The sequence below is a fragment of the Anguilla anguilla genome, chromosome 15 (genome assembly GCF_013347855.1).
Source record: "Anguilla anguilla isolate fAngAng1 chromosome 15, fAngAng1.pri, whole genome shotgun sequence".
Taxonomy (NCBI): Eukaryota; Metazoa; Chordata; class Actinopteri; order Anguilliformes; family Anguillidae; genus Anguilla; species Anguilla anguilla.
This window is the reverse complement of record NC_049215.1, coordinates 4,637,678-4,781,856: the sequence shown is the minus strand read 5'-3', so window position 1 is coordinate 4,781,856 and position 144,179 is coordinate 4,637,678. Positions and strand designations below refer to the sequence as shown.

The window sequence follows — 144,179 nt, the reverse complement described above, 5'->3', positions numbered from 1 at the left end:
TCGGGAGGAAGGATGTACACTGTGGGGAAGTGAAGACTAAGGGCCAGGAATGCTAAAATCTGGACTAGCGCTCGTTTAGCGCGTGCGAGTACAAAGCCGAACCTGCACGTCACCGGTAGCCGAGATCCCCCTCGAAGGAATTCAGGAAGCAAGCAATTGTGAGCATCTGTTTCCTCCGTGATTACGCGGAGGATGCAAATCTGGCTGTAAATCACGGCACATAAAAATAGAATCCGCGCGGACACTCCGGCGAGTAGCACTGGGTGCTCAGGTTCTATCCTCTGCTTCTGTTACAGCACGTCTTCAACTGTGTACCATCAAGCACTATATATCTATATATATATATACACGCATTCAACATATTACTGTACATAAAGCACAATATAGATATTAGCATTCAATGTATTACTGTACATCAAGCACAATATAGATATTAGCATTCAACGTATTACTGTACATCAAGCAGTGCATCATATGCTTGACAAGCACAATATAGATGCTGGCATTCAACATATTACTGTACATGGTAATACAACACAAAATGCACTATAAGCACACACAGATCTCTAATTTAATGTAAGCTGTGAGATTTCTAAAAATACAGGTAAAATATTACAGTAACACAAAGGCGACAATCCTATTGGTCAATGGGCGTGTTGCAGTACAGCCTTAATTAGGAATTTAGATTTATTTGTGTAAGTGCTGTGTTTATGGAAATAACCTGCAAGGCTTCTTTGCAGTCATTTTCTGAAATGTTTAACATTAGATATTGATATAGATAGAACACTAACATTTTTATTATTAGCATTCTAATATTTACTCTATGACTGGTCTGCCTTTACACTGGCTTCAGCACACTCAATGGGCCCTGGTTGTACAGAAATGGTGGAGGGGGTGGGGGTGGTGTATGGGAATGGGGGTGGTGTAATTGGCAGGTTGAGGTGCCCTGTGGCTGGGGGCTGGGGTTTCAGCAGAGGGAGTAGGGTTTTATGAAGAGTGTGGGTGGGGTTATGAGGTGAGGGGGCTGGTGTTATGAGGAGAGGGGGTGGGGTTTGCAGAGAGGCTGTGGTTATGAGGAGAGGGGGCTGGGTTTTCAGGATTTTACCTTGTATTTTAAGATCTCATAATGCATGAATTTACATGCTGGATGTTAAACACATTTATCAGACAATAACCACGCCCACTTTTATGCGCTCGCGTCTCTGTTCTGTAAATTCTGTGCCATGATCAGAAAAGTGTCAATAAGTCCAGTGCTGTGATTGTATTTATTAATGACCCACACTTTCATGAATATCAATGTGATTTTTAATGGCTGAAATGAATGTAGCACTGCAATGGATCGGCGACCTGTCCAGGGTGCCTCTCGCCCAATGCATGCTGGGATAGCTTCCAGCCCCCCCCCCCCCCCCCATGTCCCTGACCAGGAATAAACAGGTTAGAAAACTGATGAATGGATGAAACTGATGTAAGATGCATTAGAGAGTAATTAACGAATTACAAACTTTAGATTTCGTTTTTTTTTTTTAAAGCATGCCTAAAACAGAGTTTTTTTTTGCCCTGAACACAGGGTAAATGTGTTTCAAAAAGTCAAATATAGAGTGCGAAGAATAATTACTATTACTTTTTACAGACTGACTCGAATACAGTTCTGACTGTAGTAGTACTGTCCATCCGTATTCCTTAATCATGCACTTTAGTAAAAACTAAAGTATTCTTGGTATTGGTGCAATCTCATGTCTCTCCTCTCACACCACCTATCTGCATAGTGTTTAGCAGCAGGATGGTAATAAGCCAGTGCCCCCACCCCTCACACACACTCACTCACACTCACTCACACACACACACTCACACACACACACACACACACACACACACTCACTCACACTCACTCACTCACACTCACTCACTCACACTCACTCACACTCACTCACTCACACTCACTCACACTCACACACACACACACACACACACACACACACGCACACACACACACACACACACACACACACACTCACACACTCACTCACTCACACTCACTCACTCACACTCACTCACACTCACTCACTCACACTCACTCACACTCACACACACACACACACACACACACACACACGCACACACACACACACACACACTCACACACTCACACACACACACACACACACACACACGCACACACACACACACACACCACACACACACACACTCACACACACTCACACACACACACTCACACACACTCACACACACACACTCACACACACTCACTCACACACACACACACACACACACACACACACACACACACACACCACCACCGCAGGGGATGATCTAAACAGCCCTGTGTATTTGGCCCTTCCGTATATGGAGACTGCAGTGATGGCCCTCAGATAATATTTATAGGATTGATAATGATTATGATGATGATGATTATTATTATTATTATTATTATTATGTTTGGCCATATGGGGTGTTGTCATAGGCTAAGATTGTGGTTATTGGTTAGTAAGTCCAGGTCATGTTGGTGAAAGATAGGTTGTTAATGTTTCAGTATTTTGATTGGCGGTGCATCAGAGCGTACGAATGGCCCAATCCCAATGTGGGCTTATCTAAAGGTCATAATGTGTGTTCTGCTTTTCCATTTTTTCCCCTTAAAGGTACAGTACATTCACTGTTTCTTTCATATCGTTTTCCTTATTGTACTCCATATGTTACAGTTTTCCGGCTAAACAATGAATAACAGTAAAACACACAATGACATGGGTGGCAGTGACCATGGTCATGTGACATTCAGCAGCCTATGGGGTTATGGGGTGATGGGTGCTCTGTTTGATTGGTGGTCTGCGCATGTCTCCCAGGTTCTAGTGTGCAGCTGCGATAAAGAAATGTCCGTCAGCCTGCTGCCATCATTGGAAACCATGGCACCAGCAGCCAGAATATACTCGCTTCCAAGGCAACAGCTCATTAGCCTGCATATGTCAATATGGTGTATAGTTCAGCTTTAAGCAACAGACATTCTCAGGTTAAAAAATATGAATGAAAACATCGACATGCAAACTGTTCCAGCAAAACAATACGCAAACTCCACTGCATAATCAAAGTGATATACAGTAGTCTTTCTCATAGGGCAATGCCAAAATTAATTCAAAAATAAAAAACCTTTCCGGACCAATACCTGATAAGTAATTTCAAGATTTCTAATTTCTAATTAATTAACAAAGCAGTCAACCTGTCAGTAATGTAGACACTGATTCATCATCAAGAGTAAAAAATGTATGCAGAGACGTTATTATGATGGAGTGAGATTGAATTGTATATCAATGAAATATAAGTGAATAAATTGCACACACAAACAACAATATATCTGTAAATATAACCCATATCTTAATTTTTTTTAAAAAAACCTTAATTACTGATCACATAGTGCCTTTCCTCAGATGAAGATTACAATTGTACATCGAGATGTGACTGTGTACTGTCCTTATTCAGCAAGATGCTGTTTGCAGCTCAATGGCATTTTTCAAAGAACGAGACTGTGTGTATAGTTGAAGACTCCGAGGAGCATAAGAAGGTAATTAGATTGTGTAAATCTAATGAAAGGAGGAGCACCATATAGGGTGGTAAAACACTTCGATGTCTGCGCTTGTCATATTAAACTGGATAATGCTTGAGAGGTTTACTGACATCATTATAAACGTGACAGGCCACCATCAGTCCTCCTCCGGGCAGGTTAGCGTGGCCCAGGTGCAGATCTGTGTCTGAGGACTTACCTGGATCAGCAATCAAGCAATTATTAACCTAATTATCAACACAAGCACATATATGCTGCTTATTGCCTATTATATCTTGAAAGTATCATTTTTCATTTACATCATTAAAGGAAGGAGAAGGTTTTTTTTGTTGTAACGTGAATGGTGACAAATGTTTTATAACATGCTCCGTATGAATACATTTTGATTTAATGTAACGAAGCCGTGCAGCATTTTCAAATATCCACAGATTATATTAACTTGCGGATAAAACATACTTTACGTTAACTGCGCCTGAATTCAAAGAACATTTACGACAAAGAAGGATTCGCCTCGGAGTGTATTCTCAAAATGACAGATTTATTTAATTAAATGAACCATTCTTTACATCCTCTGATGTGCGGAACAGAATGCTACGATGTAAAACAATATCAAAGGGCGGCTTTGGGGACTGCATTTACCAAGAGATATCTGACACACTTGTTTATCAAGCAAAGGAAATGTAATCTGGTTGAGCTGGCACTGGAGCAGACTGAAGGCCCATCCCTCTCTCTGAAGGTGAGGTGATTTAGGGGCCTAGGAGGGAGGGAGGGGTTAATTTTTCTTGATTAGCATGTGCAGCCTGGAGCCCCAGAGGCAGGTGTAATTAATTCTGCTGATGTTAATCACCAGGGCCGGGCCAGGGTAATCAGGCCTATGCAGATAGGTCGTTGTGCAGACACGCAGAACATGGAAACGCAATCTGTGATGGGGAGGCAGATCAGGAAAAGCAAAGGTAGAGTGGAACCCTGCAACGAAGGACTGCCATTACATTACATTACATTACAGGCATTTGGCAGACGCTCTTATCCAGAGCGACGTACAACAAAGTGTATAACCATAACCAGGAACAAGTGTTTTGAAAACCTAGAGGGAAGTACAGTTGCAAGTGCAGGGAGCGACCGCGTAGTTTAACTTGGACCCTGTAGGTTAATCTGGTCAACACATACAAAAGCAGAAACAAAGCAGTCTATGCAAATAAGACAAGCAATAGTTGTACCAGGTAAGTTGTCCGTCAGACAGCGTCTGCGTGTTCACAGAGCCTCTCGGTTCTCACTGTCAGTCTCGCGTTGGGGCGGAGCTGAGGGCCAGCATGTCCTCCCAGAGCTGTCCCATGATCCCACGGTGCTCGCATGGCACTGCGGTCACAGTGAGGTCAATAGGGTTCAACTCAGCAGGCTGGACGTAAGCACACAGCAAGACAAGCAGACTCACAGATGGCGCGTAGCCGAGAACCTAGGCTAAACGCACACCCACACGCACCTTCCAGGGCAGCCATTTTGTGTTTGCCGAAGGGAACATTGTGCAAGCTTTGGAGGCCGAAGGACAGGAGCTCCCAGACGATGTTTCACCAGCTAATGTCAAACAAAATTCAGAACGTAACGGTTTAATTTGAACACGGAGAAGTAATTTTTTTTTTTTGCTTGCGAGCAATCCGTTTCAATAACAATCTTGCACAGCATGCTGTCACCGGTGTGTGGTATTTCTTATTAGTTTTTTTTTTTTCCTTATCAAGAAGGCATCCTATAGTCTTAAGTCTCCACAAGATGGTTCCTGTGGAAAATGTTTATGTTTGATGAACAAGCAACCAGCACTGGACTGAACTGAATTACAAATGCAATCTAACTTTATGTTTGCAGTAGTTTGCAGGTGTTCAGACCGCTGCAATGTTTTTAGTGTCTTGTTAAAATCCTATATTTATATGTACAGGCCGGCATACACGTCACATGTATAAAAGAAATGGCATGAAATGTATATTAACTGAATATCTGAAATGTCTGTTTGCATAAATTGTTTTTATGCGATGCATTTTCTGCTCTACTTTATGAAACCTGCAGTGCGGTTAGTCGTAGCTGGATGTACTTGTTCAGAAACACAAGATGGCGGTCGGCTCCACCTCAAAGTACCCAAGAGCAGAAAGCTTAGATGTGGAAAGCATTACTAACCCAGGGCTGTGCATTTGGTGATCTGGGGTGACGGTTTAAGTCAATGGTAACCAGCTCAATTCCTGGAGATCTACCATCGTGTAGGTTTTCATTTCAACCCTAATTTGGTAACACGTGACTCTACTAATTAGCAGCTCAACAAGATCTTAAGCTAGAGGCGTGCTTTGTTAGGACTGGAGTAGAAACTTACAGGACGGTATATCTCCAGGAACAGAATGGGTTACCACTGGTTTAGTTGAATCGTTCAGTTAGTACGCATTTCCCAGTTAAATGCGCTTACATTTAATTATGCCCAACGCACAGAAAAGGTTATTTTCTATATGAGTGTTAACTAATAGTTGGCCAGTCGGATGTGTTTATCGATGTTGTCTCCTCACTTGAATGTGTCATGTGACCTGCAGCCAGGTGATCACACAGGTTCTACGTGACCCCCCCCCCCCCCTCCCCAATGCCCACCCTCCAACTGGGATTCCAGGGCACCTTCGTTTTCACTCACAATTTAAACTGGTTTTTACCGCTATGAAAGAAAAAAAAACGTGGTATCATTTCACACAAAGGCACAATTCTTATATTCAGTGAGGAAATCTGTGTGTTGGAAAAAATGAATACAGGACCATTCCCTCGTGTACATCAGCCGTGAGAACGGCTCAGTAAAGCAAGTCTCGGTGGTTTATTTCTCCGAAAGAAAATTAATCCCACATTCAATTTCCAGGGCAATTCTTTCTCGGAGGCTGATTAAAAGGCTTGCTAATACCGGTTATCGGGCTCATAAATCCAGATGAGGATGTGCTAATGCTCTTCGCTGGAAATTGCATTGTGGTTATTAGTGTTTGATATGGGAGCTGGGAAATGCTGAAAGCAAACAACTTCATATTTCTGAGTGGGAGAGAGAGGGGTGGGAGAGGGAGAGAGAGGGGGAGAGAGAGAGGGAGAGAGAGGGGGAAAGAGAGAGAGAGAGGGGGAGAGAGAGGGAGAGAGAGGGGGAGAGAGAGAGAGAGAGAGAGAGAGAGAGAGAGAGAGAGCTAATGCATTCCATGTTATTTAAAACAGTTATGCATCCCAGCCTGCACATCATGTTAATTCTCTCTCATAAAGAAAACAAAGATATGAAAAACCATTTATTTATTTTAGAAGTCTCTGTTTCTTCGCACATCCTTTGATTTGATCCCATTTCTCAGGGGAGTGAGAAACCAAACCAACCACTTTCTGCAGGGCAGAAACCGACCTAATGAATTTATCAGCATAAGCATCAGTTTCACATAAACTGCCTTGGCAAGTTGCATCAAGAAAATCCTTTACTTCAATAGCGTATATAAATCTCCACGCTGAGGCAATGTATCAGGAATAAACATACTGATTCAAAATCATATTCTATGTCAATCACACACTTTCCATGGCTCTCAGTGGCCAGCTGCCCTGACTCCGCCCCCTTGCCACTACACTGTGCAGCCAATCTCAACACAGCCTCGCCCACTACTAGAGGCAACTGCTCCAAGCCACATCATTCATCAAATCAGTGACCACACCCTCTCCCAGCAGAGCGAGAGAGAGAGAGGGCAAGCAAGTGTGCGAGAGAGAGAGAGCGAGTGTGCAAGAGAGAGAGAGAGTGAGCAAGTCTGTGTGTGAGGGAGAGAAAGAGAGAGGAAAGAAGCCCTGCATCACACTCCAAATCAGTCGTTCATCCCGTAGAGGGCAGTGCCGAAGTTCATTGTATGTTTCCTCATCTTGGCTGGGTCTGTGGTCTGTGTGTGTAGATACATGTGTGTGTGTGTGTGTGTGTGTGTGTGTGAACTTGTAATACTATATTTGCGGGGACCAAATGTCCCCACAAGGATAGAGAAAAATTATGCTTTGAGGGGACCTTTTGCTGGTCCCCACAAGGTCAAGAGGCTGTTTTAGGATTAGGATTTAGGGAAAGGGTTAGGGTTAGGATTACAATTAGGTTAAGTTTAGGGTTAAGGTTAGGCATGTAGTGGTTGGGGTTAGGGTTAGGGTTAGGGTAAGAAGTTACGGAATGAATGTAGTCAATGGGAAGTCCCCACAAGGATAGCAGTATTGGACTGTGTGTGTGTGTGTACATGTGCATGCACATCTGTGTGTGTGTGTGTGTGTATGTGCATGTACATCTGCGTGTGTGTGTGTGTGTATGTGCATGCACATCTGTGTGTGTGTGTGTGTGTGTACGTGCATGTACATCCGCGTGTGTGTGTGTATGTGCATGCACATCTGTGTGTGTGTGTGTGTGTGTGTGTACGTGCATGTACATCTGTGTGTGTGTGTGTGTGTGTATGTGTGTGTGTGTGTTATTGTGACAGCAGACTCTGAAGGACAGCTCAATGCCACGGCTCCCCAGCTGTCATGCGTTGACTGTGTGTGTGTATATTTAGTGCAGCCATCATGCATATTTCAGCAGATCTGCACACAGAACTGGCAGAAAGAGTAATGTGAGTGACTCTGGGAAATATGGACCTGATTCTCAGATATGACAGAACGGCTCAGTGCAATCACACATCCATTCAGCCTGACATTCAATAAAGAGGACAGAAAAAGCCAGTGGCTGTACTATGACCAAAAACACAACATCAAAAGATAAAAACCAAATGGCGCACATGCATTCTCATGAACTTTCTATTCCTTGCTGAGGCACACACAGGCACAGAATAGTCAGAATGATCACAGCGTGTGTCCTCATGCAGGGTTTAGACCATGGATACTCAAATTTGGACCTCAAGTCCAAATCCAGGCCTGGTTTTCTTTTCCCCCAGGTAATTAACTGAACAATTGCTGCTACTGATTGGCCGAGTTGTGTTCACACCTGACTCCCAGGTAAAGGGAGGGTGGAAAACCAGCAGTTCTTGGACCCTGAGGGCCGTGATTTGAGTAACAGGGGTTTAGACCATGGCACTCACACCTGGACAGGAAATCCACTCGCCCTCAAAAAAGCTTTTATATCTATGGTGGGCTGGGGCCACACCTACTCGTTGATTGGGCACACACACCTAATTTGCATTAGCGAATGGTGCTAAATACCCAGGTGGTAAACGTGTGCTCACTTGCGAATGCCAAGAATCTGTGCGATAGTCAGAGGCTTGGCTGAAACACTTTTGCTGTGTTCAGTTTGTTTCGTCTTTGTTTTGGTTTATTATCTGTGCCCAGAACACGCGAGGGGGAAAGGTGAAGAGTTCTGTTTCTTCGTTCGTTTGTTTTTTTAAAAAGTGCTCTCTCGGTATCGGTGCATAAAATTTCGGTGATAACTGCAGTTGCCTATCTCTCTGTGCTCCAGTGATTCTCTTCCTTCCAGGCGTGTGATAGCGATCTCTCATTCATATCATCTCTCTCTCTCTCTTATGGGTTTAATGTTTGCTCGTATAATTAAATCTGGGCCAGGCCATAACTCCCTGGAGAAAGATTATCTCATTCACTTGGATAGATGCCGACATCGGGCCAACGGTGGGCAGCTAACGAAGCTAGGCTATGTTCTCTGGCTGTGGAAGACTGGCACTAACAAGACAGCCCAGTTAGGACTACAGCCATAGGCATCTGCAGTGAGCTTCATAATGTTGGGGACAAAGGCTCTATTTCTCCTTGATTTTTGCTGTATACTCCACAAATTTAGATTTGTAATCGAATAATGCACGTGATTAAAGTGCAGATTCGCAGCTTTTATTTCAGGGTAGCCTACATTTTATACATTATACATTTTAGTTTCACCTTGTAGAAATTACAGTATATTTTATACATAGCCCCCACTCCCAAATTTCAAGGCACAATAATGCTTGGGACATATTCATGTCAGGTAAATGTTTCATACTGTATCGCATATACTGTCACATGCAATGACTGCTTGAAGTCTGGGACCCACAGACATCACCAGGTGCTGAATATCCACTCGGGCGATGCTCTGCCAGGCCAGTACTGCAGCCATCTGCTTGTTTTGGGGGCTAGATGCATGAACGCTTCTCTACAGCATATACAACTGAGGTATCAGGACTCTTCCTTTCATTCCTGTAGCAGTGAAATACGGGAGCTGAACTGCCATGGTATTCGTGTTCAGGAACGGACTGATAAATGAAAGGGGGAGCGAATGGCTGTGTCGAAAGACTTCTGCCTGCAGGTGAAAGGTTCGGACGCTGTGTGCCTGTGAGGTGGTAGGTGACACCTACCGTGCGGTGCCCATTTCAGAAGATGGACCCGACTTTGGAATTCCAGAGCCTGTGCACTTCTAAGATTGGCCAGCAGAGGGAGACGATAGAGAATACACAGACGTGTGCTGTGTGAATATGTGCTGACGGTCTGTCTACAATATAGCTATGTGGACGTACAGTGCATTTATACAGCATAGATCTGTATATTCTCCATCATCTCCTTTTGCTATGTGGAAGCTCAGTGTATTTATACAGAAAAAATAATTTCATAAATAAAGCAGCATTTTTAAATGAGTATGAACATCATACTCCTGCTCCAATAGCAAGCACTATTTTTTTAGGTAATTGTAATGCTGTGATGATGTGCTCGTAAATGCTTTCACAGTCAGCCTGAGATGTGTTTGGGTTTCCATCACAAGACGTCCTTTGGGGTGTGTCCATAACCCAGTGTGATAGCCTCTCCATGCCGGTGGAAACCTGTTCCGCTCAATAACCTTGTGCAGCAGCTGCTCTGGAAAGTGCTCACATTTCCAGCATTACAGCTGATACCCCACAGCAGCACCATGCTGATTTTACTGCCCCACGGATCTGAGGGGGTAGATTAGCGTGGATCTGAGGGGGTAGATTAGTGCCCTGTAGATCTGAGGGGGTAGATTAGCGTGGATCTGAGGGGTTAGATTAGTGTTCAGTGGATATGAGGGGTTAGATTAGTGTTCAGTGGATATGAGGGGTTAGATTAGTGTTCAGTGGATCTGAGTGGTTAGATTAGTGTTCAGTGGATCTGAGGGGTTAGATTAGTGTTCAGTGGATATGAGGGGTTAGATTAGTGTTCAGTGAATCTGAGGGGTTAGATTAGTGTTCAGTGGATCTGAAGGGTTAGATGAGTGTTCAGTGGATATGAGGGGGTAGATTAGTGTTCAGTGAATCTGAGGGGTTAGATAAGTGTTCAGTGGATATGAGGGGTTAGATTAACCCCCAGTGGATATGAGGGGTTAGATTGGTGTTCAGTGGATATGAGGGGGTAGATTAGTGTTCAGTGGATATGAGGGGTTAGACTAGTGTTCAGTGGATATGAGGAGTTAGATTAGTGTTCAGTGGGTATGAGGGGTTAGATTAGTGTTCAGTGGATCTGAGGGGTTAGATTAGTGTTCAGTGGATATGAGGGGTTAGATTAGAGTTCAGTGGATATGAGGGGTTAGATTAGTGTTCAGTGGATATGAGGGGTTAGATTAGTGTTCAGTGGATATGAGGGGTTAGATTAGTGTTCAGTGGATATGAGGGGTTAGATTAACCCCCAGTGGATATGAGGGGTTAGATTAGTGTTCAGTGGATACGAGGGGGTAGATTAGTGTTCAGTGGATATGAGGGGTTAGATTAGTGTTCAGTGGATATGAGGGGTTAGATTAGTGTTCAGTGGATATGAGGGGTTAGATTAGTGTTCAGTGGATATGAGGGGTTAGATTAGTGTTCAGTGGATATGAGGGGTTAGATTAGTGTTCAGTGGACCTGAGGGTTCAGTAGATCTGAGGGGGTAGATTAGCGCTCAGTAGATCTGAGGGGGTAGTGATATCTGTTGCTTAAAATCTCTCCCCAGAGTGTCTCAGCCCCCTCTGCTGATCAATACTTAATTCTGCCCTGCCACCCCTGCAATCAGTTGCTGTTGCCATGGCAATAATGATGTCATCGTGGTTGAGGACCGGCTGAGACAGGAACTCATTCCCCTTTCAGCCGGTCTGATTGAGTATTTGTACAGTCGGCTATGACTAGGGGCTCAAAGTGAAGGACTCTGGCTATGCCTGTTCTGTGTGTGTGTGTGTGTGTGTGTGTGTGTGTGTGCGAGGGGGGGGGGGAGGGCTGTCGGGGAGGGGGCATTCTGCAGCTTTTTTGACCTTACAACACAGAAGGTGGGCGTTGCCATGGCAACATGGATTCCTGTGTGGAACTGAAGTGCAGCTGACTTCTGGAGAGCTGTCTTTGAGGTGGGGGGCAGGGGTGGGGGTGGTGGGGGGTGGGGCACACGCTAAGGCCATGAACTAGAGCTCCAGCTGTGGCTCAGAAGGCTGTGCGTTCCCTTTCTCCCCCGGAGGCTGAAAATGGCTTCCACCTTAATTCGACTGAAATACCGTCAGGAGGAATTTTATAGCTGAAGGAAGGAGAAATAATTTCACATCAACTTGCTGTATTGTTCACAAAATGCCCGAAACACTCTAATTAAACATATTAGCATATTAGGAAATGTGCAAAGGAAGCTTTTAGTGTCTAATTATACTTTCAAATGTATGCAGTGGCATTCATCAGTTATAATGCCTGAATGGATAATAAAGTCAAACAGAAAATCTAGAACTAATTTAATTGGATTTCAGCATTACTAAAAATTAAAGCTACACAAGAGTGATTTACTGCAAGAGAATGAAATGACTAAACACATAAATACATCAGCTGTCTTAACCTGTAGGAATGCCGAAGCACCAGACTCACACATCCAGACTTGGTGAACAGACCACGACAAAAAGGGGAAACTGAACTCAGCCCTCGGTCCAGCCCGTCCTGTCCCCGAATCACAGCCGACTGTATGAAGCCATCATTCCACAGAGAGAGATCAACCGCAGAAAGAAGAAATATGCAGATTTGGTTGCGAATCAACCGCGAATTTATTCACATTTGCTGAACGAAGTGCTCGGGTTGTTTTTTAACCGTACTGAATGACCAGCTGGGATGGGCCTGACCACATCTGGTTCATCTCCTTTTGAAAAAAAAACAAAGGAAAACGAAATCACAGGTGTAGACAGTAAGCTGTGGTGGTCTCCGAGTTCCTGCATTCTCAATAAACTGCAGTCGAACCCGGGACACCACTGCTGTGAAAGAATATCATGTTTCATGTACGTACTGTATGTAGAGATAAATCTATTCCAGCACTCTTTTTGCTAAAGCACAGGAACACACATCACAGAAGGCACTTTTCATTCCTTTAAGTAGCTGTCATGGAGAATATATGTTTCTGGGAGATAGCTCTCTCATCGCACCAAATGCTCACGCCAATATTTCACCAGTAATAGGGGTGAAAGCGTTGTGTAAATAAAACGTGTACAGTATAAACAGTTCACCGGGCCAATCTCATTCCACACCGAGTAACCATGGCTACAAGGAACATAACACTCTGGAACGCAACGTTTATCAGAAAACATTTACATAAATTTGAATATTTATATTGTTTACACAGAATGCTCCCTTTAACAGATTCAGGAAATTGCTGATAACTGCCCTCGCATTTCAGAACTGGTGATTTTTCTTTATCTTGCAGATGCCGAGCCAGGTCAAAGTCACGTCAGCCACAGCCACTGGCATGTGAATATACAACCTCATTCGGATGCATTTGCAAAGGAAGTAGATTATTTTCCCTTCCTCACCAAAGAACCCAATGATACCCAGTCCTATAAGAGCACTAAAAAAAGCTATTCTGTTTGACCTTCACACAGTGCCACGAAGAAGCATTTGCCCCCTTCCTGGTTTCCTCTGTTGCATATTTGTCACACTGAATGGTTTCAGATCTTTAGACAAAAGGTAATATTAGACAAAGGGAAAATGAGTAAACACAAGACACATTTTTTAAATGATTAGATTTTTTAATGAAAAAACACTCATATCATCCATGTAAAAACATAATTGCCCCTTAGATACTCACTCAACTGATTAAACTAATTTAATGAGTCAAAAGTGGAACTTTTTGGATGACACGGGTCCCAATATGTCTGGCATCAAGCAAATGCAGCATTTTGCTGTAAGCACATCATAACTGACAAACATGATGGTGGTAGTGTGATGGTGTGGGGCTGCATTGCTGTCTTGGGACCTGCATGTCTTGCCGTTATTGAAGGAACCATGAATTCTGCTCTGTACCACAAAGTTCTCAAGGAGAATGTCCAGTTATCCGTCCGTGAGCTGAAGCTGAAACGTACTTGGGTTATGCAGGTAGACAGCGATCCAAAAACACAAATGCAAGTCCACATCTGAATGACTGAAAAGAAAAAAATTTAAGTTTTAGAGTGCCCTAGTTTGAGTCCTGATTTGAACCCAATAGAGATGTTGTGGCAGGACCTGAAACAAGAAATTCATGCTTGAAAACCTGCCAGTTTGTCTGAATGAAAGAAGTTCTGCAGAGAAGAGTGGGTTAACATTACTCCTCAGGCAATGTGAAGGATTAATATGAAATTACAGGAAGCAATTTGTTGCAGTTATTGCTGCTAAAGGTGGTGCAGCCAGTTATTAAGATTAAGGGGGTAATTACTTTTCACATGAGTTTTTGATAATTATTTTCATTTAAAAAATGAAATCGTTATTTAAAAAATGTGTTTTGTGTTTACTCAGGTTCCCTTTGTTTAATATTACATTTTGCCTAAAGACATGAAACCATTACACGTGACAAATAAGCAATAATAGAGGAAATCAGGAGAAATAAACAGCATTTCCAAGATGCTGGGTTGGGAAAGATCTGGATAATAAACAGCATTTCCAGCATTCTGGGTTGGGAAAGATCTGGATAATAAACAGCATTTCCAGCATTCTGGGTTGGGAAAGATCTGGATAACAAACAGCATTTCCAGTATTCTGGGTTGGGAAAGATCTGAATAATAAACAGCATTTCCAGCATTCTGGGTTGGGAAAGATCTGGATAATAAACAGCATTAGCGTGTTCCATGTGTCCTGCTTGGAAACGAACACTTCCTCCTCGTCACCGGCATTCGTTTGTGCTGTAAACGTCCACAAGACAAAGCTAAAGACAGGAAGTCATTCATTCACAGCTCAGTATGAGGCACTGAACGGTAGCTTCATTCCTGACAACTTGAACTTGTCATGGTTCCATATTCCGTTTGCTACTCGGCGTCGTGTTTTGTGCTAATCGACGCCTTTTCGTGCTAATCGGCTACTCAGGATCCCTGTAGAGGAAACTGAGTGCTGATTCAGGGAACTGAGTGTGGTAATGTTCAGAACGGCCTGAGGGGGCTCCGTGATTGATTTTGATTACGACTGATTGTTTGCACCTGATTGAGAGAGCTTATATACGCTCACGTGAGATCGGTTCTTCGCTTTAGTGTCTACTCATGTTACACGAAAGCCGGTAACAGTGAAAAGCTCTCTTAGAGAAAAGTGTGGTAAGGAAAAAGGTATAGGATTTTGAATATAGCTTTTTGTTTTGATTAGTAGTAAGACTAAAAGACAAAATGATATTCATAGTGGTTCATAACCAGTTATTACACTACATTGTTAGATTATGGTCATGTATAAAGCTGTGTGCTTGCTGAATGTTATGAGTTTTTTTTTTTTTTTTTTAACTGGCACTGGAAATATCCAAAAACCGGAAGTGCAGTAACAGAGAGGCTACTGTTTATCATGGGGCTCGATCACAAAAGCCGGGGGTATACTTGATGCAAAGGCGAACTCCGCTGAAATCGATACCCAACCGCATACAAACCAGTGTATACTCCTCGCCGCTTCAAACTGTTTGTTTAGTAACACTCCACACCATTGGGTGGCACAAATGAACATTCTATGGTTGTGATAACCACAGGAAACATTTTTACGTGAAAACGTTTTCTGCACCAATACAGAAAACAACAATGGTAACTTGCGGCTAAGAAGCAGAAGCTTCGGCAGATGGAAGAGGGTAATTTAGAAGTAGTTTAGTTTATTTACTTTTTTCAGTGCTAAATAAAGAGAATATGGTATGTTCGTCCGTGTTATTTTCATGAAATAGATGGCCTCATCTATCTGATATTTTAGACCAAATGATCTCCGCATTGATGTCGGTGTGCAAACATCTCGGCTAGTTTGGCCAGGAGAGATGTGCATAGTGCGGTGGCTGAATTCAAGGTGGGCTTTTGTTTCTCAGCAAACCCGTCATTTTACGTTGTTTGGTTCGTATGAACTGGATGAAGTCCATTTCTGCAGCAAGTACCAAGCTTAACCCCCCCATGCTATGCCCTCCCTTCCACACACACACACACACACACACACATTCAATCTTTAATTAATTGAGAGGTTAACTGTGAAATTACGCATTAAAGGTGTACATGTAAGAGATTACCTCTTCCGTGGTGTATTGAGCAGTGTTTCACACACAGAGAAATGACTGTCTTTGTGAGGACCATCAGCAGTACTCCCCACTCTAATAAACCGGTGAGGGAAAGGAATGGCACAGCCGATAGCCACTGACAGGTCCTTCTGTTCAATTAGCCGTAGGGGGCCATGGCCCTGCCCTTTACGAACACCTTCTCGGGAGAGTAAGGGCTTCTCCTGTGAAGGTTACTCTGGAGATAGGATTTTTTTTTTTACTACAAATACTAATACTAAATACATATACTAATGGCAAACATTAATACTAACAAAGTTCTGCGTGCAGTAATTTTGCTTTTATTTTTTTTTCTGCCAGAAATGTATTTTTTGAAATTGCAGCAGCATTCTAGAAATGGCAGCCATAAAAGAACATTGTGTTTTATAAATGTAATAAAATTTTATAATATGTAACTGCATTTATTTGACTTGTTTATTTGACGGCAGGGAAATTGGAAATTCTTTTGGTTGTGTCTGTAATATTAATGAAATCATCTCTGAGCATACAGTACTTCAGTTAATTGTTGCATCACCCTGAGAGTCAAAGACGAGGATAGAGTTTTATTTCCATTGATTGCAATACGTTTCTGAATATAATCCAAGTGAATTTGTCTTTGCAGTGAAATCATGACTACCCCAGTTTCCTTTGGTATTAATTCTCACTCTAGCCCACTCAGAAGTGTGCATGCTTAAGTGTATTTGCAGTCCAGTGTGCCAGACCTCGATAGATCAAGTTAGGCATGGCCATTTCACTGAAATTATTTTATTAATTGGCCATTGCTGAGGGTGATTATGACATCAATTCATTTCTCTTCATTTACCTCAATATCACTGGTTCACAAGTTCTCTCCCAATGTGACTTAACCCCACCCCCTCAAATGCCACACACCCCCTAATCCTGAGTCTCTGCCAGGTACATTACATAACATTACATTTATTTGGAAGATGCGTTTATCCAAAATGACATACAATAAGTACATACCAAAGGTCATTGGAACAACTACATAACACAGGCTCGATAAGGTACAATACTCATTATGTAACAGTTATTCGTAGCCATGAAAACATCAAGTCGGTTCACACAGTAAGCGTAGGCTAGGTTAGGGAGTAATGTTAAGTCAAACTAGGAGGCATGACAACAAGCTACAACAACAAGCTACAACATCAAGGTAACGATACAAGTACAATATAAGTGCTGGATGGAGGTACATGTGATAAGAAAGTGGTACAGGAGGTACATGTAATATGAAAGTGGTACAAGAGGTACGTGTAATATGAAAGTGGTAGAGGAGGTACATGTGTAACATGAAAAGGTACGGCACATGGACCTGATGCTACGAGTGGTCGGAGAGTGCAGACCCCAAAATCTCATTTTTTCAGCGCTAACCAGAAATGAAAGGATATCTGAGGTCATCTATGGGCAAGAGCTAAGGAGGGTTCTTACAGCCAAGCTATTAACTCCACAGACCAACTGCGTGGCTGGAGACGGAGATGGACTCGTTTGCGAAGTCACAAAGCTGGCAGCTTGCATTTGCTTGTCTCAGTTCCAGGCATCAATATTTCGTTCTTATTTTTATTACTCAGTTTCGTAACTGTCTGGCTTCATTCTGGCTCTGGATACTGCTGTGCGGTTGTGTTTCTGTTATCTGGCTAACCGCTGCCTGTTTGCATGCTAGCCAGTGCTAGCTAGATTCATTATGTTTACAGGCTGCACACTAATACAGCTGTTTAATACAGTATGTGTGTACTAGTAACACGGTTTAATGTGTGTGAACTACTAAAGCTGTCCAATATGTGTGTACTAATGAAGCTGTTCAATATGTGTGTACAAATAATGTTGCTTATAACGTGTGTACTAATATTAACACGTGTATACTTATAATACTGTTTGATACGTGTGTACTAATATCACCATTTAATGTTTGTACCAATAACACTAATATGTGTGCACTAATAATGATGTTTGATACGTGTGTACTAATAATGGGGTTTAGTATGTGTGTTATAATAACATTGTTTAAACAGTTTAAAGTGCGTTATTAGTACTCACATATTAAACAGCACCATTAGCACACAATATACGGAACAATTAATACACACATATCAAACAGCGTTATTAGTACACACAAATTAATGTGTGAACTAATAATATTAATATATACTAAATAACACTATTTTATAAAGTTAAGTTTAAATTTATTACATTTTCCCATTAGCTGACGCGAAAGCAACAAGCTTCCTGGGAACCTTCTTGAGGTCCACAAGAAACCCATTTCATTCCTTATTCCTCACTAGTTTTGATTCGATTTGCATTAGATAGGTCAGACTCGGCTGCCAAAAGACAGCCAGCCAGCGGGAAAGGTTTGGAGATGCGCTTTTCCTCCAATGAACGGTAATACAGGCAGGAACGGGGCAGCCCTGGGAGGACCCCAGACCCTGCTCACAGTCAGAGGCTATTTTTACCCTTCACCTGGTGATGGTTACAGACCAGCTCTGGTCTGAAGATTACTTTCCTTCCGTGTAGGAGCGATGGTCTTAATTCACTGCCATTAAAAATGTGCCTCTCTCCTCCCCGGGCCTGCCAGTGCAGCTCGGCGGCCATTTGCTCTAATTACTCTTGCTGCGGATGTTGGTAGGAAGCCAACGATTTTGATGGCTAGGGGAGTTATCTTTCTTCTTTCTCCCTGCTACCTTAAAAAGTAATTTGTTTAACTCCCTTGTGTAATTAGAGGGCCTTATGATTAATTATCCTATAAAATTAGCCACAACCTCATTTACTGCTATGGATATTAATTTAAATTTTAACTTTCCTTTTTTTCCCTACACACAGGCAGGCTGGAGGATGCAGAAAAAGGCCTAATCTTGTATTAATCTGTAGCACTGCTAGCTCAATATCACCCATGTACACAAATGGCAATAGAAGGATGTTGTACTTTGGTGAAGTGTTTTTAGTACCACAAACAGACAAGTAGAAGTTACACAGGGCAGAAAAGTCACACATCTCAGCTTGTGTTTATTGCATATCATTGCTTATGCACCTCAATGTCAAACAATATTCTGCAGATGTTAGAAAGACCTGGAATAAAGATTCTTGCGTAAGAATAAAAATAGAGTAATGTACATCTGGGTCTTTTCCATACACAGCACAGTGTATCATATAGCCAAAAAATGTTAGTATCAGCAATTACACAAAACTGAATGATAATTATCGCTAACAGGGGTGCCGCTAACGGGGGGAGGTCCCAATGATTCAGCGGGCTCCACGTTGGGTGCGGCCCAAAATGGCTAAAACTTTACGATGAAAACGCTTTCACGTTTTTATGCATAAGCATATTATTCCACGATTAATGAAAAGTTTTTAATGATCAGCTCTGAGCACATGGAGCGTAAAGTTAACGACTCCTCCACCGTGTGAGTGGCCACACACCGGAGGACATTTTGAATACCAACAGCAACATCTCCTTTATTGTGCTCCAATTGAGTTTCCCACCGCAGCAAAAACCAATAACTGCCTCTCTTCTGTTTTTAAAGTGCTAAGATAAAGCCCTACACACGTTCAGCCTTATTAGAAGAATTATATGCGTCCTAACTATATTTCAATATATTGTGTTATTCATTTTAAGTGATAGGCTATTGGTCCTTCGTATGAAAAAATGAACGAGACTTACTTTTTCCCTTGTGCTTCTGTACTTTATTAATGGCAGACTTTGGTCACCCTTTCAGCTGATGAACTGCCGAGGAAGCGGCCGGTACAGCTGCCTGTTTCCTTTGGCTCGCTTAACCGCCTCAAATATTTTCTTTTATAACATGTATAATAAAGGCTAAAGAAAATGGCCGTTGATATCCCATTTCTAGAGGAAGTCCATGCTGTAAATGTGAATTACGATGGGGATGTTATTTGGAAAATATTTCTCCCTCTAAAAATATACCTCACTTGTTAATCCTTGAAAACCCCCAAGAAATATGTCCAAATGTTGAAATATGTTATTTAATACACTGAATAATACTTTTTTTTTTTTTTTAAATACATGGACATACTTGAAATATATTATCTGGTACAAGCCAATATATTAATATTTAATGTTTAAACAATTGTCTGTTTAATGCAAAATGCAGAGCCTTTTGCTGTCAAAAATATGATCAAGCTAATGCTAATATTGGATCATCAGTGTTTTTGTTGCACAAAATACATACATTCTCCTTTTGTCTGTAGGGCCCTTACGCCTACACATTTCTATAAAATTAAATTTTGTTTAACAAAACTGGGACTATGGGGTTTGTGGATTCCTGGAGTGCCCCTCGCGTACGTGCGAACAACAAATTATTCACCCAAAACTGCGCAAGTTTAAATTTCACGTGTAATTTACAGCACCGTCGAGGGCGCGGAGACGTGGAATTTGTACGGATTTCGCAGGTTCTGGCGCGACTGGTCTCTCCTGAATTCGCGGCAGCAGTCACGGCCAAGAATGACCGTTACGAGGCAATAAAAGCCGAGGTCGCATTAGAAAGGCGGCTAAACAGCCCTGATTTATACCGCACTTTCCCGCGAGAATCTAAAACAGGTCCGCGCGGGAGGGCGAGGATGGAATCTCCAGCTTCAGCGGAATATAATATTCATGAATTCAGTCGTGCTCATGCATCGCATATTCACTTTAGGCACAAAAAAACTGAAGTCAATTAAATTCCTGTAAGTGTCGTGCATTCTCAGACACGTATTATTCACTTTGAATTAAACAGATAATCCTCTGTAGTTCATTTCACAAATAACAGAAGCACGATACACCTTGCATTTATGTACCAGCATGTATTTACATGCTGGTTTGTTATTTAAATATTCTGGGCTGATTTTTTAAAGTGATTAATTATGTGACTTCAGAAAAATAACAGAAGAACAACAAGGCCTTCTGAAATGTTTAATTAAAATATAGTACAGCAGTATAAAAGTAGAGTGTAGAGTATTTGACCTACATTGCATTACATTATTATTATTTATCTATGAGTGAAGCATTATTTTTTAATGGGAGAGTACTTCATGTTTAAATGAGACAGTGATACAATCTCATTGATACTGTGGAACACAGTATCATGCTTGATGGATAACACCTATTACAACCATTATTTGTTTATTTCTGTAGTGTAGTACTGTATGTATGCTAAACATGTATGCAAGGTAAGTATGTAATTATGTTAGCTAAGTAGATTTCACCTGATTTTTTCATTTTTCATTTTTTCAGAAGTTAGTCTTCAGGAGTAAAGTGTAAGGCATGTATTTGGCTTAAGTCGGTCTGTAAGTACTACAGCTCTGGCCAATGACTGATGAATAAACAGTGTGTCAGTGGAATGGTCAGCGGGGACAAAGATTGCTAATAAGATGGCAGGAGCCATCACAGGCAAGGCATGCTGGGAAATGTCAGATGTCAGAATGTAGTGTGCGCGTGGATGTGCTCCCTCCCATCCGAAACGAGGTCAGGGGCGCAGATGGAAGCGCAGGCGGGCCCGGGACCGTAACCCTGATTTAGGGGCGCGCGGTAAAGCCTCTCGGCCGCGGTGGCGGGACAGGCCGGCCCCGCTGCGCCCCGAGGAGCACAGAGGAAGGGCGGGTCACGCCAGGTCAGCGCCGGGACCAGCAGTAAAACTCTCCCCGTTTTATTCCCCCTAGTAAACCTGAGCCCCGAAGCGGTGTCATCTCATGAGGTCGGGAGGCTCAGGACCTGAGAGTCCTCTGTAAAGCATTGGGCAGAACCAGCCAAGCCCTGGCTGCACCAATCAGAGCTGACTACCAGCCAAGCCCCACCCACTGCATACTAAATGCACCAATCAGAGCTGACCACCCGCCGAACCCTGCCCCCTCCATACTGACTGCACCAATCAGAGCTGACCACCCGACAAGCCCAGCCCCCTCCATACTGACTGCACCAATCAAAGCTGACCACCCGCCAAGCCCAGCCCCCTCCATACTGACTGCACCAATCAGAGCTGACCACGCGCCAAGCCCAGCCCTCTCCATACTGACTGTTGACTATACAGTCGGTATACGCAAACACAAGTCTTTGGTCTGTGGTCAAGAATACCCAGATATTTGACTGATTCAATCAGCGTTTCAGACAGGGAAATGCAAGGCTTGTGTTTTCCCTTCACAAACTCAGTTTGGCGAGTTAATTGTTGTAGTGCTCATTGAAAATCAGTGCCCTGCAGGTCTCCTACAACCGTTGTGGGCTGCACCTCCATAAACCTGGGTTGATTACCCACACCTGGGCTGATTACCAGTCAGCCTCAGGTGTGTGTGCAGGGCAGGCCGTCACTCGCTGATCCCCTGAAGGCTTCGGAAGGGCAGGTAACTGACAGCAGTCAAACAGGAGAGGCAGCTGTCTCTGTGACACAGGCTATGGTGTACAAACCTCACATATATCCATGTATTGGCAAAAGCATTTTCCCACATTATTCACTATTCAGATATTTATTTTTCTCTGGTGAGGTCACATGGAGATGTACGCTCATACTTGTGAATGATCTGAATCTAATTGCACTTATTAGGAAATAAGCAGAAGGCTTGAAAAGAAACGGAATGCTTGTGCTTTGGGCGTTCAAAGCTGCACCGTGGTTCGTTCGCTTCCAATGAGCAATTGTCTTGCCTTTGAGAAGCTCCAAGGTCAAATCTAGCCGGGGTCATAAATCGTGTTGTTTGATGGCCCGTATTTGGCTCAATAGCGGGAGAAGGCCGACCTAATAAAACCATAAAAACAGATCCCTGGAGCCAGGGCTTTGCGCTCCCCATGTTGATGGTGAATGTAGAGGCCTAACAACCACCAGAGCCAGAGAAATGGCCGGCAAACCTCATTACGGACTGAGCTCTGTCTGACAGTCACAGTCACATCTGGACTGAGCTCTGTCTGACAGTCACAGTCACACCCGGACTGGGCTCTGTATGAGAGTCACAGTCACACCCGGACTGGGCTCTGTCTGACAGTCACAGTCATACCCAAACTGAGCTCTGTATGAGAGTCACAGTCACACCCGGACTAGGCTCTGTCCGACAGTCACACCCGAACTGGATTCTGTATGAGAGTCACAGTCACACCCGAACTGGGCTATGTCCGACAGTCACAGTCACACCTGGACTGGCTCTATCTGGCAGTCACAGTCTCAACCAGACTGAGCTCTGTTTGACAGTCACAGTCACAGTCACACCCGGACTGGGCTCTGTATGAGAGTCACAGTCACAGCTGGACTGGGGTCTATATGACGGTCACAGTCACACCCGGACTGGGCTATATCTGACAGTCACATTTGTGTAGTCCCAGGCATTTAATCTCAATAAATTCAGTCCTAAAGAATCCAATTTGGAGAAAATAAGATTAATTATATTTAATTTAACATTCACTTTAATAAATTGAGAATAATTTATTATTATGGCATTTCATTAATCTCCACATTACTCATAGTTTGTGATCTGAGTTATCAGTCCAATACAAGGATGAAATCATAGTTAGGTCCAAATAGCAGCGCAAGCCAAATTTACTGCGTTAGCCATTTCCTGTCAGTATGCTAGGGAAGGACTGTTGAAATGCACATCACAGCAAGAGGAGAAAAAAAAAGAGACTTCAGCTTTAAGCAAGAAAACGGATCTGCATCTCCCCGGGCGAGTTGATTTACACACGCGGAGCTCCACGCTCATCCATCACACAATGCTGTGTGTGTAAGGGAGGTGTAGGACTGTAATTTCTGTTATGCCAGCGCTACCTTCCAGCTGGCAATAAGTTTCGGTTTTTGGCAGTTTTATTGAGGAACCTGCACGAGGCAGATTGACCTTTTCTGGTTAACCTCTAAGAAATTCAGTCATGTGTCCGTTTTTACCAGCCCGTCGCCCTTGTGGCATACTGATTTTGAGATGTCTCAAGGTGAAGCTACCAGCTCTTCCTTCGTGGCTGCTGGATATGAAATGATGGGTTGAAATCCCCCAGGAACCCTTGTGACCAGGCCAGGTGGGATAGTAGAATGTGGGAGAAATGTGATGTGCATTTCAGAGAGAGTTCTGGAACATTCTGAAGCATTAGTACTTCACATACGTGAAGCAGCTGTGCACAAGGTTAATGGATATGCATTATGAACCTGTGCATGCATGAAACCAGAACCTTTGTTATTATGGAAAGGTTTGAACAGAGTGCTGGAGAAATTGACATTTTTACTTTTTTATATTTTTATTTTTACTTTTAATGCACATACCCACTCACTTAAACCCAGAAACGCATGAACGTGCAGACACACACTAAAACACAAACCACCGCCCACCCACTAGCTGCTAAATGACTCATCCTGTTCTGGTGTGTTGATGGGGCCCAATGGTTGGGTATCAAACCATAACTGCTCCAAGGCTGGCTATGCCTGGTTGTTCCACAAGGTGGCAGCGCTGTGCATGAACCCAATGACCTGGAGGCTCAATATTTTCCTCCCACAGTCAGGTGGGACCCCATCCCCAGACAACCAAGCCCCAGATGTAATGTAATGCACTTGAAATTCACTTCATGCCTTAATAAAACACCCTGTTGTATGGAAATGTATTCTGCTGAAATTCATATAATGAAATATCACAGAAATCATCTCTGTGCCGTCAGCTTCAGCGATGCTGACACTTTACTGAGGAATCAGACTCCGCCCACTCTATTACAACTGTGCCAAACCTTCCCCTATATAAGCTAGAGGACAGCGCTGATCTGTGGCATGCATCTGTTCCTGTTGCTGCTGACCAGAGATATAGACTACTATAGGTTATCCATGAGCCAGGCAGGTCCCCTGCCCCATAGTTCTGGAGAGTCACAGAGGCTCTGCTGGTGTTCAGTGGTAAGCAAGGCTTAAGTGATCAGCTAAAGCAGCTGACTATACAGTTAATTCACCACATATGCATTATTAGGGCTGAAATGGCTGTTATTCGTTACTAGTGTTGAGGTGGGGAAAAATAAACTAGCACAGCCTGTGGGCAATCAAGACCACAGCTGGAGAACCCTGGAACACCGAATGCTGTGGAGAACAAAATCAAAATAATCAGAATCACAGCCTCAGAATCGATAACACACTTCGGTAAATCCCTGTGTTTATTCATGTTTACTGGTGGGTTTAAGGATTTCAGATCTGTAAGAGGTATTACGTTTTTAAGCTGATTCCATAAACAAAATCAGAGTTGTTCTGGTACAGAAGAGTAACACTGATGCATACAAAACTTCTAAATATCTTGCATGTTGTAAAGTAAAAACTGTGCAATGTTAATTAGCACTTCAATAATCATGTTAAGGGGAATTAGATGGGGCAGAATTTGATTCCCATATTAATTATTATCCAATGCCATAAACAGACCACTTGGTTGCCAGAAGCCGATTGGCTCAGGATGTGGAGTGGAGACTGCTGGGCAGGGGATAAAACACCAGATCCATTTCAGCTACTCCTAATTCCTCCCACATAGCGATGATAGACATGGTGTGGTAGGAGACTTCTGCCTAGGAGATAAAACACAAGTGCTTTTTGGCTGCTCCTAACTCCTCCCAAATAACAGGCTGTGGGAGGAGATGATGGGACCAAGAGACTTAAGCCGCGTTTCCACCGCAGGAACTATACCCCGGAACTAGGAACCTTTTGAGGAACTCAGTGCGTTTCCACCGCAGGAACTAGGGTCTAAATTTAGTTCTGGGGGCTTTGTTTTACCCCCCAAAACTTTCCTGCTCGGGGGCTAGTACTTTCCGAAAGTACAGGAACCTTTTGGGTGGAGCTTGTAGCGCTGAACATTTCTGATTGGTCGAGTACTCGTAGCATTTGTGTTGTATTTATTTTCCGCCATTACCTGCCATGTTTGAAAATATGCAGCGGCAAACCAATTTATTTTCATAATAACTTCAAATCAAACTGCGGCGCAGTAGCCTAGTTTTGGTTATAGCCTGTCAACGTCTTGGAATTATAACGTGTGCGTCTAAAGTCTTAGAGAGACTATAGGAGAGGACCAAGGACTGAACCCTGGGGGACCTGCTGATCAAATCAAGGTAATTGATGGCAGAATAATTAAACGAATAAAACTAATTTTAAAAAAAGAATAAATATGACTTGAGTAAAGTTCCAAAGAGAAGTGAAACTTTGAACTTGCTCCCACGTTGCCAGGCTGTTTTATGCTGTATTTGGAAGCTCTTGAAACATTTTCCACACGGACTCCGGCGCGTCCTCTCTCTAACAGTTACCTCCAGTGTTTTCCTATCTCAAGTGGCTCGTTGGAGCGTTTCCAGCGCCGTGAAGGAAAACATTCTCAGCTTGACGTGCTATTCCTGTGTGTTCCCCAATATATCTAATACATCGATGGACTGTTATGGGTCTGCACGAATAGCTCGGTCCACACAGACCCCCAGTGTCCCAGAAGTCATCTGATATTTCTGATTTTTTTCCCCACATGCACGCGGTCAGACCAGCTCTTGCCGCAGCTTTAGCCCCGCAGACACATTTAACGACCCGCTTGTTTTAACGACTCGTACTCATCTTCATCAAACTTTCCGGACTGTCCCAGGACCACAGGCCTCAGAAGCGTATTTATGAGCTGCCCCCCGCCCCTTCCAAAACATCACAGTACATTAGCAACGTTGCTGCTCAGAGCACAACTTGATGGTCTGCGTGCAGACGACATCAATCCTTAATGAGAGCGTATAAGCAGGAAGTCTTTCTATTCACAGTCATCCACACTGCATGTGCTGTTTTCTCAGAAACAGTCAAGCATCTCATGCCACGTTGCTAGGACACACGCAATCAGTTCAGAATAAGAACTGGGAGGTGTGACTGGGAAACGGATAAAGAGCAAGTCGTGACAGAATAACCAAAACAGGTTGTTTGCATTGATTCCAGACTGACTAGTCTCCATCGTTTTTGCACTTTGCACTTATTTCTGAATATTCACATCAAATAATGTAATGAGATAATGTTAAGTTCTACTGCCAGATCTCTTAGACTCTCTCACTGTCGGGTGAACAAACAGATTAAGGAGCTCTGTGGAAGTTTGGCCTTAATGGCTGTGGAATTATAGTGTAATCATCCTTTCAGTTATCTCAATTCACCGGAAATGAAAAATGCATTTAAAAGACTTGCTTGGCCATTAATGTAAACATGAAATTAGATTTAAAAAGATCCAGTAATTTCTTTTGGAATAGTTTGTGCTTGTTCAAACCGTCTTAAAAATAATAGAAATTGTCAAAGACATCTGCTCTGAGAGTCACATTTCCATCGCTTTTAAATGGCATGGCCCTCCGATTCAGTGGCAGTCCTGAAAAATACATAAATTTCAAAACGGCATAAGCGTGATAAGAAAAGAGTCCAGCTCACAGGGATTTGGCTGTTAGAACCGGGACTTCAGTGGAAATTCCTTGTTTATCACCCCGGTATGAGCGGGGGAATGCATCATCAAATGTAATTAAAGCGTAGGTCTCGTTACCAGAGGAAGATGGATGGCTCTTTGATGGTCGCGGTCAGATGTAATATATTGACCTTGGATCTTCTCTGAGTCTTTCCGTCCTCCCTCCTGCTGTTAGAAAATTGAGTCTTCCTAGTGAGCTGAAATTAGCAGGATTTTCCCACTTTTGCATGGAGAAAAGACACAGAATGGGTCACCGAATTTGTCCTCATTTATCAAATGCTCACGAACCTGCCCGTAGATTTATCCGTGAGAAATGGATGGTGTGTGTGTGTGCGTGTGTGTGCGTGTGTGTGTGTGTGTGCGTGCGTGCGTGCGTGCGTGCGTGCGTGCGTGCGTGCGTGCGTGCGTGTGTGTGTGTGTGTGTGTGTGTGTTACATCTGATTTATCAAACTTGAGTAAAGTCCAAAATGTATGAACATGTGATAAATCCTTCTCGATTTTATACTGCAAGTGTGCACAAACTAACACAACTAACATCCCCATCTGGTCAAATGCGGCAGTGTCACCTGTCAGTGTAAGAATGTTACCATTGCATACTCTAGTCTCGTACATGAAATGGAGAATCAGCCTAAAACGAGACAAATCACTGTTTATTAATTAGATGCAGATGACAAAATATTAATATTAATTAGATGCTGGTGAAGAACATGCATATTAATGAGATGCAGAACCATTTTGCCGATGAATAGCACTGCAGACATTATAACTGAGACTTGAACAATAACAAAAGGAGTGTAAATGAGGACCGAGGCAGCAGCCTGATCTCACATGGAGTTCAACAACCCGTATTCTCAAGCTAAAGGTTCAGCAGCACAGCCACTCTTACACACGTGTATTAAACAGCCTTGCGGGGACTCCTGTTTAATACGCATTATGCGTGAGGAATTATGACGTGGTGCTGATGCTTTCGAAGGTATCTGCAATCACTGTTTGAGAGGACAACTCAATCTTCTGTAAGCTGTTAGCTTGGTGTACGACTGACACATCTTACTAAGCTATTTCCATGGAGCTGATTCTCTAATATGTGAAAAAAAAAAATGAAATAACCAAATAAAGAGCCCATTTAACTTCAGGGAATTTTACATTGATTGCCAAATTTTTTCAGAGAAGCAGTCACTTTGCGAAACAATTGTTGCGTTCAGGCATGAAATTATTTAGACAATTTTAATGAGACCACAAGAGGCGCCTGATTTGGCCAGAGTAAAAAAAAAATACAGTTTCAGTCTCCTGAAGCCCTGTTTTATTCTCTGTCTGTCATCTGGGCTATCAACTCCTGGCACGCAGATGACTGGATGCACAGAGTATTTCACATGGAATGTTTCACCTGAGAATAAAGTATTCCTACAAGTCTCGGTTTTCACTGGAACAAGAGCACCCAAGAATGAGATTGTAAATTAGTATCACTGATCATTTTGTCCATTTTGGTGCCTAAAAGGCTGACATATGTATTTAAATTAAATCATCAGTAACTGTGGAACAGGGCACAGGAAATATGAAGTGTTTTCCCGGTGGAGTTAATGTGGAGATTGGCTGGTTTAAGCGTTTAAGGTTATGAATTGCTGGCTAGAAAGCATTTTACACGCAATCAGCCTCAACCTTAATGTGTTTTAAACAAGGTGGGATTGATATTTTTTTTATGTCTGACATATTGGGGTCGTGCTTCCAAACCTCGAGCACCATTGAGCAGAGTCTTTATGGCACTTGAGAAGAGGAAATACCATCTCAGCCCAGATGTGAGAGGAAATGGGAGGGGCCGGGAGGGGCTGGAGCTCTCACGATAGGCTCCTCTCTGTTTCAAAATGACCAATCATCCCAGCTTTCCTGAACCAATTCCGGTTAATCATTATTTCCACAAGTCAGCACTGAGGAAATTGTGGGTGTGGGGGTGGGGGTGGGGGTGAGGGGGGGGGGGATGGAGGGTGTTTCCCACCTCTCAAATTATTTATTCACTACATCTCCACAAGGGGAAAAGCTAATTTGTTCACCTGAGAAATAAGGGTCGTCAGGACACTCTCAGCTGACGAGCTCTAAGCACGACGTTAACGAGAAGGACTCGCAGGAAATGTGTCATCATTCGGTCATTCTGCACTCCCGAGCCCTGCCACGCCTCCGCACTGCAGCAAAAGCCAAGATTTCTCCCAGAATGCTTTGGGGTTGCCTGTCCCACTGACACTCCTTACAGAAATATAATATATCCCAATGTGTTCAAAAATGATTTTCTTTTTGGAGAATGCAATGGTAAATATACTTCACACCCATGCATTTTTAAATATACCGAGATATCTGAAAGCAGAAATAATAAGCAGGAACTGTTAAAATATCTTGAATATATATTTTTATCTCCATATATTTTCTTTATGTCTGTAAAGAATGTCCTCCCTTATGCAAGAATATTTCTATATTTAGCAAAAAAATGGGGAGGGTTCATCACTCATCGCACGAAGAGACAAGCCTTCACACGCACCCACGAGGGGCCCAGTTAACGTTTAAGGCCCCACTTTCGTTCCTTAACAAGCAGAAAGCCGTAATGTTGAGAGCAAAATATCCTGGCGTTGAGTGCGGTCCATGTATGCAGACAGGCATGGCCAAAGTGAGCTAGTCCTGGAGCTTGATTCAATGGGAAAAAACATTTCCAAGGCAACGCAGTGTTCAGTCATTCAGTTACAGTTTAATCTGCTTTTAAAGCAGTCACAGTTCCTTAGGGAGAAATTTCAGCACCAATCTGATTGAATTGTTATGAAAATACTTGGATTTGTTGTATTTTTCATAAGAAGTCAATCAGATGTCTCTTAACAATTTCCAAATGAATTAACTGACATAAGCAATATATTGCCTTATAAATATATCAATTTGACAAAAAATTGGAAATATAATAAACAACATTCCTACCTGTAGTTTCTGAATTTACAAAAAAAAATGTTATCAGGTTTACTTGTGTCTATTTCCCTCGAGCAAAACACGTGAGCAGGTCCAAAAATCCGTAACGATGACCCTGATTACATCATGAGTACTACAATACACTTTGCTTCTGAGAAATACACACGCACACACTCACACACGCATACATATACACTCACATTAATAATGGACAATGGATTTAACAGTGCTAAGGTTCAAAACTTTCATGTACAAAAAAATTTAACTAATTTATATGATTGCACTTTTGCTCCCTTTCTAGTCGTAGAATGAAAAAACATGGTACAAAAGACATGAAAAGACTATTACACTGGCAATGTAAAATCCATCACCTTTCCACAGACAGCACAATTTCTGGCCACCAGGGGGCGCATCGCTACCATTTCAGTTCATTTTCACTGCCATGTCCAATCAGTCACGCTCTCTGCGACATGTGGCGTTATTCTCCAGCCTGTTGAATGAAGGTAATAGAAAGAAATGGCAGAAGAAACGTAATGTTGCGTATTACTATTACGACTGGCTCAAGGCTGAAACGTGAACAGGGGAGACCACAGTGATTTGGCATAAAACAAGACGTTTAGTATAAAACTGAAATGCTGTTAACACATACGAAAGCTATGGGGCATGTAATGTCAGCGTGTAAAGCACAATGTGTCATGGAGTCAGTAATAGAGGTTGCTGTATGTTGCTTAAACAGAAGTAGAAACAAAAGGCAAAATGTGTGGGCGTGTCCCAGTGCTGGGTGTAGGCGGAGCCTTTAGGGTCGCTCCCCCATCCCGTTCCAGCTGCGAGTGTAAACGAGGCAGCGGTGTGACAGTGTCGGTGTGAAGCTGACCGCCGCACAGCACCGCTGCACTTCCCTGTGGCGTTCAGGTTCAGGCTGTTTGTAAGGGTGCGCATGGATGTGAGCTCCTGGCAGCTAGATGGCGCTATGCATACAGGTGTTGGGTGAAGTGGAGGGGCGAGGGGAGGACCTTGAGTTTGGACTTAAGAATCTCTAACCTTTAAACAGTTTCAATGCAGCATCTCCTGCTTTCACCTCCTGCATCACCTCCTGCTTTTACCTCCTGCATCGCTTCCCCCTTTCACCTCCTGGATCACCTCTTGCATCTCCTCCTGCGTTCATCTTTTTTTGTCTTTCTTTCTCTTGCCAGCACTGCAGTGATGCAGTTATCACGCCCACTGTTAGATTGACACTGTTATATCCACACTGTCAGATCCATACTGTCAGACCCACACTGTTAGATCCATACTGTCAGACCCACACTGTTAGATCCATACTGTCAGACCCACACTGTTAGATCCATACTGTCAGACCCACACTGTTAGGAACCAGTGGAGCTCAGTCTGTGTGTAAGAGAGTGGTCACAGTTCCAATCCCTGACCCCTGACAGCCGAACTGCCCCAGGGACAGGCGGTACATAACAGCCCTACTGCCCCAGAGACATGGGGGTATATTACAGCCCTATTGCCCCAGAGACAGGGTATATAACAGCACTAATGTACCAGAGCACTTTCCCCCTTGAGTTCCATGACAGCTATTGGTTGTTTTTGTTCCAGCCATTGAAAACTGGAAGCATCTGCAATTAGCGGTCTTGGGTTTTGTAATAGCCAGCTGAAATATTTCTTTCCTGTGACCTTGTCAGGTGACAAAACACATCTTTAAAATGTTTTCCTCCACAAAAATGCAGATATTTGCAACACGTTTGACGGATTCAACCTGGACAGTAATGTTTCCCACTCTGGTCATAACCCAAGCTGGGCAAGATTTAACACCCCTGCTGGCTGTTCTCCAATAATAGGTTTACTATGCTCTTCAAATAAACATATTGTGGCAGTTTCACAATGACAAATCAATTCATTGATTATCTTAATTATCTAAAAATCTGTTGAAATGTAACAGCAAGCATTAACCAAATGGTTGCAATATCATCATATCAGTTTCATATTTGCAGAGATGGCATTATAAATACAAATTAATAGAATTTTACGGTCTTTGAACTAAACAGGGAGCAACATTCAACGGGCAAACAATTACAATGTTGGCTGCGTGACAGCAATAAATAAGAGCCAATCAGCAGCTCCACTGGCAGTGTGTCAGCAGTTAAAGCAGAGCCAATCAGCAGCCCCGCTGGCTGTGACAGCAGTAAATGAAAGCCAATGAGGAGCTCCGCTGACCGCTGTGCAGGGTGTATACTATAAACAGGGTTAATGACCACCTAGAGCTAATAGAATATTCTCAGAGAAAGAACAGAATAAACTTGATCTTAAAGTCCTAATCGCATATGTGTCTTACATTTGCATGCATTAAGAAGACAAACAGCAGTTACGTGACAGTTCTTGGCCATAATAAAATATATCAAGGCATTTTAGGGGGGGAAATTTGCTTGAATTCTATTAGCTTATTGAAATGGAAATGCACCCGGCCAACATGTTATACTGTAAATACGAAATGTCCGTCCGTCCGTCCGTCCATCCATCCATCCATCCATCCATCCATCCATTATCTATACCCGCTTATCCTGAGCAGGGTCGCAGATGGTGCTGGAGCCTATCCCAGCATGCATTGGGCAAGAAGCAGGAATACACCCTGGACAGGCCACCAATCTATCGCAGGGCTGCTACTTATGTGTGTGATTCTCACAGATAGGACTGTATGTGATTAGACTGTGTGGTAAGATTGGGTGTGGTTATAGTGTGTAGTTACTGTATTGTGTGGTTAGTCTGCGTGTGGTTAAACTGTGTATGGTTAGAGTGTGTGTGGTTAAACTCTGTGTGGCTACTGTGTGTGGTTATTGTGTACGGTTAGACTGTGTTTAGTTGCTGTGTGGGGTTAGACTGTGTGTGGGTCCTGTGTGTGGTCAGACTGTGTGTGTTTACCATGTGTGGTTACAGTGTTAATCTGAAGTCAGTGCGCGCTTCAGATCCTCTGATTGAAAGAGGTTCTCTTTGCAGGCACATTCTCCGTCTCCAGCCTCATTCTGGAGGCGACTGTAGGGTGAATATGACCGCAGCTGTTGCACACGCGATGCTATCTCACGCACAGAGACGGAGGAGCCACAGTCCCCGGGGGTGTTTAGTTATTCCCACTATGATCCAAACCCCCTCCCTGTGATCTGACACAACGATAATGGCCCATGTTCAGGAGGAATTCGTCCTCCCCTCACCCCGAGTGTTCAGCCCCTGCTTGCCCTGACCGCGCCGCTAGTCACGCGTCCTATCAGCTGGATCAGAAGCCATTATTTATGAGGTCACATGGTGCAGCCCACCGGCCTATAATAACAGAGGCAGCCTCTGTCGGGGAGAGTGCTTTTACGAGCGGACGGAAATTTGAAACTACGCTAAAATTATACGGAACCCAAATGACACGCTTGTGGTTGATTTGAAGGTGCATGCCGTGTAAGTTACCAATAGGGGTTTTTGAAAAAAATATATAAATCTCCTCTTTTGATCATCGCAGGCTAACAGAATTACGCATGGCAGTGTTGTTCGACTCGCGTCATGTGGTAGCATGCCCAGAGCGGAGATGGGCGGAACTAGAGAGGAAATGGTTGCTATGGTGATGGGAATAGGAGGTCTCAAAAAAAAAATTTTTTTAAGCATAAGGGGTGGAGATACAAGGAGCTATCAATCATTGATTTCTTTGAACCAACCAACATATTTACAGGAGCGTTCAACAGCAACATGCTGAAAATCAGCAGGTCACTGACAGCATGCAGCAATATTCTTTCCTCCTGAACCCCCGCTGTGTATGAACACCACAGCAATGAGCTCTACAGCGGAACACACACTGTACTTCCCCCTGTTCACTGCTACAATCTCTGCCCCCTGGCTAGGCAAGCACAATTACACTTAACTGTAATCACGTTATCTGATTTGTTCTTCACCGTTCATGTAAGGAAATTGACAGAACTAGACACACGGAGATCTATTCATGTCATAATAATAATAATAACTATAATAATAACAATTATTATTATTATTATTATTATTATTATTATTGTGTGCTTTTCTTACATGGCACGCAAAGCACTTTTCCGAAATAAAATGTAGGTTAAACACATAGATAGACACTAAATAAAAAAACTGGTTAAAAAAATTACATAGGCTTGAAAGATATTTTAAAGGGGGGGGGGGGGGGGGGGGGGGGGGGGGGTTGCATAATATGCAAAAGAAGATGCAGATTTATACACTTTGTTGTACGTTACTCTGGATAAGAGCGTCTGCCAAATGCCTGTAATGTAATGTAATGTAATGTAAAGATTCAGAGACCCTGGCAAATTATTGTCATTAAATTGCAGCCCTAGCTGTGAAAGCCAGGTCCCCTCTCGTTTTAAAATTGGTGAATGACACAATGAGGGGCAGTGTCCTGGCAGTGTTTTCTGGGGCTAAACCAGACCTTCCCTTATAGGTGAGCATTAAAAGTTTTTAAGCAGTTCTAAAAGATACTGGAAGCTAGTATATGTGGTTGATGAGATCTCTTGTTTCTGTTGGTGAGAAGCCCAGCAGCTGAATTTTGAGCCAAATGCCGAAGGAATAATGCATTCTGGCTTAGGCACGAGTGCAGAGAATTGAAATAATCAAGCTCATAAGACATTGTGTACACATCCCTTCTGCAGTTAAAACCAATCTGCCGGGCTCCTCGTCCACACAAACAAGGCGAGCTCCGAGGCCAGCGCTCGGTCGGGGACGAGCGTCGCTTCGCGAATTGCATTTCGGTTCGCGGTGGAAGCTCGTGTTTCCACCTGCGTCCGAGGCGGCAGCGGGCTTTAACGGCCGTTCTGTGCATACCTGTAAAATGGTTTACGCACAACCCGGCTTCTCATCTTTACGATCGCCGTAAATAACCGCGACAAGACACCAGAGGGAAGTCACAGTTCAAAGCTGGCATTTAATGCCTCACATATTACCACATACCGCAGCGTAATTACGGATAGTAAAGTCGGTGAGTGAAAGAAATGCAGAAAAAAGGAAAAAAAAGTACGTCTCGTCCGTAGTGAAATCCACAGTTCTACAGGATGTGTAAGGAAGAAAACATACGTGCTTGTGACAACATGTTTTCACTGTTTAAAAATGTTTTAAGAGTATAATTTGAACCATCTCATAAGCCGTGCTGTATTTGTGTAATATTAGGTTCAGGTAGCGTCTATGGTGAAACAGGAAATGACCTTCCAGTGGATGCCCCGGTAGATCGGATCGCCCTGTTGGCTGAAGTTGGCCGGGGGCGGGGCGTGGAGGCGCTGCACTGCGTTTGACCCTCACTCCCGCACATGTGGCTTTGCTGGTCCCCCAATTAGAGGCGCGCATAAGGGGGAGACCGGTGCGATGGCAGCGGGGTCAGGGGTGAGGGCCGCGGTCCTCCTGCCCCGATTGGTCGGCGCGACGGACCCGGCGGACGGCCCCAGGTCCAGCTCGGGAGAGAGGGGCCAAGACTGACAGGAAGCAGGAGGTCTGGAGGCCCGGGACTGATAGATGAAAGAGACAGGATCTGTGAGATACCAACAGGAAACCACAACAAGCAATATCTCTCTGTTTCTCTTTTATTCTCTCACTCTCTCTCTCTCTCAAAAAGTCTCACATATTGTCAGCTGTATCTGGGAATTAGCTGTTAGGTGTTGTCTTGAGGACAGTGAATGAGGGAAATATTAATGGTAAATTTTTTCTACCTTGTTAATTCCATTGAGCTCAGATATCAGACAAACAGGTAAATCAGGACACAGGTGCACTGTAAGGTGAAGTGGTATTGTAAACATTGAATGCAAATACTAGAATTTTATTAGGTGCTAGAATGTACACACCCAGTAAGATGACAGGGATGTATAATTAATTCTCTATCCCCCTGAGGCGAGTACAAATTAAGAGATCCTTTTCACCTCCAGTTCCTCTTTGCCGAATCCAAATTCTGAGTGTAATTCCCTATGTGACCACTAGGTAGCAATAGAAGTCCAAAAATCTTACTACGGATGGCCGAACTGAGTGTGTGTGCGTGCGTGTGTGCAATTCATAGAAAATTGTGCACTAATGAATAACAATTGAATAATTTACTAATAATAAGGCCGAGATTTAAAGTCTTCATTTAGAGCTTGAAAGCACTGCCACAGAAAGGAAAGGCAGCCTGCTGTGGAAATCGCTTTTGCAGGGTGTGGCTCTGAAGCTTGTGGCTCTGCTCACAGTGCATTAGCAGCAGTTCTCTGGAGGTGTTTATGCTGCGCTCCCTGCTCTGCTCAGGATTGCGTGGGGCTCTTCCTGTCCGGGCAGGAAGTCGGCAGGACCCCGCGGCTGCGTGCCAGGACTGGCCGCTTCTCCGCGCTGTACTCCAGAGAGGGCGGAGCTCTGGGGCCCGCGCCTCCGGGTGTCCAGCCGCTCGGGCCTGAGCAGCGGGAAGAATGTGCCGGAATAACCGGGAGCCGTAAATCACCGTGAGCCGGGGAGCACGCTGCCCACACAGCCAGCCCCTTCCCCCATAAACACAATGGGGATGAGATTCGGCTGCATAGACTAGCCCCACCCAGATAAGGGGCGTGGCTGTATGGTGACTGGCCCCACCCAGTTAAGGGGCGTGGCTGTATGGTGACCGGCCCCACCCAGATAAGGGGCGTGGCTGTATAGGGGGTTCTTGCATTGTGTCTGATAGGAGAAATTGGAACGATGGGACGACTTGATGGGATGACTTCCCATTACTCAGACTTGGATGTGTTCACACATTGCACACTGGTTGGGGTGGACTTGTTTGGATCTCAAAACAGTTGCATGTTGTCATTGTTGAACGCAGATACACAACCAGAAAAATTAGGTTAAGGTTATAGTTTGATCCAATATCTATTGACACCAGTAAAGCATGAAGTCCATCTGAATCTCTAGTTAGAAGTATTGCTATGGCAGATGATAGCTCCCTGTATTTCACATGAAAGTACACCCAACCAACTACAGTAGGTAGTAGCCCGACTATTAATCAGAGTGTGAGGTGGAGGTGAATTGGTGAAATATAAAATGATCTTCTGATTTTGCTTACTTTAACAGTTGCCAAGTTGCATATACACATTTCTGTGTTTTTCATCCAAGATATCAGAGCCATCAGAAAGTTTGCATATTTCCTACTTGGAATTACACCTCGAAGGTTGAAGTGAACAGGGCATGAGGGTGATAAAACCCAACAGGCAGGGCCAGGAGCCACTGGGTCTCTGAGTCAGGGCATGGGAGAGGGTGGAGGGGGCGGGTCTAAGCCATGGAGGGACGGGCCTAAGCCATGACGGGGAGGGCCCAAGCGATTGCAGCTTTTAGCAAGATCCATAAAATTGGCTGCAGAAACAGCCACTTCAGGTGAGACAGACTTTGTGCAGTGAGGCCATTTGTTTCGCTCTCCCACCGAGCAAGCCTATGGGACTACTGGCCTCATCTTCATCATGCTCTGCCTTTCATCTTCATGAAACTCTTCCTCTCATCTTCATCATGCTCTGCCTTTCTCATCTTCATCACACTCTGCCTTACTCTTTTTCATTACACTCTGCTTCTCTCATCTTCATCATGTTTTGCCTCTCATCTTCATCATGCTCTGCCTCTCATCTTCATGAAACTCTGCATCTCATCTTCATCACGCTCTGCCTCTCATCTTCATCATGCTCTTGCCTTACTCTTCTTCATCATGGCCCGAGGTGAGCGGAACCAAGGTGAATTCATATGACCAAAAAGCATTCACACCACACAGAAAGTGCAGAAAACACATACAATTCAGGAAATACAGGTAACACAGTAACTGCATTACAGTGCACTATATATAACACATTAAAGGTTAAGGAATGGCCACAATTGCAGCCGAATCTCTGCATCTCTGCCTGTCTCTTACGGCCCTGGCCGCACGCCTACGATACATATCCTCACAGGCGTGCAAGGACACTAATGGCGGCCATGCTGGAGGTGCTCAGGTTCCTGGACTGACAGCGAGCGGCGGACATCTGACGACGCCCCCGATTCGCCTGCCACCGAACTAATGGCCCTTTTAACACTCGCTAAGGGAGTGTTGGGAAAGGACAGCCCCTGATTTAATGCGTAAGGCAAGTAGATCGGTCTCTTTTCTAGGGGATGCAGACCAGAGTTCATCCACACTATCACATGCACTTGGCTACTATAAACCTGCTACATGCCTGAAGTAGTTTGGCATTAGCGGCAGTAAATTTCTACACACAGGTTCACGTGATCTTAATGTGACCGCAGAGCAGGTTAGTTAAACTGTCTCCCCACAGGCTTCCACCCAGTCAGACACCGTTGGCAGCAATGGAGCAAGAAGTGGGAGAGGATGTAAAAGCCACATACATTTGCACAACGGTATTTTTGTCCTGTGTGGCAGCAGAGAGAGAGGGGGTGGGGGGTGGGGGGAGAGGTAGGGAATGAGAGAGATGGAGAGGGAAAGAGGGGAGAGGGGGAGTCTAATTTAATTCAATTTTAATTCAAATGAATTTAAATAATTTCATGTCCCTATCAAAAGTGATGAAAAATGTGCAGTTATGTTAGGAGAAGGACCAGCAGCCCCAATTACAGCACAGCTCATTTCAGCCATGTCATGTCCTGAGGTTTAAACCTCTAGACCACAGAACTGATTTACAACTGAAACTGCTAATCCTTATTCCACAGCGCTTGGATAGCTGTTCCAGTTGCAATGCAGTTCTGTGGTATTCACATTTAAAACCTGAGGTTTAAACCTCTGGACCACAGAACTGATTTACAACTGAAACTGCTAATCCTTATTCCACAGCGCTGGATAGCTGTTCCAGTTGCAATGCAGTTCTGTGGTATTCACATTTAAAACCTGAGGTTTAAACTTCAGCTATGCACACTGCAATTGACCCTGAGTGACTATCCACAGCAAACGTATAAACATGTACACATTAATGATTTATTATTATTATTATTATTATTATATTATTATTATTATTATTATTATTATTATATTTTATTGCAATTCATTTATTTCATATTTTGAATTTGGGAGAGAGAGAAGGAAGGACAAAGAGAGAGAGAGAGAGAGAGAGAGAGAGACACAACCGGTCAGGCACCAGCTCCATTCTTTGCATCACTAGTAGTTTTTTGTGGTAGTGCTAGTAGGTTTTGTGTAGGTTTCCCCCATTTTAGTTAGTATTATTATGTAATTTTATTGTATTAATTATGTATCGTATTAATCCTTCACAAAAGCTCCCTGATTTGAAGGACCCTGGGAGGGTCTCCTTATCTCGCAGTGGGAGTGACATCACTGGTCTGCGGCTGCAGATGCATCAGGCTACGCAGGGCTGTGGCTGAAGAGCTCATTTAAATGCAAACCGGTGCCTCACTGTGGATGAAAACAGCGCTACGCTGGAGAAATCTGTGCTGGCTTTAAGAGGCTGATACAGTTTCAGCGCAGCGGGGGTTGAAGCTCGTACAGCTGTGGCCGTGTTGAGACCGTACAGCAGTGACCATGGGGGGTCTGTGTTTGAGGACTGCTATCGGTTACTCACCCCCCCCCCCCCATGAAGGCTGCAGTGTGCGACCAGTGCATATGGAACACCCCCCTCCCCCGCACCACAGGGAGAGGCTGCTCACAGCGTCAAACCTCCCAATCTCTCCTTCTGCCATGTATGTGTTTGAAAGGCATATAATAGTGCTTGGTACATGTATTTGGTAGTATGTTTGGTAGGTGTGTTTGATGTGTATCTTAAGTGTGTTTGGTAAGTGTTTGGTAGGTGTTTAGTGGGTGTGTTTGAAGTTTTTGGTAGTGTGTTCGGTCGGTGTGTATGGTACTGCTAGGTAGGTGTGTTTGGTAGTGTGTTTGGTAGGTATGTTTGATGTGTTCTGTAAATGTGTTCGGTAAGTGTTTGGTAGATGTTTTTAATGTGTTTGGTAGGTGTGTTTAATGTGTTTGGTAGGTGTTTGGTAGATGTATTTGATGTGTTTGGTACAGTAGGTGTATAGAAGGTGTGTTTGATGTGTTTGGTGTTTTTGGTTGGTTTGTTTTAAGTGTTTTGTAAGTTTGTTTGATAGATGTGTTTGGTAGGTGATTGGTGGGTGTATTTTATGTGTTTGGTAGTGTGTTCAGTAGGTGTGTTTGGTAAGTGTTTGGCATGTGTATTTGATGTGTTTAGTAGGTGTGAGGTAAGTGTTTGATTGATGTGTTTGGCAGCTGTACATGGTAGATGTGTCAGATAGGTGTGTTTGGTAGTGTGTTTGATAGCGTGACCACTGGAGCTGTGCAGTCCCTGAGCTTTTAGCTCTCCCTGCATGCATCCCATAATCCTCTTGGTTTAGCACCTCTGCAGTCTGCCACATGAGAGGAGTCACAGCCCTTTATTTCTCCTTAACTTCTCTGCTGAACTCTCATTAAAAGTCTTCCACGTTGATTCTACTTTTGTATGACGTGCTGGCCTCATTGCTGTGTGGGTTTCAACACCGCCATGCTTCCCCTACACAGACAGAAGCCAGATCTGCTCATTTGACTAAATTGTATAAATATGTAGAAATATATAAATTTACATACGCAGTGTGCCTCCTATGACTTTGAGCTTGTACACGTCTGGGCCCCTTGTGCGCTACTTGGGCCTGCACGGTTGAGGGGCCGGGGGGTGGGTGGAGGGGGTCATGTCAATCAAAACAACCAGTACGCCCACAGAGGCAGGATCCCCCTGACCCTCTGGTGAACTTTCAAGGAGACAGAGGGGTCATCCGACAGGGCAAAGGTCAGCCTTCCCATTGGCTGCAGAACAACTGGATTCCCTCCTTCCACAGAAAGAGGATGGATTTCACAGATGTATCTTTACATGCACTGTGCATTTATGATCTTTCATGAGTTCGTATTGAGAAGCATTTGAATGAAAAATACTCAGGGGGCCCCTGAGTATGCCGGTTTTCATTCCAACCTCAACTGCAAACCCAGAATTTTAACAAGCTGTTAATTTTTCTTAATTAGGTGCTTTTCATGTTTTAGAGCTGGGGTCCTCAGTCTTATCCAGAAAGGGCCAGTGTGGGTGCACACACCTGATCCTGATTCTACTAATCAACCACTAGAGTTGTTGCTAAGCACCTTGATTAGTAGAATCAGGTGTGTGCACCCTCACTGGCCCTTTCTGGATAAGACTGGGGGCCCCAGCTCTGAAAACCAGAAAACACAGTGGTCCCTCAGGACCGAGTTTGAGAACTGCTATATTAGGATCATTGTACTGCTGAAAGACGCAGTAGCAGCCAGGTGAGCTGCCTTTCGAGCCTCCTGTCAGAGGGGGCCAGGGTATTGGCTGAAATGTACAGCCACTGTCTGGAGTTCATGATTGCACTGACCTTAACAAGAGCCCCAGGACCACAAGATGCAAAAACAGCCCTATAACGTCAAAGATCCCCCTTAAATACTTCACTGTAGGAATGATGATCTTCTCAACATAAAAGGTATTCATCTGATGCCAGCCAAACATATTGCTGATTTGTTTGGACAGAAACTTCCATTTCGATCTAAAACAGCATCCAACCTTCTATTAATACAGTACGTGCTGTTATGCTCACACGCGACTAAAATGTCCCTGTCCCAAAGTTCATCTTATTATTAACAAACAGCACTTTTCTTGTCTCATCATCCACACACATGCAGCCTTCACTGGGAATGAACAACAAAATGAATCATTTGATTCTTGCCACATGACTTCATAGAATATAAATTAAAACCCGCTTCTAATAAAGTGTTTTATATGACTATTAAATGGAAAACACAGGGAATAGAGGGTACTTATTAAGGGATGATTAGACATGTTTGTGTGTATAGCTATGGCTGACGTCTTTGATGGGGACTGCAGACAGCTGTTAGAGGAAAGCACTCGGACTGGGTAACACGGACTTACGTGATTGCGTCAATAAAGCCTGCTGTTCTCATCCTGCTCTCATATCCAACAAAAAATATCTGTGGAATAAAGTGAAGTAAGTTTTTGAAGCATCTGTGCCCCAAAGAATGTCTGTCGTGTTGCACTGTCAGGCACAGGTAGGATTCTGTCACTATGACTGCTGTCTCTGAGAGACAGAGAGGGTTTATTTTCATGTTTGCTGAAATATGATAACAGATAACCTCTGCTTACCCTTATGACCCTTAAAGGGTGATTGCACTCACTGTTTCTGCAAGGCTCCGCATACGACACAATTTTGCAAAATGCGTCCAGGGGTGGGCGGTGTAGGTGTGTCCATCGCATTTGCATAAAGTATTCTATATGCAAATGAATTGGCTCATGAAACTTGGATCGAACTGTCAAGCTAGGCATTGCAGCTCAAATAGGAAACAGGACTCAGCAATAACATGGCCTATTTCTCTATTCTGTTTTCAGAAACATATTTTAGTGGACTGTTTATGTGGAATAAGAAAGTTATTGAACAGGCTGTCATGTTTCTCTGGTTTGAGAAATGTTTGGCCGAAACCAACCTAGCCAATCAGGCGCTGGCAGTGTTCCGTCATATTAAAATATAATCGGATGAATTTGTGGGTAGCAACAATTTTCCAGCTGGATATCTTGATTGACATTTACATGACGTAGTAGCACCTCCAAAGAGGTACTCTGGATGTCTCAGTTGGGGCGGGGCCAGAGTGGAATGCAGAAAGCATTTTTCAAACATTAGAGGGCAGCACCAAAGCATTTTCTACCAGTTGTTTCTACCAGAAACAAGTGACCTAGGGTGGAAGTGCTCTTTAAAGTCCGGTGGCTGGACAATGCTACACTGTCTGCCATCCTTTGATCACATGATCATATGTCATAATTCTTCAGGATTACTGAATGAGTTTCTCATACACTGAACCTCTTTGCAATGGCTATATCATTCATTAGTATCATTAAAGTTAACATATCTGTAAACATAATTTTCTTGAGAATAAATATTTAATGAAATGTGCCTTTGTACATTTCACATAACATAAAGGTTGTATAATTCAAAACCCAGTAAGTGTTCTGAAAATGGCAATTATTGTTGAAAAGTCTGTTACTTCTGGGTATCCAAAGGAAACCGTTGCATTTTGGAAAACACCTTGTGTCATCGTGAAGTATGCAGTTAATTAATCGATGCTCTTAACTCAATTACATTTTAAAATTCCAATATAAACAAGCTGCCAGGGAGACAAATGTGTCATCCCCACTATATTCGTGTGGTGTACAGTATATATTGCATTGGCAAACTTGGCCTTCACTGCTGTTCATTTGGTGGCCAACATTTTTATTTGCAGAGTATGCAATACCAAGTGCTCCCATTGGGGGGAGCCCACTCTCAGCTCTATACCGCAAACTGAGACAAAAAAAACGGCAGAGGGATATCTTGAGACCACTAATCAGCTCTTAATACAGAAAGCAAGATGGCATTGAAAACTTCACATCAGGGCTGCCCAACCCTTTTCCTGGTGATGTACCGTCCTAAACGTTTTCATTTCAGCTCTCATTTGGCACAAATTATTCTAATAATTCGCCAGCTTATTCGCTCCTGAATGAGGTCTGCTTTGCTAGGTTTGGAGTGAAAACCTACAGGACAGTAGGTTTTCACTCCAATTTCCAGGAACAGGGTTTGGCAGTCCTGATTTATATGAAGACATATATATGCACATTCATTTAAATATGAAGTTTTTTCCCGGTTTCTTGTGCAGTGAAAGTGCCATAAGTATGTTTTGTTATTAATTTGATGTATCAGTTACCTGATAAATACTAGCCCGCGCATGAATGATATGATATTTACGGCTGCGCATCACTGTGAAAATGTGCCAGCATTTAAACTGTGTTTAATGCAAGAAAATCCCATGAGAGCCACACTTGTTATCTCAACCTCCAATCAGCAAAATGCTTATACATCACTCCACCAATCAGGAAATAGTCCCTTAAGTGTATTTAACAGCAGGAGTATAAAATAACATCCTAAGTGAAGGCAGTTATTGCTATGTCTGCAGTAGTATCTGCAATTATTTTCTAATGACTTTCACCTCCATAAACACTCAAAAATCAACAGTAAAAGCCTTCGCCATTCACAGAGGGAAATGATGGGTTTCCAAAGAACAGAGCATGCCCAGATTCTACTGAACAAGTCCTCCCACAGTCAAGGGCTGGTCAGAATTTAAATACATACTGTATCTGTAATACGAAACTTCACATTTTAACAGACGTCTTCGACCCACATCAGCCCACATTGGCCCACATCAGCCAACATCAGCCCACATCAGCCCACATCAGCCCACATCAGCCCAGGCTTCAGACCTTTTATAATGTTTGTTATCAACATTAGAGTAGTTGGTTTATTTGGGCATATGAAAGAAAACATAAAGGAAACAAAATAAGGTAAAAAAAAAAAACTGTTTGGCATGATGGGGCCTTTCAAAATGAAGGGTGAAAATTTGGCTGGAGGATGCTTGACTCCACCCCCCCTCACACCTCTCTGTCTTATACCAAGTGTCTTACACATGCTGGTATGAGCTGATTTCTGAAAGGAAGCAGAGCATCTGTGATATGGGGGGAAACTGAAGCTCATTACTGCAGGCATGTCCCCCCTCCTCCCCCTCTCCCACGCTGGCGTGATTTATCTGTGTTTCTGGCTACCTGCTCTACTGTAGAGTTCTCTCCCACTGCAGCTCAGCACTAATGGCTCCTGGCTCATCTTTGCTGTGCCAGCAATTAATCCACCGCATTCACACCCAGGGCCTCGGTTTTCTACAACAACACCGCCAGGCAAACAAAGGGCTACCGTGAGCATGGAGGTTTACACGGCTGGTTTTGTAAACATAGCGTGGGGTTACCACAGTGAATTTCTTCACTTTGTGCGTGGAAAAAGGCGTGAGTTACCTGGGGTGAAAATGCATCGCGGTGGAATCCCTTTTCTTTCTAATTTAGGATGCATTACTTAGTGAATGTGGCAGGTCTTTTACGGAAAGATGCTTTTTAAGAATCACTGGGAAAATGTCCAGAAAGTTGATCAACTAGGGGATGTGATTCACAGTCTAAATGTTTTGGAACCTCTCACAGCACGGTCAATGCAATGACTCGGAAGCACTCTGTGACCTGCATTATATGATTGATTTTGCAGGTTTACACACATGCAATAATTTCTGCGTTTTTCATTGAAGGTTTTTTTTCTGATGAAATGACTGCATGTGGGCCCGTGCATACCACTTTGAGCATGGGAAAGTAAAATGTCACATCATAACCAGGCAGTCAGTGCTCCAAAGTGAGCAACAAAACATACTATAGACCTCAGCTGGAAAGAGGTTTCCGGAAATATTGTTCAAATGGGGGAAGCGTTTGGTATAGTAACCGAGCGGCTTAAATCAACAAAACAGGGTGTAATAAAATCAGACAAAAAAGATATAAAACTTGTAAAAAATGATATATTAAAAATAATAAATGAATAAATATCATTCTCTCTTGTACTGCATTTTCACACACTGCAGTATCTGTGGTTTTCAGAGAACCGTGTGATAATAAAAAAACACATCCAGTGAGTGGCAGTTCTGTGGGTGAAAAAGTGCCTTGTTACTGAGAGAAGCCAGAGGAGAATGGGCAGACTTGTTCGGGCTAACGGAAAGGTCACAAATGCTCATATAACAGCTGCTTACAGCAGTGGTGTGCAGAAGGGCAGCTCTGAACGCACGGCACATCGAACCTTGAAGCGGATGAGCTATAGCAGCAGAAGATCACAGGTTCCACTCCTATCAGCTAAGAACAGGAAGGTGAGGCTACAGTGGGCATGTGATCACCAAAACTGACCACGCTCATCCCTTCATGACCATGGTCTACAGTTTTCAAATGGATACTTCCAGCAGGATAATCCACCATGTCTGAAAGCATGCATCATCTCAGGTTGGTTCTAGGAACATATCAGTGGCTTCAGCTCATTCCAAAGGCCTGCACAGTCCCCAGATCTCAACCTAATAGAGCACCTTTGGGATGAGGTGGAAAGGGAGGCTCACATTATGACCGTGTGGTCGAAAAATGTGCGGTGCTATTGGGCCAGCACGAACCAATAACGCTAAGGAATGTTTCCAGAACCCTGTTGAATTCATGACATGAAGAATTCAGTCTGGTCTGATGGCAGAAGTGGGTCCTACCCAGTACTGGATAGATAGTACATAATAAATTCACCCCTGAGTGCTTATTTCTGAAAACAAACACAGAAAAAACTTATTTTGGTTTTCACACATCACCTCCCACATTCAGAATCTAATGAATGGAAGAGCACTATTAGTCAGGGACCAGTGGGATCAGTGTTAGTCCTGGCAAAATGGCTGCCATAAAACACTGCTGTTGACTGACGAAATGTGACGGAATGCCCCCCCTGGTCGTGGGGCGACCTCGCGGAATCAGACTGACACCCCGACAGAGAAGGCTTTTCCAGCTTAAGCTGACCTCATGTTGAAACTGACCTTCATGTGAATTATTCCTGCTTATAATGTGTCCTTACTAAGTGTTTCCACACCCTCTCTGCTGGTGGGGCTTCATAAATTGCTGAGATTGAGGAGTCCTGTTGCCACACGTTTAAAGATGAAACGCAGCGGCCATTTTGAAATGCAGTATCTAGTTGAGTCAGCTGAGGTGCCTGCCTGAAGAGCTCCTCCCCTCACCAGATCATGACCCCAGACAGAGACTCGTTTTGCTGATACTGGGGCTCTCATTCGACTCCTTCAACTCCGTGCTGTTCCTCTATGCACCCTCATGCCACCTCTGCAACTACAATAATTCTGTTCAATTTCAACTACATTTTATTTGTATAGCGCTTTTTTTTTTTTACAGAGAACTGTCACAAAGATGCTTTGCGTGGTAAAAAATATAATGTACGGCTGGTATCCAAGAGCACATGCAATTAAATGGTTTCTTCCATCACACTTTTTGCCTAAAGAGCAGTTTTGTAGTCAATCTTTGGGCTATCAGTAAAGCTCATTTTCCCAGCAAGCTCCTTGCTGTGTGAGCTGCAGGAATGTGAGGCAGCTGATTACTTCCTGTCTGCTGGTAGATCTATCTCACCTGGCAGCTGCAGGTGTACTGCTGAGAGCATTATGCAACACGAAGAAACCGTCCGACCTCTAATTCCCTCAGCAGGACCTGCCACACGGTGCTGTTTGGCTTTTTATCAATGAGGCAATCCGAACATTGAAAAAATACCATACCATACACATCACAATAAAACATATACCTGCCACAATCTGAATGAATAAAGACCTGAATGGTTCTTTAATGCAGGAGTGAATTCTCCTGTTTTACATGGACTGAGCTCCTGGAGCAGACACCCATCTACATCAGGTCTACATCAGGTCTCAGAGCTTCCAGAGTTTAGAGTTAGCGTTTGCTAAGGTTTGCATTACTAATGACAGCTCAAGCACTGCTCACCACTGCCTTCCATATTACAGCCCATAAGTACAGCTTAATGCGCTATCATATGCCATTTCTTAACGCCACCAGGCCCCTTTACTCTTCTCCCCCCTTCCAAAACAGCCAGTAAATAAATGTGTATCATATAAGTCAGGTATTTTAGGTTCAGGTTCGATTCTTCTAATAGGATAATGTAGCTGCCTGGTGATGTCGAATAGAACTGACTGCTGTGAATCTAATGCCTGTCAAAGCATGTTCCTTCTGTTAATGGAGCTTTCACTGTGTTGAGGGTAGGGTTAAGGTTAGAGGTAAATAAAGCAGGGCTACCCAACCTTGTTCCCGGAGATCGACCGTCCTGTAGGTTTTCATTCCAACCCAGGAAATTTTAGTTAGAACGTCCATACATAAATTGCATAGAACTTATAAATACCTTACAATCAGGAAACACTAAAATACATGTTGGACTATGCTAAATCAAAAAAAAAAAAATTAGACAATGTATATAACATTAAAGTTAAGGTGTGCTATGTCCATCATGCAGTGAACAGATGTTTGCAATGTGCACGTTCCTCCATCATAACAGAACAAATCTGCTGAGGAAAGAAGAAACAATTAAGTGGGAGAACTGCAGTGGAGTTGCAGCTTTTCTTTGGTCCCAGCTGTTACCAAATGTTAATGTCCTAAGTATTGCATCATATTACAATATTGTACATATTTATTTCACTCACCTTCATTTGCATGAAGATGGAAGCTAAAATTTATGATTAGTGGATAAGATTATATGAACACAAAAAAATGTTTTAAAAGGCAGTTTTATGCGGAGTTACAGTATATAACATACATAAATTTAATCTGTAATACCAGAGCAGATGTGCTGTTGTTGCTGCTGTTCTTTGCTGCAATCAAAACAACACTTTTATTAAGTCATAATTATGCTGTGCTCGGATATCCGTTCGGCAATATAGCGAAATCGCTCATTTCACAGTGTGGCTTCTCCGCGGCGCTCCATACACAGCGGAGTACAGTAGATGTTGCCATGGCAGCGCCGAGCGATAGAACCGAAGGCCCAGAGCAACGGAAAGGCCTTTCAGAAAAAAACATTAGCAGCAGGGACACAATTCACAGCCCCTACTGACACTCCGCTGACGGTTATTACAAGGCCAGTGCCCCACGCACGCTCGCCAGATAACTCACACCGCCTTTCACACACGGTTCCTCCCGCTGGCGTCCTGCGTCCAGAAGAGCAGGGAGGAGAGATGGAGGGAGGGAGGGGGAGGGGGAGGGAGGAAAGGAAAGGAGTGGGGAGTGGCGTGAAAGCGCAGAGCTCAGCTCTTTACGGCCGAGGCCGTCGGCGCCATCTGTGTGCAGAAGCGCCGGTAGGGACCTGGGCTGTGCGATGGCTTGAGGCCGGCCGGCCGGCCTGCCTGGGGGATGATGGATGTGGATCCTCAGTCCTGAGATTACTCACGCGGAGCAGCCGAAAGCTGCTCCTCTCCTCCTCACCTCCACAGCCCGCCCCCGCCGTGCAGCCCCAGTGATTCGCGGCGAGAGGACGTCCGACACGTGGCTCATGGGCGCCTGGATACCTCACGCTGTGCTGGATCCGGGCTGTGCTGGATCCGGGCTGTGCTGATCTGGGTTGTGCTGGACCTGGGCTGTGCTGATCTGGGCTGTGCTGGATCCGGGCTGTGCTGGATCCGGGCTGTGCTGGATCCGGGCTGTGCTGATCTGGGTTGTGCTGGATCTGGGCTGTGCTGATCTGGGCTGTGCTGGATCCGGGCTGTGCTGATCTGGGTTGGTGCTGGATCTGAGTTGTGCAGCCTCTGGGCTGTGCTGGATCCGGGCTGTGCTGATCTGGGTTGTGCTGGATCTAGGCAGTGCTGGATCTGGGATCACTGTGGAATACCCTGGGATGATTGGAGGAAGTAGATGGGGAGAGAGACATCTGGGCTGCTCTGCTTGCCCTGTTGCCACCGCAACCCTGATTTGGACCAAGCGGTGGGAAAATGGATGGATGGATGGATGGTTCAGGGCCCAGGAGTAAGGACTATTGTGCCTTGTTTTCGAGATCTATAAGCGAAAAATGTTCTGTACATGTAATGTCTCTCTCTCTCTTTCTCAGCCCAGGTGTATGTTCTCACTTAACCAGTAGGCGTGTCCCAGATTGCCCCAAGCCCTGCCATAGGTGGGATTTTAGGTAGGTTTATAGGTAGGTTGAAATGGCAGTAATGCTAGTGCAGGCTCTGCCAAAAAATCTTAAAAAATCAGAGGGAAAGAATGAGCTTTTGTGAAAAGATATTATTCACACCTGCATTAAAGCTACTGCAAGCTGGCCCCATTTAAATTCCTCTAAATAACCCAACGCTTAATGGAAGTGTTTGTTACTGCAGCTACAATGTTACACCTTGCTACTCCAGTGTTGACACGGTTGCGCTTGTAACAAATCACCCATAACCAATAGAGCGCTCTCAATCTGTCCTCCTACCTTTAGAACAACAATAAGGCCAGACAGCGCCAGACGCCATATTTAAATATTAATCAGGTTTACCCATAAGCACGGCGATGTTGGCAGAATAAAGACTAAAGACCGATACGGACACAGTACACACACTGAAGCGGTGGCCCCCATTTCCCACAACCCTGGACAAGCCAGCACAAGCCTCCCTCTACAGCTGCTAGATGAGGTTTTTAATGGTGATGGGCTGGAGTCGCCGTCCCATCGAAGCCTGTGGGGAGAATGGAGACCCCACCAGATGGAGGCATGTACCGAGCGTTGGCTTGGCCGGTGTTGCGGACGGGCAGATTGCACATCCTCAGATGTGCCTTCAGAGGGGGGGGTCAGATGTGCAAAATACATTCAATTAGCAGACTTAGATCCGATCAACATTCCTAGTTCCAGGTATAATGCTTTTTAGCTTTGTTGACCACATACCAGAACGCTACATTTTCTTCCTCAGCCAGATGTTTTTATTTATTTATTGTGTAACCACTTTGCATGTCTGAGGAAAGAAGTGTGTTAGTGGATCAACCAAAGCCTGGGCTGGCTCAGGGTGAGGGTCCATAGCAGCCAAACTTTTTAATCTTTCAAGGACCCAGCTATCCTAAATCAAACACAGGTTGACTGCAGTGGTCTTGGTGTGTGTGTGTGTGTGTGTGTAAAGGTGGGGGGGTTAGGGCAGATGTCACTGATGATCTGTATTCGAAGCAGGCCTATCCTGCCAGTAGCCACACAGCTCAGAGCTGCAGAGGGTACTTGGCTGTCAGATGGCCTGAGTACTCTGGTGACGCTAAACAGGGCAGCCATGATGTCTGGTGCATCTGTCTTTTGTTTATGTTTGTGTCCGTTCTCGCTGTTAATGTGGATCGAGTCTTTCTGTCAACTGGGACGTGCTTTAAGTAGCCAAGCAAGCTGCTCGCAAATTAACTGGCTAGTTCGCTGGCTACATGACCAATCTGGCGCTTTATCACTGATTGCTGAGGTGGGATACATTGCTTTATTTTATTTTTTTCATTAGTCTGTTTCATTCTGACACAGCTCCAAACCAAACACAGCTCAGTGCTTTCTTAAAAAAAAAAAAGAGTACATTGTTTACAATAAAACAGCAAGATGCAGGTGTCACTGTTCAAACATAACCACAGTGGAAGACTAACATGAGGAAAAACTGGCTTCATTCAATATAAGAGCTATAAGCATAGGGGATTAGGTTTAAATTAAAGATATGTTAAAAGTGGCTCTAAAAATAAGAGAAAAGGGAAAGATTGTCAAGACACCAGGTGGCAAAAGTGTGCAATTAGGCCTACACCTAGGGTAGCCTACATTCCAAAGCAGACGCGCTCGCGCTGCCATTAGGCGCAGATAAAAGCACAGAAGGCTTTTATATGATGCGACGACAATTCATGACCCGTTCGGAACTACACTCTGAGGAAGACGAGTGGGTAGGCCAAATTAAGCCAGGTGCTTACTACAGTCTGAAAAATGAACAGACAAAAATGTCTCCCGGCAGTTCTACACTAATCCTTACAGATTAACTAATAACATACAATTAGAGTAAATACAGTAGAATATTTTTGGCTACACAAACGATACAATAGGCTATTAAATAATATAGCCTATCAAGACAATATTTCTTATAAATATTATTTATTTTTTAGTCCAATATTAATGATAGAATAAGCCATTACCATAAGCTTATAGATTGTCTTCAACTGGAAATAAGCGTTACAAAACAGCGTTAAATGGGTTTCCCTCCGCCCTCGGGGTTCACCTGGAAGCTCTCCGGAGTCCTTTCTCAAGCGGACTAGGGTGCGTCGGTGCGATGCGTAATGTGCTAAGTAGTTTGCGTTAAATTGCTAGCACACTGCTTTCTGTAGCTAGAGCCAGTTTATCATTCTGTGCTAACCATTTAACACACTTGACTGCCGAGTTTCTAGCAAGCTGGTTATGTATCCTACGTTGTATCATAGCTAGCTATTAAGCGTGCTGCTTACTTAATTAGCCACTCCGTTTTGCTGACTAATCAGGCAAGTTGCTGGTAAGGTGCTTAGCTGTCTAAGTCGTCTGGATTGTTTGGTAAATTGCTACGTAACGAGCTATCTAGTAGGATTCCTATATTTCATTTTTGCTCGCTAACGCCGGCCCTTTTAAATGATTGGGAAAGTTTTCCGAAACCTGTCTTAATGCAAGTGCTTATGCTGCTTGACCGCTGTTCTTGCGTCAGAAAATCGGGCTAAACGCAGGCTGTCTGCTACTGCTGAGATCCAAGGACTTTAGGCCTATCCATAATGCATTACATAACATTACAGGCATTTAGCTGAGGCTCTAATCCAGAGCGACTTTAACAACGTTTTACATAGCATCCATTTGGATATACACTTAAGAACTTGCTCAAGGACACAAAGGCAGTGTCCTACCCATGAATCGAACCTGCAAACTTTAGCTTTCAAGACCAGTTCCTTCCTACACTGCTGCCTCCAATGCCTTTAAGTATCTTATGGCTATAATAAGCACTATCTATAATGTCCTTAAATATTGTATAGCTATAATTAACACTCTTATCAATCTGTCCTTAAGTAGTCAATAACTATTTTGACTACTCTGTCCACAAGGTCCTTAAGTATTCTCTAGCTATGATCCAAGACTAAAACCGTACACAATATCAGAGTATCTTGATGTTTCTGTGCTGTCCATACATGCAACACACCTTTTGATAATCTTCCTTTGTTCCTTCAACTTTGCTGAAATGAGCAGCTTATACCTGAAATTAATGGATACAGCATTTTTAACACGAAAGATTTAATCTCACTAAAGATTCTCTTTTGATGTGTAGCTAAATGGGAGGACCTTGGATATTTTCAGTAATCACGTGGTGATGCCTGTAATTTTCTCTGGAAACTTTTGGATAGCGTGCATATATAATTCTGGGGCTCTCTTTGATACAGCTGGGTCTCTCTGCTTCGTATTGCTTTGAGCTGCAGTGCCAAGAACTTCCTGTCCAGGTGCACCAAAGCGAGTGAAATCATCAGCTGCTTTAAAGATGGTGGCAGAGTGAATCATTAAGGACAAGAAGGATTTGGGGGTAAGCTGGTGTAATATTCTGTCAGAATTTCTGAAGCTGGGCAGGGAAACCATGACAAGGCCAGTGGTGCCTTTGAAAAAGCCATTTGATTTAGAGGGAAATAAACACCTTGGTCACTCGGTTAAACTGGCCTGTGTGGTAGTGGCAGGAAGGAAACCCATCTCAGTTAGTGCAAGGAGGTATTTAAGTGAAGCTTTATTTTTGGAGGAGACACAGTTGATACGTTTCGGTCGAAATGCAAAGTGGTTCTTTCCTCTGATGGCAACCAGTTTTGCGGACAGGCCAGGATATTGTTGGCTTATGGGAGTTTTTCTCCACAACATGAACATTATTTATGCATATTTTCCTGCTTCAGGTGTGGCCCGTCTCCTTATGACCAGGTTTCCATGGTAATTCCGCAGCTTTTGACAGCATCAGAAGAGTTATTCAGTTGGCCACATTTAAACAATATCCTCTCCGTGGTTACAACTGCTAACCGTAAAGAGCTAAAATGCTGGTTAAGGCTGTCTGCACATCAGTCTATTTTTCTTACTCTTAAGTGATCCTTCTGTATTCCACAGACAAATTACATTCCAAATGCCTTTACTGCCATTGGCACTCTGATAGATAAAATAACAGATTCCACAAAATCCATACTCGTAATTTATATCAAAGCCATTTTCATTTTCTCGAACAATCAATTTCTCAGTGAAGCGCAGAACTAATTTAATGTCGTAATGCGATTCTTCCCGGAAGAACCAAAAGCCAAGAATGGCTGTCACAGTAGGAGATTTTGAAGATAAATGCATATGCAATTTATTCAGCCGTAATTTTATATCGAAAATGCCGTAAAGGTTGTCCACACAGGTAACAGAAAAGATGAAAAGGATTCTTAATGTATTTTGGTCCAACAAATTACAGACAAGATGGAGATTGTTTATTACCCTGTTCGTCTGTAACCAGTGAGCTGTTTTTCGGGCTGGAAAGAGGGTGGATTATGGCTGGAGTCATTCATATGTCATATCTGTCATATCCTCAGTACAGTGTGAAAGGAATGATTACTTTTAAAAAAAATGAAAATGCTCCCATATCACTCATAATAAATGTGGTGGACAGAAATGTTCACACCTTCAGCATTTCAGCAGGTGCCGTCTTGATAACAGATTCGTTTTATGAACAAAATATCATTTATTTAGCCATGTAGATAATTAAGAAGTTGAGAATAATCTACGATAAACACATGAAAGCGATGGGTGTTTACTATGGGCTCACTAAAAGGCCTGCTCCTCCTCCAATGCAATTAATATTAGAAGTACAAACTGCCTTTGAAAAAATCTGTAGAGCTATGCCATTGCTAATGCTTCATAATAAATGGATCAGTCTGTTTTTAGCCTGTGCATTCATACCATGACAGCTAGTGTAGAGGCAGGGTGTAGCAGTAGTGTCTGCCCATCTGTAAAACAGAGTTGATGGCATTCCCTTAGACAGGCGATAACAGCGCACCTGAACATCCTCCGGCGTCCGCCTGAGATGACCCGCTTTAGCGCCGAACCGCGGGCACGTTTCCACGGAAACCGCCCGGCGACTGCCACGTGAACCTCTCGTAAGTGAACCGCCGTGAGCCCGGCCTCGGCCCGACGCGAGAGGAGGATGGCGCGTTCGCCGCAGGGAAAGATGAGTGGTTACGAGACGGAGGCCGACCGCTGTCGGTCTTCATTACGTGGGCGTCTTCTGACGGCTGCAGCATGCTAGCGGCGCCCAAATGAAGGGTGGAGTGTTTTCACTGGTCTCTGCCCAATTCCCCCCCCCCGCTCGCTTCTGATGAGCCTTTTAGAGCTGTTGTGCATTTGGAGGAGCATGGGTGTTCAGTGATTAACACCATGAGCTGTGTGCAGAGGAGCATTGAGTTAATAGGGTTTTGTAGGTGGTTCTCAAGGCTCCCAAAGTCTAAAACCAAACGTCTATATGTTTGATTTTGTATTATTTTCCATTGCTTATACAGTGCATGGGTTTGTCTGCTGAAACACAGGCTGATGTATGTGTGTTGGCTTTCGCTGAATAATGAAGAAAGGTTACTCTTGTGAATTAGCCTCATGTTATGTGTCATTATTAAAAATAAATGCGCCTCCCCAAAGCCCCATAAAGCAGGCTCTGTATGCTGATATGTCTTAACTCCGTCATAGCACGAGGCATCAGTGTTGCAGGAAAATGGCTTCCCTAAAGCCCATGTTGGCTGCATGGCTCATTGACTTCCTTGCAGCTCTTCCCGGGATAATGCTAGATTCACGAAGATCGTCAAATCCGATGACATTTTTAACGCAGGCAACATGCTTACTACGCACTGCACATGCCTGCTGTGTGTGGTGTTGTGTACTGAAATGTATCATAAGGAAGGGGCTGAAAATCTACAGTATTAAATACTGCTCAGCCTCAGTTGTGGTGGGACAGGACACCTACGAGTGCCTTCATAGACACTGGTGGTATAAATGATTGCCACCTCAAACCCACTTGCTCACACGTGATTGTGCACACACTTTCACACACGTACACATACACAGACACACACATTCTTTCACACTTACACAGGAACATGCGCACGTACATGCATTACCACATACATGCACAAATACACTCACATACACATTCTCTCGCACATGCGAACACATACACCGAAACATGCACTTATACCTACATACACACACACACACACAAATTCCCTCATATACTCACACACATTATCATATGCATGCATACAAGTTGTTCACGTGCATCTCCATGACCTCAAATTCTCTAAATAGCCTTAAGGTTGCCTTTTTATGATGTTTATATTGCTGTTTAATTCGCAGGTAAAACTTAATCCCCCTGTCAGTTGTGTGCCATTGCTTTGGTGGCTGACATGAAGTTCTGTGCTGCATTTCACCTAATTTTTGTTCAGGAAAATTCTCATTTAACATTTTAAGTAAGTAAGTCAATCAGTGTCAGTAAGTATAAGTGAGTGAATGACTTCATAATGTTAATGTTTATGACGAAGTATGACGGGGGTGTGCCGACAGATTGTTGGGGGAATGATAGGGAACTGGGTGAATTATTCCTTTAACAGTTTTCTGCAATCATTCATATATTTCTTGATTTCTTGGGGAAGAGGTGGTGGGTTCGAGTTTGTTGCCATCAACTTCCACACATTTAACTTGCATACTCAGGCACATCTGAGGCGGCTCAAACCAGAGCTGTGTGGTTTTCAAATATCTATATTTCTTACTGAATATTTTTTGCGCTTTTATTGGCTTTTATTAAGTTGCAGCCGTGTGACAGAATGTTTGGCTTTTTTTGTGTTGTCTATATTTAAAATATTGTTGTAACTGTTAACAAAGAAGGCCTACACATATGGTGGGGGAAAAAAAAATCAAGAATCGGTTAAAATTGTAATGCATCGCTGTTTTATTGTCAGTGCTGTTACAAATAATAAATTAACAAAATAAACACGTTTCCATTCTTTAGTGCGAAGTCACTTCTCAGAGGAATCCGAACACAGCTATTTGCATAGAAGGAGGAAAGAATCATCTTAATTTTCCGCTTTCTCCACAATGGTGCCGAGTGTCGGCGTTAAGGTCTGACTGGCCTTAGCATAATTTCGGTGGGGTTTAAGGTTGACGAATCAGGCTGTAAAACAATACAAGTAACAGAGTCTAAGTATGTTTTTGAATAAGCATATGGAGGTCTGCTTCTTTATTTCATATTATTTCTTCTGTGCAGTATCCTCTGCCTAGGATTGCATTGAGCACATTTGTGTGAGATTTTAGTCTAAAATGTATCTGCATGATCATGGATATAATTTAAAAATAGTTATCAAAAATTGAAAGAAAGCATGTAGAAAAAGAATAAAGGTTCTATTTCGTATTCGTCGCACGTTTAAGACGTGAAGCCAAAGTGTATATTAAGTGATAATGTAATATATATAAGCACTGATTGTCAATCTGAGAAATTAATACCAGATCCAGATCCAGATAAAGAAATCCGCTGTTTTTTCACACTTGTGGTTTTTGCCTAAAGCCATCTAGGTGATTTGCAAACATGGTGAGCTACACAGGACTTACCTTCAAGCAAAATGGCATTGTATTTTCAGTCTTTATGTTAGGCAGTATACCGATTTTGAAATAGATTTTTTAAATCCCTGTACGGATGTTCATCGAACAGAAAAATGCGCCACTGCAGTTTTAGTAATAATAACGGTATATAACGAGGCTAGTAAAACAACTCTTGGAAAACTTTATGGAGTTCATAAAAAGCGGCAACATCAGTTTTGCGCCAGTGTCCTTCACCCATGTATATATTTTCTTTGTTACAACTGGGGTGACAGTACTGGACGCACTGTTGTGGGATGACTTATTTTTCTGGGAGGTGCAAGTTGAGTTTGGAGACGCTGGCGAAGGAGAAGCATGTTGTCGCTTATGGTTGCTTGGTACTTGTCCATTTACCTGGCTATTATTTGTTCCCGTGCACCTGCCCATCGGCGATTGTACTGGGAAAACTGGACCCTCAAATTTTTCAGCGTATACGGCTGATCAGTGGATCTGCACGTATAAGAATCCCATTTTGGGTAGTAGCCTCCATACGATCCTGAACTGTCATAGCAAGCGACTTTCTGCATTGTTAAGATTTAAACTGAGAAGGTCTGCGTGCTCTTATCCAAAGGCATGGATTTTATGCTGTCATGTGACTGGAAGAGCCCACTTCTTGTTTTCTTTTTCACCTGCAAGAGAATACAAGGGAATCCAGTTCGACTTTTAACCCACAATAACAGCGTTTACATATACATTTTGGGCAATTTACAGATGCTCAAATCTTGAGTTATTTACATAGGACTAACATTCTTACTGTATTTTTTTACATGGAACCCATTTTCAGAGAGCCCCAAAATGTTTGGGACAAAGACTTTTTTCTTCATTTGGCTCCATGTTCCACAATTTTAGATTTGTAATCAGCCAATTCACACTTTGACAGAGTGCAGATTCTCAGCTTTTATTGAAGCGTATTTTTTTTTACATTTTCACCATGTAGAACTTACACAGGACTTTTTATACATGGTCCCCCCATTTCAGGGCAACATAATGTTTGGGACAAATGGCGTCACAGGTGCTTCTGATGAGTCAGGTGTGTTTTGTTGCGTCCTTAGTGCAGGTATAAGAGAGCTTTCAGTATCTACTCATTATTCTAGGCTTTTTGGTTGACTTTGGAGTCTGTTATTGGCGTTTGTCAACATGAGGACCAGAGCTGTGCTGCTTGAAAGTCAAGGCAGCCATTATGAGGCTGAGAAATAAAATAAAAAAAACTGTCAGGACTATTGGCCAAACCTTAGGCTTACCAAAATCAAGAGTTTGGGCAATCAATAAGAAGAATCCAAGCCCTGGCGAGCTCAGTAATTTGCAATGGGTCGAGGAAGACCTCTACAGTTGATGACCAAAGAATTCTCGCCATTAAGAAAAATCAGAAACGCTCTTCAGTAGGCAGGCACGGATGTGTCAGTGACCTGTGTCTGCAGAAGACTTCAGGAACAGGACAACGGAGGCCACACTGCAAGATGCAGTCTGCTATGGCAGAGGTCCTCAATCTTATCCAGAAAGGGCCGGTGTGGGTGCAGGTTTTTGCTCCAACCAAGCAGTTACACAGCTGATCCTACTAATCAAGGCCCTTAGCAAAGATTGTAGTGGTTGATTAGTAGAATCCGGTGTGTAACTGCTTAGCTGGAACGAAAGCCTGCACCCACACCGGCCCTTTCTGTGTAAGATTGAGGACCCCTGTGCTATTGGATGGCAAGAGCAAAGTATGGAGGCCAAAAGGTACTGTCCAGGATCCAATCTGTACCCCCCCCTTCTAATCTGTGAAACCTGGTGGTGGGGGTGTTGTGGTTTGGGCATGCCACAGGTACTGGCTCACTTGTCTTTATTGGTGATGTTGCAGATAGCAGCAGCAGAATTAATTCTGTAGTGTACAGAAGCATCTTATCTGCTCAAGTTCAAGCAAATTCCTCCAAACCCGTTGAACAGCGCTTCTTCCTACAGCAAGACAATGATACCAAACTTACTGCTAAAGCAACAAAGGACTTTTCCACAGCCAAAAGCCCAAAACGTTTTTGACTGGCCAATTATTCAACCAATCTGGATCCAATTTAACATGCATTGCATATGCTGAAGAGAGAACTTAAGGCAGCTAGTCTCAAAAACAAGCAGGCGCTGACAATGGCTGCAGTACAGGCCTGGCATAGCTTCACCAGAGATGATACTCAGCATGTCATTGCATGCAAGGGATATGCAACAAAGTAGTAAATATAAGCACTTTCATTTACATAAGATTAATATGTCCCAAACATTATGAAGCACACTATGTGGCAGGATATTTACTGAAGCAATTCAGCCTAAGTACCCTTTCCTCAATGTTACAAGGGCAGTGCCCCACCCGGGAATCAAACCTGCAACCCTGGAGTTGCAGTCATTGGACTCCAGAAATGAATTGTGATTTTCCTTTTTCAAATGGATCAGAAGTCATGCAAGACAAATGGGTCATTTAAAAGCAATAGGACCATTTTAGCACAGTATTCACAAAAGAAAACCAAATGATATTACTCACAGATATTATCTGTGCAATGAAGTGGTGATTCTCACTGAAATGTGTCACTTAATGTTGTAGCCAGATAAACCACTTTGTAGTTATGTGTGTTTGTGTGAGTATGTGTGTGTGAGTGTGTGGTTTTGTGATTGTATGTGTGTGTGTGTGTGTGTGTGTGTACAGTATGTGTGTGAGTATGTGTATGTGTGAGCTTGTGTTTGTGTGTGAGTGTGTGTATTTGTGAGCTTGTGTTTGTGTGAGTGTGTATGTGTGAGCTTGTGTATATGTGAGTGTGTGTGTTTGCATGAATGTGTGTATGTGTGAGTTTGCGTATGTGTGAGCTTGTGTTTGTGAATGTTTGTGTGTGTGTGTGTCTGTGTTAGTTTGAGTGTGCATGTGTGAGTGTGTGTATGTGTGAGCTTGTGTTTGTGAATATCTGCGTGTGTATGTGTCTGTGTGTTAGTTTGAGTGTGTATGTGTGAGTGTGTGTATGTGTGAGCTTGTGTATGTGTGAGTGTGTATGTTTGAGTGTACGTATGTGTGAGCTTGTGTTTGTGAATGTTTGTGTGTGTGTCTGTGTTAGTTTGAGTGTGTATGTGTGAGTGTGTGTATGTGTGAGTGTGTGTGTTTGCATGAATGTGTGTATGTGTGAGTGTGTGTATGTGTGAGCTTGTGTTTGTGAATGTTTGTGTGTGTGTGTGTGTCTGTGTGTATGTGTGAGTGTGTGTATGTGTGAGCTTGTGTTTGTGTGAGTATGTATGTGTGAGTGTGTGTATGTGTGAGCTTGTGTTTGTGTGTCTGATTGTGTGAGTGTATGTCTGTGAGTGTGTATGTGTGAGTGTGTGTTTGTGTGAGTATGTCTGCGTGAGTGTGTGTACGTGAGTGTGTGTGTGTCTGTATGAGTGCATGTTTGTGTGAGTGGGTTTCTGCTCCCACATTTTGTTTTGTTTTTTTCAGTTGAAAGCACCAGGGACACAATAGGAAGTTTAAAGGATAACTCAAGCATAAAACCGTTTTTTTTTTGTTTTATTTTGCATAAAATTCATTAATGAAAAAGGAGTGAGTCTGTCTTTGAGGCCCATATTATTCCTTTCACTATTATCTCATAATATTTCTCTACTCGTGTATTTGTATTTGTATTTATGTACTTTGCTTAGACCTTGTTCCGCAGACATAATTGAAAAAAGTACTGAAAATAAATATGAAGGGAAGCAAGCAGATTCATGACTGTCTTCTACATGCTTCTATATACAGTATATATATCACATATAAATATCGAGATGGTTATTTCTGTGTCACAGATAATGTCCCGAACGACATAATAGGTTGTGCTCGCGGTCAGCCCAACTGACATACAGTTAGGAAGCGCTGCAGTCCACACGGCGCTTATCAATGCGTCTGTCAATGAGAAGTGCGGAAGAATTTATGAGTGCTGACGTTGTGGTCTTCAGTGCCTTACTTAGGAATGAAAAGAAAAGCACGCCTCAAGACTGGCACCTTCAGAAGTGTTAAACAGTCCGTAGGCGGAAGACCAGCCGTAGAACTCCCTGTTCAGCAGCCTCTTCCCCTGCTTATAAGCGGAACTCTCAGCTTCCACAGCACTGCCATTTCCTGCCCAACACCGTGAACGGGAAACCAAGAAGGCGCCAATATTAACAATGAAAAGGATTATCCGTTTGCCGCAAATTAGGAAACTGTTAATGGCACTAGAAGTAGGAATGAGCAGACTATTTCGTTTTCTTTATGCGTCTAATTTGTGTTTTGAGACATTAGAACTGTCCCGTTTTAGGAGCTTTCTTGTGTCGTATAAAATGTGTTAGCGATGTTTCCTCGTCGATCTGGGGAGAATTTTTTTTGTTTTTTTACGATGCTGTTATTAGTCATGTCCTGGATACTGGTAGGAATGCCTGAACGAACATGTTTTTAACATAATTCGTATGTGAAATAAATAATTATTTAAATATTTAAAATGCCTGTTTAAGATGCTCATTGAAATCTGTAATATCCTTATTCGAATTATTCAATATTCTGAATGCAGCATATGCATATGTATTTTGCTGTTAGATTTGAAACTCAAGCATGATACAATAAAATGTAAACTATATCTGTGTGCAGAGACCTGGGGTACTTTTCAAAATATCACCAGGGAGTGGTGGTTGCTGTTGCGTGGTATGAGGTCGTGTTTCTTTGAAGTTGTATCTTACTTTTCCTTGTGTTGAATCGGGAATATTTTTTTTTCCTTCGCGGGTTCTTCATAATGGACTGTGGCTCCCCGTTCTAAAAGGCGAAAAGCAAATCATCCAGTACAGGTGGCCTATTGTTTCTGGTGCTATCTCTTCATTCCTGTGTTGTGTGTTGATCATTTAACCATATATAGGATGAAGTTATTTTAAAAAGCATATTTTGTTTATAGCCCCCCTCTGTGTGTGTGTGTGTGTGTGTGTGTGTGAGAGAGAGAGAGAGAGAGAGAGAGAGAGAGAGAGAGTGCATAACCCATTCCACATGTCTTGATCAAACCACATCTCTTTAATCATTAACTGTGCCCGTGTTTTTCCTGTTATTTAAATGCAAATGTATTATTTTGGCTGTAATTATTGCACGCTGTACCACTATTACCACAATTTTGATGGATTCATCAAGAATGGTTAATGCTATAAAATCGCAAATGGAAACTATCCAAAAGATGGCCGGCCAAAATATTTAGCAGTAATAGACTGACCTTTGACCCCTTCGGCAATAACTCACAGATTAATGAACAACGAACGAGAGACACTCAAGTTACTGGGAATGCTACCCGTCGCTAAACTTTTATCATTTTTTAAAGATTTCAAATCAGAAGCTAATATTTAAGGCTCTTAAAGAATGAGCTGCATCTTACTTTTAGATGTTCTCACGAGATGGGTTTATATGCCAAACGATGTTTGCATTTTTACGCAAGTCACACATGAAATAAATATATCCTGGACTTTGCGATGCGAGGAGACTATTTACTTTAATTTACGATGGATGTAAGGAGCTTATGATTTAACGTGTGAAGTTGGTTAGCGGAATGGGAACGTCAGCTCACCTGTTCATTTCGTGGGATCGTTATTTAGATTTTTATATCTTGGCATGGTTATATTTTCTGAAACAATGTGTCTAGCCCAAGTAATGTTACGGCAAGTTTGTAATAGCGCAGTGGGCCTAACGTGACGATCAGTTGAACTTATTTCAGTTTTGTGACTCTGGGTTCGGTCTTTTCACCTAAATGTGTAAAATCAGAAGCTAGGCTATTGTTTGAATCTACAAAATAACTTAATATATATTGCTGCAATTTTGAGAATTTTTCAGCCAAAGCATTCCCTCCAGCTCGCTTGGGTTGTGGATTAAGTAACTGCATTCTGTCCGATAATTTCCCATGTCTGAACCATTCATGCCAGTCTCTGTAAACAATGGATTTATATAAAACTGGTTTGGGCTTTTATGTCCACGTGTTACTAATCGTATACACTTTTATTACTTACTGGACAGTTATTTAGACAATCCATATACATCACAGACGATTTAGCTTAAATCCCTGCAACGCCATAATAATAATAATAATAATAATAATAATAATAATAATAAACAATAATAATAATGAGACACAGCCAGTGCCCCCAGCAGTACGATACATGCTAAAGTTATAAAATCATAAACTGGCTTTTAAATATTTAGTCCGCTTTTACATATCAGTGTTAAAAGAAGAGGATCTGTTGGAGAACTAGAAATCACATAATTTCACCGGCTTGAAGTAGTTTATATACCAAGATCGTAAGATAATAATACCGTTATTATTATTGCTGCGGTCGTTACAGAACTATTAACAACAATTGTAATAATTAGAAGAAAGAGAACATTTAGGACTATAACCAGGTGTGTAACCTAGTTCAACTAAATTACAATTAAATTGAGAATAGGCAAGATTAGATTATCTGAATTTAGAATAAAGAAATTTTAAAAGATATGGTAGGACTCCTAAAACCCAAGTAGCCCAATGTGGGTATATGTAGGTTACAACACATGAATCACGTCCAAACAACATACATTGGTAATGAGACAACGAATGAATGTGATTTAAGATGTCAGTTTCCGTCCTCTTTTATTTCACTCTATCTCTGAAATTGCAAGATCAGCTAAGTATCGTGTGTGTAAGTGTGGCGTGTGTTTGTGCGCGTGTGCATTGTGTCCTGTTTTCGGTGCTCCATTCGTCCATGTACGCTGCCCATGGTTGCTATAAAGAACTATTAACTTTTGGAATATATATTTTTAATTCTCCAAAATGTACATGGAAAATCCCAAATTCTGACGAAATTAATTGTATTTATATAGGCCTACAGTGCGTTAAAATTTACGTTTTACCATGCAACTGCTTACCTGTGAATCAGTTCATCATATGTCTCTGTTTCTCAGCATGCTTCCTCCCCTGGATTCATCCTTTGCCCTTTGTCCGTTGATAATATTGTCCTAAACCCCATCCTGCGGTTTTAAAGGCATTCCCATGTTAATGTGTGGACAGTAGGCTATTCCCCGTAAAATAAAGACCGGCGCGCGCTGTACGACCAATAAAAAAGCCAATGCAATTGATACCCTTCTAAAATATGGTTGACAATCACCCTCTCGTTGTTTAAAAAAAGGGGTTACAGCACTACGTCCAATTTTTAAGGTGACATATTATGACTGTGATAGCCGTTTGGAATCCCTTTAGAACGGCACATAAAGGCAGTCCCATATAAGCACATTCGTTCACGTGGTGCCCGATTGTCTTTGCTGAGGCTGGTCCTTCAACAAAGCCGTGCAGCACACACGAATTTTTACGTGGCGGAGTTTGAGTGGGTGTGTGCACAGGTTCATCTGTTTTTCCCTCTTCACCATATTCCACCTTCCCATCGAATATAAAAGAGAAATGTAGCCATTTTTCTTTTGCGTTTTCTGCATCTTTTTTAGGGAGGCTGGGAGATTAGCATGCACAAATCAGAATTCTGCTTTGTATCTATATATACTCGTGTGTTGCATGCTGACAAGGTTTTGGTTTTTAAAATGCTCGTGTGGCTACGAAGCTGCAGTCATTGCAGTATTGCTGCCGTACTCCAAAATTGTATGCATTTCCAAATCGTTACAAATCATCCATTGTGACGTCGGGATTATTTTCTACCTGCCGTAGCCTATTATATTCTCGTTGATTTTGTATAATAATTTTAGGATAACAATGTTTCAGTTGCCCAATAATCCACCTACAGTGAATATACTCTGACGTGCATATTTTCTGGTAGGTCACTTAACCTGAAATAGGCTACAGTTTCAACCCATCGGTAGTCTAAATACTGGTTCGATATAACCAATGTTTATTGAAAGCAGTGGTTCTGAAAATCATTCCTTATACTTGTTTCATCGTGTTATGCTTTAGTACACAATGTAACATCAGTTTTGAAAGTGTATGCCTACGGAGACGATAGCGAGCAATTGGAAAGTTATGGTGTGTAAGTCTAAATACATGTCGCGTCCCTGTGCAAACGGAGTGTGCTGCAAAACTGGAGTGACTAAAATGTTCTTTGAGATTTTCTTCTTCTACATCCATGGAATTTGTAAGCTCTGTCTGTGTAAATACAACCAAAATGTCATTTCATGACGTGGGATTGCTTCCGTCCAAACTGTCTTATCTCCACTGGAAGATGGAATTAAAAACGAGGTTGGTTACGCGAAGACGTGGTGCCCTTCAACCCTTCATCCGCGACGAGAGCCTGCTTGCGGGGGAATACGTCCCGGGGAAAAGATGCAAAACAGCGTATGTTCACGGTGCAATAAAACCGAAAGATTTACAGCCTACACCCGCCCCCAGCAGCCTCGTACCCTTTCAGGAACGACTGGGAATGATTTAAGCTAGAACGAGGCAGACCACTGCCAAATATCTCTCACCTCTTCTTTTCAGTGAAATTATCATGTTCGTTAATGCTTTAAAATGGCTACAGAGTATGATCTTACTTGTTGCCGTTTGAATCTAAGCCAAAATGTCCATCTTGTTTACGATTCTGTGGAAAGTAAACAACATATATCTTTAAATGCTTTCTCAATTTTTTTATTCTGTCGAGCTTCTTGATTTCTATCCCATAATCATGAAAAAACGAAAAATAGAACGAAGTTAAATTTTCGAAATTTGTTGTGCAGTAGGCGCATTAAACATTTGCTGACTCTTATTTCTTTTTCAAAACAATAATACAAAATAGGCCTATGACATTAAACATGTTCAAGAATGCACTTTTTTTGCAACAAGCTAGTGAGTTAAAGAAGCATTTCCAGAATCTTAGCGTACACCAGACAAAGGCCGCTCATTATGGATACGAAGAACAGGCAATAGCTGACGAAGAACACCGCCTTACTTCTCAAATCAAAGTCCGCTACGATTCAGGAACCACAAAACGACATAAACGCCCGAAAACATTTAAGTTTTAAACGCAACTGTGATATAATTGCGAAATGTTTAGTGTTTTTCATTCTTTTGGTTTGATACTGAAAAGGATCAGGTTTCGGTGGAAAAGGCTCATTGTGCATAATAACTCATTTCAACTAAAAGCTGCCTCAAGCCCAAGCTCAAGTATCAAAGGGCGCTATTTGTCAAATGCACGACAGATCAGTTAATTTACGGTCTTATTCAAAATGAAACTGAAATGCTTACCCAAGCTTATATTCGTTCAGATGCGTATGTTTTTTACAGTGCGAAGGATAACAAGAGTTTCTGTTTATAGTTTATCGGAATCTCTCCACAGTTTTCTAGTTTGGCAAGAGTCCTAGCTATTAATGACGATACCGGGCTTTCAGGGGGCATAGCCTATTGCAGTAATTATTTAGAAAATCATGTGTGGTTAAATAAAAATAATTAAGGAATCATATCGTCCCGAGTCATATATTGTGATATGCAAAAACAGTGCTGCGTATATCTTACTGAGCTTCACTGAAGGGCAAAGACATAGGTTCTTCAAACACTTGGACAATAAACATGGCCGTGTGTTGTGAGCGTGGTAGTGGTGGTTCGGTGCCCCTGCCTCGCGCGTTCATGTACTTAATACAGATCAGAACGTCGGCTGATTGTCACGATTGATTCGCACCTGAATTCTACGGGATGTTACTTCCACATATTTCTGTAAAAAAAAAAATGAACCACATACCTGTAGGTTCAATGCTTTCCCTCAAAGCATCAAAAAGAGGCTTTTTAAATGAAGGTACACCGAATATCCTCAAACCAGTGAGTTCTGATGAAACAATCCAACTAAAAAAAAAAACTTACAAATAATACAGAGAAGACATCGCTTGTAATGTACATGTGGTGGACGTTTGTAGGGCATTAAGCAATATTAGACTGGTTTTTTTTCTTTAACAATAAGGTGAAATTAGAAATACATGTTTTGAATTTGCATGCAACATGCAAATCAATTGATTTCATATCTGTATGGCTGACACTGTGTGGGGGTGCGCGCACAATCACTGTCTTTCATTTAAACCTGTGTATTTTCAAATGTATTGAGACTGCCCATTTATGTGCATAATAAAACATTTTTATTGACACTGTTACACGTTTCGTCAAATTATGTATTTGGGGAAAAAACAATAATCGTTTCCTGTTTTTCATTAAAAAACGAGAAGTAGCGTTTAGGACCGTAATGATATTATTTTCTGACCAAAAATTAATTATGAATTCTCTGTGAGGTGAAACAAAAAATCCCATCCTTCAAAGGATACCTGAAGTCTTACTAATTATTGAATGTGGAGACGTTATGGATGCAATCATTTGTTGCTGTAAGGAGTTCGTAGTTTTTAAACTTGTCTGATAGAAAATGTAAGCTACTGTTGTTGTATTACCAGTAATTTTAATCCATCTGATTAATATTCCAAGTTAAGATATCCAGTGGTATCTATATGAATATAAAGATATAAATGCAATTGCGTACTATATGCAATTCAATTAAATGCTATTTGAATTAACTGCATCGCTTGTACTCTTAGGCTTCTACTACTGTAGGCCATTACGTATGTGTGTGTATGTAAGAGCTTGTAATACATCTAAACGGGCTGAATTAAACCGATAATCCATTGATTACTTTTGCCGCAAGGTTTCCACAGCAGTGGATACAATATTTTAAGACATGACGCAACCAGGGCTACATGCATTTAATAAAGACTGTGAGGCACCGTATGCAAGCAAATTATGTTATTAATTGCAGTTTTAACTGTACAATGCACACTGTTTAACGAAATTCATTTACAATTGCTGAATGCGAGTCGTGTCTGCAGAACAATAGATGGTTGGTCCGGCAGGCCAGGGGTTAAAGGTCAGCCCTCGCGGCTGAAACGCTGCTGAAGTGATAGAAAACGTGTCCTCGAGATGAACCTGCCTCTGCAGCTTTGTCGAACTTCAGTATTCAAAAAATACCCTTTTAAATTCTCTGCGCACCAAAGATATTTTCGCCATTTGTGAACATCTCTCAACATTTGTGTTCTTTGTAACAGAAACTGACGACCTGAACATATTAATTTAAATATCACCACGCGAAAACCCTTGTTAAGATGTGCAATTTGTTTTACCGCTAGACCTAAAGAGAGCCTTTAGAGACAGTCTCGTGCTCATCTTAGCCTCAAAATGACCCCGTTTGATAGTACCCTAAAATATTTAAGTATATAGAGAATCTGAGCACATACAGTGTGTGTGTGTGTTTGTTTGTGTGTGAGTGAAAAAAGAAGGTAGAAAGCGAAATTTATATTTATTTTCTGATTTATTATAGGAAAATAATTCCTTCCTCAGTGAAAGTGCAATAGGCTCCTGGCGCATAATTGGCCTTCTCAATGTTCCTCATTCTACAAGAACGCTTTAAGAAAAATTTGTAATCATATTAAATACATAAACAACGTAAGCAGACATATTATACATACACGTAGGCCTACATAGTACACTGGCTCTTATTTAACCCAATTGCAAAAAGTTGTTTGCAAATATGTTATGAAAAGATGTACAGCCTAACAGAGTTCAGTACTCACATATTAGAGTACCAAACAAGGCTTGCTTGCTTCTTTATGAAAAATGCTCCAAGATTTCGTTTGGGCTTCAGTGATTGAAGTTAAACGTATTATACAGGGGGAAAGCAAAGCGAATAAATTGACCCACATATCCACACGTCTGAACACGCGTTAATGCTACAGATAAACCCCACTCAAATGTCGAATATAGCCTACAAATAAAAAATAAAAATAAGAATGCTACACCAAACTGCTATTTTGTATGCACTACCGAATTTTATTATGTACAGTCGTATGCATCAGTCTTCCTTTTTTTTATTTTTATTTTTTTAAAAGCTTAACATGACAGAGTAGCAATTAGGTATACCTGTAGCCTACATAAAAGCTCCACATATATATTTTTCCTGTAATTTAAATAAACAAGTAATCGACTACAGCCCAGTATTACACATAGGCTGAACATATGGGAAATGAGGACCTGCATAAAAACAAAGTGAACAACGTTAACAAAAAACATAATTTGACGTACAAAAATGCAATATTAGGTATTTACATACGATCTCCTGTACCTCGTTTACTCATTTCTTTCTTCCACATTGCTTCCGTGACATCTGTTTACAGTTAGAAATGATACATTGCAATTCAGCGAGTCTTTTAATCTTCTGCAGGCTGTATACTGGCCAGTTTGGATTCAGTTCAATGTTAAATGACACTGACCAAAAAATGTAATGAATGGAAACCATGCCGGGGCCACACGAAACACTGTCAGTAAGTCAGTCACGGCCATGAGGTGTCTCCCCCTCCTATAATACTGTGATATCGGCCTGGCTGTCCTCCCGCGCCTTGTGTAAATGCTGACTCGGAGCCGTGGAGGATCTCCCCTTCGTGTTTGGGAGCTTGTGATCTTTCTTCCACTTCATCCGTCTGTTTTGAAACCAGATTTTTATCTGACGTTCGGAGACGCAGAGCGTGTGGGCGATTTCAATTCGGCGCCGCCTCGTGAGGTACCTGTTAAAGTGAAATTCCTTCTCCAGTTCTAAAACCTGCTGTCTCGTGTACGCGGTCCGTGACCGTTTGGGCTCTGGTCCTGTGTAATCCGGGTTCACTGAAGGAAAAAAAAAAAGCACTCAAATAAGCAAAACACCCGCCTCTCCAATGGAAAATCACATAGCCTGTTCATGAACTTCGGCCTGTTAATTTGAAATATTCTATTTGAAATTAGTATGAATCAAAAGTAGCCTCAAATGCAGATTTTAAGGTCAACGAAAAATTCAATATTAAGAAAGAATACAATTAGGTGAAGACAATAAAATGCGGCGCAATCTTAAAAGCAGTATGGTTTCTTAGTTGCTTGGAGAGTCGGCTTCAGCGCTAGCGGCCTATTTCCTGAGCAATAAAAATTTATGACTGGTGTAATTGGCAGCCCCTTCAAAAGAGACCATAAATATTTCAGGGAATGATTCTTAGGGAGAAGAATACTTTAGCACACCGGGTCATTGTGGGCTTGTGATAGTAGGACAAAGTCGGTCTTACCCGTAGCAACGTGGACTTTCTTCATCCAGGCGTAAACTACCGCTGGCTGTTTGGCGGATATTCCGATTTGGCTCTTTGTGTTTTGATGCGGCCCGGACGTTTGGATCGGGGCACAGGGCTCAGTCTGCGCGGCGAAAGCGCTGTTTCGGCTCGCATGCTCCTGTGCATGACCCCGCGGCTGCACGGTGGAGCCCCGCGCAGTGCTGCAGCTGAAGTGCTGCTCGGTGTAGTTTGACCGTGAATAGGTTATTGAATTCTGGAAATCAGTGTCCTGCGATGGACTGTAGCATCCTGTATCCTGGTCAGGGATGTAGCTGTTCTGCGAATATTCCTCACATGGAGGGAATTTTGGATCCACATACTTGGAGTTTACTATATACGAACTCATGGCCATTCATTTCTAAAGGTGGAAAATCCTAATTTTTGTCGAGCTGTGTTTTTTCTCCCTCCATAAAGCCCTCCTACTTTCTGTCAATTGAATAATATTAGACACCCATGTGACCGGATTAGCCAATCAAGCTTAAGTGAATCCATAAACGGACGTGTGTGCACATAGCAGCTATTTTCATAAACTAAACAACCTATTTCAATTAAAAAAAATAAATAAGTAGAAAAATTGAAACACAGCTGGTTAAATATGATGAATGTTAAACAAAATACAATTAATATAATTTCAACCATCCCTGGGGCAGTGGAAGTAAACAATTTATCTCTTCGATAGATTTATCTTTTAGAAAGTAAAGAGTAAAATAAATAAAACGTGCACTCTCAGGGATGTTCATTAATTAATTCGTGTGTTCAGTGATTCAGTAGTTGCATATTTTGACTTGTGTTGTATCAGAGTAAACTACTGAGGCAGTGGTTTGGGAAAAAAAAAACACAAAACAATCACATGAAAGACGTCCCGTGGCACGCAGAAATAGAGCCTAACTTCTCAGGACAATTGATGGGGACGGTCTTTGTCAAGTAAGGGGTCATCCAAAAGTTACAGGAATCTCATCATTTCATCTTAATTCACTTGAAAGCGATCCAGAAGACCAAAAAGAAAAAAATAATTATATATATATATATATATATATATATATATATATATATATATATATATATATATATAGTATGATAACCTATTAATTATATATATATATATATATATATATATATATATATATATATATAGTATGATAACATATTAATTATATATATATATATATATATAATAGTACGGTGTTTTTATTTTTATGTAATAATATATATTATCATATAACTAAGGCTGTGGTAAACACCGTCATCATTATCATCATCATAATTTATAGCCTATAGCACCTCATACCAAAAACATTGTAGTGCTTTACGGAAAATACATTCTTACATTCTATCAAAGCTATTATCTCTCTCTCTCTCTCTCTCTCTCTCTCACTCACTTTCTCTCTCAATTATAATTTTAGATTTTTTTTTTGAAGTCACAGGTGGACTAATTAAGAAAACCCGATGTTTTACTTCCTCTGCACATTCAAGAAATGATAATTTGGTGAAGAAATTATCCTGTTATTTAAGTTAACACTTTTTTAATAATCGTACGAAATTAAGAAAATACTTTGCACAGCAAAATTGTGAATGGCATGTAATATTCGAAGTTCTTGCATCGACCATATACTCCCCTAAAATCGAATCTGTGACCGTGATTTTATCACACAAATTCGGTTCTACAGGGTATATATAGACGACGGAATATAAGAATATTAAAATATTATACACCAATGTAAAGAATGAGTGTACACTATCATTGTAGGCATCGTGTGCAGCGGAATTACGTGCAAAACACAAATGTATGTTGAAAATCCTTGTGATCCCTTCTCTCCAAAGGATAAACATGTCGAGTTACAGTAAACGTTACGTATTGGCATTAAGTTTTTTTTTTTTACGTTTTATTGTGTTTTTTAAGTTCTTGTGCATCTTAAGTTCCATGCGTTACTTATTTTAAATTTGTCAAAAGGTGTGATTATTCATTGAAAATGCAGTTCAGCAGCCATACGGCGTCCGCACTCTCCAAATCTTATAGACTGGACGAAGGCAGAGGCTATAGGGCGCGAGGTCAAACCAAATCATTCACAAAGTTTCATTATTTTTTCTAGGCCGACAGCCGAATCCAAAGACAACCAAAGTTCATGAATTCTACATGAACCATCTGAAAACTTGGGCCACAGGTTTAACCTGCACAGTCCAAGTGAAGCAACTGTGGAAAACTCTTCTTAGCACGCTTTAAAAATGTAATTACTCCTTCTTACTCTTAATATTATTATTAAATACACTTTTGGAGTATTTTGTAATATGAATAATGTAATTTCTAAAATAACCGAACAATCCACCGAGGAGAAAGAATAATGTGTCTTCGTAATTCAGTGTTACTAAAAATAAATAAAATGTATTTAAATAGTATTAGACCTATTTCTCAAAAACTCAGTTGAAAGAAAACGTCGTCGGATATCATATGGACGTGAGATATATACATGTGTGTGTGTGTATATGATATATATAGTCTAGTATAGAAAGCATACATTTAAAAAAACGCAATAATTCTTCTGACTATATATATATATATATATATATATATATATATATATATATATATAGAAATTCATATTTTGAGTTTAGAAATGTGGAAATGGGGGACCACATGGTTAAAAAAATAATCCAAAACATCATTGTTGGATAGTTTGCATTTTCATATTTGTTAGACAGCGTGACCTGCGTTTCACCTTCAGCGCGCGCCACATGATTAGACGGGTCAAAGCCATGTTACTGATGGATAGATTTAAGGGATCTTCGTTCTTGTCCCGACCTGCTCCTAAATATACATGTTTTATTTGAATTTCAACCTATTAGGTTCTTGTAAATATATTATTCTCTGATCGTCTGATGTTGATGGACTGTAGTTTTGGGATATACATGACAGTGGAAATATATACATTTGCTCAAACAATTTCATTTTCTTCAAAGAGATGGGTGCACTTTTAGTATAAACTTACACAAAGTGTTAGCTTATTTGTCTCCTCTAGAAATTGGCACAAAATATGCAATAACTTGGCTATGGCCAACGTAAACATGTACGCGTAAACATAATACACTTCTCCCACTGTTTCGCGTTTCCTTGTCACTGGATAGCAGAGAATGGAAGCTTATTTCCCTCTAACATTCTACATTGAAATGGAAAACTGTCTTTTGTTCGGAAAGAGTTGGATAAAGATTTAAGGCAGGACACGGAGGATCAGTCTTTATATCCACACCCAGACACTTCCTCCAATAACTGTTTGGCTTTTCAGGGAACTCTTATTCGTTTGCTCTTATAAACTGAAATTTTCAATTTGCAAATACCCGCGCTTAAAATTACTGTACCATAACAATTCTACAGACGAGAATGAAGAAGTGTTAAAGCTGTTCAACATTGAACTAAAATGTAACACATTATTGTACTGCGCCCTGGGGGGCGCTGTGCGGTACATTAACTTTGAACGTGGATGGCCAAGGGAGGCCTACACTAATACTGTACCCAGCATAAGACCATTTGCATTCATACTGATGTAAAAATAATAATAATAACCATCAATCTCCATATTAATTCTCCCTATGCTACCGCACTCTGTCCCACAACTGGAAGTGCTCCCCATTGCCTTGATTAGCCACTAGCTGCCTGCAATAAAGCAAAATCGCCATTCCATTGTATTACAACTAGCTATTGGAGCTACCCAAGCGTGAAACAAAATGCTAAGTTTAAAAGTTTTAGAAAACCTAATGGTATGGCTACTGACATCATCCTACGAAATACGTAAAACATATACGAATATTTTTATATTCTTGTAAAGTTATCGACAAAATGTTGTAGCCTTTTGAAAATTTGTTAAAACCAATTAACCAGGTACATTAATTCACACATTCTGAAGCCGCAGTAAATCTTTCTTCTCAAATATGTATTTGTCACCACTCATTTACATGGGCTATGTAATATGATTTTTTTCTTCTGAAGAATGTTTAAGATGGTTACATTTAGCTTTCAAATATACACGCGTTTTTACTGACGATAGGAACTCGTATGCACCCGCTCCAGTTCCTCGTGCACATTCAGTCGCTTAAACAGAACATAAACTTACTTTGATGAGCGCATTCATAGGGCGGGCTCCGGCCTTCATACAGAGCCATGATGCAGGGAAATCCACTGGATTAATCCTCCTAAAGAGTGACCGCTCTGCTCTTGTACAGCATTCTGCCGCTCTGTGGTAATATCCAATGTCTGTTACTTTTTTTGGCTTTTCTACTCGCTGGCTATTAAACAAAGTTTAATGAAATCACGTGCTCCTCCGTAGCCATTCATGACACTGCTCTGGTGCCATAAATAACTTTCGAAGTTCCACTTATTCAATAATGACAGTTGAACCTCTGTCACCGCCAAATCCAAGCAATGTGAATTTATCACACTTTCAGGCCTATGTTTGGCTCGTCACAAATGCCTCACTTTATCTGCGAGCGACAAGTTAATTTTTGCCACAGCCAAACGCATGATATTGTATCGGGCGCAAAGAAACGTCTTCTTGAAATCGTTACAACGCTCCTTCAGATTAGATTGAATATGGAGATTTGTACATGTACATCCAGGAAACACCTCAGTCATATTTATTAATTCATAAGATTTTATTTGTTTAAGTAAATATTTAAATACGTTAAGAATGTAATGTCGAGAAGTCGTGAACGGAGTTTAATGAAATGTCAAAATGTATTCATTTACATTAGTCGCGCTAGGATGTAAATATCCTGCTCCTGTATTCCTGGTCTGTTTGCATATTAAAATATGCAAAACTGCTTGCACATGCAACGCTTCCTCTGGATATCAAATAGAATTACGCTTTTTCGTTTTCCCGTATGTAAAAGACCTTCATACTATATTGGCAAGGATAGATCACGTGTCGAAGGCTGGTCATGCATTGGTGAGCTGCCCATATTTACTTTCTAAAAAGAATAGTCAATTGAAACATTTCTTATGAGTGACTTCTTATATTAAATAAAAAAAATAAGTATTTGATTCAATTTATCGCGTCAAATAATTCTGATGAGCGAATGGACATCAGATGTGTCCTAATATTTATGACATGCGACTATAAAATTTTTCATACGCCGTCCTAATAACAAATATGAATATTTTCATATTAGGAGAGAGGCTACAACCAAATGGCAATTTTGCACAAGAATGCATGTTAGAATCTATGTGCATATTTCAGTATTCCCTTTTAATTTGTCCACATACCGTTTTCTTTCACTTCAGAGACATAACCAATAAGCAATCTTATAATCCCCAAAAAATCTTTATTTCCTAACAGACAAAGTATGAATGTGAATCACGTGACGGAACGGATCAGTAACAATTCTGGCGCTTGGCGTCCTGGTTAATAGAGAAAGGGGGAGGCTTGTAAGACTGTGGTGCAACAGCGCCGTCTATGGGATTTAAAAAGCCATTGTTTTTCCTAGGGCAAACCAAACCTTTACCTTGTTTTTCTGATTTCCACACGTATTTCTTCAAATGTAGCTTTAGCGTTAGCATATGTTTGTAACATGGTAGGCCCAGTTTTTATGCTGCATCTCCCCAACCATTGTTCTTCGGAGACAACATAAATACAATAAAAAAATATTGAATTTTGTGCCTTGACTACTGTTTATTCACTGAATCACCAGTAAGTTTGAATGACATGTGGAAGCCAAGTTGAACTGATTCCATTCATCACGGCTCATGTTTTAAGGGTTTCCTCAATGTTATCTTTTTATGATAATTTTACAATGAACTAGAAGCTCCGTTTAACAGCATATTAAAGTATCCGTGGAATTGAAAAAAAAAGTAATTTCTATATAATTTACCATGTCGGTATGTGAACACGTGCAGTTTTACTAGAGCAGGCTCTACATACCTAAGATTAAAATAATTCCGGAGGGGCTATTTTACATTCCAAATTATGCAAACTATTTCAATGAGAGGGGCTATACTAGGTTCCTACTTTGAATTACCACAGCAAAATTCCACGTTAGAGCGAATCGTCACCAGCGCTTTTAATTCCAAATTCTCAGTGCCGGGCCTGGTTCCCGCCCTGTTTGGAGTCTCTAACACGTTTGCCGCATTGCAGTATTGCAGTAAATGCTTCCGCAGCTGTCAGACTAGCAGCGGTGAAATACTGTCTTTGTTCCACAGACCTCACCCACCAGCCAATGAGAGCGCCTCTCAAAACTGCAGCTTACAACTGGGGGAGAGGGGGGAGAGAAGGGGGGGGGGAGGGGAGGGGGGGGGGGGAGGGGGGGGGACGACTGATCTTTCCTGGTCATTGCTGTCTGAAAAACATCTGCATTTAAAACATTAATATTCAAATGTAAACACACATCATTTTTTTTTCTCGATTAAATCATTGAACGTATGCAGGTTCAATATCAGTAGTAGTGTCTATGTTAACGTCTGATAAGACCGTCGTGTTTAAGACTAATGTTACAGTAGCCTGCACGTCCAGCATCAGGGTGCTACTCCAAACAGCGAATACACTGTTTGTTTCATTCATTTAAAGTGTAGATAAGCTTACATGACTCAATAACCATTACACATAAAACGTATTGCATCAATTAAATTTAAAACAAAATGATATTCATATCGAAAATGTCAGTGGCAATGACGTAACGTACTGTATCGTATAATTAGAAGAAATATACAACATTTGGTCAAAAGTGGCTTACTTTTGGAAACTAAACTATTGAAAATTGTCTTTATAATAACAAAAGGTTGCCTTGAAAAGTGAGTCAGATTTTTATGAATTGACGTTGTAATAGCGAGGACAATAATCTGTCATAACCATCATGATCGTAATTCGATGCTATTGGCAATAATACTGATGTTAATAATAATAATAATAACAATAACAGTAATAATACTAATAATACAGAATTATAAGAAGAAGAAGAAGAAGAAGAAGAAGAACAACAACAACAATAACTCCGTTATATAAGAATGTGTATTATTTTAAAAGTTGGTTGAAAATAATGTGAACACTCACAGAAATATAACAGTATTAAATAGTATAGTCTTAAATCGTAGCCTATTTCTATTGTCGTGCTGTAAAATGAAATGAGCGTTACATGCTTCCTGTTAAAGGATGAAAAAACGAAATTTGTCATGAAATGCAATTTTTAATGTTTACAACATTGTGTAATACATACGCTATGATTTTTAAAAAAATTGTATTTAACAAAACAACCAATTTAATTCGTTAGCAAAAACCAAAGTATGAACGATCAGGAAAATTATCGTTCATGTTTTAATTTTTTAATTTTTGTAAGTTAACACCAAGCTATAATGTCCATCAAATGTCGTGTTGCAACCCAATCTATCGATGTTCGAATGAGCAGATTATTTTATCCTTCAGATTTAACAAAAGTTCAAAAATGGACAAAAACGTAAAGGTGACACTCAGTTAAAAACGTAACTTACCAAGATTTGTTGATTGAGGGGGGTAATCCATTTTCTTCACAGGTTAATACGATTTAACAAAACAAGAAAAGAAAGAAGCTATTTAGTGTTAGGAGACAAGTGTGTACATTGGCAGAACATGGGATACTCAGTGCTCAAACTTGCGTTTGAAGATACACAGGAACACAGCAAAGATGCAGAATCTCTGTAATCGACGACCAACTTCACACCTCTGTCGTACCACCGATATTGAAACACTAGCGCGGAGAGAGAGGAGGTAGACAGGATGGGATTGAAACGCTTTAGCAGCAGAATGCAGTGGAAAAAAATCGCTTGGGAAAAGAGGAAAAGGGGCCATGAAGACGTTAGCGTCTTCCACATGACCAGGGGCGCCCAATGACAGGCGATAGCTGCTCATAAAAAGGTCTGTTACCAAGTTGTAAATTGTGTTCAAACAAAAAGGAATTTAGGCTGCTGTAAAACCACTGCGTTTTTGCGCATAATGAAGGAAGCCTTTCCCTTTCTTAGTGAAAGCGAGCAAGCTCTGGAGCCACGAACAGCCAAACACTTGTGTGAACTCGGTCCGAAAACAGCAAAAATACCCTCCAACACAAATGAATAATAGTTTGTAGGATTTCGTACTAATGTCTAATCATGTTTCGTTCAGATATGAACAACAGATGGAATAGCTATTTCTATGAACAATGCGGCAGTGTCTTCGCAGATGGCATGTCAAGTGTTCCATCAACAAAAATGTATCTTTTAAGAAGAGTGTGTTGAGATGCCTTGGACAAACGTTCATTTTATTATGTTGTATTAGCTGATGCAAAGTACTAGTATATGCTTTTATTATTGGACAGTATTTTATCTAAAAAACTAACAAACAAACAGCCAAGTACCAAGCCTAGGGAAATTGGAGATTTTACTCGACATTCCAGTATAATTAGGGTTCATAAACAAACGGTAGAACTCAAGACAATAAAAGGAAACTGAGGGAAAGCCGGAAGTGACTCAATGAACGCTGGCCTGGCTTTACAACGTTATAACATCAGAAAACTAGGATGCAGCAGATTACATTGTAACTGGATTCACTGTTAAAACACAGGGAATGAAATGAACCAGTTAAACTGCTGAACCGCATAAAACTAGCCTACAATTTATGTTAGTTTTTTAAAGATAAAACTAAATATATAAAACAAAATTTAGTCGCAAACATTGCATAGAAACATGCACTACTGAATAAAACCACTGTAATTATTGTGACTCCTACGCCCAGGGAGCAAATCTGCAGTGGTACCTGATGCGAATATGAATATCACACTGAAAAGTGCTCGCGTTTGTCAAACTGGATTTTGTAGGCTACTGCAGTTGGCAGGAGTGGCCTCTCGGATGTGTAGATTTCAAGTCACGGTGTTTTGTAAATGGATCAGAAATAGATTGTTTTTGTTTAATCTGACCTGCAGCACTGGGGGTAAATACCTCCGTAAAATGACCGGTCTCCATTTGAAAAAAACAAAACAAATATTTCCTCTCAAAAAATAGATGCAATCGCACATATCATTTTACACAAACCGAACATGCAGGTACACCCACGGTATCATTTTGCGTAAAATTAATTAAGATTAATTATGTGCAGTAGCTATAGTTCTGTAGTCTGTAGTTCGAAATTATCTAAATATTTTGTAATGTGAAACAATATAACAGATTTTGTAGACTGTATATGTTGTAGTCTATATCGCAAATTATTTAAATACATCTTAGATGTCGGAATTGAAGACCCACGCAGTTTCGTAGGGTTACAGAGAGTTATAACTGCAAATGATTTCAAGAAAAAAGGAGGCTACATCTACGCACTATGAATTTAGTGTATGAATTGACTGATGCGTGCTGTGGTATGGGTTTTACTGATTGTGTTGATTTCAAACGGTAGATATAGCTTCTACTTCCTCTGAAATTACGAAAATTAGAGAATTTAGCTAAATTTATGTATAATACCACATTTGCAAACCGCGGGTGTTTGCATGTTTTCCTTACAGAAACGGTATGCCTAATAGACATTCATAAAAAATTTCCTGTCACATCAGAAATGATACTCCTTGACAAGAGAAACTATCCATCTTGCTTTAAGGATACCCTGACTAACAGCCATTGAAGATTTTTAAATCTGACATGGGATTTTGGTTACATTTTGCCAACGACCTGCAGATATGCATAAGAGTTTCTCGAATGGTATGACTACTATGGGTCATATGATTCGATATAAGATATTACAAATGGTGTCTTGCTTCAAGAATAAAACACAATGGAGACACTCGGTTTTATCATTAGCAATACTCCTAATACCTTAAGAGAGACATGTTGTGAAAATTAGTCTTATTTAAAAAAAATACCTATTGGTTATTGGTCACAAGAGTAATTTCTGCATGATTGTTTACTAATTTTAATCCCGTTTTGGCAACACGGGGGTTAAAATGGAGCCTACTTTGTCTAATGTCCGTCGCCTGTGATTGCGGCGTACCAAATGGAAATCAACAGCCATTACATTAGGCTGCATTACATTACATTTATTTAGCAGAAAAAAAGCGACGTACAAAAATGCATTTCATGGTCATGGACAACTACAAAACACAGGTTCAATAAGGTACGAAACGTTTCTTTCTTTGAAATTTGGTGTGCGGTGTTGTGCCAGTTTCGCACACAGATTAAGCCTAGGCCTAGACTAAATACTATTTTGAATGGAGATTCTCCATACAAAACTCCATTTAGACCAGGACTAAACGTAATCTGTGTCTATGAAACATGTATTCACTTTGCACAAGTCTTAAAGTGAATTTGTCACTATCAGTCTATCAAGGATTTTAAAAAATTGTTTATTTATTTTTTAGGTTTCAGCAGTTCCCGTATTAAACTGTTGGGGATTAGTAGCCTATGTGATTACACGCCACTGCACTAGATTTTACATCGAGACCTCATCAAAATGTATCAACACCCAACATTTGATTTTAGCATTCTGTTGACCTTCGGGATGATATGTGGTCTGGTGACGACTTTGTAGTGTTCTTGAAATAAATTTTACGTCGTGTATTAACCAAATATTTTGATTGCCTTTAGGCAACCTCGGGATTCGACACTGTGGCGTCCCGACAGAAAAAAAAAAAAACAAAACAAAAAAACAATCTTAATAGACCGTCAGATGCCCTGTGGGAAGTTAACACCTTTCTATAGGCTACTTGTAGGCCTAACGCCTCATATACTTAAAGCAATGCGTTGTTAGAGACTCCTGTGTTCATTTCGGTTTTTAATCATTTGAATATGGACATAATCTGGAAATTTGTATTTTCTTTTTGCACCTCAACATCCTGGTCCTGAACATGACTATGTTTGCTTACCACGTGGTAAAGTGCTTTCGATAAAAGCGTCCGCCAAATGACTCAATTGTAAATAGTAAAGTGCAGATTGTATTTTATGAAATGCAGATTGCCCAGTTTTCGCGGAAAACATGCACACACAGAAAACCTAACTGATTGACGATTTTCGGACTATTCCTTCTATCGGCTCTGCCAAAAACACAACACATTCTTCTGTAATGTTTGTACTTATCGGGTTATAAATTCATTAATTTGGTGCTGCTTCTGTGAACATAGCTTTACCCTGCAATAAGAAATATTTTGCCCAAGTTTTTCAAACTTAGTAACTGAGAAGAGTATCTGTAGCTAAATGTAAAATTCCAGAATATCCCTGATTTTTGGAAGCTTCTTATATGGCTCCCAGCCTTGAGATCTCACCAGCAGAATCGTCAAAGAGGGGGACGATTTGTGATTTAAGTGTTCTGGTTGCTGGCCAGTACAACTGCTGGGCGATTTACGCTCGGAGTATTGTAGCAGCGCAGAATCTCGCGCGGTCGTAAAGGGCTGCTGTCTCTAAGTTATCGTTTACGTAAAATTTAGAGCGGACGCCATGACACGTAATTTCGCAGCGATTCGGTTGATGACTTGTGTTCGGCATTGCTGCACTGCGTGATATACAATTCCTCGACTTGGGATTTGTCACAACCTGGGGTTGTTGTCCCACACTAATACGACGAATGCATGAATAAATAGCTAACGTATCTGGCTTCTGTTAAAATCGTGTTGCGCTGCAACTAGGCCTGTTTTCTCACCGGATTTGCTGACTGACAACATGAGGATGCATTTTACAGTTAGACCTTAGTTGATTAATTAATATCCACATATCACATTTGATTGAAGCTGTCTGGCATCCATGGTTATATTTTGAACTCGTTGTGGCTTCATAATAATAATGCGGTCAATTACTGTTTAACACACACACACACACACACACACACATACACATATATATATATATATATATAAACGTGTGTGTGTGTGTCTTCTTTTTTTACATTTTCTGCACGGGCCCAAAATGGATCTCTAATCCGAATATGGTCTAATTTCAGAAAGTTTGTAAATATTGTATTACATTATTAAGAGAAGTAGGCCTAGGTCTGTATATCATAATCAGTGTTGGTAAATAGGCTTGCGTAAATTAAACTGAACATGGTAGGCATAGATTTTAAAACATCAGTTGTGTCCAGAAACGTCAGCAGAAAAATAAACATCAGTCTACTAACCACGCTAAAAAAAAAAAAGATTATTCCACGTTCCAAAAGGAATTAAGCATTTATATTATTTAAATGAAAAATATAAATGAACATGTCTTTTGTGCTACTACTACTACTACTAGCTACTAGCCTACTACCACTACTACTACTACTACTAGTAATAATAATAATAATTTTTAAAAAAGAAAAGTTGAATTAAATGCCTATTTGCTTGTACTGTCCTCCTCTAAAAGTCGACACTATACGCTGATCTTTTAAATCATTCAGCTTTAATTGTGAATCCAAACATTAACTTGCCGTGTACATTAGCGCTGGTTACGCAATGCGTATGTGCCAATTTATCCTTGTGCGGATTATCTGAAATTAGCATTATCTTTAACTGAGATGCGTAATAAAATGTGCGGACCGGAGAGATCCCAAGACTGTAACTCTGCTTTGTAATCGCTTAAAATAGGCCAATGCGGGTGATACGATCGCACATGCAATTGGTGTTTACGTCTTAATTGTGATGAAGACACTTTTCCACTGTTCCTGAATTCATTGGAGAATTAGCTTGGTTTGTGTTATAAATACAAACACTGGTTACATGTGCAGAAAAGCGGCGACTAACAGCAGGTTATATGACTCTTTCCTGCAGTTTTATGAACTAATTAAATACATGGCCAACATTTACCGCAATTGCGACACCAATATAATCACGATATACGATTCAGATAATCTCCTTTATAATTTCTTATCCCAATCAAAATATTAATTATTTCCTATTTGACTATATTGCAAAATGCAATCTGAAAAATGAACATTTAATACGACCCCGAGCCTTACTGCAACGTGCGCAAACATTGCAATATACGGACGAATAAGATAAACCTATACCCCCCATAAGCCATCATAATTGCGATTAAATAAAACAAATAATATGGAGGTGATCTTTGCTGATATCATTAATTAAATATAATTATATTTTTATAATTATATATAAATGTAATTTCTAAAATCGTAAAAATATTAATTTCGTATTATTTAAAGTGTGGGGTTACAACGAATATCGACAGACCACGCGGCTCCACGGGACATAAAAGCAATAACGGCCTCAGTTAACCATAACTCATTGGCCAATTAATTGTTTTAAGGCATAAAAACGACTTTATCATTAACGAATAGGCCTTCTAATTCGTATTAAAAGGCAGCATGGGAAGAAACAGGCTATGATCTCAAACAACCACGGAGTAGGCCTACATTTAGGCAACTTCTGAAAGGGCAAAACGCCACATAGTTACATCTCAAGTGATGTTAAACCAAGATTAGTATTCAATTATTTCTGTTCAATCTAACATAACTAACGAAGAACTCAGTTGGAAATAAATCCAGCGCTGGTCCAAATAGGCCTACATTGTGAAACACCGCCAGGCTCTACGGTGGAACAGCAGCGCCCTCAGGTGACCACAAATATATTGAGCAGTGATGATGTTGTTTGCTTCGTCTTATCCCTATAGTTAAGATAATAATGAGGAAATGTAGAATGAGATTAATATTTATTTTCTGGATTCACGCACGTGCGCGTATGCTTTTTTATATGTACTTCGATGTTCAAATTAAAGTCCACAAATCGCGGTATATAATCTATGTTAGTTATGATTCTCAAATAAATTGACCAGTTTTCTGACGAATACTGCACGCCCACTTTCAATCTCAAATTCAATCACAACCGTGTAGCTGAGATCATTGAAAAGGGTGTGCAACCTTTCATAGTGAATATTTAAATATGACAGTGAAAAACATTGCACCAGACCATTTCGAAGAACCGTCGCAGCGGAGGAACGGTGGTGATGAATGAACGTGACTTTCTGTGTTTTAGAGACGACTGATTTCCATTTTGCTACTCAAGAAGACAATTTATTGACCAGACACCCTGTAGAAAACTGTCTGCATTTTTGTTTGTCAGCAACAGACCCAAGCACCCAAATAGCACGGTTTCAAAGAACCGTACAATTACAACCCTCCTCTATAAACTCATTTAAACCAGACGTCTAGCCACCTCTATGGCTTTATTAGACTGCATGTCTTCCTGCTCTAAAGTAATTTGGCCTGTAGGTAGACTAGAGCTTAGACATTATCTTTGGGTATGCAACACCTTTCTCAATCATAAACACTTCCTCTAGCTAAGGATCCTATAAATTTTTTTTAGGGTTTTCTCCACAATTTAACCATTTAAAAATTAAGTTGGGAGGGAAAGACGTTCAAATTCGAGCCAGGAAGTTGTGACAAGGTCTAAATTGTATTTAACATTCAGTATAGGGGTAATATAGGTAAGTCATCTTCATATATACACATTCATATATAACAGGATAGAAATTTTCATTTAAATGCTTCAGTATAGGCTATTTTATCACATGCTCTTAATCTTTTTTGAAAGACTAATGAATTACATTTCAATTACCCAAGTATTTCAGATTTTAAATGATTGGGTTCCAAAGGATAAATATCTGAACTATACCAACAAAAAGGAACACAAGAACGATTACACCAAAAAGCCGCCTCCGAAATGATGGCAACCGCGCTGTCCGTTTTCATTTTTACTTCAAATTAAAGTTTAATTTTAATATAGGCCATCGTATACAGGCATAAACCACCGAGCTACTTTTTAGCCTCTGAATCGATTTCTCACATGGTTCATTTTTTACATGCACGAGAATTCAACAGGCCTCGCAGCCATACAGTGATAAATAAAGATTTGGGATATCAACCCATTGCGTAGACACATAAACTTCAAATATAAATGTACTCGGAATTCTGGCCTAATGTTTACACGGCACTCGTTGTAATACATTCCGCCATTTTGTCACAGACGGGAATTCTGAATGGATTATGAATTTATTACCAATTTAAAAATCATTATATATGTATGTGTGTGTGTGTGTGTGTGTGTGTGTGTGTGTGTGCGCGCGCGCGCGTGTGTGTGTGTATGGGGAAAGCATCCATAGAATTATATGGATGCTTTCCTCATAAATAGGCACTTTGGCCCATATAGTAATTAAACTTCCTAAATTAAAAATATTAGCTCTCATGATTACAAGAGGGCACGGTGGAGAAGTTTCGATATCAGCCTTCTAAAATGGCCCGTTAAATTTAATTTGGGGATCACAGTGTTCAGTTTGTTTGAACTAATGCTCATAATTTATTTCGTTTGGAAGCTATAAAACATACGTGCAGGTGTATTAAAGTTTTCGTGAATATATGTACAATTATCTGAGAAAACATTAGTATTTGATGCACAAGCACCAATTTTAATTTTATTCTAGCACACATGGCTGCGCACTAGGCCTACTACGTAGCTATAGAATAGGAAAGACAATATAGTTCGTTTTTGGTGCTGTCAGCCGGGATTTAGCGTAAATCCTTATTGCCCCTCTCTCTGTTCATCTTTTTCATTTTCATTCTTCGATTTTGGAACCAGATTTTTATCTGCCGTTCTGTTAAATTTAAAATTCTAGCAACTTCATAGCGGCGATCTCTTGTGAGGTACATGTTATAGAGAAATTCTTTTTCCAGTTCCAGGGTCTGATATTTTGTGTATGGACATCGTTTCTTTCTTGTCGAACGAGCATGAATCCAATTTGCTGCCGGATTGCCTGTAAAAATAATGCAAACAAGAAGTAAATCAACAAATATCAGAAATAGCTAACACAGCCTATTCTGTGTAACCGTCTACGCATTTGACTGTTCTTATAATGAATACTCCACAAAGTTAGCTTTGATATTACTTAGGTAATTAACTTCGTAAACACTGTTCTTATATAAATTTGCCAAATTGTGTCTACTTAATTTGCAACGATGACTGCAGTTTGTTTCGCACTTATACTAAGAGTCAAGACCCTTTTATAGGTTAGTAAAACCCCTCGGTTTTACACACCCTGGTTCGAACATTTTCTGAGGCTGTAAATCAAGGGTCAATTTCTTTTACTTACTTGGGTCAAGTTGCTGTTGCTTTTCTTCTTTGGCCTCGCCGTTGCTCGAAATATCGCTGCCAGACGGGTCTTTGGTTGCTTTGTCTTCACTTTCTGATACTGCTGCACTAGCATAGTCAGAGACAACTGGAACCGGTGTCTCAAAGGTGGAGGATTCTGTCCTTTTCGGCGGTGAGCTTTCGAGCTTCGTCCCGCAGTGCCGCGAATTTGGATGGAAACCGGGATAGGAAACTGAGCTGGAGATTGGCTCAATCCAGGAGCGAACGTATCTGTTGTCCGCCGCTGCAAGGTGAGACTGGGGCAAGTAAGAATGGAAAATGCCTGAGACGGCGGTGGACGGCGGGTGAACGGAGGGCCAAGACGTGGGAAAAACTGCGGACTTGGGTGCGAAGCTGCAGGAAGAAAAATCTGCATTACCTCCTACACCTGGTGGCCTTGAGGTCGTGGTGTGCGAGCCTTGGACAAAGCAAGTTCCATACACGTCCTCTGCGTCATTTCCTAGCAGAGAGTCCACATAATAATTGCTAAGTGTACCGCTGGTCGACATTTTTAATCCCGTCGTAGTCATATAAAAGGTTACACTGCAGCACATAGGCTACCTTCCCTCTGTACAATCATAGTATTTTTGCTGGCTTCATCCTCGGTGATTGGTTGAGTGGCTCACGTGATCATATTTACCAATAGCTACAGTAAATTAATCCGCACATCGTGGTGTCTTTAATTTTGCCATTTTGCTCGTCACTGAAAGGAACATCTTCATAAATGAACTGAACTTTAAACAATAAGCCATTCGCTGGATCTGTGCGTCCATTAATGTCGGCTGTTAGACAAAAGCGGATGGTGGTCCGGGACTATTTCTTCACGTAGACAGATTAATACGCCCATTAATGTCATATGCCCCACTCAGCATTGATGCTTTGGCAAATTATTTCATATGTGTGTAAAATCTTAAAAGAGATCGACATAAGGTATGTTGTACTCTCCACGCTTGTAAATATTTTTATAGACTGGTGAGAAGTAACTCCTCGTAAAATGAACGCAACAGTGTGCTATAAAATAAAAATAACGTTGCTTTATATTCCTTTATGGTTTGTTCAAAGAAGAGTACCCTCGTTCACATTTTTTCAGGTGGTGTTGTATATTTGGCAAAGGAAGTCATCTTTGTTGTACCCACTGGTTGTATTTACCAAGAAGAGCGCCATAATATTTTTATGTGTATCAATAAAATCTTTACGAGGCGCATTTGATTATGATATACATTAATGCGCCCTTAGTAAACGAACACCACAACAATGTGAAACTATAGTGGGTAATGTGTTTGCTCAAGTTTATAGACTTTGAACTTCTAGACCTGTTGTATTAGGGCCTGACCAAGTGCAAATCAACCATTGGCAGATTTTAAAGGGAAGGACAAGCATATTTCGATTCACTGATCAATTCTGCATAAGTCTGACATGAAGAATTCGGCTGTACAGTAATCATCTCATCGCTGTTTCCTCGAGAATTGTGTTTCGTTCAATAATGCTACATGGGGCGGAAAAGCTAAATGAAAAAACACACAGAGTGGAGCGACACGACTTCCATTAAGCAGCTGATTCATTCAGTAGACGCTTATATTCAGGGCTTAACAAAACGAAGTGCTTCAGTGAGTAGCAGTGAGTGAGTATCATTGGTAGCCGTGAACGGACCAGGCATACAACAATCAACTTGTGCTTGACTTTGCAAAACACTCCTAATTATTAAATGTGTAATGCTACCCTACTTCACCGACTAGTCTGAATTTGGAAAAAAACGAAACAGTACTATGCAACTGTTCTTAAAATAAATGAATAAATAAATAGATTAATTAATTAATACTAATGTGCTATGAATGAAGAGATAGGCCTATCTTCATTCTCCCTCTTTTCCCCTCTTAATTTCATTTTGTGTGCGCTATGTTTGTGCGCGCGTGTTTTTGTATGTTTGTTTAAGACAGTTTATTTCCTTCTTTTCATTAGTCTTGTTTAAAACCAAATGTGTCCATGTACTCCGGTTATTTTATTAGCATTCGATAGATGTGAATTAAAACTCATGCTATATCTGAACGCATGTAGTGTACGTTTTAAACGGTGAAAGTAGTCTATGTTCACTAACCTATCCTTGGCGCTGCTAATTCAAAGCGTATGCTAATCCAAAGAGGAAACAACAATAAATTGAGATTAAGTCGCAATGCCATCAAAAATGTCTGCAATAGGCTATGTAGGAAAATATTATTGTGTAAAACATGTAACGAGAAGTTGCATCTTACAAATAATATCTGGCGAATAATTTTCACTGAAACATCGCGTGGCGATGAAAAATTAATTCCTCAGTAGCTAATAGGTGGCTGTCTACACACAGTATCAATTTAGTAGCATATTTGACTAGTTTAATTCTATGATCACATTTATGTTAAGAGTTTGAGATTCATTTTTACGATCAGTGTTAGCCAATTTTGCTTCCCTTATTTTGTTAACCCTAATATTTGTAGGCTTATTATCAGCGGAGATGTGTAGCCTGCTAGTTGTATAAGATAATGTATATGGATTGTGGATGATTATAAAGACAGAAGACAATTAAAACCAATATATGTGAATATTCAATTTATTGCAGTGTACGTGCCACAAAGCATGCATTAAACTAGATCCATTTGTTAACAATACTTACCACATTTAACATAGTCTACAAATAACGTTAAAATGATTCAAAATGGAAAGAGTGTACTTTTATGGAATCTTCTCTTCTTTCGCACGATTATAAACACTAAATAAGCTTTAATGTTCAAACGAATGTTCTTGAAATATAAAATCGCAACAAAAGCTTTGCTTTGGAAAACAAAAACCTCGCAGATTGATCTTCTGGAACACTCTAATAATTTAACCCCAACGTAAACCAGTCCTTCATTACCCTGTGACGACAATATTTAAATTACACAATGTATCACTTTAGATAGACCAGAAGGTAAATACAATACAATACAAAACTAAATATAAAGAAATATAAAGAAGCATACAGGCCACAGTCTCCAAATTTGAGGGAAAAACAGATTTCCAGTGTTCCCCATTGAGAGTTATGTTGAGAGAGTTGCGATGGAAAGCGTAGAGAAAAAAATATGCATTCGTGCACTTGCTCACGAGAAAGTTAGGTTGGCAGTAAGTTCTCGAATTCGGTTTTCTCTGCTCATTTTCTTCAGTTTCATTCTGCGGTTCTGAAACCAAATTTTCACTTGTCTGTCGGTGAGGTTGACACTTTTACTGATCTCTAGGCGGCGCTCTCGAGTCAGGTACATATTGAATAAAAACTCCTTTTCCAGTTCCAGTGTCTGGTGCTTTGTATAGGGACATCTCTTTTTTCTACCACTTTTTGTCGTTAACCAGCTGGTCTTGGGAGAATCACTTTTACTGTCTGAAAAATTACGAGACAACAAAATAGAACATTACGCAAATATTGAGTCCAAGACATTCGCACAGTTCTCTATAAGCTATGGATAGCATATACAAAAGACGAAATCGTTCATGAGTTTTTCCGTTGGAAAAAAGGCCTAATTAATAATATGCTATTTTATCCATTTATTCAAAATGGGACATTTCAAATCAAAGGAATTCATAAACCAACACATACCAATCAAACAGAATTAGATATTAGATATTATACTATTTATCATTTCTGTTGGTATCAGCTGGCAACACCATATTTCTGAGTGCTTCAATTTTTACGGTCACACACACACACACACACACACACACACACACACATATATATATATATATATATATATATATATATATATATATGCACTTCAATATACTACTTTGGTTGTTAAAACATGAAGAACATGAAGAACATGTTAAAACATGAAGAAGTGCATGCTCAGTATGGTGTAGTATAACACACATATTTGACATATATTTTGTTACAATAAAAAATATTTCATTATAATCAGATCATAAAGTGCAGGGCAAAGGTGAAAATATCCAATGATACTAAACAGTGCAATTTTACAAATTCATATGAAGACTTGAAAAAAACGTGTATTCCGCACATATACTGTATAGAAAATATGGCATATAATACATGGTACTTCTAAGCATTATCTAAAAGTAAGATAATTGCCTAAGCAATAAGTGGCCAAGGACACGGACGCATGAACGCTACAGCGCGGCTGTCGCTCGTCTTTTCCTGTAAAAGCATTTTACTGCAACTTGACTACGGCTCTCATTAAACATTACGACTTTAGGGTTGTTTGTGTTTTATACCAAGTTTTATGATGCCAGAGCGTTCGAGATTGGGTCCTTTCATTATACCCACCTTTCGCTTCCTTTTGTTGCGATTCGGGGCTTGAGGTAGACGCTTCAGTAGAACACGTTTTCTCCTCTCGAGGACTCGACTTGGGATCTGGGCTGTCCACGCGGGTTGGTGTTTCAGTTGTCTCTTGTTTTTTCTGATTTTCGCTTATTTTCTTTTCCACCCCGGCAGGAGAGGATAGTGGCGACTTAGGAGCGACTCGGTTCAGCTGCAAGAGTCTGCTTGGACTCGAATCGTTGCTGTACTCCTGATTTTTTCCAGACGCATAAGTTTGGCTCAGTCTGAAATAACCCGGAACGGGAATTTCGGGACCATCAGCTGAACAAGATTCGGGAATCAAATTAGCGTACGTGGGGATTTCGGACGAGCTGACCTTTGCTCTCTTATCGGAATACATGCAGCAATTACTTTCTTCTTTTATGTTTTGTGAGAACGTGCAGGTGGGTATCTGTGTGGACGGTTGTTCTGTTCTGCACGTTCTGTTCGGATCTGCCCAGTTATCAAATTGAGGTATATAAGAATGGACGTTCATGCCCATATGTTGGTGGCTAACTTCCCTTTTACCGAGAGACGGCAGAAGTCCACAGGTTTGCATTCCATAAGTTTCCATTTCTGCTGTGGATTGCATATACATGTTGCTGTTGGAGTAGAAACTGTCAGTTCTGCAAGCACTGATCAGAGAGTCTACTAAAAAAGTATTAGCAGCGGGAGAGCTGTTTGGAAAGGACATTTTGGAGAGATTTTAAAGAGAAGAGAGATGTCCTTTGTAGGCTGACATATCTAACAATCCCCGTGTTACTCCAGATGCCTCTCTACTACCGCATGACGACCTCGCCAATGAAATTTGAAAATGGCCTTGAGACGCAGCCTCCGCGCTCGTCACGTGGATGCATTACGCTTAATTGGGATCTCAGAAGTGGTCGACAGCGACACCCAGAACACGGACTTGAAATTGATTCCAAGACTAGCAAAATACAACTTGAACATTAAACGCCCCTTTTTACTGGACGCAAATAAATATGAAAACACACATAAAGCAGTATTCAGAGGACTTGTACCTTATTTAAGAAACACTTTGTCGAGGCACGTTTGCATATATAGCTGCCTTTTTTTAGAACCAAATGCTCAATTCAAGTTCAACGATAAACAGATTGCTCTTTTAAGCATTTCTATATGTATTTAAGTGAATTTTCACCGTTTATGTTAACTTAATGGGGAACAAATCAGCACTAACAAATGTGTTTTATGAAAATCCAATACAAACGAATTCACAAGGTTCGCTAACAGAGGACCTCTATTAAAAAAGTAGTGCTGAGGTGTACAGCTAGATAATTTTACGCTAGACTTTGCTAGATAAGTGCATTCATGAATTCCACCATTGTAGTTATAATTCTGGACGAATGTACGTATGAATTATAGATAGATAAAAGCTTTTTAAGCCTGACATTCTGGGTACCAAAGGTTGTTGAATTTATTAATATATATCTGGGAGATAGGTCGATCAATATATTTCTCATCTGCATTCGTAAGCTTCCAGTTGTTGTCTTTTTTTTTTTTTTTTTTTTTGGTCTTGAAAATTATCACAGAATTATACCCACAGTAAAAGCAAGTCTTCGGCCCTTTTATTGCCAAATCAATTGCGATTTTGTAAAGGACAAGATTAATAGATTCATATTTGTATGCTGTAACCCTATTAATTATTTGAATGCTTTATGTAATTACTATTTTCTGTGCTTGGAATTTTTTTTTGTGTGCGTGCGTCTGTGTGTGTGTTTATTTAAAGCTATGTGTGTTTGCATGCTTATTAATTTGACCTTTTTGCCTTCAGCATTCCAAATAAATATCATCTAGCTGGTTGAAAGGTGTGTTGTTGTCCAAGCGTGTGTACTTTAACAATGTGATTTAAAAAAAAAGTTTTCTTTGAACATACAAAATACTTTTTTAAATACCAAGAATTGTAACACTAGTATGCAAATGTTTTATATAATATAATATAATATAATATAATATAATATAATATAATATAATATAATATAATATAATAAACTGCAATTAGAAAAAAGAATGACGTTGTTTCCGGCTCTGTGAAGGGCGTACTTACTTTCAAATGACCGCGTGCACGTTCAAGTGTCCGAACAATAAAGGCTTTGACGGCCTTTGGAAATAAATCCAGTGTTTGTATCTGTGCGCTGCTGTGGTTCTATCTCCTAAATTCAGTTTGAATGATTAGCTGTAAGCGGTTAAAACCACAGGAAGTTAGATGTAAATAGTCGTGGGAGAGGTGGTTTCGCTTATACAAGCGGTTCTGTCGTACCCGTCCATTACACAAGGCAGTCTTCCGAATTTTGTTCAAGCTGGGTTTTTAACTTATACACAGACGCCAAACTAAATAATGAACAAAAAATGCAATTAGTCTATTGCCAACAACAAAAAAATTGAACAACTAGAACAAAAATATGATCCACGAGATAAGATCAACGAGACACGCTGAACAAACTGTGGAGCAAAGCTAAGGCTATTTTATTTATTCATTTTTTTCAGTACATGTTAACAAACCAAAGACGAAATGAGCTTAGTAATAATTTTTGAGATGCATATACACGTACCCATGAGATGATAATGTTAACATTACATTGTTGTTATGTTAGCTTACCATTTTACGCGCTATTTCAAATGGAGTAGGCTTTCGTTTATTTGTATTTATCTGTTTTTTTATTTTTATCGCGAAATAGGCCTAATTGTTTATCTGCGTTAAATTCAATAAACAAAAACACAGACGTTGAGAAACTAACGATGCTTTTTGAAGTCTGTGAGTGTAAAGATAGGGCTATAGGTCTCTGTGGACACACAAAATGTTTACCCTCCCCTATAAATTCATTTATGTATTATTCATTGATAGTAATATGAAAACTAGTCAACAGAGTTTATATCCATGTGTGTTTCCATGACCGTGATTGAACTTGATTTTGAGTGTTATGGAGCTTAGCAAGACACCCTTTGAATATATGTACGTAGTTCATCTTGAAACATCAAAAAAAAAAAAAAAAATTAAGTTGTTTGTGACTCGTTACTCAAAGTCAGCACTGAAATTATATCCGAAAACGTAATTTTGTCTATTGCCTGTCTATTGCCTTCATTATTTCCACAGCAAAAGACCACGAGCAGGCTACTTGAATTAACATCTTACATTGGCCATTTTAGACTCGACTCGAGTTGCTCTTCAGACAATATTGCTTAATCTTGCTACTAATATACAATACATATTTCACATAATACGAGTTACCACGACTTCATCGCTAGGCCCTTTTTCATATAAACGCGTTATTATTTACTGACATCATTTGTCTTAGTTCATGTAGCTTTTTAGGTTATAAAGGTCTTTCTGCATTACTATCATTACCGTATAATATCTTATAGCTTATAAACCCTTAATTTGCTCTTTAACCGAAAAAAAAAATTGCACGCAATTGTATACATTATTTTAGCTAAAATTGAAATAATAATACATTTTAAAACTGTACCAATTTGAATGTACGCATTTTGCTGTAGGCCTATGTGTGATATTTTGACCGAACAAAGCCAGAGCTAAAACGCTGAGTGAAATCGCAATATATGTGTATAAGTTGAAGAGTTTCTTCAGTTTAGATATGTAGCCTACTCGCTAAATGCAATAGTATTACAATATCACTGCAGCTGTAAAGTAATTCAGCAGTTATAGCATTAGACGTTTATTTACTAATACATAGGAATTACTAACGTAGAGATACGCCCTCGTGCGGTTACAACAACAAATGACAAGCACCAAAAAATAATAATAATAATAATAATAAACTGGAATTTAAGCCGACATATCTCTCAAAACCCGTTAATAACAACAAAAAATATCATTATCACTAAAACATAAACATGTCTTTGAAATTTAAAAAAAAAATTCAGTCGCCTATGATATATTTTGAATAAAGTTAGGCCTAGTGATATTGTATTCTATTTTCACTTTACTAAAAGTTAACCCTTAAGCAATTTTTTCTCTTTATGAAGGCGTGGTCTCTAAATCGTAACGTTTATGCCACAGTTATGAAACTGTTGGTTGAGATGGGCTGTCTTTTTGTATTTTCCTACATTTATTACAATTCATTATGATACAATTCGTTAATATAAAACATTATTTACCTCGCCAGGAAACTAATATACCATACATTTGCACTGAAAGTGATCTTATTCTTAATATTTGAGTCTAAAACATGGAACATATTTCAATCATTCGGAACAATATTTACGCGTGTGAACTCACACGCGCTCTTGCCTAATTTTTTCTTTTCTTTTTTACAGAAAAAATAACTAGGCCTACATGTAATACCATGTATATGATACCACCTCTGATATTAGTATTATTGTTATTATTAGTCGTCGTAGTTTGTTTTTATTGAAGTGATGTTTCATTTTGTGATATATATATATATATCTAGTATACAATATACAAAGCATATCTTTAAAAAAAACGGAAGAATTCTTCTGAATACACAAAATCACCACAAGAACAACAAATTTTTACTAAATAAGAAAATGAAAACGTACTGGGAGTTTTTAGTTATTTGGAAACGATGGGCTGACAGCCATGTTGGAATCTACTGATGCAGTGCAGATATTTGAAATTATCAGAGAACAGTCTCGAATACCTGGGCTAAAGGTGACGACCTCGACATTATAAAAGTTCCACGACTGCAATCTAAAATGTTTAATATAACAGTGCGAACATACGCACACATACTCACAAACACCCATCCACCCAGACAGATACAAACACGCACACACACATACACACACACAAACAGCCAACACCCACCCACCCACACACACACACACACACACACAAACGCAAACAAACCCCTACCCACCCACACACAGACACAAACACACACACACACACACACACACCGTAGGTAAGCAGATAAGAAAATAAATAGTAGGCAACTTGAAATTAAAATTTGAAATTTGCCAGTGTAAAATCTTTCTGCCGAGTTCAAGATTTCTCATTTCGGATAAAATATATCCTCCTGAAAATTAACACGCTGCCCGTTTGGGGCGCACTGGTTGTTTCGAGTATTACAAGAACGTCCAACATCCTCCCATTTAGACATTTACAACTACCTTATATTGTGTTGTCTAGACGGTTCAAGGTTTAGTAAACACCCTTTAGTGAATGTCCTTTATGTTCTTGAAGCTTGGATGAAATGCGTTTACGAGGCGTCGCCGCGATTCTCCTGAACATATACTGTCTAATGTTGTGGTTGGGGTTTAACATTTCACAGGCCAGATATCAATTATGCTGTGGCGGGTAAAAGTTACACAATGTTAAATGTCTTTATTCTAATAAAATCCATAAATATTCCGATATCTACATTATGAGGCAGCGCACTCCATTTTTTAGTATATAGTATATGCTTTTAAAACAACATACTGAAAGTAATTACAGAATTCAACGTGTGCCATTTTTAGTTTCATTTAATACTTTCCCATTCATAAAGATAATACATCACATGCGTCTCAGAAATAAATGCACGTAGATAGATCCAGTAGTAGATAATATCATTGATTACTGTAATCAAACCATTCGTTGCTTAATGCAATATTATATATCAATCATTCGAATGAACTGGGTGAAATGCAATAAGTAAACATATAGTACACATCAATTACATCAATGTGACAATTAACATCTCAACGGAGGCACAATGGACAGTGAGGTTGTCATGATGTCCTTACTTCCGTAACTCTGTCCAACAATTTACTTTCTTCTGTTTTTAAAATCGGTTTTGCGTCCATTTTTCTTGTGATACGAGTTTTTCGTGCTACGAGGTTTGCATAGTTAATGTCATTTCGGTCTTTTTTCTTGGCTCGTTAAGGCAGCTTGCATAACTGCAGGGAAGCTCGGTGTATAAAACGTCCGAACACTCACGACCCACAAGCGTTCCTTTTTGGAGGTTGCTGGTAAGATCCACGAATTCAATGTTCAGAATGTCAGAATAAAGAGTTTCCAGTAAAATACTGGAGCCGATCTCTGTTCAGTTTTTTCTCTTTCATTCTTCGGTTCTGAAACCATATTTTCACCTGTCGATCTGTCAGATTTAACATTCTTGATAACTGCAGCCTCTTTTCTTTGTTTATGTATACGTTGAAAAAAAATTCTCTTTCAAGTTCTCGGATCTGGTATTTGGTGTAGGGACATCTCTTTTTCCTTGACTTTAATAAACCTACAAAGAAAGATTGCATTTTATTTATATTTTAAAAAATCAATATACTTTTCCAGATCCCCTTTAGTTAAGCTGTAGTAGATGTATCGTTGTTTACAATGTATTGGTCACATAAATTCACTTCACCAGAAAGCAGGTTAATGGTCAGGTATTTTATTCAAATTATATAGGTCTTTTAAATGGACAAAAAAGCGCTTATACTCATGAACACAATTCAACAGCAAACAATATAGACATAATAAACCCATTCACATTATTTAATAAAAATAAAAGAAGGCGAACAACAATGTAAACTGCTGCTCATTAAAACAGATTGACATTATTCATTTGTAATATTACTGATAGCCACCAAAACGGTTTTACCCTCGTAAATGTGTTTACAACATTCAAGTAAAACTTAAAGAGTGTGTAAAAGAACCTTTGCATGATTTTAAACATGTACGTAAAATGAACGAAGACAAAGAAGTGGACTTGTACTCTAACCTCCATTCAATGATTGTACTTACTTGAGCCGTCGCTCTTCTCTTCGCCGCTGTTTGATACAGAGGAGTCTTCGTCCATGCATCCAGCTGGCTCTTGTTTCGCCTGATCTGAAGACAGTTTAGTACATTCCGTATTTCCGGGTGGCGTGGATTCCGACTTTCTTTTCGAAGAGTCCGAGTTAGATTTTTCAGTGTTGGAGTTCATGGTCTCAAAAAACTGATCGAATCCTTGTGGGAGAACGCCATTTCTACCAGTATTTGCGAAAAAATTACAAGATGGATTTGTGCCGCCGTGATGGCTGTACATTGAATCATTTTTGAATATCATGTCCGTTCTGCCCGAAGCCTGCATTAGATCTCGATGCATAAAGTCGTCCGTTTGATAGTAAGAAGCGTAATTACCCCTGTAATGCCATTTGCTCGGGTGATCGAGTCCATAGTCTCTGAACGCAACTTCTCGAACAGGTTGGACTTGAGCTATGTTGGAAGAGTACGGGAATTTTACTTGACACGAAGACGTCTGCGGTAAAAACGACGGGACAGATGAAAAATCTGCTGCCGATACATAATAAGTGCAACTTGGCAAATACATATTTGAGGTACAGTTGCTGCGATCATCACACTCCGTCATGTCTTCTTCTTTGCGAGTAGGAAGAGGCAGCGCGAGCGTGTTAAACTTTGGCCATGTATTGCACTACAGGCGCGAGTACAGGACCCGCGAGAGGGGAAATCGGAAACGTGGGCTGACGTGCAGTTCATCTTGATCGATTCTTGAGGCAATCGTGTCATGTGATCTGGTAAAGAAATTACCATATATCAATATCGGTCATTATAAGCTATCCTGAGCAACCCGTAGACGAATGTGCAAGTCCTTTCATTGGTTGCCTCGGCCAGGGACCCAAATGTAAATCAGACTTTCGCCCACGAATTAGACGTTAGTAAACAATTGCTGAAATACTGCATCAAAGGGTAGCCTGCTCTCAAGGAATCTGTTTGGGTTGCAGTTGCAAGCATCACAATCTCGCAAAACATCAGACATATCAAAACCTACTTCTTTCACCAATAACAATATAAAGTGTGTAGGCTGCATGCATGTTTTATCACAGTTGAAAACGCGGTTTAAACATGATTCGCCCAACTATCTATTTGTGTGACTTTTTGCTCGGTGGAGCATTCACTAGATGGGTTTAAAACATTTGTTTTTAACTAAACAGCAGCCAACTCTTTTGTATTAAATTCAAAATCTCTAACCGAGAAGTTACGATTCAAGGCGCATCATGCTATCGTTTTTCCCTGAGATGGATTATATAGCGAAATTATTATATTTATGAATGCGTAATCAAAATCGTCCCAGAAACTCTTAAAATAGCCCATATAGCCTATTTTACACTATATATACAAGGTCCCTCGCCCCCCCTCCCCAAAAATAAATAAATAAATAAATAAATAAATAAATAAATAAACCTCAGTACAAACTAGTTAGCCCACATAATACGTGTCAAGTAAAATACGTGGCACTGAAAGCGAAAATTGTTGAATAACTTCAGATATTAAAGATAATGAGAATTTGTTTAAGTATAGGCTATGGATTAGTTGTGGCATTTCTGCGCTGAAGCAAGAAACGTTTTATATTTAACACGAAGATAAATATGCACATTGTTTAATAATAAACAGTTGAGGAAATTATATTGCTTACTTGACATACTCTCCAGTACTGTTTTTCGATAAATAGTATTTTGTTGCTAGTGATTTAAACTATTTATCTTAGAATTCTGAAATCTGCACTACAGGCTACACAACAAAATGTTTGGTGTTGAACTTTGATAGCGTGAATTTTACTCTGAAAGAGTATATTGTAATCGAGTACATTTATTTCTCATCTCGGAGTTGAATTAACACGGAAGATTATACTGTATGACCATTAGCATTTAGTTATTCGAGTATATTCTCAAGGCGTAACTAACTTTCTGACAGAGACCAAATTTATAGAAAAAAAAACAATGCGAAGGATTAATTCAAGCAATACAGTAAAAAAAAAAACAGAAAATAAGTGGAAAGAAAGGAAGGAATCTTAAAAGAAAAAGCGATATTACATTACTTTATTATGTTAACTATTTGGATCTGCGTGCAGATTGCACGCAATCTTACGTTATTATAAACGCCCTTTATCTTACACCAACGCCGCTTTTTATCTCGCGATGAAACAATTGTGCTGATTTGGTGATGGACTTTAAGCAAACATAAATTTAAATAGAATATTACATTGCATTACTGGCATTTAGCAGACGCTCTTATCCAGATCTACTTGCAGTGCAAACACAAGTTAAATCAATGCAACTATATTAAATAAAAACTGATACTTTACCCAGGCAATGTTATTCACAGACTTGACATTTTCAATCGAATCCGCTGCAGTAGTTAAAAGTTAGATTACTTCTAAAATGTTTTGTTGAAGAACATTTACACCTCAAAGTACAAAACTCCTCTGGCTGGGAATAGCCACGGTTTGACGACGAGACCCCACATTAGCCAGTAACCGTCACCATTCAAATCATTTTATCACATACAGACAAAGGGACATGTTTGTGTTAAAGTGTACAGGCACTAGGGTGGAGATCGGCTGCCGACAATGTCAAGATCAACCCAAGAATTGGAATATAAGTTACAGTGAAAATGTGTTGCATGTTCAATAAAAAAACAACGGATTTGTGGCTTTAATTTCTTGACTATCAACGAAAGATACCAACAGAGTCGATTAAGTTTGTTAATCACTTTTTTGGTCGCCTATTAAGATCAACTATTTCGTTATACATGTAAACTGGAAACATATTGTTAAAAATATCATTATTATCTCTTAACATTACAATGTGACGTGCTGAAACTACGTACTAAAGTAACAGTAACTTTAAGAATAATCATTTAAATATAATTACAAAATCACACACATACACACATACCAAACATAAAGGCAAGTCCTTACTTTTTATATACATTCTATACATTACTCGTTCATCTTTAAATGAAAAAAAAAGCTGTTTAAATGTGACTTAAAGGTTGTATGGCTACATTTTTGGTTAAATGGAGGGGTGTGTATTTAAATTACTGCATTGCGAGATGGGACGTTAACTTGACCTTAACTTTGTTATGGCGTCCTGCATCTAGAGACCTTGAACAGACGCCGTCTGGCAGGGCTCTCGTGAACAGCCCCACAGAATGGGAAAACGACGTCATTCAACATTTGTTCATTTTCAAGTTTCCTAAAATTATTTTGGATAAATTGCTCAACAACAACAACAACAACAAAAGTGAAATTACTTTCCCAAGGACGAAAGCAGTCTTGAAGGTCAAGAAATTCACCGTCTCATGGTCTAGCTGGTAAGAATTGAGAATGACATGATGTGCCCAGCCATTTGCGGAGACATGTTTTCAAAACCTGTATAGATGCATTTCTATTTTCTTAAATCAAAATGACTGCTTACAAGTGACAATTTTGTTCTTTTTATAAATGTGTGGTGGCATCGGGGAGTAGCTGCCTATATTTGTGAGTGGTCAGGCTACTTTAATATGACGCCGGAAATCTGTTGAGTGGTACACCTTCGAACATTCGGAGGACTTTAGTCTCAAACACAGAACCCTTGGGTTTTGGTGGCCTAAAATAAGAATGCTGTTGTGGCCCCAAAAATGCTCAAGTATATCAAGACTTGAATTATGAGGCCCAGGAACGCCTGAGACCCTAAACGACAACATACAGTGTTTATGCTAGCGGCTGGCTCTGCTGAATTGCTGAATGAAAAAAAACTCTTATCAGCTGTCGTTACGTTAACAATATTTTGATTTTCGTTTGCATTTCAATTAAATTATTATATGGCACGCATCCTAAGTTGGCGGTTCAAAAGCCAAAGGGGACAAATCAGAATATCAACAAAATCATGCCCTCGCTGCTGTTCGTATGTCGCGTGTGTTCAAAGCAGAAACAAAATAATATTGACTTCAGTGGGAAGTTTTACAAGTTCTTCATTTAGGCACATATGTGGATCATATTTTCATTTTTGAAATCAAAATTCTTCTAAAGAATGATATGGTATAGACGAAATTTGAATTGAATTGTATTTCCCAAGTATCCGTAAACAGAAAATTGTGAATCCATTCGTATTCAAATGAAATATTTGTAATGTAATGCAATTTCTTTATTTATTTGAGTAGTCCACTTTTATTTAATTGCAGTTGTGGTAGTTTCTTACAGTGCACCATTTAAACCGATAGCATTTGATACATCTCTACCTGTTACCTTTCTTTTCGATAATGCATCTCAGAACAGATTATATGCTGTTAAACTAGTCAATTTACGCAATAATATACACAACAAAGACCAATGTAAGTAAGCATTCTTATACTGACAACATTTATCTATTACCCTTGATCTATTATAAACATTGCACCGACAAATGACCAAATCATAAACATAGCAACAGAAATACCCTGTTACTCCGCCCTGACAGATATAATCAACAACTTGTGATGCAGCATTGCCAAAAATGATTTTATGAGGCCATTGTGTGCTCCAAAATATATTATTAAACACATCTAAGCTTCGTTGTAAATGAACCACGTTTGGAGAGTTGTAGTAACTTAGTTACTCTTAGTCTTAGTCTATACTTCTCTTGGTTTACTTCTCAGCGAACTTGAGCTTGGACTCTGCCCGCAATTAAACTTTTAAAGACCCACAGAATACACAACTCTCACTCAAGGACATCTGTCTCAAACAACAAACAACGTTGTCCTGTGACTTGTACAAATACTGAACATTTTCTACTATGTATGTATGAACAACAATCGCTTTATGAATTGGATATACTAAATTATTAGATAAACATTCAAATAATACAGGTACAATAATTAACACGATTAACTTGTTCTGTTTCACTCAGCAGAATAAGGGCCCAATTGCAGTCTTTATATTTATTAAAACAATTGAATTGGTTATACATTAAAACAAATATATACATACATACATACATCCATACACACATACACACATACATACACCCATACATGGGACAGCGGTATTGTGCATCATTTTTTCCTGCAATCATTTGGACATTATTCGAGGTGGTCTTCTTGGATTTTAAGTTACTGCATTTCTATATCACACAAATAATCATGGACGACATATTGATCATGCGACACTAAAACAGGCGCAAACAGATCCTCTGGAAATACTTTGTAACATGCCAAATTGTCAAATTTAAAATATAATTTGTCGTCTACAGTAAATGACAGAATTTCATAAGGGGAGATAAAGACATTTTAAACACTGTATTCATATTCTAATTGCATGCTCGACACAATACGCGTTATTCATCACTTGCTTCCATTACTTGAGTAAGGCTAAAACGTTTTTCCACATTTCCTCTAAATTCTAACGATTTAATAGAAGATATATGCGTTCATATACTCAAACATTCCAATCAATTTACTATGCAGCTGCAAAGCAGAACCTCTGGGACGTATGCTTTCATATTAATTCAGAAATAGACACATTTGAACACTTCTTAGTGAGAGTTCATAGCTATCTTGAGCCGATAGCTCGACGGTGGACTTCATCTGGCTGACTTCCGAAAAGGTCCCCTTCATCCGGAAAGGAAACTCGCCTAGGCTCGTGCGCAGGTCATTGTCGCTGGGACTTCTCAATACATTGAAAATGCGCGTTCGCGCATCATCAGTCTTTTCTTTTTCATCCTTCGATTCTGAAACCAGATTTTTACTTGCTGATCGCTGAGGTTCAGTCTGTCAGAGAGCTCCTTTCGTTTCTGTCTGTTTATGAATTCATTCATCAGAAATTCGTTCTCTAGCTCAGAGAGCTGTGGCTTCGTATACGGTTTACGTTTCTTTCTGGATCTCACTTGTAACGGGCCCCAGTGTACACCTGCAAAAGAGAAATCAAATCCAATCAACAAATGGTTTTTTTATGCACCAGTATCAAAACCACACTTTATATCGGTCAACTCATTTGACTAACTATATATATATAGTATATATATAGTATGTGCTTAATCTCGGTGGACTCTTTGCACTAAGGTCAAATATGATACATTCCTAAATGTGAGTTATACTAAATGTCTGTGTAGGTTATGCGTAATTTTTAAAAATCAAAAGACTACTCCATACAGCACTATCTGTGTTCAAATAGGCCTACAAAGGCCTACTGGATGTAGTGCGACTATAAGCATTATGAATATTGATGAAGAGTTGTGTACCATCGGAAAGCGATGCCCTGGCTCACTTACTTGAAGATGCCACTGTAACATTGGAGTTGACCGACTGTTTGATGCCTTCGGTTATTGCCTGAGTGCTGGAATTGAGTTCAGCGTGGCCAGCGTTTTGCGAAAGTCTCTCCAAGTTTGAAATTCCATGTTTGAGGGAAGCAACAGAATATGTTATTCCACAATCACCTGCAAAAGAGGATGTTTGCATTTCAGACTCCTCGGGCTTGAGGTTTGTATCCTGAAAATAGTATTTACTAGAATCTTCCCGTTGGCCCTTGTGATTGTTTGGGCTTGTACACTGATGCGTTGAATTCGTAATGAACGGCTGAGAGTAACCGCTGAAGGCTCGGCTCTGCGGTGGAGATGTGCACGAACTTGATGAAGTCCACGGGAACGAGCATACGTCTCTTCTGCTGTACGAAATCGGGGGAAGCCCCGCGACCTGGCCTCCATTGCTTCGTATGTTGGAGAAGTAAAACGAGTCCGGTGAGGGAAAATTCAAAAGAGAACCGACATAGCCAGAGTTAAGGATATTGTGCTCACACATTTCCAGGGAGAAAACACAAACGATTCTTGCAGACCTTTTTAGCCTGACCTAAAGAGTAGACGGAAGGTAATAGTTGATTTGGTAAAACTGTATCACGTGATATGCAAACCATGTTGTACAGCTCCTCCCCATCCAGTTTTACTGAGATATGCAACTATATATATATATATATATATATATAGTTGCATATATATATATATAGTATTAATCATATGTGTCAGTTAGGTGTTCATGTTTTCTATTTGGAATTAAGTTGTTTTGATAAGAATCATTGTGGGCCAACACCGCAGTAAGCATTTCCTCAGATACTGTGAAAAATACCACGCGTGTATTAATTTATTGACTTTAAATCCAGTTGTGTGCTTCCTGCAAGTAAGTGTTTTTCAAGCCACTGGTAGTGAGCAAACCACTACACCTTTTTATTGCTTTGCTCTTGTAGCAAAAGTAATCGGAAAACGCCAGTGACTTCAGTAAGGATTAAATGCCCTTACTACAGTTCTACAGTTACAATTTGCTATGCATGCAATGAATAAATAGCCTAGCACTCGCCTGACCTGAGCCCCAGTGCCGCACGCGCTGTGCGTCAACATGCAAGAGTTATAAAAAGGGTTATTTTTCATCACTGAAGCATAACAATGCCGAATATGTAAATAATACGGAATTTCAGGTATAAAATTATTCCTCTCGAACAATACTGGGATGTATTGTCAGAATAAATTTTAAAAATTGAATATTATATATTTAAATCATTTTATTGCAAAAATGTAATTCCATAATGGTATTATATTGTTATTTCTTTTCTGTTGTATCTGCTTTACGTGCTGATTCATTCGTTCAGTTATCGAGCTTAGACATCAAATCCCTACTATAATATTTGCATAAAATTCTGTAAGTAGACCACTGTATGAATATATTTAAACATCCATAAAATACATGAAATTTTGATCTAAATAAAATGCACGACGTATTTTCTTGTAAATACAATTCTGAAAACAGACACTATGAACTAAATAGGCTAAATGTTATAAATGCCATGTTCAATGTTAATAGGTTAAATCCATGTTTTTAAATATCTTATGTTTTGCATAATTACTAGCAACAACAACAACAACATCGACAACAATCATTCATTTATTATTGCCGCTGTACATGACGTCATAAGAAGATTAGAAAAGTTAAGGACAACAGGCCATACAGCCCATCTGCGTTCGTCATTCATAATTTGTAGCAATAGAATAAATTTAAAGAGAAAATAACTTCCTAAATATATCATATAGCCCAACATATAAACGATTATTAATGACGTAAACTATCCATGCGACATATAAGACTCATCTGCGACTGTATGTCCCCAAGTGCACGCGCCCGGTGTATATTACCCATCAGCCCTAATCGTGGTTCCCACTTGATAAAGACCGTTTCGCTGAAAAGCTTCAAGAGGCAGTCGAATATACTCGAAGAGACTGAAATACATTATTCTCCCGGGGAAAACACATGTTATTTTGTTGTTAAATACTGCTCTGACTTGAATTCTTTAAAGCAGTTTCTTTGCCAGAAAAAAAAATCAGCCATTAAGAATCTATATGCTGCAACAGAGTTCAGAGTTCAGACAGCTAAATCCTAAAACTAAACAATTCGAATGGCAGCTTTCACACAGCTCTATCATGAAACGCAGTTTGCGTCAAGCGGGAAAAAGCATAGTGTTGTCTCAAAATTCAAATGAGCGCTACAGACACAAGGCGCATGCGGCGCAGACAAACGCACTCTTTTCGTCTGCATTATTTTATTTACTCTGTCAGTAGCATGTGTTTCTGAATGTGCGGAGGTGCAAAGAGAGCCGAGTACAGCGTCAGGTGAATAGAAATCTACTTAGCTTTGACCTTATTTAGGCCTGGTCTTCTTTTACAGTTAGGTTATTTATAGTCATCTATTGGTTATTTTTAAAAAATCGCAATCCTTTAAGCTACCCAAAGAAAGCAGCGTATGTCTTACTACTGCTCGAACGTTGTATCAGTTCGCCCATTTTATGATTAAAATCGACGGAGTCTCCTCTGCGATGCAATAACATACTTCATCCGCCAGATGGCAACATTGGTCCAGATTTCAGTCTGTTTATTAAGTGAAGGTCACGGTCTGCTGAAATAGTGTTAAAGTGATAGTGATGAAAATGTTAAGTTATACTTCTTTAATACGACTTCTAATTTAAATGTTAGGACTGATATTGAAAAAAAAATCTGCATCGTGCTGGTACTTGTTCTGAAGAGTTTACACCAAGACTATTGGAATACAGTTACCTTTGAACAATATGAGCTGGCTATCCAATGTGATTGGATTTGACTATTAACAAAATCACTTGTATTACTGTTGCTTAATATGTCAAATATGCATTTGGAGTAATGTGTGCCTTACTTGTTTATTTAAAAGTGATATATTATGTACAACGTATTTAAATTTAAACGGACGTTCATATCAATTTAAGCATCACTATAAATAGACTGCCATTTTATTCGGTATGTCTGGCCATGTTTAAGAGACTGGAGGCAAAAAGGATCGACTTCCAAAAAAGAAACCATTTCCATTGCATGCGTATGCCGTAATAATAATTACGATTGTGTCCTAATTACAATAGTGATATTTATATAGCCATGCTTGTTATTTAAACGAGTTATCAAGGTTACATTTGAAGCGTTTTTTCAACTTCACGTGCCCAGTACCACACATCCGAACAATATTTAACCAATATTTAACCAGGAAGCTGCTTTTACAGATCCTGTAGGCTATGAGCTGGTCAAGACATGAATATCAACAAGTTTAACAAAGTTGCATTGAGCAGGCCAGTAGATGTTCGGATATATATTGTTGTAATTGTCTCAAATGTGAAGGAACTGCACAGTAGTTTTCAAAAGCGCAACTCAATTGTACTCTTAAACTGAGCAACGCTACTTTACCTCATAAAGTACTTATCTGTTCATATCTGATGCAAATATTAGGTATGATATTCACACGCGTACATGCAACCTAAATTTAAACCTAAAAAAAAAATACATTAAAATCAAAAGTAAAAGAAAATCAGATTTACACATTGAATTATAAATATTTAAATAGTCTGGCTTGAAAATAATTAAATGTTGTACTGACTGAATGAAAACAAATATTTTACATAGAAATAATATGTATTGTAACCAAGGACAGAAAGAAATTGAGAAATATACTATACGTGAAAAGAAAATGTTCACTTCTCAACAGATTTCAGGTCTTGTGTTATTCAGATTGGGGCTTATGTCGGCTATTTAGGCCGATATTAGCTTTCTGGCAGCATGCGTTTAACTTTTTGTTCGTAAATATAGCCTAACTGTCTTGAACTCTGCGAATCTGATGTTAAATTGTGGCCTGTGTCTGTGGCGGACTGATTCAGGAATATTTGGTATCTTGATGGGAATGGTTAATTCTTCGGGTTTCTTAAACCGCAGTTCGTAGTAACGCCCTCTCTTTTCTCTCTCTTGCCCATTGGAATCGTTGACACGGGAAGCTAATTCAGTAGTTTCGTTCCCAAAGAAAATAATAATCTAAAACCGTTTTAATTTGGGGTGTCCATGGTATCCAACAGTCGTACAGGTTTCGTGTATGCCATCCGTGTAGCCTAATGCATTGAAATAATGCATCTTACAGGCTGTAGTTTCAATTTTCTTGTTATATTTGTCCTTAACTTTCTCAATATTTATTTTGCTTCAGTTGGGCCTAATAAATATTAATGTGATTGTAATGGAGAATTTCTGACTAGCCTATATATTTTAATTCGTTGTTTATTGTTGTTGTTAATATCGGTATCACATTTTAGAGTGTTCATAGCTTTTTTTTGCAACGAATGCTTGTGGCCTAGCCAAATCCTGTTCCATTCAACGGGTTTTGCGCTTATCCAGTTTAATAAAATAACATTTCTGGTTAATAATTTTAAATGATGCATGTTTCTGAAAAATACTTTCCTGTGACTACTCTGGCAAAATACGTGTACTTATCTGTAGGTTTTATGCCAAGGCACATGTTCAACATAGTCATAAGGTAATAAAACGATTATTTTCGTTTGAAATTATGTGTATCTATAAAGCGCAAACGCGGAAAAAAACTGAACATTGGCTAACCCCTAAAGTCTGAAACGCCAGCAAGAACACTATACTAATATTGCTAAGACTGCTACTAACAACAACAAAACAACAACCAGTCATCTTATAATTATTATAATTGTAATTATTATTATTATTATTATTATTATTATCATTATGTAAAATAACTAAAGCCTACTTGTCATTATTTAATTATTGTTATGATTATGACTGTTGATTCTGTTTGCATTATTATTATTATCCTTGTCGTTATTATTTTTATTATTGTTTAACCCACTCAGTTTGAAATCCGTTGAAATACTATATGTGAGAGATTTTGTCCAGATAGGTGAGTTCTGGGTTCGGTTTCTGCTGGTATTCATTTGGTATTAATTTTCTAGCGCTAATGGCCAAAAGAGTTTCTGGTATCCTATCCGTAACTGATATCTAGGAATAAGAACCAGTTTTCCTTAGTAAATATCAAATCAGTTTTCCCAAACTGACATGAAGCGTCTGTTGGCGGTAAAAAAACCTGGAATAGGTCAGTGAATTTAGCCGTCCATGTGCCTTAGCCTACATGTTATTGTGTTATTCTGGGGGCCAGCCCTGCGCGCATTTTGGAATCGTACAACAGGATACAAAGCACTTCCCACATTACTACCTAAATCGACAAACGGATTTGCAACTGTTGAGTCGAGAAGCGGATATGCCGTTGATTCTAGGCTGCGAGAATTTCACACACAGACGGATAAAAATATCCGCACTTGAACTGGAGGGATTTCCACACCCAGTTCCTCTCTTCCATTTTGCTGTCGATATCCGTACCGCTCCTTACTGAAAACCGCTTGTCTGTTCACAAACATACACGGTCCTCTTCACAAAAGTCCGTATTACAGTATTACAACATATAAATGACTCACTCACATAACGGCACGAACCCGCTGGTGTTTTAGATGACTGTGCGCGTAAGACACTGTTAGTGTGATTATGCGATAAACTTGATGCTCAGCTTTAACTCTGGACCTTATGGCTGTCAAAGCCTTGAGCTACACAGATCATTCACATAATATCTGCCACATACAGCACTGCTCTGAAAGCAAGACTGTTTGATCAAAATGAGCCTGCACTTAATTTAGTGATTCTCTTCTGATGAAGTCTGAGCTTGGAAATGCATGCTTTGAAGTATGTGGTGTATCAGGAGAAGCTTAGATACGCTGGTCCAAGCGAATGTATGGAATTGCAAGTATAATAAAATATAGGGTACAATGAAAACATTTTTCAAAGGATGAAACTAACATTTATACTTTAGTTTGTTACACCACATTTGTCAATTTGACTGAATGTACATTTTCAATTGAGAAAAATCTATATTTAGATGTAACAAACTAAACGTTTATGTTTATCCAATGAAACATTTTTTCAGTGTATTTGGTCAGAACAAATTCTGAATTCAGAACATAAAAGATTCAAAATAAGCAAATCCAGTACAGTCAAATTTTAGTTCAATTATAACAAAACATATTTGACATGATTTTAACAAAAGTATCGGCCTTGGGTGATGGTGCCGTTCCAAAACAAAGGTTCCCGGTGTTGTTTTGGTTTCATTCTGGAGGATTTTGATCAGAAAATAAAACTCCAAAGACGGACGAAAATAAAGTGCACAAGAACAGACTACATTGTCCCGTTTACATGAAATCGAAAGTTTGTGTGTGTGCGCGCGCGCGTGTGTGTGTACACGCTTGACTGGCATGCTCTAATGATGAATTGCTTCCAAATGTTAATTATGAAAATGTACCTATACGTTTGATTTAATTGTTGTTGCAATCGAAGAAGCTTTTACCCTCTGTCCAATATCACACGACAGGACAGCCTAAGGTATTGGGAAAGACACTGCGTTGAAGCTATCACCGCTTCAGAAACCGGCTTGAAAAATAAAATATCACATCAAAAACGTTTTAATAGAATAGAAGGGCGAATACTGTTTAACCATCCGATATCCTTCTGTGGTACAATGTTTTGTTCAAGGATTGTGTTCACTGTCGAAATCATTTTAAGACCGATCGCATTGACTATAATTGTAATTAAATACAAAATAAATTTTGTATTCCTATATCAACACGAAAAGAATAGGGGGGAAATGGTTTTGTTTTCATTCTTCATGGTGATGGTGTTAATGAATACCAAATACAGTATGTGGAACCTGCATCAAAAAGTATATGCCAAATACAGTACACGATTCGAATCAACTAAAGCATGTTCTTAACTCCCGGTAAACTGAGAAAGTGGTATTTACAGTGTATTTATTTTTACGTGGATTTTTTTCTCAAGTTTCATTTACAGCAAAAAAATTAAAAAAGAGGAATATATGTAATGTATGCCATCAACAACTGTGAAAACTTGCAAAAATAATAAAATGAATACATGAAGAAATACGGGAGAACATTGCAATGTACCGCCACGCAAATCCGTCAATGAAATACAATCGGTGTTATTTCTAATGATTAGGAAAACTTGCAAAATTTTCAGACCTTAATAATAAACAAGTATCTAACTTGATTAGCTGTTTACGGGGCAGACATAGCAGTTTCAAGACCCTAAAATAATTCAGAAGCAGAAGGTCCTTTCACAAAAACTGAAGAATATACTAGTAGTGCCCTGGTAGCCTCAGGTTCAACGAATTTCACTCTGGGCTTAAATTTGATGTTCACTGAAATATTTATATGCATAAGGCGAAACAACCAACAATTTCAAATATATAGACCATGTAAACCAGCTAAATCAGAATGTTTTGTACAGAACAAAAATGGAAGTATCCAGGGTTATGCAACCTGATTTTGTGCGCAGCTTTTTAATGAGTGTTATTTTTTTATATTTACAGAAGGAATACCTGTAGCATACGAATATGGTAGGATGCATGAAAGCGTATTAAGAGATTACTGTGGAATATTTCAATAAATGAGCGTCAAGCTTAGGACTGATATGAGACCATGTAAACCAACCAATTCAACAAGCTCTCAAACTAATATGGATTCATCGCCAGAGCATCAACGGCTCAGCAGAGGCTAACCCAGAAAGCAAGTGACAGCAGCTAACAGGAAGTCAGAATTAGACAAGAAAGCAAGTGCAAGTGTTTTCATACTATCAACGTACTTTATATTCTTGTAGGATCAGTGCTATTTTTGGCCTTAATAAAACATGGTAAAGCTATTGGAAATGAAAGCAGATTAATTAGGTCAATGCGGTTTTATGTCTATTAGTGTTGATAGAATACCGATCATAATAAAAATGTGAAGCACGTTGGAAGTCTCGGTATGTTTCACTGTAGCAGATGCTTTGGGACGCCTAAGTATGGAGTATGAAATATCAATGACCGTGATTGGAAGGATTTATAAAGCCTTTATGTGCTGCTATTTCCAAGTGCAGTCTATATACAAAACCTTAGACTTGGGAGATTTGTCTGCTCGATGTGACACAGCATCTGGAGAACGTTAAAGATGAGATTGTAAAAGGAAAAAAAGACTGTTACACTAATAAATGTGTGGAAATGTATGTCCTACCGCTTTGGAACAGGGCTTGTTTAGTGCGCTTGAAACAAATAGGTGAATATGTATCTTTGAGTTTAGTTGCCATTTTTATATTAGTATTTTGGTATTTTTTACTGATTTTAGGAAGTGCCTTTTAACAGATGCATGGAAGCAGTATGTTTTGCATCCGTGAGTAATTTGGCTTTTGCACATTGAAAAAAAAAATTTGTGAGCAGTTATTCAGTACAGCTTAGGGTTTGGGAAGGAAGTAGTGGTGGGCATTCTGTCTCCTTCCAGTGATGGTTTGGCTCCATTCTCTGTGAAGATTGGTTGATTTGGCTCCCATGTGACTCTTCATTCAGCAGTACTTCTGATTTGTCCAATCAGCTGCAAGTGTAGTAATGAGCCTCCGACCCTTCAGGCTCTGTCCTTCAGTCCAGAGTTATTCAGTCAGTGAGATACGGCAGTGAATGAGAAGCTTTCAGTCTCTATCTCAGCAACCATGTTATTCAGCTCACTGATGGTATGTGGAGCATAATAGGGCCTCACAGGTTTTAATGCACTGTGGCATATTCTATGTGTTTAAGAGGACATCAGTCCAAACATCCAGCCATTGAAAGGACAGTACCACAAGGCACCATCTTGGGTCCTTTGCTTTTTTTCTAGATTTGTGAATGACCTCCCGAGTGTATGCAATAACAGTAGCATCCATGTACATGCTGGTACTGCTGTTTTTTCCACAGCCGATGGTATTTCATCAGATTCGGCATCTTTAAAAACCGCTTTCAAAGCTTGTGAATGCTATGTGGATTTAAAGCTATAGGTTGGCATTCTGAAGTTCAAATCACTTGTTTAACTGGCTTTGGATAAGATGGAAATGTAGATGTAAATAAGCTATTCATGCTTAAAGTAGTTTTATTGCAACTGCTGCAAGCAATAAGTTTTAAAAAATGGTTTAAATACCTGGTTTAAAATTTTGGTTTGATTTTAAGTCAATATATAAAATGCATTTTGATAATCTGACAAAAATGATTAAGTACAAGCTTGTTTAGCCTGCATATATTAAAACCAAACTTAACATATAACAAGGCACAAACATAGTGCACACTTGTTAATGTCTATCATCAATAATGGTGATCTTAAACATAGACCCAACTGCATAGCTTGGATATTCTGTATTTTGAATTTTGACTAGAACAAAGAAGGATGAACATATTTACCACAATGTTTACACTGCTGTACTGGCTACTTTAAGTATAAGACTGACTTTAAGGTTCTGCGTATAACTTTCAAAGCGTCACATGCACTTGGACCGAAGAAGCACGGCATGCAGTCATAGTCTATTATGGGCTGACAGACACCGCATGTGCACTGCATTTGAACTGCGTGCTACATAGCAGTGTCGTGCAGTTAAACAGCAGGACACAATAACCGCCGAGATTGCAAGTGATAAAAATCACTTGCGGCAAATACTGCTTGGAGCAACAGGAATTTGATTCAGTCGAATGTGCTGTCACAGAAATAGAAGCAAAGAGTCATATACGGTAATACCTAGTTCCCAGTTTGTTGGAGGCTATTACAACCGAATGACACAACTCCAGAAATGGATTTAGCTCATCTTCATTTTGTGGATTTACAGTAAAACATTTTAAGACAACAAAGGATTCTGACGCAGGCCTGACAATATGGCCGAAACGTCAATGGATTTTATAGAGATGGATTAAATAAAATCTAAATAAAATCAAAACCGCTGCACCTGTTCATTGATAAATTCTTTATGTATTTTCTGGCTGCACCTGCTCACTGCCGGTTTGACCTCTGTGTCTTCCTCCTCTGAGACAACAAAGGGTTAAATTTTAGATAGCAATATGCATTTTCCATTTTAAGAGAAGTTAAATCATAATATTATTGACTAATCGCATTATTTACTAAATTCATACCTATTGTATTTTCCAGGGCTTTTCAATATTTAAAATATTTAAAGTATTTGGGTTGTGAATTATTTGTGCTTTTGAAAGAAGTTCGGTGGACCCAACACAGTTTTCAGGGCAATGGAAGGCAGAGCTTGGATGGCATTTCATGTGATTCGTTCAGTAGATTAGAAAGTGGAGATATGATGGTGTGTTCCTCATATTTGAATGCAGAGAGCGCCTTGGCCTGTATGTGTGCCAGTATGAAGTAAATGGAGAAACAGGCCATTCTTAACATGAGCCTTCTGAAGAACACTTGACTCTGAATCGCATTTCCATTCAACAGGCTACCGTTTTTAATTCAAGGGAAAGGGATTTGAAGCTGTACATGCTCTTGCCACAGGGAAGCTTAGCCAATTGGAGTCCTGTGCAGAAAGTCTACAGAAACAATGCTTGCAAAGGAAGCCAATTCTGCAATGGAACACACTGATCACTAGATGGCTCTATTAGGTCAATATAGAGGTGTAGTAGCAAGGGTAAATTAAAGATGTAGTAGTAAGGGTAAGATAAGTGTGTAGAAGTCCGGGTAAGACAAGGGTGTAGTGTACAGGTAAGGTAAGGGTGTAGTGGTACAGGTTATATAAAGGTGTAGTAGTAAAGGGTCAGCTAAGGGTGTAGTAGGAAGGATAAGATAAGGGTGTAGTAGTAAAGGGTAAGATAAGGGTGTAGTAGGGAGGGTAAGATACAGGTGTAGGAGTAAAGGGTAAGATAAGGGTGTAGTAGTAAAGGATGAGATAAGGGTGTAGTAGTACAGGTAAGATAAGGGTGTAATAGTATAGGTCAGATAAGGGTGTAGTAGTCAGGGTCAGATAAGGGTGTAGTATAAAGGGTGAGATAAGGGTGCAGTGGCATTGGTAAGATAAGGGTGTAATAGTATGGGTAAGATAAGGATGTAGTAGTAAAGGGTAAGATATGGGTATAACAGAAAGGGTGAGATAAGGGTGTAGTAAAAAATGTATGCAGCTGCCCTGCTTTACCTTTTTTATGCAGTAAGGGGCCATGCTATTATTTGCCTAAGGTTTATTGTAAACTCGTCGAAGTTAAGGCTTTGCTGGAAATTTTGGGAATATTAAGTATGTTGTAGGTCGACGCTTCTTTTCAGCCCTTACTGCTGTAGAACCTTATACGATCGATATAACCATATTTGAGATGAGTACAGAAAATAAGCCGTGTAAATAAATTTAATATGAAAATGTAAACAGCATCTTAAAATTATATATTCAGTGTAACTGGCGATGCACATAAAACGCAACTTAAATTATCGCAAAATACATTTAATATAGTCCACACAGTAAAATGTCCCGTATAAATTCAACTTTAACGGAGTCGGCTACATGTGAGTCCACAATAGGGACTATGGAACTATGTGTACTCTGTAAGAGTTAATTAAACACTGAACATTTTAGTGTTTATCAGATATGTCAGTACAAAAAATATAGGCAATTATATATGCCAGTATAGGCCAACTTCCCAGTAAGTTTTTTTTTTTTTTAGATCCACCGCCATTGCGAGAAAGGTTTAAAAATACACAAAATCTATATAAAATATTACAGGATTATTGATGCAAATGCATTCCTCGTGGTTAGGCTACCTTTTTATGGAGGATTAGTGGCTTCACACGCTTGGATCTGACACGAATATTTCACAAACTTGATCTTATTAAAACTTGATTTTCTCTTTGCTGACGCTGACCAGAAAACCCTTTGAGTACATTTCAGTTTCTAATGAAATGCCACATTATTGCAATGGCTTTAGCCCTACTAGTCAATGAAGACATTGGGCTTAGATGAAAAGTAGGCTAGTCGATTTCCTCTTTTCTCTGTGAATGCTGGTGAAGGTCGTGGTGAGTGCAGTGTTTTACTACTTTTACCGGCTCCTTGTTAATATGTAGGCCTATGTACCTGGTCGTAGCGGTGGTGGCGCCGGATGTTGCGGTAGTTAGCCAGGGACACAACCTCGGAAGACACCTGCGTTGAAGGTGTGGATTACTCACTGTGGACACCTCTCTCTCTCTCTCTCTCTCTCTCTCTCTCTCGCTGCAGAGCTGAAAGCGCATTAGCGTGCGCCACAACTCATCGGAGGACTGGAACGTTGGATTCTCCCATAAAACTCAAAGATGGAGAGGGAGCGAACAGGGTGATTCTGGCGACGGTGTGCGCTTCACAGCCTCGCTGAGGTTTAAAGACTCACAAATGTGTCAGGTTCAGTTAGAAATGCAAAGCGCTGGAAAATTCTCAGCACGGCGGTTGCCCCAGCCTGAGATAAATTTAAGTTGATGTGCGTTATCATGTCGTTGATTTCATTACAAAAGCAAAGTGGACGCCGCGCGTAAATCGTGTCCATCTCTCGTCATCACACCACTCTGAAAACAGCAAGACAATCGGCCTATATCCAGGAGTTACACGACTCACACATGAAGAGCGAGGTGGTGATGGGATAATCAGCAAGCAACTCCCAGCGCAAGGAACGCAACAAAGGTGAGTCACATTTTTAATCTAAAGTCTGAAGTTCCTGTATGGTGCAATATATTCTTCCAGTTATATACAAATACGAATGGCATCTGCAGTGTATTGTAAACAAACTAAATGATATTTAAGATTTTTTCATCATAGAATGTTCGGTTTTAAATCAAGATCGATTTATTGTGACCACTGTTGGACTGGACTGTAATAGATGAATTGGCACAGGAGATTTTTATGTGTAAAGTATTGTTGCCAAAAATGGCCTATACTTTTAACTACGATCATTCCTCTTGTAATAGCTTCATTCGATTGCATTCCAATGAAACATTAGTTCCCCATATCTTGCGTTAGCCTACCTTTGTTATAGCTTACCTAAAACCATTGCGCTTTAATTTAGGGCTATGTTACCTATTTGTAATCAGATATATTCTATTATCAGTGCTGGGGATTAGTTTACCTATATGTAAATAAACAAGTAGGCTATTTGGGTACATTTTACAGCAGTTTGCTGGTAGTTCAACTACATTCAAATTTGTACAGTGGTTGTAGTAAATTACATTGCTGGTTTTCCCTACTGAGAGTTGTGGTTGTCCCCATGTGCAAGGAGAACGCATTGCTCACGCATGCGCGTCATGTCTGGGGATGATAATGATAATGTTAATTTATTGTAAGTAGTTTGGGTGGAATTCTTTCAGTATTTGTAGTTTCACAAGCTATATTTCACTTTAGCGTAGCTTTGCTGTAGTTCAACTACTTTCAGTGTGAAATAATTGGTAGTTACGCTTTCAGTAGTTTACTCAACACTGACCGTGACCTTAATAAGTTTAGCATAACGGTAATATGATCTTTAGAGGATTTTAATGCAGCAGAATTAGTATTATTACCAGTAATGCCAGTACCAGTAATGCCAACATTTTCTAAAAGAATACATTTTATAAATGTTTAAGATAAAGGCAGTGCGTATTCTGTTCAATTCACTACATAGTCCAAATGCTGCTCAAATAAGATAGGCCTACTATTGACTGAAGTTTAATTTATGCTTTTAGTCAATGCTTCTTCCGGTACTGTTCGATGCTTCTGACTTAGCTGTTAGACTACTGTTGTCCTCCCCGAAAGGGAATTTTTTACACAATAATTCCATCTGTGTAGTAAAACTGCCGTTCTCTCACCAGATCCGAGGGAGCAATCACTAAACACAAGACGCTAAGGTGGAACTGAAAATGTTTACAAAATATAATTTCTATCGTTGTTGTATTATTTATCCAGTTATGTTTCCGTACTAATGTATTTCTTACTCCAATATTTAAAATGCCCACATGCCTATTCCAGACAGTTATTTTACAGTAACTATCAGAGTTAATTACGTAAACTATAAGAGTATTATTTTTCTTTGCAATTAACTGGTGTGACCTCTGATTTGTACCAGTGAAGGTAAACATAGTTTCAATCAAACCAGATAGTTCCAACAGAGCCGCTTTATCCCACTGATGCTGGATAATATGCGCTAGAATGTATATCCGAATGCCCGGAGCATGTCTGATTATTTATAGGCTTTTGCATCGTTTATTTTTTTCATACACAGGAATTACAAATTTAAGAGTCGAAGATGTATCATATAAGAGCATTCTAAAGCATCATACCGGCATAGCATCGTTAATAGGTGACAAAGGTTACATTGTTACAAAAAATATTAGCGTGCGTCCGAAAGTCTTTGATACCCAGAAAATTACATTTATTTAGCTTTTTTGGGACAAATTAAATGTGTATTTATTACACAGGTTAGAAAAAGAATGGCATGTCTTTTTTGTTTTAGTATTTCAAATAGAAGCATTTAATTTACCTATTTCTATCAAAAAATAGCTCATTTCTCAGAATGAATATTGTTCACTCTCATGACTTGTTTTTTTACATGGCCTACATGTCATCATTTGGCTGGACTGAAAAATGTTAAATTCTTGGAAAACACAAACCTATTGCTTTGAATTTCCATTCCATTAAAAGTGATAAATGAGTTGGCCTAGGCCTATTTAGCTTTCCTCATTAAAACCATTATCATCTTATTGACACGTTTATACCCCATTTTGTCTTTCTGGAATGCCTGGTTGGGATCAATTAAAATGGTGTTGAGAACTGCTGGGAAACACGAACTGACTATCAGAGGTCAATTTGGTGCTTCCACATATCACTCTGTATTCCTACAAGGATACAAACAATATGTTTTTTCAATTTCACTTATAGATACTGGAAATGCTCTCTCTGGGCTGTTTGCATCCGTAACTCCCCGATGAAAGAAAATATAGATGGATTACGTATGAATAAATAAATAAATAAATACAAGAAAAAAAGCTGGTTAGATATCCTGCTTTCTTGTGGGCTTCTTAGGGTGGTTTTTGGCTCCTCAGAGATAGGCTGCATAGGAAAATAAAACACAGGAGCACTCAAAATAACAACCATCCACATATCCAATCAGCAAATAAGTTATTACAAGCTATGTTATTATATTTTTTGAAAAGTAGAATATATATTATCCCCCACAGTACACCCACACTGTCAGGCCATCCTGATTTTGCCTGTGTTGGATAATTGAACTGCTTGTTTTAAACTGAAGATCTTATAAAATGGCATGAAAACTGCATTTACTGGCATCCGCCATATTGATTTAACATTACCTGATCACCCCATCAGGCTGTGCTCCGGGTTCCCCTCGCGCACCGTTTATGAGCTGTTACAGACCAATTTGCTTGTTCCCGAGTGACTGATTGGCTTAATAACGGTGGCCGAGCAGAATACGACGCATATGTTTGGAATAATGTTTCATGTAGCTGATTGCCAGTAATGCAGACTGACAGCTGCTGGCAAGAGGTCAAGGTACCTGAACTACAGGAAGTGTGTCAGGTCCTGGCCTGAAGGAGACACTAAGTACCCAAAGGAGCTTGGAATTTGAAGTAAATTGTCAAATTCTCACTCAGGGTTATGGGACATGAATGTATTAAGTCAACTCTGACCGAGTGCATTTTGATGGAGTACTCTTGAGCAATCTTTGATTATGTTGGACTTAAATGAGTATTGAATAGACCCTAAATATAAACTGGTAAGACTTAATTTAAGTCTTCACTGTGTGTAAATTAAATACAAACATTAGGAATCATCATTACTCCATAGAAAATTATGTATAGGGACATGAACATATGGCGCACCTGGATAACTGACAATAAAATTGACCCCTCATTGAAACTAACCAGCATCTAAAAGGCTGAGTGAAGGTATTTCATCCAAAATGCCATTACCCTCCACGTGTCTCATATAAGAGCTCACATTTAAATTCTACTTTCATTTAGCTTATTATGTGACATGATTTAAGCCAAGTTCATTAAGGCCAAGCAAAATGATTACATTAACGTATCAACCCATAATGATGATGAATGGGGAGTTAATTCACATACCAGATGGGCAGTTTGGAGGTTTTCTTATTTTAATGGTTTACAAATAACATTTTGAAAGCAGGCCAGCGCCTCAGACAGTTAAGAAGAGTCTAAAGTCAGTTTCAGAAGTAAAACCTTTTATGTGGCCATGCATTAAAAAGTGTTTGCAATTATCCATGGAAATTGCCTCCATTAGACCAAACAGCAGTTTGCAATTTAATATGTGCCTTGATATATTGATATCTGATTTGTGCCTCAGGAGAGATGCTATGTTTATTGCCGTTTACCCTCAAGACTGAGCATGTTAGCCTACCGTTGAGGTCATTCAGGGCTATTAATGCCTGTGATGTCAGAGGGGCCAGTGAGGCATCCATGCACTCAGTAAATGATCTTGTCGAGGAGACCGGCAGGCAGCTTTTGGCGCACATTAGCTACGCCGTTGAACACAAAGCATAGGAGCTAGATGGGTTGTTACATGGAGGTAGGCATCTTTCAGATTGATGGTAGTGAACCATTGACCTGGACCAATAGCATCTTTCTTTGGTACCAAGAAATGGGTTGTTTAGAACCTTCTCGGCTGTTGATAGGCCTGACTGCATTGTTGTCTAACAGGCTTTCTCTTTTCAGGGAGTCCCCCACTGTAGTTGGTTGAACGGTGGAAGCTGGCCGCGGAACTGGAGACTCTACCCTAGGGGGACTGTATTTAGTACCCAGGAGAAATTGAAGCACCAGTCTTCCCATGTGCAGTCTGCTCCTCTCTGCACATTCACCTTAGCCAAGGCAGAGTGCAAGCCATGCTGTGACTCCAGGGATTTCTGGGGGGGTGTGGGACACAACAAGTCTCACCCTGCTGCCAGGGGTAAGGTCCCCTGGTTATTCTTGGGGTATGAGGGATTCATTGTGTGAAAACAATGCAAGCACAAGTTAAAGAGTATATTTTGCAGTTTGTCTTAACTGTTTCGATAGCATGGATCTTTGCAGAAATGTGCCAAATAGATTGTGATAAGTTAATATTTAGTGGTCCGTTCTGTAATTAACAGTGCATTTACATAAGCATCATCAGTTGCGCTGTAGAATGGCTTGTCCGCCAGCTGCAAAGCATAAACAAAGTTGAAAGCTGTGCTAACAAAGATATACATGTTAATGGAAATCAATTCAAAACAACATCCGCCAGTCTAGCTTGCTTGCAAGTTGCCCAGTCTGTTTGTAGTTCGTGCAAGAAAATGTGACAGCTTGGGTATCATTTGAGTTCGTCAAAGATCTCTGTTATAAACCCCTTTCACGTGATGAAGCCAGAGCGGCTGGTCTGTGGCAAGGCATGATGGGAAGGAGTTTCGCACAGGCTGGTAAGGAGGCTGAAATGCTAGCAAATGGGAGTGTTAGCCAACATTATTAGCGGGTGTATTGGGCTGTTCGTGTCGCCGCGCAAGCTAGGAAACCGCTCCAGAGGTAAGTTGGTGAGGACGGGACTAAAGCTCTCATGTAGAAAATATGAATCTAAGCAGCCCCACTCCCATCAGCTTAACCTTTCCAATGTCGTAATTCATTGTAAACCTCAATAGTTAGTGAGGGCCTGAGTGTATGGTGCTGCTGGTTCAACGCTATATCATGTGAAGCGATTAGGCGAACATTAGCTTGTTAGCTGGGCGAAGAGGTTCTCTATCTAGCTTTCGCATTGGTTTTCTGTGTCGGGTGTTGCTAACGTTGATAGCTTGCCTGAAGGCTGATTCATTTCCTATGTCATTGATTCTATTTTCTAGCATATGCTAACTAGTTAACAGTTACCTGAAATGGTGTAAAATATGTAACACTAATATGTCACCGTCAGCTTCCGGAAATGTTTTGAAGTTAGCTACAGTATCCTCGCTAAATGTTGGTATTCGTTTATGTCAGTTTTTACTTCTGCTTGCTGCCAGCTCGCCTGCTTGCTTGCTCTGACCACAAGCTTAGTCTAGCTGGCGACTGAACAATGTCGTATAGCTCATTATATAGTGAGTGGTGCTATATAGGTAGCTAACTTTGCACGTTTGCTGGGACTTGTTCACCATCTCCCTATATAGACAGTTGGTAACCTTTTTTTTTTTAAATAGTGCCCGATAATACCAGAGCAAAGTTTTAACGCTGACAAAGGAGTACAGCATTGCTGAGTGTTTGAGTGAACTAGCCACTTCCGGCCGGATCGTAAAAATATGCGCACGGAGGCTATAATATCGATTTTAAAATATGCTTGATATGTGGTGTCCGACACTGAAAATCCAGATCTGTTGTGTGCGTTAGTCCCGCACCATTGTCACAGAACTGTGCTCGCGCCTGATGTGTGAGACTGTGAGACTGCAGGTGCGCATTTGCATGACAGGCGGCTAAGATCTATGCATAATTTACACGCGTGCTTGTCAAGATGGGTCTGGGAGGTGATAGACAATGCTCTTATTTACTCTCAGTGTGCCTAAGGGAATCCGCCTTACAGTAAATACAGTTGGACACCAAGATGGGTGGTCAGTCTACTGCACGATGGCGCATTGACCTGACATCCGCCGGTTATGTTCAGCAGTACATGTCCGTATATATTCCATGCTAAAATTTGTAAGTCGACGTCAAAACCATGGCATCACAACATTTAGGCCATCTAGAATGCCTCGTAAACGTTCTGATTGACCATGTTTTTCAACAGGAGCAGAGAAGTAGTGTGACTGCGTTTCCACCGCAGAGAGATGGGGAATGTCGTGTCACGGTGGAAGGTAAGTGGAAATGAGCCTCAGTTTTATAGTGCTGACGATAGATTTTGGTGGACAGATTCACCTGGGCATTCGTTTTCGACATGGACCTTGAGCAGAAAAGTCCGTTTCTCATTTTATGCTGACCAGTCACAGGTCAAAGGAGACTTTGGAGAAAAGGCAGTAAACAGCACTTTATTGCCTCAGAGTTCTTCTAGTAAAATCTGAGGTGCTCAGCCTGCGAAATGGTCCATTTCGGCTTGAAATGACCCAACTGTGAAATGGGGAATCTTCATGGCAGGGTAAAGTCAATACCAGATTAAATGGAGCTCTGTGAAGTTGGCATGCCATATATCTCAGAAATCAATAAATCACCATTAATAGTTTGTGCTGCGTTTCTGCAGGTTCATTCCGGTTTGTGCCGTTAAAAATCAACATTATTCCTGGGCGTTTGCTTTTCTTTCTTTTTTCTGATCGCGGCGGTGATCCAGGGCAGAGCCAGGTGACTCGCTGCTGTTCTGTCATGGAAATGCCCAGTTTTAATACCCTTTTCCTCCTTTTAACAGGCAAAACCTTCCACCGTGGATGTTCTGGAAACTATAGACAAGGTAAACCGCTTTTACTGTCATTCCTGTGAACGCTACATGATATTTTAGGTTATATTCCCAAACGGGATGGAGTGTGAGGAGCAGAAGTATATTTTTGGACGTTGCTTCTCTGTTTCAATGGGCCGGTTCTTCTCCGGCACAGAGACCTCAGCCAGTGGTTTGCCCTGAAGACTGAACCAGAAACTTTTAGCCACATGTGTCTTAATGGGGAGACTAACAACAGAAAGGGCTGGCTTTGCCATTCAGTGTTTTAAACGGTTTTTAAATAATCAAAATAGAAGCTCAAATAAGTCATATGATTCGTGAAAAGGCTGTGGCTTTTCACAGAGAGCTGTGTTCTGCCCTGTTATTTTGGACCGGTAAGTCACCAGTCACATGGTTTTAAAGTTTGGTAAAGTTTTGTGTTGCAAATTTGGATAATCCGCGTATGTTTACAGGAAGTGCCGTTTGTTTGCAGGATATAAAGAACCTGGAGGAGTTCCGAGAGAAAAACGAGAGGCTGTTGAAGCTGTGGGTGGGAAGGCTGCTCCTGTACTCCTCTCTCCTGTACCTGGTCACGTGCGTGAGCGTGTATCTCTGGTGCTTCCCGGAGCAGTGGATAGAGAGGCTCTTGCTGGCCCTGCCCTTCGTTCTCTTCCCTGTGCTGTGAGTAAACGCTCGCTTGGCACCTCCCCCTCTTCGCGTCTGTACTTCCCGCTCCCGTCTGCTGTCAGTCCTGGCCCCTCGCTGGTGGAATGACCTCCCCGTGGCGGTCAGAACAGCAGAGAATCTGACTACCTTCAAACGCAGACTAAAGACTCATCTCTTCAGGCTGCACCTCTCCCCACCCCTCCCTAGCCTATAGTTTAGCTCAATGTACCTAGTTAGGCTAATACGATCGCGTTAGTTTTTATTTGGCAGGATTGTTTTTGTCTGATTCTGATTAGGCAAATGTGATTTCAGTGCTAGTTTGTACTTGGCAGGATTGTTTGTTTGTTTGTTTGCTGAACAGGTTACTCTACAGGGTTGGAGTCCTGATCTATGTGGTCACTTCTGGCACTACGATCTTTACTTCACTCTAGTGTGTTTCTTTTGCACCTCTGCACCTTGAACTAATGCACTTGTTGTACGTGGCTCTGGATAAGAGCGTCTGCTAAATGCCTGTAATGTAATGTAATGTAAACTCCGAGCTGCTGTGAAAAGCTCCCCTTTCATCCCGCTGTTATCCTGCGGTGCCTGGATTTGTGGTGGGATTTTGTTGCAGTTTGGCAACAAATCCCAGTTTGTTTATTTTGTTTTTTTCCCCTCCTCCCAAAGGGATGTTTTGTTAATTGGTTGTATTTACATTGTGCACTGTTTCTGCTCTTTGTCTTGAACTGGGCTGAAGATTATGGGAAATGTAGGCTTTAACAGAAGCAAATGTGCTTCTTCCTAAGCCCCGTGCTCCAAGCACCTGGCACTAGCATTGCCCTACTACGCCTGCACATATAACAAGAAAAAATGTGAATACGTACTGTAAAAATTTGAATACAAGTTGCAGTTGAGTGAGATATGTAGTACTTTATCCTTGCGGAAGTGCCAATACACAGGCTGCTGGGTGGCTTGTCCTGTTAAGGCACTGTTCTTATGCATGGATTGACTCTGGCTTGTGTCTCTGGTCTGGCTTATGTCAAGGATCTGTTCTAGTGCATGGTTGGGCTCTGTGGTCTGGTATATGTTAAGAAAATGTTCTAGTACATGGATAGGGTCTATGGTCTGGTTTTGAATCCAGACCACGCCTGTGCCTTGTGGCCAGTAGCCCCACAGGGCAGGGCAGGACAGGACATGATTGGCTCAGGTTACCCAGCAACTGTGTTGAATTTGCATGCCTGAAGCCTGGGGATTTCTCAGTAGAACAGGCTTTTCTTACTGAGTCCGGCCTACATCGGGATTCACCACTAAACAGTAAACACGTTTGGTGGTATCGTGAACATGTTTTAGTTATTCCTGTGATCAAAATTTTTATTGCATATTGTAAACAGTCTTTTTGCTGTTGGAGGGGTTACAGTTGTTTCTCTTTCCATAGGATTTGGTTTATGCGGAAACTGCTGATTTACCTCTTCTCAAAAAGAACGGAAAGAAACAGTAAGTGCCGCCTAACTCACAACTGCAGAAATCTCTCATTCATTCATATGACTGTTTATATTGAGTAAATCTTAATTTAAAACATAAAAAAGCCTGCTGAAAATAAATGCATACCAGTATTTGATGTCACCCAAATGTTGTTTTGCATTTCAGATGAAAAATTGGGAGATCTCAGAAACCAGAAAAGAAAGATAGTGAGTTTGCATTTGAAAGCATATTTTCCTTGTGTGATGGTTGTGCATTAGAAACATTAGGATTTGTGCGTGATTTTCTCTGCATGAGTTGAAAAGTTTTCCCATTCATTAGTGCCGTGAGACCTGAGCACATGGTTCATGCTGGTGTCATCAAGTCCTACAGGAATTCCAACAGCACTTTTTGCTCTTATTAGGGTCTGAAGGTGCTGTCCACTAGGCTACTGCTAACACATAATATGAAAATTAATATGATTGTCATATATACTCTCTTCTGCAAAGCACTCTTCTGAAATTATCCTTTAAAATGAATAATTAATTGCAGGGAGACTTGTGAGTAAATGAGAAACTTTATTCTTTATCACAACACAAGATCAGTCCTGCTTCATCCTTTCTTTTAATAAAGCAGTGTGTGAAAGTTAGAAGGTCATATGCGCACTTAGAAGACAGAAAAATGTGTCAGGCTCGAACGTTGTAGGTTATAGCTCAAAATAGGTCCGCACGAATAGAGGTCTCATCAGGCGTTTTTATTACATTCATTTCCATATTTGCTCTGCCTCTGTGTTCAGAACAAATAGCACATCATCTTGGAGATTTTGATATTTTATAACACTAAGGTTTGGCAATGAGTTGATTTTGTCCATGTGCTAGTTGTAATGATACTGTCTGTAGCTGGAGTGGTTTCGTCCTTATTTTTTTCTTTCTGTTTTAAAGCTTGAAGAAGTTATGGAGAAGGAAACGTATAAAAATGCTAAACTAATCCTGGAAAGATTCGATCCAGAGTCAAAGAAAAAGGTAAGTATTGGTATTAGGAGTTTACAAGTGTGTGAATTTGATTTATTTATAAGATAAGTAAAAGTTCATCAAACTAAATAAATCTGTTATTTTCATTAAGGATCAAGAATCTACACCAGTTGGGCCCCAAATGACTCCAAGACCAGGCCAAGGTACGTGAGTGCTGTTTCTGTAAAGGGATCAAGGTTGAGGGTGATTTCCTTTCAACTTAGTCAATGCAGGAAGTGAGTTTAAATGAATTTAAGGATCTTCACAGAACATTGTGGACATTTTTAAAGGAGTACCATGGTGGTTGAACGTGACACTTCCCAGTTGTCTTCAGGCAACAACAAAACAAATGTGCATAATTTTTTTATTCTTCAGTCATTTCAATGTACTTTAAAACGTATTTTTCTAAGCCTAAATTTCCCACTATAAAAATTCACCCGAACCGTCTGGGCGTGGTAATGAGAACTGTCAGTTAGCTATGATTGACAGACCGTTCCCCGTTACCATAGCTACCCCCATGATACACGCTCTCTTTGGGAGACTGAATTTTCACAAGCTAGCTAGCTTAGTAGTATATCAAGTATCGATAGATAGCTAAGGTAAGGACGTTGACTTGTATCCAGTTAAAATTTTTGCTATCTAGCTAGCCAAGTTAAGATAAAAGCACAACTATAACGTCCTCATAAAAGCGAACTAGCAAGCTAACGTTATCGATAACATTGCCTTATGAAAGCAAACCTCCTAGCTAGCTAACGTTAGCTAGCTAGCTAAATGAATATAACCAGAAATAATCTAAAGGAACTCTAATTTAAGTGAACCTAACGTTAGTCAAATATTTGCATTGTCTGAACAGCAGGACGGTGTGTCCTGTCAGATTTCTTTACGGGGCGTGGAAATAGGAGTGGTTACTGTATTCGTGACGTAGAAAAATGACAACTTTCTCAACCGGTTGAAAATGGGACGATGAATTTAAAACGCATATTTCTCCAAAAATACAGAACGGACATATTTAATACTTTGCTCATTGTGTTTCTTCAATGCCTCTTGTGCAAATAGCACATAAAACAGAGAAAGTGTGAAAATCACCATGGTACTCCTTTAAATTCATGAATGTAATTGCAACTCAGTTCCTGAATTGACGGAGTTGAAATGAAATGAAGCCCTTGTAGAAATGATGAAGACTCTAAAATGGTTTTCCAGTACCGGTGACCGGTAAAGATAACGGTGTCTCGCTGGCCGCTTCCACAGAACTTCGTCAGCGGAACATTTCCCAGAGGCCCCCGGTGATGGCCACGCCGGTCGGCACCCCCCGGCCCCCGCTGGCCCCTGGCGCCACCCCCTCGGGGCCCCTGCTGATCTCCGCCCCCGGGGGCCCGCCCGAGAGGACGGGCACCCCCCACAGCCCGCTGCGGCGGCCAATGAGTCCGGCCACGCCCATCCCGGGCCTGGGTGAGTGCCACGCCCGCAGCGGGAGCTCGATCGAACGCTGGGCTACACCTCTGCAGCTTTTCAAACGGCCAACCCCTGGGAATGCCCCCGCTTTGCATGGCCCATCTGGACTAACGCAGGGAACACGGGCTCCTGGTTCTTCTGCTTTTGGTGTCATCAATGTCTGGGTCATTTCCCATAATGCACTGTGTGCTAGCCAACTAAATGCTGCTGTGAGCCTGTTTAATGGACATTCCATCAAGCACAAACTGGTTAATATTCATTAGAGAATGACCACGCCCCCTCAATCCTCTGGGTCCCTCGTTATATTTTACATCTATGCATTTGGAAATATTAACTATAAATACATTTTTTCCCTGTGACTTCAGAACCCTTTAAAATAAAATTTCCCTGGGTCCTACTACTGTTAATGATAGCCCACTGGTAACTCCAGTGAAAATGCAAAGGTATGAGTTGGAGAAGCGATTTAACAGGACCTTAAAAGACCTTAATATCTCTGGGTAAAAGGAGAACATGTAAATCCGTGAGGCTTAGCGCTGGAATTAGCCTTGCGTTCCTTGGCACAGACGGATCATGAGTCCCTTCCAAGGGCCCCTGGCGTGACCGCCGCCGGGGCCCCTCCCTATCCTAACCGAAGGAAAAGTGACGCACGTAGCACAACAGAGTTTCTTGTGGCCCTTGAGGGCCCCTCTGACCTTCAGGCCCCTGGGCCCGGGCCCGACCGGCCAGTTCACTAATCTGTGCTGGTTCCTAAGGGATTTATCAGTATTTATCATTGTTTTCAGGCGTATATGTGTAGTCACATTTGAAATATGTTAGTCAAATACCGAGGTTTTTGCGTATTGAAATGCAGTATCTTAAACGGTATTCTGACCATACTAGGAGGAAGAAATAATGCCTTTGCAGTCTGAGCACAATTATTCATACAAGAAGCTGCTCGTGCCCACAGCCCTATTACAGGCTAGCCACTAGCCCAAAGACAGCTGTCCTTTCAGAAGTGTTGAGAATTGCGTGAAGCACCACCAGTGTAAAAGGCTTAACATGCTGTCGCTGCACTAACTGCACGGTGTTGGCCCTCGCTGAAATTACAGTGAGAAATGAAAATAGAATTTGTTTTAATTCTTTATTTTAGGACGACATTTGGATTGTGGTTGGATTTAACAATTAGTCTGTTTCGAAATGAAATGAAATGGCAAATTCAGATGCAGTTTGGTATATGCAGTATTTTTTTTTTTACAAATTAAAATATAACGCGTTTGCAGGAGTTTCGTAAGAGCGAGTAAATCCTGACCGTGTCTGCGGTTTGTGTCTGACGGCAGGGATGCACCCTCCGGGCCCGCCCCTCGCCCGGCCCGTTCTGCCGCGGGAGAGGGGCGCCGTGGACCGAGTGATCGAGTACCTCGTGGGGGACGGCCCGCAGAACAGGTCAGCGCTGCGCTGCGAGGATGCTGCGCGCGTGCGTGCGTCTGCAAGCCGCTCTCAGAGGCAGCACAGTTAGCATGCAGCCCATAGATACTGTCTAATATTTTTGTGCTGGACGCACATTTATTTATTTTATTTATTTATTTAGTTATTTAAATTTAAATTTATTTAAACAGGGACAGTGTACAAAGAACATTAACCTTATATAAAACAAGGAAAGATGTAATGTACCGGGTTGTAGCAATTTGCTAATTTCCACCCGTAGTCCCTGGGCAGGTAAGTAAGACATGGATGAAATTGGTATTAATGCTATCGTCTATGGGCAAGAGCCAAAAAGCACATTTCCCAAAAGGTTGAACTATTCCTTTAAATTGCTTTCAAAATTAAGGTTTGGCAGATTTCAGTTTATTATTAATCACTGACAATTGTAGAGCCTACAGAGTTTCATTGGCTGCGAAGTAAGCAGCATCTACAGTAATGCAGGAATAAAGATGCTTTCCTTCTGAACATTCGTGTAATGTAGTGTAAGCTGTATTAGCATGAAATAACTTTTGTTTTCTTTTTCTTTGTAGATATGCCCTGATATGCCAGCAGTGTCTGTCTCATAATGGCATGGCACTGAAAGAGGAGTTTGAATACATCGGTAAGACTGCTGTCTGTGTCTGTGGAGTACGTCTTAATAAGTGCTGTTTGCCTTGCCCTCTTTTGCAATGTTGCCTCTTTGTATGACTGGTTTGTACTGTACACCATAATCAGTTTTTAACTGGCATGAAAAGGGTCTTTGCTGCTCCCAATTACTGAGCCAAGGTCATCTTTCTACTCCAAATTTTCTGTGAGATGTGGATACTGCTGGGTGATATGGCCAAAATATCTCATCAGATACTTTCTCTGCACATGTTGTTTTCAAAGTCCTGTCGTGTATTTTTAATGAAATGGTTTCATTCAAAACCGACAATTCGCCTTAAGTTTATTCCGCGAATTATTTGTTGTACTGTTGCAATGTCCAATTTTTAATATTCATTGCATGAAAAACAATGAAATATCTTTCATAGTGCTGCAAAACCGCGTAGGCCTACCATTGCATGAATTCATACCGGTATGCCTAAAAATAAAGTGTACCGCTCAGTGCTAATGCTCGTTTGAATCATAACTGTCACCAAACTGTGTTTTTGAGAATAAGGCTCCACAGTTCAACTGTCAGAGTCTGACAAAAATGGTGTTTCTATACAGACAAGCCTTTGGGACCTCTAACTCAAAACTGGTTTCAACCAGCTCTTAGCCCCGATTAGCATGTGACAACGCCAACAAGCCATGCGTCCTGCCCACAGATCTCATGTGTGGTGTCTTGCTGTCGTGTTTCACACTTTCACTCACTCTCTCTCTCTCTCTCTTTGCTTTTTACCCGATTGTCAGAGGGCTGCATTGTGCTGCCACATAAATAATATTCTAACTACATTTTAATGTTTTTTTTTCTTTCTTTCTTTTTTCCATTTTGGCGCTCGCAAAGTTTGCTTTGGAGCAAGACAAAGATTTTCATATGCAGGAAAAACCCCAGATAATGCTTTATTTAATGATTCATCCTGGTTCTCCTGCACTGTGTACCATGTGGGACAGGTGGTAGAGATCATCTTAAGTTTAACGCATCAGTTGTGCTAATGTTGCAAAGGGTGAACTTTACAGAGTGCAGATTGTGATTCTGGTCACATTGTGTGTTGTGTTTCTGTTTTATATTAGTTAATTCACATAAACCATGTTCAGCGTTGAAGTGAGTCATTATTTCGACCCACCCGTCGGTGGTTAGCTTCAAACTCCGTTTAGCAATGTATAGCTAACTAGCGCCACTCTACATATAGCAGTGTTATTAACTAGCGTGTGTGGCTGTGTGACGTCATATCACTACTGATACAGATTTATTATGGCGGCCGTGAGGCTTGCACTGGTACCAGCTCTGTTTCTACGTCTCGCACTTTTGCTGTTGAATGTCATGAGGTGAGAGAGGAGCCCTGAGAGGTTGTTGGTGCTTTTCACACACCCCGCGTGCGTTTACTTGCGTGTTTAGAGTTTTTGTTTACGCCTCTTATTCCAGCCTTCCGATGCGCATACTGTTACTTCCTGAATCCCGCGAGGAAGACCCGCCCCCAGGCCCCCCGGCTCCCAGAGTTCAGTTTCGAGAGAAGAGAGCGCCCCGAGTCGCCCACGCCGGCCCCCTCCACTGCCTCTGAGGATGGAGACCCCCCCTCTGCCACAGGTACCCCGCCCTGATATTTCACCCTCGCATTTAACCTGCCTTCACTCCTGCTCCACTGTAAGGGAACAGCTGGGGTCCTGGGTCAGGTGGTTAGAAGCACCGCCCCCAGGGCTGGACACGCCTTCTGGTCTTCGATTGGCTCCTGGCCCCTGGTAGTCCAGAGAGGCAATGGGCTGATTAGCTGTACCTCCACCCAGGCGTGAAGGGAGGTCCGTACTCCTTAGCGTGATGTATGTGATCTCTGGCCAATCACGTGCCTGCTTTCTACTTGACCTGTTTGGGTCCTCCAGTAGCTCAGCTGATGGACTGCTGGCTGCAAGTGATTATCAAAAGCATTGTTTAATTAAACAGACAGTAAATTATGTGGAAGACTCTGTAGTATTGTAGTAACCGTGTAGTATTTATTCCATAGAGCCAGGCTTCAGTAGATGACAGTTGGTGTTGCTGTTGTTTAAATAGGTCGTTGGAGGGAAGGGGCCGGCCGGAGTGTTCAGGAAGGGCTGAGCGCTCGGCCTTTAGCCTCGGCTCCGTGGAGCGAAGTGCACAGTTTCATCCGCGTTCAGCGCCTGCACACAGGTTTCCCTTAGCACGGCTAGACGCCTCTCGACCCCCCCCCCCCCCCCCCCCCCCCGGGACGATCTCCCCGACCGCTTGCGCTCAAATCAAGTTTGAACCCGTTTGCCTGTGCAGCCCGATTGCTGGAACTGCTTCTGAAATCAGTCGCCCGAAGCTGCATGAGAATAAGACCAAAGCACGAGAATCTGCTTTCCTTTTGCTCGATTCGGAAAACGAGGGGCTTTTCCTTTCTTCCGATGATCTGATTTTATTTTCTCGACGATTGAGAAACATTTGAGAGAGATTCTCATTAGTTCTTTAACTCAAGACGCCGCTTGGCTTGTTTTGCACAAAGTGCAGTTTGGATGGTCTTCGTTGTTGTTGCTGTGTTTGTAGATGTGTCTGTCCCTAAGAGCGATTGTGCATGCTGGTCCTTCTGTGGGACCAGCATGCACAACTTTGGCATTCCCAATTCGATGAGTGCAGTGCAGTGTTGTGTTGACAAAAAATATCAAAATATATATTGATATTAAAAGTGTTTTGTGATGTACATGAAAAATGCCTAACAGGAACGATAACCACTTCGTCCAGCATGTTCATCTGACTAAGATTTGACGAGCCAAAGAATGTGTAGACGTGTACCCTTTGTGTTTAAGTTGTGTACCTGTTACATCTCAGGATACTTACTAAAACTGGCACGAATCCCATTACCTTCCAGACGAACCCCAGCAAGGAAGCCCGTCTTCGCAAAGCCCACGTTCTGAATCCCCCGGCTCAGAACCCCCCCACTCTGAAACCCCCCGCTCGGAAACCCCCCCTGCAGTACCTGGCCTCCCGGAAGACGAGACTGAGCCAGCTGAGGAGACCGCTGGGGAAGATTTTCCTCGAATGCCAGATTTGGAAAAATCTGAAGAAGAGCAGCAGTCTCCAGGATCTGAAGACGAGCAGAAGACATCTCAAGTGGAAGCTGAATAAGAAAAGTCACATGATTTCAACTAAGCAAGTGATTGGTCCACAATTTTTATTTTTGTTTTGCTTTCAGAGTGATTATTCAACGAATACTAGCTTAACTGAGGCTGTACGTAACCAATTCATGTCTAGGATTTAGGAAGGACATTCAGTAGGGTGGAAACGGGAATTATGGGAATAATAACAGTAACAGTTTTAAAAATGTTCCATTTACTATGTCCTCGGCCAGGGGTTTGATAACTGAAACACTTTTGTATGCACAGCAGAGATGCTAGGAGGGAGTTCATTCTGTCGCTGAGTTAATGCATGCGGGTGGACCTTTTCTCTTTTCTGTCAGTTTTGTGAACACCAAAATAATTTGCCAAACGAGAACAGATTTGTTTCGCTTTAGTTTACAGATTTTTTGTGTGTGTGTGTGTGTGTAACAGGATACCTACAGTATAAACGAATGACTAATGTTTCAACATTTTAAAGCTTATTTATGAGTAATATTTAAATCTGTGGTACGGTGCCTTTTATGAAAGTATTGTGAGGTATTGGTTACTCGTAGCACAGGGAGGGCCCGCCTCACGTTTACAGTTGTAGGAAAGCAGAAATCCCTTTTATTTATTCCTGTGAAGTCATAAACTGCCCACCCATGTGTGTCTGTGTGTTTTATCAGTTCTCTGATGAGATTAAATGAAAAAAGAAACAAAAAACATGATTTTTTTTTATGTTCACGCTGCAGGTTTTGTTTTGCGAACAGCACACCTTTGTAAAAGGCTGGTATTGTCAAGTGTTTTGCGGCACGCTCATTAAATGCTTTAAAACCCAGCGCCTATGACTTTGTTCATTCATGCCATCTCCTTCAGCTAGGGTTTTAGTGCATTAAATAGGATGCCTAATTAATGGTTATAATGAATTAGTTATAATATTAAAATCTCTTTAAATAGCTAGTTAAAGGTTGTGCCAAATTGGCTGTGTGTATTAGCAGGAAAAATGCATGGATGCCAGCTAGCTAACGATTGTCAATGACTATAACAACTAAATTCAGATCACTTTTTGAAGTCGCATGTGAAAATGCAATTCTTCACAGCTACTGATATACTACCACTGTTACCATGACAACTACTACCATTATCACCACCACCACCACTACTACTATTACTACACTAACAATTCTGCAACTCATCTACTTGCTATACTTGAAGTAAGAATATACTATTTTAACTATCTCTTGAGCCTTCAGCAAGCAAACAGAGTTTCTTCAGGAACTCTATATCTACTACAGTGTTATATTCCGATGTTTGTAATGTTTTACTTGGCCTGGTCTCCCTTGAAAAAAGAATTCTGAATTTAAATGGCGCTAAAGATGTATTGTAAGTAAATAAATATAGCTGTTGATTACAAGTGATCTGTGTGCATGCGTTACCTACAAGCATGCGCAATTTTTTATATACGTTATTTTACCAGCTGACCCAATGAACAGTGAAATTAATCTAAAAAACATGTTTCTGACCTCCCGAGATTCGGATCCATATCCGCAGATTCAGCATCGTGTGTGAAAGACCATCTTGTTTTGAAAAGAGGTCCTCGGCCTCCCCGCGGGTCTGATTTATCGCTCTCTGCCCGCTAGCCCGTCAGCGCGCTATCTGTTCACGTCACCGGGGGACAGGGGAAAGAACGTTGAACCGCGGCATTCCGTTTTCATTAGCCGGGCTCTCTTGGCTTGTGATGGTTTTATTGCAGCTCGTTGGTCACCGGGGACAGTGCTCGGTAATGGCGCTGATGCGGATCTCCAGCCTGGCTTGATTGCTTGACCTTGTTCATGTGCACAGCGCGGTCTCCGCGGCTCTGTGGCTCCTGCACCGTGTGCGCCCTTCTTTATCGTCTGGTTGCCGGATTGCCGTAGAACATGGTCCCCCGGGATTTGGTGATGTATGTTTACACTCACATGACCCTGTGCATGTGGTCAAGCGTCAGTGTGACATGAGCAGTTGCTGGCCCTGTTGAATTGTGTGCAGTTTGAATATAAACTCTCGGGATATGAAGAAGAATGGTGTGTTTAGGCAGTTAAGGAATTTTGATCAAGCACGCACATCACCATTTAGATGGATTTAGATAGACTTCCCGTATATCATTACAAAAGAAACACAGGGAATAGTGAAATAGTGTTGCACTGCATGTAAATGTTTCATCTTTCTTTGCTGCAGGAGCAGATGGGCTTAGATTAGAAACAGATCCAAAATGACACATCTTGCAGGTTGATTTTGTACAAACATTTTTCTCTGACTGAAAAAAATTCATTCGAAATGCACACTCAATGCGACATACAAAAAATAAATCTCAAAAAGTATTTGTGGTGCAGAGGATAGCACTGTCACCTCACAGCAAAGGTGTCCTTGGTTCAAATCTGGCCTAGGCGTCTGTGGAGTTTGCATGTTCTCCCTGTGTCTGTGTGGGTTTTCTATGAGTTCTCCAGTTTCCACCAATAGTCCACCCATGTGCAGGTAGGCTAATTTAATTAGTGTGACCTCCTTTACTTGTAAGGAGAGGAAATAAGTTCTATATGAACACAGCTTTTTCCATTATAATCAGATAATCTGACTAAAAAACAGCGCTTCCAACTGTAACGTTTAGTGACTTTTTCATTTGAGTAGCTTACAGTGCAATCCAAAAATTTTTTTAAAACTACAGACCAATTTCATAACTTTCATTTATTTCCAAGATTTTCAAGAAATTGTTGTCAAAACATCTAATAGAAACAATGAATGTCAGCCACCTTTTAAAAAAATGTAATTAGGTTTTTTTTTTTCTTTACACAGCACAGAAACTGCTTTTTAAAAAGTGTTTCATCATCTTCTAATGAATACAGACACCAGTAAGTGTACTATCGTGGTGTAATTACCTTTTTACAAATGCAAACACTGGTGAGTGTTCTTTCTTAGTCTAAGAACCTTCCCATGATTGCACACACTATTGAGTATGCTTAGTGTAATGGACTTCCCATGAATGCACACACTATTGAGTATGCTTAGTGTAATGGACTTCCCATGAATGCACACACTATTGAGTGTGCTTAGTGTAATGGACTTCCCGTGAATGCAGACTGGTAAGTTCTCTATCTTAAGCCCTGCTCACACATGCATTTTAACTCTGCTTTCCCCCTCGGCCTGTTTAAAATTATAGTTGCACAACAGTGTCTGATTCAAATGTCTTTGGGGCTATAAGAACCCATAAATGTTTTGGCAATTTTTCATCTTGGTATTATGTTTGAGCAGGAGTCAATATTTCAAGTCAGAGGTTCCCACAATTTGCCAAGTCAGCGCCTAGTAAGATTTATGGAAATCTTCCATCATAGTTCTAATGAGAACAAGAGCAGCAACATTCCTGGGTAGAGATCACAAAAGGTTACACCATACTTATGTAAGACCTTTAATTTCTCAGAAAATTATTTAATAAATACTTTATTGAATGTGCCCTGTCTACAAATCGCACAAATATGAGACTTGGCACATGCAAGATATTGGAGTTTCATTGTGTGATTTTGTGAGGGAATCCTTGCTTGACATTGCTATGTGATGACATATGTGATGAGATTTTTACCAATGTTCAAATGATTATTCTGGATCATATCACACAACGTAGTTTCAGATGTTCGGTGGATTTAAAATTGTGAATGTATAGTACATACACAAGTTAAACCCGCACGCAGTTTTAAGTTGAATTTTTACCCAATGTAACATGCTATGTAGTCGTCATATCAGTTATTTCAAGTTATTTAACTTGGCTAACAGAATTATTGTTGTTGCATTTTACCAAAAATAACTCTGCATGTAAGTATTGATTTTTAGCTGAGGAACCATTGTTAACCATTTTTAATCTGTTGTTAGCTGTTTTGAATCATGTACCTGAGGCATTGGCTTAAGATGTTATCGTACAATACTTAAAATCCATCCATCACTCCTCAACTGTGTTATGTTGGTAGGATTTATTTTATCTGCCAGAACTATCATTCAGCTAAATCTCAGGCTGTTTTAAAGACTAATGTAATGTTAATATTTTCTGCATTGCTTCAGAGGGTAGACTTCTTGCCTTGTCTAATCTATACGGATGTGAACAGACTCAACAGAATTTTTCCACATAGAAATCCTTATATGTGCGAATGGGGAAAACCACTACCTTACCCAGATAACTGGAGCCAGGCAATGTTGTGGTTTTCCTTGTGTGAAAGGGGGTTTTAGTGCTGCTTGTTCTTAGTGTGGATTTTCTGAGTGTTGATTATACAGTGTTAACTGACAGGCTTAGAATCTGCGCAGTGCTCTCTGCTCCTGCTCTACTCTGTTGTGGAATTCACAGAGTAGCCTTTAGCCAGCGGGCTGTGGAATTCATAGAGTAGCCTTTAGCCAGCGGGTTGTGGAATTCAGAGAGTAGCCTTTAGCCAGTGGGTTGTGGAATTCACAGAGTGTAGCCTTTAGCCAGCGGGTTGTGGAATTCACAGAGTGTAGCCTTTAGCCAGAGGGTTGTGGAATTCAGAGAGTAGCCTTTAGCCAGTGGGTTGTGGAATTCAGAGAGTAGCCTTTAGCCAGTGGGTTGTGGAATTCACAGAGTGTAGCCTTTAGCCAGCGGGTTGTGGAATTCACAGAGTGTAGCCTTTAGCCAGCGGGCTGTGGAATTCATGGAGTAGCCTTTAGCCAGCGGGCTGTGGAATTCATAGAGAGTAGCCTTTAACCAGCAGGTTGTGGAATTCATAGAGAGTAGCCTTTAGCCAGCGGGTTGTGGAATTCACAGAGTGTAGCCTTTAGCCAGCGGGTTGTGGAATTCAGAGAGTAGCCTTTAGCCAGTGGGTTGTGGAATTCAGAGAGTAGCCTTTAGCCAGTGGGTTGTGGAATTCACAGAGTGTAGCCTTTAGCCAGCGGGTTGTGGAATTCACAGAGTGTAGCCTTTAGCCAGCGGGTTGTGGAATTCACAGAGTGTAGCCTTTAGCCAGCAGGTTGTGGAATTCATAGAGTAGCCTTTAGCTAGCTGGTTGTGGAATTCATAGAGAGTAACTTATAGCCAGCAGGTTGATTTTTTACAGCTTTATCCATGACTCCACTGGCATTGTTAACCGTCTTTTTTTTTACATCTCCAAGTTTGCTCTATTGAATGTGACATGAAGACGGCCATTAAGCATCTGACACGGTGATATCCAAGTTCAATTTCCTGCTCTTTTCCTGATTTACACCCGCAGCACATCGTTTCTCTCTCTGTCATAAAGGGCTGCGTAAATCAGCCGCGCGCTTATGGAAACTCCGCAGATTTGTGTCCTTTTTCGTTCCCTATTAGAGCGCCATTACTATTCCCCCGTCCTAATTCTCCTCCCTCAAAATCTTTTTAAATGGAATTTAGTGTCAACGAGAAATGTAACATTAAAAGAAAATGCTATTTTATAATTGTTTAGTATACGATTCAACCAAAATGCTCCTGCTTGGACATGTAAAATGCAAAAACATTAATTTTTTTGGCAGCATTATTTATGTTTTGGAGAAATGGATGCATGGCGGTGTTTATCAGTGATGCAGCTGACATATCCCATAAATAAATAAACAGGAACATTAAACATCCTGTCTTTCTGAGGCCCCGGGACTGGCTGGTTATAAACTCGCTCGAGTGTGAGGGCAGTTATTCTGAGTTTTATGAGAGAACGGTGCCCCTTTTCCTCTTAAAGACAAACTATCGGGGTCTCAGCCAGAATGATCCCATATAGATTTCGCACACCGATCTTTGCTTTCGTACATTGCTTCTTTTAAATGGGTCAAGAAAGTAAATCCAGATAATGTGTATATCAGCTCAATCCCAGCATATCGGGGGACGCAGAAATAAACACACAGGAAGCCGGGGATAAAATGTGGGATTGGAGGTGTGTACCTTGCTCCTTCACCCATCTTATTGGAGGGCTTGCCTCTCACCTTGACTGGATGGCTACTGGTAGCTCTTCTGTGAGATTTCAGCCTCAGCTTCTGTTGTACTGTAGTGGTGGTGGGGGATGGGTTCAGCTGGAGGTACAAGCTCATAATAACCACACAGATTGGAAATATATGACTGTTCCTCAGCCTGGGTGGTGGATAAAATACGGTCATATACCCCCATAAATTACAGGACTAGCTGGATTTATATCAAGGTTCCCCCTGTTTCACTGCACCAGTTACTCATAAACACCAAACCTGTTCTGTTCAGGGAAATATATTCTACCTGTTCTGTTCACAGAAATACATTCTGCCTGTTTTGTTCAGGAAAATATATTCTGCCTGTTCTGTTCACAGAAATACATTCTGCCTGTTTTGTTCAGGAAAATATATTCTGCCTGTTCTGTTCGCAGAATTATATTCTGCTTGTTCAGTTCAGGAAAATACATTCTGTCTGTTCTGTTCAGGGAAATATATTCTGCCTGTTCTGTTCAGGTGGGATATGTGCTGCCTTTTCCGTTTAGGGTAATATATGCTGCCTGTTCTCTTCAGGGAAATATATTGTGTTAAGGGGAGTCTGTCAGGATGGCCGAGCGGTCTAAGGCGCCAGACTCAAGGCTGATCACCTTCCTAATAAAGGGGTATTCTGGTCTCCGAATGGAGGCGTGGGTTCAAATCCCACTTCTGACAAGACTTTATGCGCTTCTTCACATCACTTCCGATAAAAGCATATCTCAAATGTAATATAAATGGAACTGCATTTGACCCAAGTTCTGTCTATTTTGTTCTGAGAAATATATTATACATTCTGCCTGTTCTTTTTTGTATTGTATTTGTATTGTTCTGCCTGTTCTGCCTGTATTCTGGTCTCTGAATGGAGGCATGGGTTCAAATCCATCTTCTGACAAATATTTATGCCCATCACTTTGGATTAAAGCATCTGCCAAATAAATGTAATGTAAATGAAACTGCATCTTGTAACATGCACAGTTGAAGCTCTTTCCTCCTTCTTACCTGCCATGGTCTAGGAGAGGGTTGTGTATCACTTAATTCCATTCAAAACAGTGAATTTGTTCCATTTCTGTTGGTATCCCTGAAACCTCCTGAATGTTAATTAACCTGACGCTCATCAGGTACCGTGTTCAATTATATGTATTTAATTCTGTGCAACAAAAGGCAGCCACAAACGACTGTGCGGACAGCACAACGCAGCTTGTGCAGCTAAACGGCTTAAAGCTCATGGTTGCTGACTTATGAAAATCTCCTTTAGCTCTGTGCACCTGCAAAACAATAGCAGAGGACAGGGCAGATGACTTCATGCAGCTGGAAAGATGCCTTACATGACAATAACAATTTCAGCAGCACTTTGACTGGAATATAAAACATAAATAATGTATTGTTAAAACTGATGGTTTTTAATATATAGCCATAATTTCAACCGTGAATGCCCAGGTTAATGTTCATAAACATGGCCATGGTGTTCCACTGTTAAAAACCATTGGTGATGAGAGGTAGAAAATCACTTTTTACTCAACAGCTGTATTTATTTCATATTTAATGGATTCATTTTGCATGTGCTTCAACTGCCTTGATGCCTTCAGCCACTGAGATTAACGTGAGAGAGACCAGCTCACTTTTTTTGTACTAATTGAGGTCGTTCGAATAAAACATTTTGATTTTAGAGTCATTACAATAGGTCCCTCAGATTGCAGTCTTCTGTGCGTCACAGGCTGTGCTGGACTCTGGAACTCATGCGCTCCCTGCTGCTGACCCACGGCCATTGCAGTTTTAACAGTCGGGGTTGTGTGGTGTGAAACATCTGTGCTCCGTACTGCAGGGGTGTGAGAGCTGAGGGGAATTTCACAACCCCCCCCCCCCCCCCCCCCCCCTTTAAATCTTCTTTTTATTTTTACTAGCGTCTGGAGTGCTGTGTCTTTAGATTTTAACTTGTTCACCATCCAAGCAAAAGACAGCAGGAACTTTGTGAAATCTGAAGAATGGATGCTCTGAACTGCCTGTGGCACACAGAGCCCCAGTATTTTGATGTTCATTAAAACACCTCTCCTTAAGTTTGCTCAAATTTCTGCTTAAATATGTGTAGCTTAACAGACAGGCGAGCACCCATCTCAGCATCATAGCTGTTGAAGATGCGCATTTCCTGCTTCATTTGACAATATAATGCGGTGTTGGTGTTCTGGGTAGCACAACATAACTAAACAGGAGGAGTGTGATAGACCTAACACAAGAGCATGATAGAAGAACACAAGCATGGTTCAATATTGCATCAATATGGCTTTTATTTCTCAGACCAGAGGAATCAACATAAACCAAGCCAATGTATTGGTTCATAGGGTTCAACCAACAACAAAAAAAAAAAACACCAGAACATGTGAAGCAAAATACTGAAAAAAAAAATAAGAAGGGGCATTTTGTCGCCCTCTAGTGGCAGCTGGTGAGAAAAGCGCTGAGGGTTTTATGGAGTAGCGGAGAATCTGGAGCGAAGGTTTGGCAGGGAGGCCAGCAGAGCTTGTGACTGATGATCAGGTGTTCTGTGCCATCATACTGTAGAGATTTCAGCAAGGGACAGACCGTGTGGATCATTTCTTTGAGCCATTGCTGTCATTAACAGGTACGGTAAAACACAGCTTTGGAACAAGCACAGGTTTAAGAGAACTGGTGGGAGTGCTGGGCTGTCTGCTGTTTTTATACACAATCTGTTGCGCGTATTCAAATCTACCATACACATAACAGCCAAAGACTCTCATGGTTGCTACTTAGAATAACTTTGCATACTGTAAACCACGAAGTATCACACATACACACAAACTATGCACAAGACGTGGTGGCTAGCCAGTCCGCCAGCCAGCCGCCACTACAATATCCTTGGGACAGAAGACAGAAGAGCTCTCTAGGATGTATCTCTCTGGACAGGAAAGGTTGTGGGAATAATCTGTCGTCCAGGTAAGTTGTCTCTTGACTGCCTATTGAAGGCCAAATGGGATGACCCAGTACCGGGAAAGTCCATCAAAGGTAGCAGAACCTGTTATTCCTAGGCAATGGGGATGTGAAGCACTTACTAGTAGCTTTTGGTTTAATCGAGGGTAGTTACAAGGCATCTTAAAGGGACTTGGTAAATGGTAAATGGACTGCATTTATATAGCGCTTTTATCCAAAGCGCTTTACAATTGATGCCTCTCATTCACCAGAGCAGTTAGGGGTTAGGTGTCTTGCTCAGGGACACTTCGACACGCCCAGAGCGGGGATCGAACCAGCAACCCTCCGACAGCCAGACAACCGCTCTTACCTCCGGAGCTATGTCGCCCCCCCACTTGATCAGGTAATCGTGCAAAATAAGAGTCAAACTCAATGCGGAGTAGTCGTGCAAGTGGAACCGCTGCAATCAACACAGCCAGGTGCTGCCTGTCCTTTCTGTCAGTCCCACGTTCAAAATCATGACTTTGACACATGGCAAGTAGGCTTCAGGTGATCAGTATGAAAATGACTAGGATATGCCTCCCTTAAAAATATAACCACCCAAATACATTCAAAAGGGTATTTTCGAGTGGGTAACGTGTGGACGAGGGGAAGGAAAATGCAGTTATGCGTGGCTGATTAGACGCAGGTTCGTCCGCCTCTCTGATCACTGTGACCTCTGCTGGATGTGGAGCTTGTAAGTGGCCAATCAGATTGAATGATGTAGTGTGATATCAAAGCTTCATTTCTGCAAATTCTCCAAACTACAGTGTCCTTCTGTTGAATCTTCCCACAAGCTGCATGGAGTCCAACAAATAATGAAGAGCATTGTTCAGCAATCTTAGCCCCTTTGTGTAGATGGCAAATCTTGGTAATCCTCACCCATTTAGGGGGTGTTCTATTTAAGGCTTTATAACCCCAGATGTGAGCATCAGAGAGACTTGGAAAATGGCTTAAATGAAGCAAGATCAGATTATATTCATAATTTAGTTAGAAATAAAGTGTCACAAATGCAATTATCTTGGCGAAAATAGAAAACTGAAATTGTTCTCCTTCAGTTTGGAATGAAATACTGAGTGATCACACACTATATATATATATATATACATATATATATAACAAATACATGTCCTGGATTATAAACTGGACCATAAATATGCATAATCTGAGGGTGATATGCATAATTACTAAAGATCTGTGCAACAAAGAGTAAGTAGTGTACTCCAGTGTCCCTTAGTGTCTCCAAGTCTGTCCAAAATGTCTAAATTGAGCATTTCTGTAAATCATGACATGATCATATATTTCGATAGAAATCTGAAACTGTTTTGACCCATGAAACTCATGTTTGCATCAAAGAAAAATCCGAAAGCTCTCCAAAAATGCTCAAAGTGATGTATAGCCCACAGAGATTCTAATACTTCGCATTATGTACAATAAGATTACAATAAGTTACATTCTGTCTGGCAATGTTCGGGTTTCACAGGAAGTTGAACATAATACATAATACACGATTTAGCCGAGCGCTACACTGCACTGACACTGCCCAGTGTATGCTTAACAAAGTTGCTATGCAAACACCAGGCCTGTTAATTAACCACCAATACAAAGGTTTTGAGCATTATAAGCAAAGGCGAATAGTTGCCTTTTACGACTAATGCAAACTTAACAATATCAAAAATATGACAGTGTCAATAATTGAAGTGTTACAAGCTGTAATACTTACGTCTTCGTATGTGTCCAGGCTAGACGTCATGGTTCCTCCTCTTCTGCCCCACTCCCTTGAGAATTTGCTTTAGCCATGCTGATGTGTTTCCAAAATTAGTAAAATCTTCTGAAAACTGAAGGAAAAAACAATTGCATCACAACGAGTGCTTACATATTACTGGGTAATGTTACGGTTGAATGTACAATGCTGTGACGAAGCAACAGTTCAGGCTGTTGTGACGCGGTGCACAGTTGGGAAGCTTGTACTGTCCTTTAGTGGATAACTGAGGTATCAATCAAACCACAATGAACTGAGCAGATTTACACCTAAATCGCAAGTGCTGTTTTGCATATGGAGGTAGCCCCCCTGTTTATTTCTCAAACAAATTATTCAAGATACGACCACTGAATCTTGAAAGGGATCTTCATGTGTAAAACCAAAGGCAAGATTGTGTATTTATTCCATATTTAGTTGCAGATATTGATAGTAAGATCACATGGTATAATTCCATAAGAAATGTATTTAGCTATTCAGTGAGCTATTTCATCGCTGTATTGGCATGCCTTTGAGCTATTGTTTGGTGTGTCTTGTTGCTATGAATGAATACAAATTTTTGGTGGTTACAAAAATATTTTTATGAACTCCCAGATAGACACAATGTCATGCTTGGGGGGTATAGTTGCACAGGAGGCTGCAGGAAGGGGGTGCTTCTTAAATGGATGGCCTATGTGACA

At 40.6% G+C, this 144,179-nt stretch overlaps 6 protein-coding genes, 1 long non-coding RNA gene and 1 other non-coding gene across 10 annotated transcripts; 3 read left to right on the top strand and 5 right to left on the bottom strand.

The window, feature by feature from the left end:
- Positions 1–51,936: 51,936 nt before the first annotated feature.
- On the top strand, positions 51,937–120,649 carry LOC118213654. Of its 2 annotated transcripts, none has more exons than XR_004762480.1 (4): positions 51,937–51,964; positions 53,101–53,237; positions 115,957–116,391; positions 120,426–120,649. It is a non-coding gene; the product is annotated as an uncharacterized LOC118213654 (long non-coding RNA). The 2 variants fall into 2 exon arrangements; XR_004762479.1 differs by lacking the exon at positions 51,937–51,964 and adding an exon at positions 51,995–52,193.
- LOC118213653 (homeobox protein Hox-D4a-like) lies at positions 68,574–71,413 on the bottom strand. The gene is made up of 2 exons (XM_035392667.1): positions 70,377–71,413; positions 68,574–69,948 (listed from the first exon to the last, which is right to left on the bottom strand). The coding sequence occupies exons 1-2, from the start codon at positions 70,768–70,770 to the stop codon at positions 69,647–69,649; spliced, it is 696 nt and encodes a 231-aa protein (XP_035248558.1). The 5' UTR covers positions 70,771–71,413; the 3' UTR covers positions 68,574–69,646.
- LOC118213651 (homeobox protein Hox-D9a-like) lies at positions 84,380–87,081 on the bottom strand. The gene is made up of 2 exons (XM_035392665.1): positions 86,452–87,081; positions 84,380–86,115 (listed from the first exon to the last, which is right to left on the bottom strand). Exons 1-2 carry the CDS (start codon positions 87,041–87,043, stop codon positions 85,871–85,873), a joined length of 837 nt encoding a protein of 278 aa, XP_035248556.1. The 5' UTR covers positions 87,044–87,081; the 3' UTR covers positions 84,380–85,870.
- LOC118213649 (homeobox protein Hox-D10a-like) lies at positions 89,060–92,648 on the bottom strand. Its single transcript, XM_035392662.1, has 2 exons — positions 90,778–92,648; positions 89,060–89,874 (listed from the first exon to the last, which is right to left on the bottom strand). Exons 1-2 carry the CDS (start codon positions 91,502–91,504, stop codon positions 89,600–89,602), a joined length of 1,002 nt encoding a protein of 333 aa, XP_035248553.1. The 5' UTR covers positions 91,505–92,648; the 3' UTR covers positions 89,060–89,599.
- Positions 96,281–98,190, bottom strand: LOC118213650 (homeobox protein Hox-D11a-like). Its single transcript, XM_035392663.1, has 2 exons — positions 97,532–98,190; positions 96,281–97,025 (listed from the first exon to the last, which is right to left on the bottom strand). The coding sequence occupies exons 1-2, from the start codon at positions 98,136–98,138 to the stop codon at positions 96,793–96,795; spliced, it is 840 nt and encodes a 279-aa protein (XP_035248554.1). The 5' UTR covers positions 98,139–98,190; the 3' UTR covers positions 96,281–96,792.
- Positions 102,493–104,329, bottom strand: LOC118213652 (homeobox protein Hox-D12a-like). Its single transcript, XM_035392666.1, has 2 exons — positions 103,795–104,329; positions 102,493–103,433 (listed from the first exon to the last, which is right to left on the bottom strand). Exons 1-2 carry the CDS (start codon positions 104,318–104,320, stop codon positions 103,195–103,197), a joined length of 765 nt encoding a protein of 254 aa, XP_035248557.1. The 5' UTR covers positions 104,321–104,329; the 3' UTR covers positions 102,493–103,194.
- A 440-nt stretch (positions 120,650–121,089) lies between the features above and the next one.
- On the top strand, positions 121,090–133,653 carry LOC118214610 (endoplasmic reticulum junction formation protein lunapark-B-like). Of its 2 annotated transcripts, none has more exons than XM_035394696.1 (13): positions 121,090–121,247; positions 122,470–122,536; positions 123,079–123,120; positions 123,578–123,765; positions 125,165–125,223; positions 125,377–125,417; positions 126,129–126,209; positions 126,310–126,361; positions 127,446–127,646; positions 128,966–129,071; positions 129,641–129,711; positions 131,155–131,316; positions 132,590–133,653. In XM_035394696.1, the coding sequence occupies exons 2-13, from the start codon at positions 122,510–122,512 to the stop codon at positions 132,844–132,846; spliced, it is 1,287 nt and encodes a 428-aa protein (XP_035250587.1). In that variant the 5' UTR covers positions 121,090–121,247; positions 122,470–122,509; the 3' UTR covers positions 132,847–133,653. The 2 variants fall into 2 exon arrangements, with proteins under 2 accessions (XP_035250587.1, XP_035250588.1); XM_035394697.1 differs by having other exon boundaries at positions 121,100–121,144.
- Positions 133,654–139,346: 5,693 nt separating this feature from the next.
- Positions 139,347–139,457, top strand: trnal-caa. The gene is made up of 2 exons: positions 139,347–139,384; positions 139,412–139,457. It is a non-coding gene; the product is annotated as a tRNA-Leu (tRNA).
- The last annotated feature ends 4,722 nt before the right edge of the window (positions 139,458–144,179 follow it).

Coding starts and splice junctions, on each gene's coding strand:
- LOC118213649 (XM_035392662.1), bottom strand. CDS start 91,504: ATGTCCTTTCCAAACAGCTCTCCCGCTGCTAATACTTTTTTAGTAGAC. Junction 89,875..90,777: donor GCAACAAAAGGAAGCGAAAG/GTGGGTATAATG, acceptor GTAATTTTTCAG/ACAGTAAAAGTGATTCTCCC.
- LOC118213651 (XM_035392665.1), bottom strand. CDS start 87,043: ATGTGCTGCAGTGTAACCTTTTATATGACTACGACGGGATTAAAAATG. Junction 86,116..86,451: donor GCAACAGCAACTTGACCCAA/GTAAGTAAAAGA, acceptor TTATTTTTACAG/GCAATCCGGCAGCAAATTGG.
- LOC118213653 (XM_035392667.1), bottom strand. CDS start 70,770: ATGGCCATGAGTTCGTATATAGTAAACTCCAAGTATGTGGATCCAAAA. Junction 69,949..70,376: donor GAAAGTCCACGTTGCTACGG/GTAAGACCGACT, acceptor TTTTTCCTTCAG/TGAACCCGGATTACACAGGA.
- LOC118213652 (XM_035392666.1), bottom strand. CDS start 104,320: ATGTGTGAGCACAATATCCTTAACTCTGGCTATGTCGGTTCTCTTTTG. Junction 103,434..103,794: donor TGTTACAGTGGCATCTTCAA/GTAAGTGAGCCA, acceptor TCTCTTTTGCAG/GTGTACACTGGGGCCCGTTA.
- LOC118213650 (XM_035392663.1), bottom strand. CDS start 98,138: ATGACGGAGTGTGATGATCGCAGCAACTGTACCTCAAATATGTATTTG. Junction 97,026..97,531: donor AGAGAAGAGCGACGGCTCAA/GTAAGTACAATC, acceptor CTTTCTTTGTAG/GTTTATTAAAGTCAAGGAAA.
- LOC118214610 (XM_035394696.1), top strand. CDS start 122,510: ATGGGGAATGTCGTGTCACGGTGGAAG. Junction 125,418..126,128: donor GAAACCAGAAAAGAAAGATA/GTGAGTTTGCAT, acceptor TCTGTTTTAAAG/CTTGAAGAAGTTATGGAGAA. Junction 127,647..128,965: donor CACGCCCATCCCGGGCCTGG/GTGAGTGCCACG, acceptor GTCTGACGGCAG/GGATGCACCCTCCGGGCCCG.